The sequence below is a fragment of the Leptosomus discolor genome, chromosome 9 (genome assembly GCF_034619465.1).
Source record: "Leptosomus discolor isolate bLepDis1 chromosome 9, bLepDis1.hap2, whole genome shotgun sequence".
NCBI lineage: Eukaryota > Metazoa > Chordata > Aves > Leptosomiformes > Leptosomidae > Leptosomus > Leptosomus discolor.
In genome coordinates, this window is record NC_141399.1 from 28,975,231 (window position 1) to 29,114,552 (window position 139,322).

At 45.0% G+C, this 139,322-nt stretch overlaps 2 protein-coding genes across 3 annotated transcripts; both read left to right on the top strand.

Moving 5' to 3' along the window:
- Window positions 1-11,796: 11,796 nt before the first annotated feature.
- On the top strand, window positions 11,797-96,752 carry DOCK11 (dedicator of cytokinesis 11). 2 transcript variants are annotated; one of them, XM_086469687.1, is made up of 54 exons: window positions 11,797-11,898; window positions 31,308-31,424; window positions 31,651-31,740; window positions 32,454-32,536; window positions 33,677-33,746; window positions 35,962-36,057; window positions 39,137-39,271; window positions 40,502-40,679; window positions 41,129-41,208; window positions 41,776-41,859; window positions 43,923-44,063; window positions 45,751-45,960; window positions 46,322-46,444; window positions 47,456-47,538; window positions 49,067-49,189; window positions 49,371-49,447; window positions 50,623-50,807; window positions 50,912-50,977; window positions 51,148-51,240; window positions 51,640-51,763; window positions 52,436-52,557; window positions 53,011-53,097; window positions 54,261-54,350; window positions 55,834-55,952; window positions 58,210-58,279; window positions 58,359-58,484; window positions 59,057-59,128; window positions 60,656-60,802; window positions 61,311-61,394; window positions 61,813-61,924; window positions 65,585-65,763; window positions 67,724-67,840; window positions 68,556-68,631; window positions 68,940-69,043; window positions 71,087-71,198; window positions 71,320-71,386; window positions 71,899-71,946; window positions 72,147-72,224; window positions 72,465-72,607; window positions 73,255-73,370; window positions 75,197-75,334; window positions 80,371-80,553; window positions 81,225-81,338; window positions 83,734-83,949; window positions 84,031-84,088; window positions 85,542-85,648; window positions 86,662-86,784; window positions 87,696-87,809; window positions 89,603-89,749; window positions 90,782-90,992; window positions 91,317-91,507; window positions 92,166-92,266; window positions 93,752-93,890; window positions 96,406-96,752. In XM_086469687.1, exons 1-54 carry the CDS (start codon window positions 11,797-11,799, stop codon window positions 96,526-96,528), a joined length of 6,294 nt encoding a protein of 2,097 aa, XP_086325813.1. In that variant the 3' UTR covers window positions 96,529-96,752. The 2 variants fall into 2 exon arrangements, with proteins under 2 accessions (XP_086325813.1, XP_086325814.1); XM_086469688.1 differs by lacking the exon at window positions 72,147-72,224.
- Window positions 96,753-104,194: 7,442 nt separating this feature from the next.
- IL13RA1 (interleukin 13 receptor subunit alpha 1) lies at window positions 104,195-119,241 on the top strand. The gene is made up of 10 exons (XM_086470399.1): window positions 104,195-104,273; window positions 107,621-107,778; window positions 109,965-110,100; window positions 111,882-112,002; window positions 114,224-114,408; window positions 114,765-114,916; window positions 116,149-116,281; window positions 116,710-116,806; window positions 117,293-117,377; window positions 118,891-119,241. Exons 1-10 carry the CDS (start codon window positions 104,195-104,197, stop codon window positions 119,008-119,010), a joined length of 1,266 nt encoding a protein of 421 aa, XP_086326525.1. The 3' UTR covers window positions 119,011-119,241.
- Window positions 119,242-139,322: the final 20,081 nt, after the last annotated feature.

Genomic DNA, 139,322 nt, shown 5'->3' on the forward strand with positions numbered 1-139,322 from the left:
GTATCGTCAGACAAAAACAATACAAAAATGATACACGCTATATAAAATTATTTTCAGTTGACACATTTGGAGTAAGTTTGACTCTCAGATTTGAAAATACCTCTATAGATGAGACAAGCTAAACTCTCTCCAAGATTTTTTTTTTTGTTACTTTGAGCTCCACTGAATTGACCGAAGTGAGGAGATGGCACAAGAAGACATTTGGTTTCTGACTCCAAAAATGAGTTTCTCTAATAAGTTATATATATAGAAGACTGTAACTGGATGTGGTTCCTGTGAGCTGATCCCAGACACTTCCAGAGTTTGCTATAGATATTCTACGTATTTAGTGACAAATACAAGCTAAGAAGCTGCTTTGTGCAGTATGAACACCATCACTTTGCTTACAGGTACCTTCCTTCTAGTGTCTTGGCACATATGGCCTTCCTGTCTCTGAAACTAGAAGCCCAGACTGGAGGAAAAGGCTTATGGGCTTTGCACTGGTTTTTTGGGGGTATGCTTATTTTTTTAGGTGTGCTGCTGTCCCATTCCTGCTTTCCCCATATTATAGTTGAAATAGCAATTGCAAAAATTAGTAGTGAGTAACAGGAGGGAGCATGTGTTAGCTGGTGAGAAGTACAAAGCAGAGCATGTGTCCAAGCCCAGCTTTTCAGAGTGAGTGAAGACCTGGGTCCTGTCAACATGCAGTGTTTGATGTAGATTTGGGACTAAATGGGCTTCAGGAGGGATCCTGCAATGTTAATGGCATGCATCTTGGCAGGTTGCTTTAAATGTTCTGCACAGTCTCCTCTGTAACCTCTTAATGATCAGACTGTTTGGGGTTTCTTTTCAGATTTAAACATGACTGCTTTGCAGACCTAAATTGAACTGTAATTTTGCCTTGTAGCTGCCAGAAGCTCTATTAAGTTGTATTGGACCTGTTAAGTGCTCAGGTGATCATAGAAAAAGGTTGTCGTTGTTGTTCATTATCCTAGATCTTCTGCAGGCAGTAAACAAAGCTAATCTTGAGCAAGATGTTTGACTTCTATTCATCTTGATATTTAGCTTCTCTCACTCACAGTTCTGGTGATCTAGTATTCTTCATGCTTCTTCCCCAGCTGGACTGTGCTGCCCATTTTTAACAGTTTAGGAATCAATGCCTCTTTCCCTCTCCATCCAAAAGTTCCATCAGTTAAGTGGTATTCCAGTCTGAGTGGTGCTATGTCCTGTCTAATCTCATCCACTACTGGCTCTTCAGGCTTGTCTGGTACCTCACACAGCTGGGTTCTGCTTTTGTCTAGAGCCTCCAAGTTCTCCTTGCAGGTCAATGCTAAGTTGCAGGTAAATGTCAGTTACCCTGCTGAGCCTGGTTTGTTCAGTCAAGTGCCTTCACTGTGTGTACATCAGATAGTGCCCTTGCACTGGGAAGTGATGTTCCCTCAAGCACCAGCACAGCATGAGTGGAGGTCAGTTAAAATAAAATACTTCCCCTTGTTCTGGAGGGTTCCTCTCTGGACTGCTTCTTCCAAGGGCCTACTTAACCTTTTGTTCTTTAACAGAAATTGTTGACATCCATGTAATGAAAACTCTGCTTACAGAATATGATTGAGAATTTTCAGGAGGCAGAAGTGAAGAATTGCCATTGGACAGCACCTTGGTGCAGGAGGTAACATGAATTAAGTCAGTCACTTCACAAGAATCAATAAAATGAGCTGATTGGAGTATCATGGATCAACTGAACTCTTCCCTCCAACACCTAATTTCTGCTGTAACTGGCTCCTGTCAGCTAGCTCTGGCAGCAAGCAACTATGAATGGAAACAAAGCTGTTTCTCTACTACCTTTGTCTCTTTCAGTGCTGGGCACTGAGCCCAGTGCATGTGCAGAGGACAAAAACAACAATTCAAGTAGATGAATAATGCTAAAATTTCATCTTTAAATGCTGCACGTCATGTTTTCTCAAGTTAAAAAGGATGGGGATATTTGTTTCTCTTGATTGGTGAGATTTTTTTTTGTGTTTTAACTGAAAGCAATGCTGAATTTGGCATGAGTTCATGATGCTAGCACTAGTAAATATAAGAACATTAGCCATAGATATGGCAGAATCAATTTATCAGGCCAGGGAAAGCTGCTATATGGGGTTTTTTTTGCCTGCCATCAATTTGCTGCATCTGTGTTCAGGAAAATGTTGGAAACTGGTCACTCTTCAAAGGATTCAAAGTGAATTTAGGGTGTAAGTGAATGCTAAGCTTCTAACTTCTGAGGCAAACTTGCATGCTGCTTTTTACTGGAATATCAAGCAATGCAAATTTATTTGTATTTTGTCAATGTCTGTTTTCTATGTGTTTTCTCTCTCTAGTTATATGTATGATAGATACCTTGTTTGAGAACTGCATATAGGCACATTGCTTCCTTTTGTGACTATGGGAACAAACTGGAAGGCTGTAGGGAACTGTTGACTGTTCTGAGGATGCGGTATGTGAGTCATGCTTCCAGGTTCTTTATGCTAATGGCTATAGCTGCTACTTCTGCTTTCCTAGTATTTTGCTAGTGCCTTGGCCTGCTGCTGAGATGCTATGGAGGCTTTTTCAGTTCATGTGATTAGAAACCGGTAATTTTTTTCCTGTGTGCGCTTTAGTGACAGTGCTTCAGGCTTCTGTGTGGAAATCTGTTCAGACCATAATGCTAGGTAAATGGAGCACAAAAACTAGTGAAGCCAAGTCCTACATACAAAAGAACAGACAAAAGGCCATTCAGAAAAGGACCTGAGTACTTGTTTAAGCCTGTGGGTTGATTTTTCTTTAACTGCAGTAAGTGATGAGCATATGCTTAGAGCTGTACAAATAAGTTTGTGCTTCCAATAACTGTAACTCCTTGTGACTTTTGTAGGGTTTATGCATACATTTAAGCACATCCTTAAGTACCTTCCTGAATAAAGGCTGTCACTATATTGTGGTGATTATCAGAAGAGCTTGTTACAGAATGACACGATACTCAAGGTTCAGGGAGCTTTAGTCCAACGCCACTAGTCCTACTGGGCTTTGCGTAATAGTCTGACACAAAGCTGGAACCGGTGTTGATCAGTGTCTTTAACAGTCACTTCACTTTCATCTCTGGCTTTTCAGTGGTTTTAGTTTCAAAACTTAGATTCAGGGAAATCTCTGAAAGATCTTGTGCAATATTTTCTCAAACTTGGCACTGCTGGAGCTTCCTCTAAACTGTTGTCAGTTAAAGGGTTCAACAGTTGGAGGCCTCGTTAACTATTAGAGTATGTACTTGCTCAGGAGAAACTGAGTTCTTACTGATGTCACACTTCCTGCAAGGTGTTAACGACATTCTGAACTGCATTATCCGTAGTGCTACTCAGATTTGCTTGGGCAAAATTTGTGAAAGGTAGGTTTTGAGACTGCAGTGGAGTTGTTTTTCTGCAAATGAAATGGTGAGCTGGTAGGTTTTATGCTTGTACCCATGGTGATGATTTTTCTAGTACAGGAGGTGAACGCAGTGTCAAACGTGTTCTGTATTTCCCCAGTGTGTGTGCTATAGCTGCTAGTGTTGTTGGAGGAAGACATAGACTCCTTCAAAAATGCATAATATTTCTCTAGTTCTGTCATCTGTCACAGGTATAGGTAAGGTTGTTCTTACCACAAACCATGTCAGTATATTCCCAGTTAGTATTTGGCTCTCTACTTTTAATTTCTTCTGTAACAGAAACAAGTAATAATTGATGAGTGAATGTGTTCATTTACTTTAAGTTTAAATTTGTTTCTCTTTTTTTCTCATAGTAAACTACTGGGTATTTGTGTTTAAAGCAGTCAAGTTTGGAAAAAATGTGATTTCAAATGAGAAGCAGGCTAATTCAGAGCAGAAACAGACCTTAAAGACCTATTGTACTTTGAAGAAAGATAAACTTTAAGGAATACTTCCTATCAAATGTTTCTGGGCATTCTAAAAATCATTAAGATAGGTGAGTGTTTTTCGTAATTCCAAAGATATGGCAGCTGATAGGAATAGGATGTCTCTCACATCTTATTGTGATAGACAAAATTAATTGGGCACTGGACTGTAAGTTAGTGGTTGCCTGAGGAGCCATGATGATGGCCTGAATAGATTCGTTGTGGAACAGCCAGTGACGTTGGCAGCTGGTGTTTCAAAATGGGTACTTCACTTAAGCTGAGGAAAACTATAAAGAAAATTGATCATGGGGACGAAGTTGTTACCAAAATAGAATCTTCGCTCAGTTCTGTCCAGCCGTTGTTTCTGTCTGCTCATGTGGACTTTTCCTGATCATCAAATGCTACTCTTAAACCCGAAAAGCTTTTTTAAAAAAAAATATTTTTTGATGTACCTGGTTGTTGCCTGTAACCCTAAGTATATTTCTGTGGCATAGGATATAGTGTGAAGAGGGCAACCACACAGGATGCTGGGATAGTTCAAAGCACTGAACAAAACAGACCCAGACAACAGGCTGGCATTGTTCTATTCCATCATTCTGTTTTGAACCCAGATTTTTTTGACAAAAGACTACTAACTCTTGGCTCCAATGCCAACCTAGGAAATTCTTAGAAGACTTTCATAATCCAGGTAGCATTTGGCAAGCCCTCTGGAATTTGAATTTAATGTCAGGCAACAGCAGGCTCTCTCCTCTAAGCTAACCTTTCATTTCCTTGCTTAAGAATCTAATGCATGATTCTGTGTTTTCACAAGTGTGAAAATCCCATAGTTATATTATCCAATGCAGTGGAGCTTGTGCTCCTAGACACTTGGATGCCTTGAGAGTAGTTTCTGCCCACCAAATCCTGAAGAACTGAAGTAAGCATATTGTCACCTGTGAAGCATGAAAGATCATGGGCAAAAAAAAAGAAGAAAACAGCATCAGTGCTATCAACAGGTAGACTTAACCTTATCAGATCTCCTCGCATGAGAACAGCCATCTTGTGAGACATGAGGGGCAGCTGCTGTCATACCTGCAAAAGTGCCCTCCTTTGCTTTAGGACAGTGTCAGTTCTGCTGATGCCACTGAAGCTAGGGAAGTTTTCATCTCTGGAGGGAGAGATGGCTGCCTGCAAGGATTCACTGTACTGCCTTCTGTAGGAAAACCCCAAACAGTCATCACTGTTCTGCCTCTGAAGAAAGATGTGGAAAGCTTGGAAGGGTAGTGGGGGTGCTGGCCAAGATTTCATTCTTCCTTGTGAAAAAGTGGCTCAGGAGTGACATTGAGTTCCAGAATAAATATCAATTACAGCTTCTTTTAGACCAGACCACTCTGCAGCCTGTTCTCCCTACCATTCCCTTGTCTGTGATGAGCACACTTCTGAATACTGTGATAGAGCCAGGTCCCTACATTAACCAGTTCTTCATGCCTTCTTGACCTGTCTTGCTTCTGGGCTTGGTCAAACATTTGCCTATGGAAGCATCCCCTTCAGAACAGGACTGTAGCCCTGTTCCTGCCTCCTTGTCTTCAAGGTGAAGACAAAGCATTGTTCTGGCAGGGAAGAGCTCTGTAATGGATCTAGTGTCATACACACACCCTGGAGGGTCACATTTATACAAGGCATTCAGAAAACAGAATTGGAAAGGCCCAGACTGCTCCCCAGCCTGCCAGTCACAACCTCAGCTCCTGGTATATGTGTTCTTGCACAAGGAGCAGGAGACAGACAGCTGCCCTTGTAGCTCCTTGCTTTTGCTGCCTGAAAACGTAATTCAAGAGCTCTAACACAGTTCACAAATTTTGAAAAGGTAAGAGATCCTTATATTGGCCCGACTTAAGCACAGTACATCATGCTGTAGAGCATATTGCAAAATATTTATCTGAATGATAGTGACCCCTTCATACTGTTTTCCAGTTGGCCTAGCTTATCTGTACAAGGAAACAAATATAAGGAGACATTACCACTTTTTTTTTCTTCTGCTTTTTCACACAGACTTGTCCTGTAAAACACTGGGCTGAGACCAGGCAGCAATGGCATTTTGACCTCAAGTGGGATGTCCAACAGCTGTGTATATCCTCCTCTTAATTGCTGTCGTCTTTGTCTGAGCTAGAGGGATGCTCTTGGGAGTTGTGTGAGATCTTAATAATCCTCTTGTGTGGCACTTACTGTAAATGATCTTTAAAGAATTCAAGCAGAGGAAGACAAATAGGGAAGTACTTCTAAGCTGGATTCTGTTTCATTACCGTACAGTTCTACTTCTTAAACCAAACGCTGTACCATCATACCATCACTGTAATCCAGGATGCAGGAAAGAGGGCCAACACAAAGACGGTTGCCAGTGGTTCAAAGGAGGTGATCTTCCCCCTCTCCTCAGCACTAATGAGACCACAGCTCAGTGGCCTCATCAGTGTGCAGTGCTGGGTTCCCCAGTACAGGAGAGACATGGATATACTGGAGAGAGTTCAGCGAAGGGCTAATTGGAGCATCTGACACCTGGGGAGAGCCTGCAAGAGCTAGGGCTGCTCAGCCTGGAGAAGAGGTGGCTCAGGAGGAGTGTATAAATTCCTGATGGGGTAAAGACAACTGATGCAAACTCTTCCTGGTGGTATGCAGTGGAAGGACAAGAGGCAATGTGCACAAATGAAATATAGGAAATTCCATTTAAACAGAAGAAAAAGTGGGTTGTTCTTTCTTTCTGTCAGGGTGGTCAAATGCTAGAACAGACCCAAGTCTCTGCCCCTTTTTCTTAAGAAAAATTAAGGGGGTATTTAGAGCCATACTGGAGTAGCTGTCCATCTAATTTGTGGTTCTGTATCTGAACATAGTTAACACCAGATGTTTCAGAAGCCAGGTCTCTCAGTTTCATTTTCATGAATCAGTTTTTATGATAAAGTATCTTATTTTCCAGGAACCAAACCTTGGGAGAACTTTTATTTCTTGTACTTCAGCAAAAATCCGGTGGCCACTGGGCCAATATTGTCTCTTTAAAGCTTATGGCTATGCTAAGGACAGTGTGGTATGTCAAAGGGGTTCACCATTACTGGTGGTACCTCTTAGTGCTACTTCACTGACCCTTAGTGCAAGGAGGAGTTTACCCATGGTCACTACAGACCGTTGTTACGCCCTTCCATGAGGGCGGACAGGATGCACCAGCAGCCATGGACACGGTGTGGCTGCTGTGACTCCCACCCCCAGGAGCTGAGGCAGGTGAACTCAAGGAGCACAGCAGCCCTGGCATGAAGTGCAGCAGTGTTTGATCCTGCTGAGTTGAGTGCGCACCCAGATGGTGCCCTTCTGGGAAACGCAGCTCTTGGACTTGGCATTCCTCCCATCTTCAAGGAGCTGTGCCCATGCAACCCTGGGTAGGTCAGCAAGGGCAGCCCTTTAACGGCAAGGACTCTGTAGCCCTGAGTTAAGCATCAGTTTACTACTGCACAGCTGGAGCGGGCGCCCTTCCCGGCTGTAGAGAAGCCAACAGTAAGTAGCTACTTATTGACAGTCCCATTGACACCTCTAGTGGTAAGTGACACGAGGCAGTAGACAGGACAGATGGCATAGGGAGTAACAGCAGTAGCTGTGTCCAAACGGCTGCTCTTGCCTTATCCAGCCTTGCACAGTGTAGATAACTCTCCTGATGCCACAACTGGACACAACAGCACCAGAAGTGCTGGCTGTGTGTATAGCTAAGGAGCGACGTCTGATCAGATTACCCAAATATATGGTTTTTTCCTTGCTTTGACAGGAGGCATGAGCTACACCAAAAAGCATTGCTTAAGTTCTTCACTCGTGGACCTGCAGCAGTCTGTGTCTTGGCTTTGTTATCAAGAGAGATAAATGTGCAGATGTGATTATAAGGCTACATTTATTTATTTATTTTTAATCTTGAAGTATTTGAGATACCTGAAAACATCACAGCTGTATCTCACAGGAATTTTGAAGGTGGAAAACTGAAGATATAATGGCATTTTTAATCCTCTGCCTCCCCAGCAAAAAAGCATGTCTGAATCTGGGTTACTAAGTCCTACAGGTTCCTTGCAGGAATTGCAGGCCCCTGTCCAATGGAGTGAAGCACTGGGAATGATCACGTGCTTAAGGTTAACCACATAGTTAAGTGTTTTTCTGGGATAGGCCCATTTGCAGGTGATAAAAAGGCCCACAGATAACCAGTGAAGGCAGTGCAAAACAGGATTAACGTCTAATGATATTAAGTGCCTTTTATCTTGGATGTCTTGTGAGAAATGAAATCTTAAGCCTTCCACTAACCCTTCCACTTGTTTGGGAGGTTTTCCGAGCTGGTCCAGGAGTCCCCTATATATGGTTCTAGTCGTTGTATCAACGTCAGCTGCAGACTGATAGATGTTAGCCAAAAAAATAGATTCTTCCTTAATGCATCCTCAGTGCTACTGGTAAGTGGGAAGGATTCTACTATCAGTGTAATACTACGTCCTCTGCACATCTTGTTTTCTTGTAGTCTGTGCTCTTCACCAGATCTGGGGAGGAGGTGGCAGGAGAGCTGTTTCACCCACATTGGCTATACCTTCTAGCGTGTTTCCTCACTGGTCACTGCAAGCTGGTGCTGCTGCTCACTCTCTGATCAGCCAAGCAGGCATGGATGCCCTTGATGGCTTGGGAGGCAAACCCCAGATGGTGTGAAGGCTCGAATGGATGTGGTTAAGAATTTAACTTTCTAGAAACTTGTATAAAGATGCTTATGTCTCCTTTTGCAGTTATCTTGGGTTGCCTGACTATGCTGTTTTCTCTGGGAACTTTAAGATTTCCAGGGTGAAAAGATTGTCTGTAGTGTGGCAACATCCGTCCCTTTCAAATCTCCTTGGCTGCTGGCTGGAGTAACCTGGACAGCTCTTTGCCCACAGCCTGATGTCGTGGGGTTTCACCATTGTCACACATAATGCAAAACACTGAAATTTACACTGTTTTTCTAGTGTTACGTCATTAATTCTGTGCTTGCTGTAAGGGTGGTTCTGGTTTTTTAAAGTTGATAGTCAAAGTCAAAAGCTGCTACAGGCTGGGAGTTTTGGATTAGCCAAGAATTACCTTTTGCCTGTGAACTCCACGTTGTTTCAGCAGATCTTATTTTTATTTTTATTTGTTGCTATTTATGTTTTATTAAAGTTTCCTTCTGGGTTGAGTGGGTCATAAAGCCTGGCCAGTAGCAGAGCACATTTCTGTTGAACTTCTTCCTTTCCTTCAGGAGGAGGAATTCACTGTCTGAACTTGGCGAGTAGAGGGTGATAGACAAAGGAAGTGGGAAGAGCTGCCTGTCCTAAAGACAGTCTCAGCCTGCAGCAGAGACTGTTTCTTTCTTCAGAGAATCTGGTGTTCATTGCTGTTCCTGGGCTTCCAATAAATGCATGTGGCTGGGAAAAGGGCAGTCAATCCATCAGCTGTAGCTCATCAGCTCGAGAGCCTGGTGCTCAGGGCTCTTGATTGAATGTGCTAAAGGTGAAAGAAAAGCTGCAGCTGTGTACATGGGAAGAAAATGGAAGCAATTTGTGATGCTTATGTTCTGGAAAGGCCTGGGATCAAAATGACATTGGGGACCTCAAGGCTCTAGTCTCAACGAAGAAGTGGAAATGTTAGCACAGTTGAGTCTGTGAGTCTCCCATGGCAGGCTGAGCGCAAGAAAGTTTGGTTCTCTGAGGCAGTGCAATTCCTCAGCACCTCCAGAATGCCCCTGTGTGCTCTTGGATGCCTTTCTTATGCTAATAGACCATTAGTGGCCTTTCTTCCCCCTGAAAAAGGAGGTGAAAACCACAATCCTTGAAACCTTGGGCTTGGCTTGTCAGGGTGGTGCTGTGGCTGCTGTTGTCTTGCCTTAGTACTCCCTGTGCTTGAGACTCTTATTCTGATGTTTGGCCTTCCTGAAAGGGAGTCACAGTTTTCTGCATGTTGTTTTCATGTGATGTGTCCTTCCTATTGCTTCTGTTTTCATGCTTAGCTCTAAAAAACAGCCTCACTGTTCACTGGTCTTCCATGGCTGCTTAGCTCATTTGAGTGGGATGCTGATGGGCAGCTGATCGCATGCAGCCCCTTGCCGGCACCAAACCACACGCATAACCTTAGGAGGAACTTTTTGCTTCTGACTGTATAAACAAGGGGTGGGTGGTCTAGGGATGGTTTCATTTCTCATCAAGTGACCCACCACAGCGCTATTCTCAGCCCCTTGGCAAACATGCCGGTTCTTGGAGCTGTTCTTCATGTAGCAAGCCAAAGGCAGAAATGGCACTGCCATAAGTGCTGGCCTCTGCTCGTTGGTCTTGTGCTGGTTTGTGCTCTCCTGCTGTGCCCAGCCTGCTCTGAGGAACTGCAGGGGCCAGGGGCTCTCCCCAGCAGACAGGATGGACAGGGTCACCTCCATTCTGTGACGAGCATTGTTGTATTACCTGTCCTCTCGCGGCCAGTCAAATGAGACCTGACTATTTTACTCACCAGTGTAGCTATAGCCCAGTTCATTGCAGTGCAGTCGTTGTGACTGTATGGTGTGATGATCTGAAGTGGTTGGTAAAAGTCTCTGTAAGATGTGGGGATAAGGAAGTGAACCTCAGTGCGCTGCAGCTGGAATTGTGCATCACAATGGTTTTTTGCTTCTTAATTTAGTCAGATTCTGAAAAGGTTTGTGTTTGTGAAAATGCTAATTCTCCAGCTCATAAACTTTTTTTTTTCTGTCCCTCATCTAATAGATGTTGGATAATTAACAATAAACTTTTAGATTTGTTTTGCCTCCGGTGTAAAAAATCAGAGCAATGTTTAATATGAAATGGTGTCTCCTGCCCCTTCAGTGAACTGCTAAAAAGCAGAACAATAAGTGGCTTGCATGCTTTAGAAGTCACAAATAACATTTTCAATGGTTTGGATCATAATAGCTGTATTCATTACCCCCTACAGATTTGCTCTCGTAATTGAAACACTTTCTCTATATGTTGTGTGACTTACAGCATGCCTATAATTCCAATGAGGTCCTTGTAGATAGTATTTAATCAGCCATATGGCACAACATATGTAAATTCCTTTAAGAGTATGACTGCATGCCAACTCTATCCACTTCACTGTCTTGCTGTGAAGACACAGCACACAATAAAATAAGTAAAAAAGATTTTAAAGTAAGGCTTTAATATACAAAACATAAAGGATCAATGGCCCTCTCTACCTCTATTGTGATTTCAAAATCGCCGTCCTTGAAAACAGTGCACGATGACAAAGTAACAAAGACTAGGAATTAACTTCAGAACTCAGGAACCTTCCTTCCCTGTCTTTACTTCTTGCTTTTGCAGCCAGGTAGGCACATGGGATCATGGCCTCTCTAACCAAAGCAGTTTCCTATAGAAAACCCTGAACGTTGGAGATGCCTTACAGGAACGCACTAGAAGAGCAGGGACCCACCTTCGGCAGAGCTGCTTGGAGCCCACTAGTCCCAGCCGACAGGTGCCCCGTTAGGCACGGAGCCTCCTCGGGGTAGCGTTGTTATAAATGCCCGGTACCTTCGTCTAGAGGCTGGCTGCCTTGGGGTGAGCCCGAGCACCAGCGTGCCCTTGCTGGGCAAACTGCTGCTGCCTCCCGGGAGCTCCATAGAGGCAGCATCCCCCCGGCCCCAGCCCGGCCTTTGTGTGCGGCGCTCCATGGGCGTCCGGCGGCGGGAGGAGAGGGGGGCAGCGGGAGCGCGGCGCCGCGGGCAGCGGCCCGGGGGCGGCACCTGCTGCGGGGACAAAGCGGGGCCGGGGCGGGCCGAGCAGGGGCCCTCCCCGTGCCCGCCCAGCGGCGCCGCCCGCCCTCGGCCCGGCCGCGCCCGCCCGCCGCTGGGGAGGCAGCAGCCCGCGGATCGGCCCGGCTCGGCTCGGCCCCGCAGCGGTGGGCGCGGACCATGTCGCCATGTCGGAAGTGAGGAAGTTCACGAAGCGGCTCAGCAAGCCAGGCACGGCCGCCGAGCTGCGGCAGAGCGTCTCGGAGGCGGTGCGCAGCTCCTTCGTCCTGGTGAGCGCGGTGGGGCTCGGGGCGGCCGGGGGGCGCCGCTGCCGGGAGCCCCGCCTGCCCCGGGGGTGCCTTGGGCAGCTCCCGGCGGAGCCGCGGCGGCACGGCGCTGGGCGGGCAGCGGGGAGGCGCCCGGCAGCGGGCGCGGAGTTGGGCAGGGAGTGCACAGGGCAGGAGAAGAGAAAAAGGAAGGGGCTGGGCAGGGCGTGGAGAAGGGGCAGAGGTGGGTCGGGGCTGCGCAGAGCAGGGGATGCGCGGGGCACGGCTGGGCAGGGGATGGGGAGCGCTGGGTAAGGGATGGGCAGGGCGCGGCTGAGCGAGGCAGGGGCTGGGGAAGGGAAGGGCAGGGCAGGGGCAGAATTCCCTCTGGGTTCCGCCATCCCACCTTCCACCCCGCTTGCCACCTGCCGTCACCGTCCCCGTCCGGAGCGCGGTTCAGAGGTGTGAGGATCGCAGGGAACCGGCACTTTCAGCGCCTGGGGTTAGTCACTGCGTGCGTGGCGGGAGCAGGAATTAAGGAGAATCCGTCCGTGCAGGTCATGGAGCAAACAGGTAACAGAGCTCACCCTGCACAGGGTGGCAAATAAGTAGGGCGGGACCGAAGGGCACGGCCTGGCAAGGTGAGAGAGAGGCATGGGCATTGGAGTCAGCCGAGAGTCCGATGTATCCCGGGAATCACGCTCAAATGTCTGGGACGAAATGTCACGTGCTTTATCAGGTGCATTTCATCCCTGTGCGAGGGATGCTGCAGCAGGTTGGCTTTGTGGTGCTCACAGCTGTGCAAACCTTAGCTGCTGTACCCTGGGTGGATGCTGGGGTCAGTTCAAAGCTTCGCTGGGGTTTGTTGGATGTATTTCACTGTTGCTCATTGAATTACTCTAGCATGTAATCAACTTTGACCTTGACTTTGATGGAAGGTTAGTCAATGGGATATGCAGAAAGTGCAGTACAAGTTCAGCAAATAATTCATCTTAGTTCCCTACTGTCAGATTAAATGGTATGTGCTATTAAATAAATGGAGAGTTTTAAACAATTCTTTTAAAAACAATATTCTTGTAAATTTACCGATTTCTAAAACCGGAAAAAGCCATGGTGATAATCCAGTCTCATTTCCTAGTGTCATGGCTATTGCTTCCTATGTGCAATTGTTCAGGGATCCTTTCAGGCTCCCATGTGATTTGCTTTCTGTCTTTTATATACAATACATAGGGACAAATGCTTTCTACAAGCTGATGGAATCTGTCATTAAAAATGAAATTGTTTGTTTCGGACCTGAAGAGCTTTAGTATCCTACAGGCAAATGGTTATGCCTGTGCCAGGTGCCTTCTGTCAGAAAGGGAAGGGATGGGTGGGACTGCAGATGAAAATAAATAAAACCTTGACAGCAACCCAAAGGAGCCGGCAGAGTCCAGCATCCATCAGCAGCTGCTCTCTTTCTGATCCTTTCTAGGGTTTCATTACCCACACAGTCCCTGCCAACTTCTCTCTCTGTCTGACAGGCAAATCCCCCAGAGCTGCTGTATTTGCAGCCAAGCACTGGAGGAGGGTGAGGGCAGGTGTCTCTGATTCCTAGGACTTGGCAGAGTTTCCCACTTTCGACAGTTCAGCAGCAAAGGATAAATCCCAGCACTTCTGCATCACTAGGAAGAGCCATAAGACACTGCGGTGTTCAGGGAGCGGGGAAGGAGGTAGCATAAGCTTATAGGAGTCTCAGATGGCACTTTGGCTGCCCTCAGTGTTTAAGGATGACGTGCATGCTGCCTAGGTTGCTCCAAGAAAAAGGTGGTTCCTCTCTATCCGCCAGGACATTGTCCTTGCAAGGAAGGGATGTCCATGCTGTGGTGTGCTGACTGGCAGGAAGAGTATCCTGGGAAACAGTGGTGGGGAGGGGGAGACTGAAAAGCTATAGTTTCTTATCATGCTCCCAAGGGAAGGCTCAGCTGTGGTGCTGATGAGCTGGGCAGCTGCAGAGTGTGGCATGAGCACATCACCTACCTGTCTGCCCCCTCCTTGCCATGGGGCAGAGTCGGGGGAGACTGAAGGCTCCAGTGTAGGATGTGTGTCAGCAGGCTGCAGTCCCAGCTGTGCCTCACCCTGGGGCAGTGCCGAGCTCACTGGTGCCACTGGTGGACAGGAGGTGGTTGGTGGGTACATGGAGGGCAGGGGCTGGTGCTTGGTAAGTGGATAGAGCAGGCTGGCAGCATGTGGTGCGGTGTGTGCTGGAATGTCAGGAGCTGGGCTTTTCTGGCAGTTTGAAACAGGCCGGAGGCACACAAGGGACCTTGCTTGGCAGGTCCCAGCCCCTTCCTGCAGCATGGAAACAGCAAGCGATGTTAAGGCAATAAGAGCATATGAGTCGTGTAATACTCCCGGAGACCCTGGGGACACCCTACCTGTCTCTTGATGATCCTGTCAGGTACCTTGGCTGTCTGCTTGCCTTCAATTGTCACTGAAACCACGGGTTTCTGTGGTGGTGAGCATGGATGGTATGAAGGGGTGGGGAGCAAAGCTAATGCTGCTTGTGCCAGAGCACACAACTTTGCCTGCAGGAGGAATGGGCACCATAGGGCTCTTCCAAGGTGTAGACTGAGCTCGGCATTTTGGGCATTCAAGACACTCCTCTGAGGTGAGAATCTGCCTGGAGTAAGAAGCCACTTGTAGTCAGTGAATGAAAACATCTCAGTGTGGAAAGCGTTTAATGTCATGGAAGTGGTCAGCTTGTATGGAGCCATAATTTGTGCACCTCCATCCAGAAGTGCTGTGCTCCTGCAAGGCCAACCTGAGCAAGCATGGTGTCTGGTACGATGCAGCTCCAAAAGTGCTGTCCTACAGGTGCAGTGAAGCTTGTATCGTGTTATTTCTGTTCCTGGTTTTCCATTTATGCTTGTCTAGCACCAGGAGAATATTTACACTTCTCTTTGGTGCTCAAAGCTGGAGTGAAGTCAGTGGGAGTTTGGTCAGTGACTTCTGGCAGGGTTTTGTTCCTTTGTGCCTGTGAAAGGAGACTGTTGGATACAGTGGTGGTCAGACATCAGCAGCAAAGGGAGGTTGTCGCTTTTGAAGGTGTGCTGGCATACCTGTGTCCTTTGGACCAGCTGCTTGGATGCAGTTAGTGCTGTTCCTGTCATGGTGTAAGTGGAGCTGTAATCCAGAGCTGTAGCTGGCAAAAGTAGGCGTAGACTGTGGTGGGGAGCTTAGAGGCACTTAGGGCCCCATGGATGGGGAAGGATGAAGTGCAGCTTTCACTCGGGGCTCTTTTGTTTCCTCTTATTGCACTGGTGTTCCCAGCATCCTTGGGATGTCGTTTTGGCCTTGCATCATGTTCACAGACCGGCTGTGTAAGGGAGGTCTTGGCGAGGAAAAAGAGTTCAGCAGGAATCCCTTGAAAGCACGCACAGCCCTGCGGAGAGGAGTTGGGAGGGCTGGAGGCAGCCAGGATGTGCGAACCCTGGCGCTCTCTGTGCACTTTTCTTTGCAAAGCTGTAGGGCAGGCTGTATTCATTTCAGCTTTGAATGGTCCCTGATGTGTGCTACTGATTATAACTCACGGATGGAGTTTGGCAGAATAACTGACAAACAAGATCGCTGTTTAAATAAATAGACAAATTTAGCAAAAGCATTAAGTTAGCAGGTAGGATAAGTGTCACACTAAAAGATGAAGGAAGATTTTAAGATTAGGTTAAAGAGAGGAACTGTCAAAGCCTAGGTGTGGTAACTTAAACCATTCTTAACCAAGAGATTAACCTTAATTTAATCTTGGGGCACCAACAGTAAACTACTGTGTTAGAAGTGCAAGTTCAGAGCCAGAGTACGAAGTGTTAATGACACCTGGGAGACACATCTAGGCTAGACCTCAAGGAGAACAGCCAGGGACCTTTGGCAGTGGATAGACACGGGTGATTTTGGCTCAGACCTTCAGTACAATCTCCCTCCTCCCATCCTTTCCACACTGAGGATGTTGCTGATGGAAAAGTCGTGCAGCAAGGCAGGAGAAACCTGCACCGAGGCACTGGCTGACACGGGACCTGGGCAGCCACGAGAGCGTTACAAGATGGAGCTCAGGCCTTGTCAGCAGGATTCACACATGTGCTCTGGTGTGCGGTCCCTTGGTCTGATGGAGGTGCCTGTGCACCTCTCCTTCACCCTGTCTTTGCTTTCCTCTTGAAAGTGTTGTGGGGCATTGTAGAGTTGAGCAGTTTAAGAGCTCACATGCATGTGAAGGAGATCCGTAATCTTGTGGCACTGCCAGGAAATTAGCAAAGGTCTACCTTCTGCCTCAGGACCTGAATCAGCTGCAGACCAAGGCTGAGCCGGAGCCTCCCTACGTCTCCCCTCTGTCTTCGGGAGCAGTGTGCTCGGCAGAGGCTGGGCCCCTGCAAGGCGAGGGCTGTGTCTCAAGCCAGTTGCAAGTTTTCTGGAGGTGGTGTTCTCTGTGTCGTGACAGAGAAATAAAATTTGTGGGAGACATGACATCAGAGGACCAAGCACTTGACAAAACCCAGACAATCCATTTTCCCACAGTGCTGCCAAAGCTAGTCATCTGGTGGCAATTTTAAGTCTCCCACAATTACTTTGATTTTCTTTAGATCATTTCTATATAGATTATCTGAAGGTACATTTACTGCCTCGCCATAGAGGTTTACAAAGGATGCAGACCCAGAGCATGTTATCTGAGAAGGAGCAGCTGCAAAGGATTTGCCCACGTTAAGTGTCAGCCAGCCCAGTGGTGCATCCCCAGCACCCAGGCACACTTACAGCTCTCGGCCACGTGTCTGCCAGCACATGAACTCCCAGCAATTGCAGTGTGGGAGAACCTCTGCTTGCAAACAACTGCATCGATTCTTGCCATACAGAGGTATTCAAACCAAGCGTCTGCTCTCCTGTGTTACACGGTGCTGTGGGATGTGCTCCCTGAAGCCTCACCTTGAGACTGTGGGCAGGGTGCCAGGAAAAGATGGGTTTTGTTTGATCCTGGCTGGGCTGGGCTTGTATGGGTGGCTCAGTTTCAGGCAGACGCAAAAAGGAGATAAAAAGCTCCTTGTCGGTGATAGAAGAAGGTTTTGACTGGAGGCAAAAAGGCATTTTGTTCTTTCTGTGGATTTTTTTTCAGCTTAAATCATATTATTAGTGTCTGAATTTATACTCATACAGAGGAAATCAGCTTTCTGCATAGAATCCTCTTTTAATAAGCTGAATTCACTTTGATCAATGTGAAGACTACTTATATGAGCATTTGTAGTGATCTTGGTGCTCAAGAGAGACACAGAATATATGCATGTTCCCCCTTGGGTGTAGTCAATTTGCTGTGTTTGCGTAATTTACATAGAAAAAGGGACATATATGAGACATGGCAGGAAATTCTGCCCCTGCGTAAGTGGGTGTGAGTTTTGCTCAGTTCAGCCAGGGCAGGTTTTGCCTGCTGCGGTGGGGGGCCTCCACCACAGCTTGCTTGGGTGACTTCTGTGGAAGTGGCTTTGAGAGAGATTATTGCTCATAGGGGCTTATTCAAGAAAAGGTTTAAATGCATTCTTAAAATTAATCACATGCTTTCCTGAATTGGGGCTCGTGTACTGTAAGGGGCTGAATTTAGCTCAGTGCTGTCTGAATGCCGTGGCATGGCCCTGGGCAGCGCATGCCGTGGAAGTGGCCTGGTTTGCTCCTGCCTGAGCACGTGCCGGTTGTGCAGTGGATAGAGGGCACTGTTTTATGGAGAGGAGCAAGTCCCCAAGTACACTGTGCAGCTATTTGGGGTCACTTAGCAAATCTCTGGCATGTTTCCTATAAATACCCAGTCCAGAAGACATGGAGCAGTACCTTGCTCCCCCATGCACACCTGTGCACTGAAGGATGGGTACTGTAGGATGAGCTGTAGTCAATGTGTCCATTTCTTGAGGTTTTTGGAGGCTACAATAAGCTTTTGTTGGGCACTAAATCTTATCCTTCCCAAGGCATCATTTAAGTATATGTGTCCTCCTGCCCATTATAGGAAAGCTCTAGTAAGACAGCAAAGCATCCAGCCCTTACACTTGCTGGGCAAGGCTGAGAGTGGTTTGTTCTGTGCCGGGGACAGTGTCATGAAAATGCAGGTGTCCCTGCATTGACAGCGTCTGCCCCGACCTGCCACTGTCAATGCAGTGAAACGCCTGGAACAGATGGTTGCTGGTGGTGCCTGCAGCTAATGCCAGCAATGCGGCTGGGGATTTGGTGCATTCAAAATCTGATGTGGGGATGGCTCTTGGGCTTTGTTTCATCCTCTTCTGGTATCTGGAGATATTTGAAGAGATCCCCCCCAACCCCTGGACTGGGAGCATTTGAACCTGGACTACCTGCTGTAGTGCATATTGTAGCATCCTCTTATATATGCAGCTTGGTGGCTTTTACAGAATTTCACTTAGCCCTTGCCATGCTGATTTATTGTCTCTAATGATGCAAAATTACACAAAGCTTTTGACATTTCTGTGGCCTGAGAATGCAAGTCTCAGTCACACACAGCAGCTGAACAGCAGCCAGGCTCAGGGCACACGTGCTTTAGCTTCTGTGGTTAATTGGCCTCCTCGCTCCTGTTGTGTTCGAGGAAGGAAAGGGTAGTTTCATATGCCTTTGTGGGCATTGCTGTCATCTTGGAAATGCTGGAGCGTGTTTCCCTGCCACCAACTGCCTCCATCTCTTTCATTCCCTTAAAAAGTACAAATCAAAGCTCTCCCTTCCTGGCTTCTCTTTCCTTCGGCACAGCCCTGACTTATTTTCGCAGCTTTTCCCTGCCTCCCGCTGCTTCTCTAATGGGGTCAGGTCTGCTTGTTCCTGACCCCTTTCTCACCCCTCTCCTTTCTGGCTGAAATGCAATTTTGTCTCTCCCCTATTAATATCTCATGCCATGGGGCTATCCCTGGGGGGCAGCTGCAGCTGGAAGGAGACCCTGCCTGTTTCGGTCCAGAGCGCTCCCCACTCACTCATCCCATGCTGGGTGACATCCCCACTGCAGCCCGGCCCCTCTGTCCCCAGAGCGTGGACACTGCACGGGTGCAGCCAGAAAGACGCCATCTCCCCGGTGCACTGTAAGGACCTGGTCATGTCAAAGTGCTGTACGTTGCTCTCTGTAACAGCCATATATATAACTGTATTTTGGCATTGGTCACGTGCCTGGCATGTGGGTTGGAGCTGCACTGCAGTGTCTCTGTGGAGAGCAGAGCACATCTCCCAGCATGTCTGGAGGAAGCCATGGCGCAGGATGGCAGCTGGCCCCACGCCTGCCAGGGCTCTGCCAGCCTGCCGAACCTGTGGCTCTGTGGCTCGGCCCTCGAGGACACAGGGTTAGCTGGAGCGGGGACTCGAGGGAAGTGTTGTGCCAACTGGAAAGGGGTGGAGTGGCACAGGGAGATGAGAGGTCTGGGTTTATGATAGGTGTAGGTAAGAGAGGCAGTCAGGAGATGAGAAAGGAGCCTTCGTCTCTTGGAAGGGAGATGATGGTACTGGCTAGGGTGGGCTGAATGCCCACAAAGCTGGTTTTCAGGGAGGCAAACCCAGCTGCCAACAGAGAGCCACTTTCTGTGGCAGTTTGAGGGTCCAGGAAAATTGCATTCAATTCAGGCAGGTTTCCCTCACAGTTCTGCCTTTTCCTCTGTGCCTGGGGAGCCCCAAGTGCTCCCTTGTCCCTTTGTGTAATGCTGGAGCTTGTATGGATGCCTTCACCTGGGGGAAATTTGAGGTGCGTCTGTCAACAAGGGCATTTCACTGTGGGTGGATTGAAGCATTGCAGAGCCTGTCCATTGCAGAGCCTGTCCATTGCAGAGCCCATCCGTTGCAGAGCTCATCCACAGGCCTTTCTGCGTTTGCTGGGGAGAAAAGAGTTTAACTTTGCAGCTGCTGCAGGCGTCTGCACCCGCGTCCAATGCCTGCAGCAGGAAGATGGAGCAAAGATGGGGGCTGAGACAATCAACTTCCTGAGCTGGTTAAACCACTGCTGACATCTCTGGGTTTGACTTCATTGCTGGGGTTGTTTGCTGTATTGCTAAGGCAACCCCAAACCATCTTGTGACTTCCTGCTCCGGTTTTCCCCGGCATTGCTGTGTGGGCTTGGGCAAGTCGCTTCACCGCTGCCTGGCTCCGTTTGTGCCCCAGCGAAGCAGAGGAGTGTTTCGCCTGCTCGCCTTCAGGGAGTGGCTGCGCAGTTGGCTTGGCCTTGCGTGCTAGTGGTTTCTTGAGTGAAAAACAAGAGTTTTTAAGAGCAGGCAGGAAAGGGAGGGGTTCTGCTTATGTGCAATTAATTGCTTTAAGATGTTCTGAAGCTGGCTGTTCTGGAACTGGATGCTAAATATAAAACTGATACTACATAAATAAATGATGAAATACCAGTGACATCTGAAACGCACTTTGAGATGCTCCAGTTAAGAACTTATATAAATAACATGTATTATTGTCATTGTAATTACTATTTTCCTTTTTTAGCATGCCTGTGCTTACGGAATGTTTTGAGAAGTCATATCTGGCAGAAATTTGTCTGTTCCATAGAAAGCAGTGCTCTTTTGCCAATTTCTATTAACGCTATTATTTTCAGAGGAGAAAATCAAAGCTATGCCATGTTTTCATCTCTCTCATGCTCTGCGGCAGATGCCCAGCTAGGTGCAGGTGCAGCTCCACTGACGTAGAGCTGCGCTGATCCCTCCCTCTGCTCCTCATGCAGAAGGGCTGGATGTGAGCCAGGATGTACCTGTGCAGGCAGGGACACGTGGGACTGCAGGTGTTGTATCCGAGGACTGGAGTTGCAGTGACAGTCTGTACTGAGCTGTCACTGGTGTCTCTCGCACAGAAGCACTCTCTGATCCTGAGGAAGGTCAGGGAACAGGGGACAAGGGCACTGAAAGCAATCTCAGATGCTTGCCCTAATTCACTGCCCCATGCAGGAGTGGTGCTGGATCACCTCAAATGTGTGCTTTTTCCAGAGATGGGCCATGCTCCCAGGTACCACTCGCCTCCGACAGTGCTTTTCCTGTTGACTCTGCACTTGTTCAGGGCATCATTTTCAGAGGTGATGTGCTAAGGTGAAGAGTACATGGGCTGGAACAGCAGCACTACCTCGCAGCCTGGGCTGCTCACAGGTTGGCTGTTAACTCTCACTGCTTCATTGCAATGCAGCTCCTTTCTGACGGCTGTTTCCTTTGCTTAAGTGATTATGCAAGAATCAAAAGCTTTCAGGAAAAAACAGCGTTCCTGGCCCTCATGGAGAACTAAGTTTCAAAATGTGATCTGCTAAAGGCTGTGTAGTGTCAGTCTACTTCTGAGTAAGTGGAAGGGAAGTGAAGAGCCATACACTGGTTATCCTGACTTCCTGTAATGTCTAAGCCAATTTGAAGACATTTCAAAGCCTGAATTAGTTTTATTTGCCAGGCCTAATAATGACAGGTAAATGTTTGTATGTCTACATTGACATCAACTTTTTGACTGTTTCTTCAAGCCTTCTCCAAGCTGTTGTCTTGCACTGCTGCTATGCCACTCTCAGAGACAGTGCTGACAACTTCAAATACTTGCTTTGTCGCTAGAGAATTGGGCATTACATTGAAAAAGGAGACATCCAAAATACCCAGAAACCAGTGTGCCCTTTGTGGTGCTCAGATGAGGTTCTGCTGCCACCTGGGGTCATCGATGCAGGAGGAGGAAGGTGTGGGTTGGTGAGGTGCTTTTGCAGGGGACTTGAACAGAGTGGAGGGAAGCGCAGGAGAGGGGGCAGGCTCTTGCTCTGCGCTTTTGGATGGAAAGGGTGAGTCGTTTTCACTGCAAGTGTTTTCTTGCAGAGTGCCAGAACTATGCACCCATCCTCCCCTTCCCCTGCCACATGGCTTTCTGTTTCTATGAGAGCTCCTGTCAGTTGCAGCCATCTCCATTTAACGCAGAGCAGGGGGAGAGAGGGGTACAGCAGCCTTGTGCTGTCTGCACTGTATTTCAGAGCTGGAGCATGGTACAGACTGGCACATAACTCCTGTATGGAGATGGGAGTGTGGGGACTCTCACCCAGACTCCCCTCTGAGACCCCTGTAAATGATGTACTTGCAGCTATGTTTCCTGCTGTCCAGCCACTGGGCTCCCTTTGCCCTGTGTACCCACTTCTGGGTGTAAAAGAGACAAAGCGAGTCCTGCAGCTTGCTGTGGGAATGCTGAATGCAGAAGGGAGGGTCTGCTTGCCTGGACCGCAGCTGGGGAAGCATTTGTTTCCAGGGTATAGGATGAGTTCTGCAGGAGAAAAAGGTGCTGGGTGTCTTGGTTTGAAAGACAGGTGTCTGTGGAGGAAGGCAGGAGCCTCCCTTGAAATGGAAAGTGCAACCCCCTTCCCTCCAAATTATTATAATTTTGAAATTAACGGGCCTTCAGGCAAAGATATGGGGAATAGGAATAACAGTTCTTTACTAATATATATATATATAACACAAGGCAGGGAAAAACAAACAACCCACTGGTTTACACTGACAGAGTCAGAAATACAACCTGACACCCTGTTAGGGTGGCAGTAGCAGTCCGATAAGATGATGGCTACAGTCCTCCTGAAGCGATGGATGTAGTTCTGTGGAAGCAGCAATCAGGTAAAAGGGTCTGGTCTTCCTCCGAAGGTCCAGTGGTAGGTAGGTAGCTCTTGTCCTCTGGAACTCCAGTGGGGGGAAAAGCTCCTCTGGGAATCCAGTGGAAGAAGGCTGCTAGGGTGTTTGAGATCTCCGTTTTTATTCAGCATGGAATGCTTGGCTCCTTCCCCCCGGGCGGAGCATCTCACAATGGGATGGGGAGTCGTGAGACAGTTCCTTGATGGGCCATTAACAGGAGATAGCCCAGGAGCGAGTTATCGATGGGTCAGGCGATAAGGCGTTGTTGTGCCCAGTAACAGGAGATAGTCCAGAGGGGGGAGGCAGGGAGCACCACCCCACCTGGTCTCAACAGCTCCTGAAGATGGTAATAGAATATTTTTTTTTCTTTTGGCACATTTTACACTGTAACCTAGGACACTGGGGTACCCTGCTGAAGGCATCACCTAACAACTCCGTGGGGAGCCCACGCTGCACGAGGGAGGATCTCTTTGCTGCTGGGAGAGGAGAGCCCAGCCCTCAGAAGGCTGGCATGCCACAGGGCTGCTCCTGTGTGTTGGTCCGGCCTGTGCAAGCCTGTGTCCTGCTTTCCTCTTTCTGCTCTGAGCCACAGAGCATCCATGTGCATCCATGTGCAGTGAGCATCCGTGCAAGGTAGTGCTGCCAGCTTCCCTCTGGGATGCAGGATTTGGGTGAGCAGGGAGTGGAGTGCAGGATGGGCCACTCTGCAGCAGGCAGTGCCGACTGGGCAGGCTGGGGCCCTGGAATCCTCACGTTGGGAGTTGTCAGGAGTGGTGCTGTTTCAGAGGTTGCTTGCCCGCTGCCCACGGGAGGGCTGTGCAGAGCATTGCTCTGAGCTGTGTTGGCACCGGAATCTCTCCCTGTCAGGCCCCTTCTCCCCACCTCATCCTTCTTCCCTTCCTGGTTGTCCACGGGGCTTCTCTTTCCTGCAGCACACGCCTGCTCAGCCATCCCTTCTTGGCCTCCCTGTCCCCATCTCCTGCCTCTCACAGCTACACAGCCCCAGCCTTTGCACAAGCCGTGCTTCCCACGACATCACCTCTGCACTTACCTGCCTCCAGCATGGCCCCATCCCCAGGCGAGCAAAATCTACATCCCCCATCCCACCCACCCCCAGACCACCTACCAAGACCCTTCCCTCTCCCTGCTTCGCCTGCTCCTCGGGACATTTTCCTCCTCTGGCGTTTCACAAATGCTCGGTGTGTTTGTATGTCTGTCCTACAGCCTGACTCTCTCCCCTGTCCCAGGTGCAGATGTTTCCCCCGTGGTCTCAAGCTCAGTGTTTTTGTGCCTTCAGCACAGCCAGGATTCCTGTCTGGGCATTCCTCTTGTGTTTTTACACTTCATTCTCTCTGGACAGTATGAAAATAACGTTGGCCTGCTCATACCCAGCTTTATCTACTATTTTCCATCCCTGTGGTTTTACCATAGCCCATCTCCATGCATTTTGCCCTGGGCACTGCTTTTACATCCAGCTGTGTTGGGTTTGCAGCAAGCTCGTGGGCACAATCTCTCCATCACCTGGTGAGAGCTGCTTCATTGCTTACCTTCTGATTTCTTCTCAAAATTTGGCTTTGCTGACAAGCCCACAAGCCTCTTGGCAGCAGGAGGGCTGTGTGATGTGACTGTTGCCATGTGTGCTGACTCACACTGTCTCCCTGTATTCCCTTCCTCCCCTCTTTCTGTTCCCACCTCTTCCCTCTCTCCTGTGCTTTTGAGTGCAAAGTCTTTGGGGCGCAGACTTTATTCTGGCTTTGCACAGGGTTGTGGCAGTTCCAGGCACTGGATAGCCAAGCTCAGGGTTTCCCACTTTTCATTGCTGTTTCTTATGCCCAGGTTCCTGGAATGATGAATTCTGTGTGAATCTCAGCTTTTTAAAATGAAGCTCTGTGGCCTATCTGCAAGCTTGATTTAGAGCGTGTAAATGGGATCAGATGGCAGTGTAGGAACTGGGGGCAGAAAAAGTGAGGAGTCACAAATGTGCTATTAAAGCAAAAAAAAAAAAGCTCTTAAAGACTGCATGATTTGAAAGCCCTGACCTGAGATCTCTGAATCCCTGCCTTTGGAAAAGCTTTTCTGTAGACAGAAATTCCTCAGTTCCACATGCCTGTACAGGTTGCCAAGTTGATTTTCTCAGTTCCTATTTAAATTCTCCCATGGATTGTCAGGGTTCACGAGCAAAATAAAAAATGGGAAGTTCTCTTTGCTGTCTGTGACATATCCTCGCGTTTCCAGATTACGTATCCTTATGTTTCAAGGTAGCTCATCCTCGCATTTCCAGGTTGCGCATTGTGGTGGGAAGTGGTCCCTCTCTGCCCTGGGCTGTTGCCAGTCTTTGAGGTGATGTGACCGTGACTAGTATAACTGGAGGGTAGTTGTACGCTCTTGTTTCCCCTCACCTCGCTTTAGCTTTTAATCAATTCCCCAGATTGACTTTGCCTCCTATTTTCTGTGTATTTCACCTACTTAGCCCCTTGGGATTTGTTTTAAAATTTGGGCTTTGCTAGGCTTTCCATGTAAGTGCATTACAGGGTTGCAACACGTGAGGCGGTAAATAGATAGGCTGTAAAATAGTCACTAAATTTGGGGGAGCAGTTGTACAGTCTGAGACAAGACATTTATATCTACACATGGTCCGTGCTACTTCCTCTTCTCTCGTTAGCTACTCTAAAGAACCATCACTTTTAATATTCAGATCACTTGTGTATCGCTGGCTGCTTTGTGAGTGTGGGTGCATGCACTGGGTTGAGCTTCTCCTCTCAGGAAGTGAGAGGACACCATGTCCTAGGTTCTGCCGAACCCACAAGTTTTTCAGTGGAAGGCTCGGAGGAAGTGTTGCAGGGCTGGCTGTGCCGGGTGGAGATGGAGCAGTGTGTGTGTGTGCACGCTGGCCATTAGCGCCGTGAGAAGCCAAAGTCGAGCATGGTGCAGCTCTTGCGCTGGGCTGGGCTTATCTGGGCTTGGCTTCCGCCATGCAACGGGAAGTGCCATGGGGCTCATGTTAATGCAAAGGGCCAAGCAAATTGGTTAAAGTGGAGCCAAATCAGCCGGGTTTGCCCTCGAATTGTTTTCTTCTCTGGATATTGTTTGTTTTAAATGAGAGCCAGCCTGAAAGGACCAAAAATATAAAAGCTTTCTGATAGTTTTCCTTTGGCTGCTGTTTTAAAAAAAATCCTCAAATGAAGTGTTTTCCTTTCCCTTTCTGTACATTCACATCACTTGGATTATACCTGTTGTAATTCTGTGAGAAAAGAATCTCAGAAAAATATTAATCATATACTCATAATAAAAACATTGGCACATTTGTTGGTATATAAATGCAGGACACTAGAAGACAGGTGGCTACTGTTTTTCAGGCAATAAAAGTTTAAAATAGAAATGGCCTTTCCTGTACTTCCCCACATGAGTATCTCCAGCTGTCATTATGAACCTTTGTTTATAAAGCAAATATAAGGAATTTTTTAAGCTTTGCAAATGGGTACAGAAAGGAGACAATTCCTAAGATTCCTCCCTCTTGGTTAATGGGTAATTCCCTTGCTAAAACCTTTCCTTCAAACTCTCTCTGGTGGTTTCTGTCCAGTGGGGGTTTGTGCTTGCACTGGCAGAGGGCAGCAGATCAAGTAGGGCACTGAGGATGAGGACCTTTCCTTGGGGTTTTCCTCATGCCAGGCTCTTTGTGCTCGCACTTGGCCAAAGGCAGAGCCTTGCCTTGGTGCTTGTGGGCATGTTTCTGTTGAAGTATTTTCATTGAATTTCCTGTTAAAATGCCAGCCAACTTGCTTGCTGGTGGAGGGTCAATACTCCTATAGTTAGGCTGTTGTTTCTCCTGTGCTGTTGTCCAAGCAGAGCCTCGTGACCCAGCCTGGATGGGGGCTCAAGCATGGCAGACAACCCTCTTCCTTGTGCTCCTCATGGCCCAATGCTCAGGGGAGCAGCAGTCTCAGGGCAGAAGCAGAGGGACAGAGAGTGCAATGTGTGTTTTTGGGAACAGGCTGGTGTGCAGGGCTCGAACCAGTGGTTTTTTTTTTTTTTAAGAGAGGTAACTGGGCTTATTTGGGAGGGTACACTGCTTTCCTGTTATCTTCTGATTTAAATCATATTTATGTTTTTCCACTACAAGGTCTTTCCCACTGGTCTTGATTTCTATCCCAGTGCAGTGGACTGCAGTGTTTTGAGCTCAGAGCTGCTGCTGGGTGTGCTTGGGGTGCTGCAGCAGCAGGCCTGTGGGAGAAGGCAGCTCACCCCAACCTGCCTACACTGCTATTGTGCAAGAGGTTGGAGGAACCTGAGGAGCATCTGCCTGCCCTAGGCAAACAGCAGTTGCATGTGTGCCAGGGAATGGGATGGCTTTGGCAGCACTGCATGTTTTTTCCTGCAGAAATGGGTTGATTTTGTTGCTGTACTGGCAGCATTTCTTTGTACTTAGATATTGGCTTTCCCCGTGGAGGAACTTGTGGTTTCTAAGACTCTAATTACTTTAGTGTAATAGTTTTTCCTCTGCTTTCATAATGACTTTGGTGGGTGCCATCTGCTGTTGTGACAGCACTGGGCAGTGTGAGGCTGAGCCCTGGATGCTGGGAGGTGTGTGCTTTAACCAAGCTTGTCAGAAAAACTAAGACTTTGAAATCTGATTTTCAGGGCTTAACACTTTACCTCCAGCCCTGATGGGACACGGGGCACTAGGGTGGGCCAAAGGGTGAAAATTACTTGTGATGGTTCCCTCCTTATTCCCCAGTTCTGTTTGCAGGGGCATGGGCATGCCTGGCCCCACTGGGCAGCCAGCACGGATCGGGAGGGATGGAGGAGTCTGTTCCCTCAATGGCAGGCAGGGGACAGGTCACATCCTTTTGTGAGCAGCTGCTTTCCTTGCAAACAGCTTGACCTGCATCTTTTGGCCTTACTTTAGAGACATTGCTGTGGTTCCTGTCATGGCCTGTGACAGCCTGGCTGCATTGTGCTGGGTGCGAGCACAGCTAGCATAACCCATGCTGCAGGTGATGGAGGGCTGCTGTGTGATGGAACCGGGAAATCACGCAGCTTGGGTAAGGGGAGCTCTGGGGACTGCTTTTCTAACAGCTCTGAAGGAGAAATGCCTGTCTGTGGGTGCTGCAAAGCCCATCTGGGTGACAGCTCGCTGCAGCCCTGCAGGCACGCATCACTCGCCTCCTGGAGCTCCCTGGGTCATTGGCCACGTGTCCTGGGATTCAGCACGGCCTCACAAGACACAGATCACAGCGCCAGCCTGCACAACACATTTTGTCCAATATCACTAAATGCACAAGAGTGGAAGGGCTGTAGTGAGTTATTTTAAGGAGCTTTTTCATATTTGTGGTGGACAGTGCTGTATGGGTTTTGAAGCCTCTCATGTGAGGGTGTGGGATCCTTTTCAGTCCTTACCCTTTAATTGTCATTGAATCCCAGGGGGGTCACTGCCAGGACTTTGTCTTGCTGGTCATCAGAGATGTCAAAGCTAGAGAAGAAATATTATCAAAACCCCAACTTTTGAAAAGAGCAACTTTAGAAAGAGAGTCCCAGTTTTAGGACCATGTTGCAAAATAAAAAGAACTAAAAATGTTTTGTAATCGGAAGGCCTGAGTTCTGTGTACCCAAAGCCACTGTTTAATGCCATAGTGATGTGAAAGGCTTTTAAAAGGAATCTCATTTACTGTTACAGCTGCTGCCAGGACAAGGTGAGACAGGGAGTTGGTGTAAGCAGTGCTCAGGCTTGTGGCACTGCTTTAACCAGCTTATGCTGCTGAGTTTTGCTGCGATTGCTGCAGTGATTAGCAGCGAGAAAGGTAAATCGGACAGGTCGGCAGAGAGCCGGACAGGTCGGCAGAGAGCCGTACGCCTGGTCTGTAGGGTCCTGCCTGGTCTTGTGGGCGATTGAGCTTTGAGGATGCCTGGCCCCAGACCTGCAAATAGGAGAGCAACTCACGAATGTCCTGCTAATTCACATTAATTTGCAAAGCTCGGCAAATTTTCAGAAGCACATAGTGTTACCCTGAAATAAGACCAGTGTTTCAGATGATTAACCAAATTCAATTAAGCATTTAAAGAGCATGAGACTAATCAAGAGAAAATGGGTTCCTTTTTTCCGTCTACCTGTTGGGTTTTTGAGACTCCTATTTTTCAGATGTTCTCTTTCTTTTTTGTGAGATTCCAGTGCAGCTCAGGTCCTGGATACAGGAGCAAGAGGCGCTCCATGTGCAGTGGGGCTGGCAGCGCGCAGCACTGGGGCTGGCAGAATTCGCCACCCCATGCCCCAAATCCGCCATGACCAGAGGAGCAGGCAGCAGCCTCTGGATGCTCTGGCACCCAGTGTGGGCTCTCTGCCAAGTGACCTTTGTCTTTCCTGCCGGTAATTTGGTGGGCTTCTCCTGCAATAGCTGCAGTGCTTCTGCTGGTGCTAACACGTCATTGAGGCTTGTGAGGTTTCTTTCAGGACTGTACAAGCAGTGAAGCAAAGCTTCCAGAGAGCGATTAAGAGGGAACTGCTTCAGATATCTGAGCTAATCCATACTGGACTCCTGCAGCATGGAGAAGAGACATTTTGAATGCAAAACTGTCTGGGGCAGGAGGTATATTTTCCCCAGCCAAGAGTAAGAGCTTCATAGTGGACAGCCAGAAGCACAGCAGAGCAGGTGCTCGGCGGAAGGCTGTGCAGAAATCACTCTGCCCAGAGGTTTGCATGGGACCCAAGTGTTGCTTACATTAGTAAAATGGGCCTTAATTGCACATAGGCTCTGTGCATCTCCATCAGAGAGATGCTGGGATGTCATTCTGCTGCTGGGATGCAGTCCTGGGAAGTACGGCGTGAAAGGTACCTGCCTTGCATTTCTGAAGTGCTGTGGGGAAAAGCTTTCATCTCAGTTTTGCTTTCTGAATGTGTTAAAAGCTCACCAGTTGTGCACCTGCGACAGAGGAATGGCCTCTGCACAGTAGTGGGGCTGGTCCTTCGGTGAGAGAAGCCAGAGGCAGCCTAAGAGAGGTAACAACTTTTGCTGCTCCAGCCCGATGGAATATACAGACCCTGGATTTTTATTCTCTTTTTATCATGTACCAGAGTATGGCAAAAAAGGAAACATTTTTTTTCAATTATTTTTTTTTTAAAGGTGCTGGTGTGTGAGAAGATATCACCATACAAAGATTTTCTGCAACATTTCAGAAAAATAGTGAAACAAGATTAAAATACAACCTTTCCAAATAGCACTTGCCTGGAGTCGTTACCCCCTCACATGACAGCTGCCTCCCTGAGGTCCCAGCACCAACCCCACTTCAACACAGGGATGCTCAGTTGTCATTTAAGCAAAACCCTGGCTCAGGTTAGCTGTGAAGGGCTTGAAAACATTACTTAATGCATTCCAGAGACTCAGGAGCCAAAGGCACAGGGCAGAAACCCTTTGGCTATGATTGGTTTTGGAAGAGCAAGATTGATTTCTTGGCTTATCTCACACGTCATAGGCAGTATTGGGCTGTTTGGACACTTGGTGGTGCAGCAGTTTACCCGATGGTGTTATATGGTGCTGAGCTTTTGGTCCTCATTTTGGACTAATTTTCTCATACTGTCAGAGACCTTGTACTGGTCTCATTTTTAACTTTGGGAGCCTGCTATCTGAATAGTTCATCCTGGCAAAACCATTCAGCTGGGGGGTAAAGTTTGCTGCTGATGGGGAAGCATCCGACATTCCTCTTCTGAGGGTGGAGAGCCCAAACGCCATCCTGCAAGGGTGTTATTGCCAGAGGCACGTGCCATCCAGGCATCACAAGGCTGATGGAAGTGTTTTGTAAATGCTGTCTGTGGCATGGCCAGGCATCAACAGCCTTTTGGTCAAGAATCAAAACAAGGCAAAGTCGATATATCTGAATTTGCTTCCCCTTGTGTTATGACCGTTCATACACAGAGTCATGGGTTTGCTTTTGGTACAAAGTTTAATTTTCACAACTGCAGTGCTAAGTGCCTGACTCTGGCTCATGAAATCTGAAGTCTAAGACTGGGCAGCTGAGATGACAATTTCCTACTTCAGAAGTTTGTGTTTTTCTCACATAAAATTTTTTAAGTTCTGTTTTCTGGGCTTGTAACATGGACAAAGTGCTGCAATAGCCAACAAAATGGTGTCTCCTAATAGTTTTTACTCCTGACTTCAGGGATTTTGGAGAAGTTGATCTTGCTTCCCAGAAATGTAAGTCACAGCAAAACCAGGCCCCAGATTTTTCCAGCCTTTGGCTATGGCTGAGGTGTGATTTATGGAGAGGGCTTTCCTGCTTTTCCAGAGGGATGCCACTCTTCCTTCCACAGGGTGGGATTCCTGCTCTGGAGGCCATAGCAACTGGCTTGTTCTCATCTTGCCAGAGGCACATTTCCAGGTAGAGCACAACTCTCATCAGCTCCTCTAGCAAAACCAGCTCCGAGTTGAATGGAACTAGTGTGGGAGGCCGTATTTCTTCTGAGCTGTATGGATGAGCTGCTCATATGTGAAGATGCTGAAGCTTGCAGCTGTTAAAGCTGTGGCCTGTCCAGGAGGATTTCTTGCTCCATTAAGAAATGAGAGACTGTGCTTGGACCAGAGCAGCACAGTGCTTTGTTTCTTCCTGTAGCTTGTTACCAGGCACAAATAACTTAACCCCTCATTTCCCTCACTGCAAAACATGCACATCAATGGTTACCTGCATCACATGAGTATCAGATTGCTGAATTAACAAGCAGTCCATTGGGAACACAGTTTGAAATTGTCAGGCTAAATTAAGCACAAGATGTTAGTTACGGGTTATTTTATATTTTTTTATATATATGTAAATTTTTTTCATCTTCTGTTTTTCCTGCAGGAAAAAACCAAAGTGGTTGAACCCTTGGACTATGAGAACGTGATCCTTCAACGCAAAGTTCAGATCTACAGTGATCCCCTCCGGGACCTGCTGATATTTCCGATCGAAGATGTATCTGTGAGTTTGCACTGGCCGTTTTTCATGTTTTGAGGCTCACTCAACTCCAGTCCTGCTTACCTTGGAAAATTTCCACTGTTAACCACATGTTAATTTTGGCGGCATTACTGACACACAAAACCAAAATGATCCACTGGCGATTTGGGCCCACCACATTTATTTAAAGCAAGTATCAAGCCGTGAAGACCCAGTTTGCACTGAAAACATGTTCTCCTTTTTCTTGCAGATCTCAGTCATCGGTCGACAGAGGAGGACTGTCCAGTCAACTGTGCCAGAAGACGCTCTAAAGAAAGCTCATAGTCTCTTTGTCAAAGAGGTAGGGGGGGCAAAAGTCCACGCAACACCTGCCTTCAGCACTTTCTCCCTTAGGCAAGATGCTCTGCTGTAGCTCTGGTCTGAGAGATTGCAGATCACTTAGCTTTTCCTGTGTGGGAAGCACCAGTCACTGACAGGCTGGCCACACGAGATAGTTCTCGCACGTGCCTCTTGTGCAGTGTTTCTTTCCAGTAGGTTTTGTACGCAGACAAGGCGTGTGGCTTTGCATGTGCTGCAAGGTGTGGGCATGCAGCAGGGCAAGGGCTGGACTACACAGCCTCCCTGGAGCAACCTGAGTGCCACGAGTTTGTTCTGTAGCGTGCTGCTCTCTAGGACCGTTCCCTCCAAGTGCAGGGGAACTAAATCCCAGGCAATGGTCGATGTCAAGTTAGAAGCACTACATTTCTGAGGGCAGAAAATTGGTGCTTTCAGGAAAACAGTCCCCTCCCAAATCACTACTCCTTTTTTAAAGCCTTGGAGCAAAGTAAATACAAAATCAGTAGCTGTGTGGCAGGCCAGATGCTGTGGGATTTTGTCTCTGCTGAAAAGGTTCCTTATGAAATTCTCTGTTGCAACACAAAACAAGAGAAGCAGCTTGTTCAGACCCTTTCCACTTACACTTATCTCACCCAGCAGTCTGTAACCTTTCAGACTTGTGCATGGTTTTGTTTTGCTTCGTGTAGCTCTCAAAGAGCTGTATTGTTTTCCTTTCAGTGCATTAAAACCTACAGCTCAGACTGGCACATGGTAAACTACAAGTATGAGGAATACTCAGGAGACTTTCGGATGTTGCCATGGTAAGTGTCGCACTCCCTTGGAATACTAATGCATGGTCACAGGTTTGATCAGGCTTAGCAGAAACAGTCTGTCGTTTTTCCTGATGCCTGTCCCACAAGCAGCCTGTGCTCCAGAAGGATGTCACTGAAGGTTAGAGAGCCAGAGTGGTATCATGCCATTGTCACTCAGCTGTGTCAGTGAGATGCTGGCAATATTGCCAGCATGGGTTGTTACCTCACGTCCTATCCACCGGCGTGCAAACAGCCCCCTGCATCTAGGATGAGGATGGACTACAGTCTGGGCACGCAGCGGGATAAACAGCATTGGCAGTGTCTGCTTGTCCCGAATTGGGAGCCTTGTTGTCCCCCTTGGCTGATGTTCTCTTTGTGCTAGACACAGTGTTCCTATGCTGAGCAGATCCTCTTTGTGCCCCTTGTCACTGAGATGTTGTTTTACAGCTTCAATCCGGTCATGTAGTGTCGCTATTAATGCTGGCAGTGCTGGAGAGTTATGTGCTCTGAAATGCTGGGCTGTGCCAGTGATTCCAGCCCCAAAGCTAATCGGGTTTTTCAGACCAGTGTATACATCTTGGATTTCTGCTGGATTGTTATTTTCTCAGTGGTGACAACTGCTCTGCTCTCGCTCCCCGTGCTCTGTCCGTGTTCAGGCTGGTTGTGTGCTGGCAGCTTGTTAAATGGTTTTTCTTGTTAATTGGCTGAAGTGGGTCTGTTCTGAGGATCTCACAGGGATGTGAAGCAGCAGTGGGGCAACACTGTTGATCAAATTGTATTAAAATTTGTGAATAATCTTGCAGTCTGGTCTTGCTTCTTTTTTAGCAAGATGGAAGATAGACTGGCCTGCCGCATCTCTGTGTTGCATAAATGAAAGTCAGCAAAAGCACTGCAGAATCAGACAGCTAACAAAGAGAAAGCTAATTACATACTGCTTATGCTTAATTTCTGTGAAATGCACTCAGAAGTTAGCTTTCTCCAGGTGTAAGGGGCTGTAGGTCTCTTGAAATCTATCTTCTGCAGGAGGACAGTTCTGCTGTGCTCTGTAGTCTGCAGTTTGGCTATTGGTTCTGGATCCAGCATCTGCTTGCTGGCTTGGGGGACCCTCATTTCCCAGTCATTGAAAACGAAAATGTGTTGTGATTTCAGCAAATCCTTTAGGCCAGACAAGATTCCAAGCCATGTGTTTGAAATTGATGAAGACTTTGAAAAGGACGAGGTAAGGAGACAAGGTGTTTTTTTTATATATTCTGCTGAAAAGTCTGTTAAAAAGCAGATTTTGCAAGGCAAAGTCAGAATTCAGTTCCCAGCAATGGTATTCTGGTGAAATACTTCATACTGTAAAAATGGTACCCGAGACAGTGATTGAATTATTTCAAAGTATGACAAGATAATCTCTTGTAGCCAAGGGTCTCCTAAATTATCTGGAAGATTAACTGTGATATTTCTCATGGCTTTTTCACTTGAAATGTTGTAGCAGCAGAAGAGAAAAAAAAAAGGCAGCAAACAATTCCTAAGTAAAATTCTTCATGTCCAGAATTGAAAGTGGGCAATTTGGTTTTCAATTACACTGCAATATCAGGGTCTTCCTCTTAAAAAGTTTTGTGCTCTATCAGATAAACTGCAATTCTTAGTCAGTCATTTCTACCAACATATTCGCAGTGTGTCAGTCCCATTCCATATATGCTGTGCAAATGTTCAGAGGCGTTCACTTCCTCTGGATGTTGGGATGTTTGCTCTCACCTGGTTGCCGGGAAGATTTGCGATCCTGGAGCTCTTGTACAGGGATGAGCTGGGGGCTCTGACAATTGGGACATCTCAAACCTGGTGGTCATTTTGCACAATGCAGATGTCACGTTTCCCTGTGCATGTCGTGTTTGCTACGAAAGGGAGGGGTAGCATTTTTATGTCTCAAGTACCATGTGAAGCTTAATTCACGCACATGACATAAAGAAGTTTTAGTTTATGTTAGGAAGAGTTTAGCGCAGCTGTTCAAAATCCACATGGCACCAAGGTACTGCTGCTGAGGAAATTACAGAGGAAAAGGGAAGTTTCGTTCTTGCAGAGGTGAAGATTTGAAGGGGCTGTTTCTCCCAATTGCCGAGTATGTCCCAGCATGCCTCAGTCTGGACTGGGATGGCTTTTTCCTAAATGGAAACGTATTTTCAAGTCTGGCCTTAATTTTTTTTGGCTGTGTCATCAGTTTGCATTACATCATTAACTTGGGCTGTTACCTCTTGAATGGTACCTAATTTGGGCTGGAGACAGAGCTGTGCAGTATGTTATCAGCATGCCTCTGAAAAAAGTGGACAAAAATACGCTATCAAAATTTGATGGAGACCTTTTTTCTTCTGGTCATTATCCCACATACTCAAAAATGAAGTTACTGATGTTGGTTGTGGAAGAGTATTCCCAGTGCTTTGGCAGATATTTTGACATTTATCTCTTTTGGCATGGCCATATTGAAAAGGTTCTGTTACAGTTTCCTGATGGAGCATTTACATTGGAATTACGTAATGGAAATTCAAGTAAAAGAAGTCTCTTGATGAACCAACATCACCTTTACAAAGGTGAACCATTGTAAAGAAGAAATAATGCATTGTTTTACCCAAGGAAATAAAGCATTAGACAATTTACTTTGACATTGGAAGTTTGGCAAGAAAAGAGTGAAAACCTGCCATTTGGGATGCCAGAAATTATATAAACCAGTCCCTTCGTAGCTCATCGGCAGACAGTCCAGATACACCTCTGCTGCTGAGTCACTGGAAGTCCCAGGGCGAGTTTTTTTCACCAGTCTGGGATCTCATTTCCCTCCCTCTCCAGTGGAGGTCACAGTTAAGTATGGATGGAGGGCCATTCTCCCTTTCTGGGACTACGGGACAGGAGGAGAGATGGAAATCCTGGCTGGTTGGGTCACTTGAAACTGTTTTGATAAATGTGAAACCAGTCTGTTATATTTCAGCTGTTGGAGTTTGGTGGGTTTTGCCTAAATTTAAAATGGAGAGAGAGTTTATACGAAAGGAAATGACAAAACAAGTCTGGAGTTCTGCATTTTGCAGCTTTCTAAACAGACTGTTTTGAAAATTTCCTTCTTCCCTAGGTTTTTGAAATACTGCGTAAGAACCAACATACATTTGCTCATTGCAAAATGGTTGTCCAGCTCTATCAGCATAGATGTAATCTTTCTTGTTTAAACATGACCCAAGCCAGCCTATTTTGCCTTGTTCTTGGAAGAGATTTCCCTGAATTTTTTTGTGATCACACTGTAAGTGTAGCTGTACATGTAACACGTACATTTTACATGTTACTGTACTGCTGTAGTTAAAACTGTATTACTTTCCAGGGTGGACATAATCCCTTGTGTCCAAGGGGAATTTTGCATGGGAGGCAGTTCACCTGACCTCCTCTTTTTCTCATCTTTTGCTCTCTTTCAGGATTCCTCATCCCTGTGCTCCCAGAAGGGAGGTGTGATAAAGCAAGGCTGGCTGCACAAAGCAAACGTAAATAGCACAATCACTGTTACCATGAAGGTGAGTTTGATCCAGTGTTGTTAACCATGAACAAGGAACAAGGTTAAGATCAGACTGCATCTCTAAAGCTAGCAGGAATGCAACAGGTGGGTTTGGGTTTGGATGGGCATCCATCCAACTTGTAGACTATCTCAAGGTGAACTGGAAAACCCAGTCTGGTAACAGCTTTTGACCCTTCCATTCCCAGAATATAAGGCCAATGCACTTCAAATCATGACAGGCAAGCTGAACAAAAAGGCAAAGCATGTTCTAGTAAACCAAGATTGTTTTCTGAATGAGCAGCTGAGGACCAGAAGAGGAAGGCACTTTAAGTAGCTGAAACAGCTGCCCTGCAAAGAAGACTTTCTGAATTGATAATTTTCTTGCTGGTAGGAAATATGTATGGAAGTCAGCTTTAAATTGAAATTAGAAATCTTTCCTTTAAAAGCAGGGGTGATATCACTGAGGAGATGGAGCATTACTGACCTAGAAGCAACAGCTGCATTGTCTCCTGTTCTTCACCGTACATAATCCGGCATGACATTGCTTAGATTTTGCAATGGAGGTTTTTAATAGTTCCACTGCAGGTTTTTGCTGTGGCAATGAGCCCGTCTGTTGTTCCACCATGCAGCTGCCTTGTTAGAGCACAGAGAGCGTATTAGGGAGTTACACTCAACTGTGCAGCTGAAGGATGGCTGTAGTGAGGCTGCTTTGTAAGGATATTGGTAAATCTCAAAAAACTCGCATGTTCTCATTCTGTTAAATCTGTTAGATTCAATGATTTATGCTTTCGTGAGAAGTGGAACAGCCATTCATAGGGCTAATTTTAATTTGAGTTTTAAAATGACTACTCATGAGCTTGAAAGTGGTAGAGAGAACAGGATTTTCTGATCCTCTGCTTTTCTGAGCAGCAAGGTTGAAGCCATTTCTGCTCCTTCTGGAGAAGGTATCATCCATGCTCAAAGCGATCGGTTGGGTCCATTGTTGACTGACTGTCTTGTGGTATTGTTGGCCTCAGTGACCAGCACCTCAGCCCACCTTTCAGAGATATTGTCTGAATTACACTGGCTTCAGTTCAATTAATAAGATCCACGGAGTCTCTTGTGAAACTCAGATATGAAAGTACTGAGAATCAGTAGCCATTTTCTGAGCTGATCCTGGTCCCTTCTGTGTCTTACAAAACACCTCCTAAGGCACATGCAAGAAATCTGAGGACTTTGAAAGTCTTCAGCATTATCACCACTTTGAGAGGCTGCTGTGCTATCGCAGAAGCAGACACGTCCATCTTTTGAGTGCTGGTTCTTTCACTGCTGTGATGTGCTGAGCTGTTGGTACCTCACACTGTTGCTAAGCATGTGCAGAGTGTATTTTGTGGAGAGCCAGCCCATGAACAAACTGTAATTAAGCTACAGCTGCCAACCTTTATTTCAGAGTAACCTTTCCTTTTCAGAGGACTTCCCTGGTTTGGCCCAGCTCTCTTGCTCTCTGTTTTGCAGCATGTTGGCGTGCTGCATTACAACCATGGTGTCAGGATTTTCTCTTTCATTCTTTCATCTCTGCCCAAATGGACTTTTCCAGTTCTCTAGCCATCCCTCTGCAATTGCAATGCTCACCAACAGTGTCTGTAGCCTGATCAGAGGGGATGTTCCGTCTGCTTCTGGGTTTATAGTATTAATTTTAAATGGTCATAGTCTTCTGACAATTATTTCTGACAGCAGCGCTTACAAGGGGGGAAGATCGTAGGAATAGTGTTTGCTGCTTGCTTCTGCATTTCCTTCTGAACAGAATTCAGAAGATGCAAATGGTTTAGCATGAAACCCCATACCCATTATATCAACCCTGTAATAACTAGAGAGATCTATCATGGGTTTCTGTAGCATCCCATGCCAAAGCTTCTGTGATTCCTTCAGTGAAGTGCTAAATCAGTGTTTGAGCTTGCTTAATGCTTAATATGCTTAGCTTTCCATGTGTTTTTATGCTTTGTTGAACTAAAGATTTAGTTAAATCCTATAAAACTTAAAGCTCAACAACCGGTGGAGCATCTCTACAGCTAACTAGTCATCTAAATGATGCCAGAGGTTGCCTTGCAGAGGGTTTAGGTTACTGTTCAGAGTGCAGTGCTTCCCAGTTCTGTGCAAGCGCATGGTTTTATTGAACATGTGCTAGTGTCAGTAGTGGTGGGAGCAGGAAATGACTAGTAGTCTTCCATCTGGGATGAAAAATGCTGTGTTTATTCATAGATCTTCCATATATGCAGAATGGTGGAAATACTCACAGTGCTGCTTGCCCCAGTTCCTTCGTGATTCTCCTAACACAGATATCCAGCAACTGTGAAATGCACTCTGCTCCTTACAGACCGGATGGCATATGGTGCTACCATAACTGCTGACAAAATGGTCTCCTGACTTATAGTCCAGTGCCTTTTGGCTGACAAACGTGAAGGAAGATGTTCTGAGATACTGGAGAGCTTTTATTCATAAAAATCAGTAGCTTAAACATAGGAACACTTGTCCCAAACTTGCTGCTTTTTGAGGTGAGAATTGAACACTAAACCAAAGCCAGCTCATGGAAATAGGTTTGTATAAAAAAGACTCCAACAAACCCACAAAAAAAACAAGCAGTTGAGTGGAATACAGTGTCCCTTGGCTTGCATTTGAGGGCTAGGAATTTCCACATGTCTGCTCCAGTCTTCCAGAGAATTGTTTTGTAATTCTAACTGGGGTCTTTTTCAAAAAGGCTCTGGAAATACCTGCTCTAGGGTGGGGTGAATCTTCAAACAATGTGCTGATCTGAATTTACCGTGCAGCATTATTTTGTAAAGGTAGCCAGCCAGAGATGAGTGGGAAGCCCTCAGGCATTGCTTTAGATGGGCAAACTTAAAATAACAACAAGGACATTAAAATTAAAGAAGATGACAAAACCTCTTTTTATAAAAACAAGCCAGGCTCTAAGGGGTCAATCTGCAACTCTCTAGGGTCATCAGTGTTACTTGTTATGGTATTTTCTGAATAGCAGGAGGACAGATACTGAAACTGTGCCTCTGGTTTGTGATATACAACCAAGGGAATACTTGGATGAGCAAGACTTTGTACTTTTGCAGGTATTCAAGAGGAGGTATTTTTACTTGTCACAACTCACAGATGGCTCCTATATTCTTAATTCCTACAAAGACGAGAAAATTTCAAAAGAATCCAAAGGCTGTATTTTCTTGGATGCTTGCAATGACGTTGTTCAGGTAGGTGTGCTTTCTGCATGGCTGTACTTGAACTTATGCATTGCTAGCTCTGAGACAGACATGCTCTCGAGGTCTGTACCATGAAGGGGTGAAGGCATGGATTTAAAAACTAACCGAGAGCTGGTTTGTTCTTATAGCTAATCTGATTAGAAGGCATGCATGGTGTTTCATAAGGGTGCCATACTTTTGGCCAGGAAGACAGCACGTGAAAGAACTACTGTCAGAGTAAAATGGAATCATTTCATCGTTACCTCATCTGCTGCCTTCCTGCTCTGTCCGTCTTGTTTACCTGGTTATCGTAGGTCAGGTGCCTTCCAAGACACCCTGATGCTCAAAGCCAGTAATTGGTGTGACTTAGTCTTGGGCACCTTCCTTCTCTTGTTTGTTGCTCGCACCAGCTTCTTGTTTCTTAAGTTACATCCTAATAAGTCCATGCAAACATTCAGCCCTTTGGGACTTAAGACCTGAAAAGGGCTTGTAAGGTTTTAGGAGGTGTTTGCATAGGGCTTAAATCTGGGTTTGCTTTGTTATGCTGAGAGTGAAGTGCAGCAGTGGACTGCTGCTGTGCCTTGTGCCGTTGCTGTCTGTGCAGAAGCTTCAAGCACCAAGTGTGGTGTAGCTGGTACAGGGCAGCTTAAATTACCGTGGCAGTTTGCTTCAGCATGCATGAGTCAGAGCTGTGCATTTCCATTTATCTTTCCGAACACAGTAAAAGCAGTAGTGCGCACACCTCAGTAATGCGCAGGATGTACTTCCCAAGTTGCATCAGGATTGCCTTGGCTTCTGATTGGAAAATGCTGTTTAAAGGCCAGCAGAGCTCAGAAAAGTTGAATTGAACCACTTGCTCTTAAGATAGATGCCTCTAAGTGTCCTGGAGTGCAACATTACTCACTGTGTCAGACAAATGCAGTTCCTGGCTTCTTTGGGTAAATATTAAAGGTCTGATGACATAAGAAGGAGCTTGGTCCTCAGTGCAATGTCTGTGGTTCAGTCTGGCTTTCTTCCACTTTTAGAGCAGCTGGCAACCACGGAGCGTCATACTGCTTGATTGCAGCTGTGAAGCCCTTTGTGATCACTGTAGGAGAGGCACTGTGTCAACGAGGGTGCTTGCATTGTATTTCATGGTATTTCAGTTCAGGATGCTTTCACAGAGAGGAGCCTTATGGCTGGTACTGTGCTGAGTTGTTGAGGAAAATGTAATACAAATCTTTCTCTTTCTTATTTGTTTAGTGTCCTAAGATGCGCCGTTATGCATTTGAACTGAAGACGATAGACAAGTACAGCCACTACCTTGCAGCTGAAACAGAGCAGGAGATGGAAGAGTGGCTGGTAACTCTGAGAAAGATCATTCAGAGCAATACTGAGAGTTTGGTGCAAGAGAAGAAAGATACTGTGGAATCTGTGCAAGGTCAGTTTATAAATAAATACCTACCTTCACCTTTCTCCAGCAGGAAGCAAGTAGTCTGCCTGGAGAAGCATATACTTTTCTTTCTGGATTAATGGCAAGAATTGTGGCTGATATATGATATCATGCAAAAGGGCTTAGTATAATGTAGACAATAGGCTGAGCAGTAAAAGTGGAGGAAACACGACCCTTCGTCTAGATGGGAAATCCATGGCAAAATTGCAAGACTCCTGGAAGATTGGCTCTGTGCTGAAGTTCTGCTTTGGAAAGGCCTAGCAAGATGTAATAGTATACTCTGGTACTAGTAATGTATAGAAAAATCTTACTCCTGAGGAATGGAAAAGTCTCCATAAACTGTTTCTCTGCTATTGTATGAAAATATTGCAGGATGCTTTCTGGCAGAGCGGTGCTCCTGCAGTTCTTTTGAACATCTGGTTTCTGTGTCCTTGCAGATGATGAATCAAGCACGCAGGGAAAATCAGAGAATATCCTGGAGAGCCTGGAGAGAAGCATGCATCCGGAGCTGATGAAGGTATCATGTTTGCAGACATCACTCTCCCAGCCTGTAGCTAGTTCTCTCCACCATGTCTTTAAAAGGGGTTTTCCACATTTTGCATCTTCAGCTCTGGGGGAGCTGGGCAGGCACCAGGTGCTGCTGGGGTCTCTGTTACCTCGTCTGCCTGTCTCATGGATGGAGCTGCATGGTTTGAGGCTGCATGCTCCTCACTTCTAAGTGTGGGGCCCTTAAGGAAGAACCAGCGAACAAAGTTGTTATTGGTACTGCGTATTCCTGCTCAGCAGGGGTGACCATCCTGGCCATGAGAGCAGAGGGTCAGTTAGGTGGCAGCCACCTCCTGGTTATGATCCAGAGTGTGGTTGCCTACTTCTGTCTGCTTTCTTATTTGGCAGAACCACATTGCTTTACTGTCATTGCGCCGTCTTGGTAACTACAGCTGAGAAGCCTTGCATCGTCTCACATACCACAAAGGGAACCTGAAAAATATTTTATTTTATTTTGTTTCGCTTCCATTCTTTCCAAATAACAAATGTTTGCCTCTGTGTGGGTAGGCAGTAATATCAAAGCTTTCCTTTGTCCTAGTATGGAAGAGAAACAGATCAGCTGAACAAACTGAGCAGAAATGATGGAAGACAAAATCTCTTTTCTTTCGACCCAGAAGTCCAGGTAAACGTCCCCATGTTTGCAAATGCAAGGTTTTGCTCTCTGCAGGAGCTCCCTTGGTGTCGTGCCTCCCCTATTCCCTTGCCATGGCCACAGCATTCACCTCCAGAGGCAGTGTGTTCTTCCATGGATGGGAGAATAAAAGTGCAGCCCATGTACCTGTTAGTGAGAGCTGAACAAGTTGTCAATGCTCAGGTGATAAATAAAGGGAGGACTCGCAGGAGCCCCACACATGGCCTCCCTCCAGCTTTGCTGGCTTCTGTGTGATGCATCTTGATGTTGCTGGATTTCAAACCCATCATCTGGGCCTTTGGGAGGTTCTCACGGCTGCAGAAGCAGTGGAAGTGGTTATTGCAAGGGCACCTGCAACACTGCATGGGCTCAGCACATCTGGAATAGGGAGCAGTGATGTTACAGACCATGATAGGGGTTTACAGGGAAAGCCTCAGTCTTCAGGGAGTTTTCAAATGTAGGGGACATACAAAGAGAAAAAACACCCCATGCTGGTCTCATGCACTGGAGTAGAGCTTCATTGACTATTGGTTTGTTTTATTTTTGGCTTTGTCTTTGCTGAGCTGTCTGCCAAGGTCCAAGTGTGAGATTTCAGTGCAATGAGCTGCAATTGTTAACACAGTTTTAGAGAATTGTTCCAAGTTATTTCATAGTTCCTGTTTCTCCTTCTGGCATGCTTTGGCTTGTTCACGCCTGTGAAAAAGAACATTCTGGTTTAACAAGGGAATGTAATTAGCCTTTAAAAGCTTTACTTGTACAAAATGAGCTTTTCTCTTGTCAATTCTCTAGGGCCTTTAACAGGAACAAGATAAGCATCCAGGAGGCTTTGTTGTTTTGTTTGTTTTGGGTTTTTTTAAAAGAAACTTTGTGAGGTTTCCTGTATTCTACAGATAATAAAAATGGAAATATTATTCAGTGCAGAGCATCTAAGATTTTTTTTCTTTTTACCTAACCAAATGTTTAGGCTGAATTCACTGTCCTCCCTCTATATCCAGAGGCACTTTTCATTCTGGTGTGGGTCAGCCAGATCTGCTGTAACCCTGGTCATTCAAAATCACTGCCCCAGTCAATGCTGGTGGGTACGTGCACACTTGTATGCCTGGCGCTAAGGAAACTGAGAGCAGGAACATACACCTGCAATGTACTTTCCTCGTGGAAAGGGAATAGAGGAAACAATGGGAAGAGTTTCCCAGAACAGGATTAACAATTGCAGCCTATTTTGCTAAAGTTACTTGATTGTGAGATATAAGTGCCCGAAGTTTGGCATGCAGGTTTCTGCAGGATTTGAGGGGGAAAACCAAATAGGACTGTGCCAGGTTGTCACTGAGACACGTGCTGGCATTTAGGGGTGTTTGGTAGCTCTGTGTCCCCAGTGCCCAGTACAATGGGTATGGTGAAGGCTGAAGGTCTTTATCTGACTGATGATATTTTGGTCATGTATGTGTCTGCTCTCTGAGAAGGGCTGATGCCAAGGCACAGACCAGGCATGGGTGTTTTGGGTTAGGAAGGAGCTGATTATAATCAAGACTGTTTGGATTTCCCAGCCAGCTCTGCAGACAGTGTTTGTCGTTTCTAACCACACCAGTTATTGCTGTGCATCTAGAAATGCCTTCCACTTTGCGATGTTGTTCACAATCCCAACGGCATGTGCATTCTCTCTGTTTCAGACACAGGGACCATCTCTTAAACTAGTCAGATCTTCAAAGTGGAAGATACTTTTCTGAGTGTAACGACGACTTATGTTCCGCTTTCTTCCCCAAGCTCTAAATGGTGTTTGGGAAGATACCCAGGGTTACAGCAAAGCAGGAAGGAACTGATATCATACTGAGGTTTAGTTTTCTGTGCTCTACAAACCAGATTGCTAAAAATTGGTGCATCCCCATGAATTCATGTGTTGAATACATTTGTGTAACATCACCAAATGGCACTCATTTGTGAATGTCTTGTACCTTTTTACCACTTAGAAAAAAAAATAAGACAATATTGGCTATAATGTGATCCCTTAACATTATTCATTTTTTTAATGAGACCAAATTTGTTTGTTTGCTGTCTAGAGGCTGGATTTCTCAGGGATAGAGCCAGACGTGAAGCCATTTGAGGAAAAGTGCAGCAGACGCTTCATTGTGTGCTGCCAGGACTTCTCCCTCAACCTCCTCGCTCAGCTCAGCGACAGGTCGGAAGGAAGACCCACCAACGTAAGGGGAGCTCTGGCATGTCCTGCTTTGTCTTCTTTCTCCTCACTGGCAAGAAAAAACGTTAGCAGATTAATCTGGGTGGATGAAAACATCTCATTTTCCCATGAGCTCCAATGGGACCTGAGCAGGCAGTGGCTGCTGGCCCAGGATACATTGCAGTATTCATCTGCCTTGGTACTTCAGTGTTCCAAAACATGTGTTTGGGGACAGAGTCTGTCCTGACATGCCTCAGCCTGCCAGGAACTGGGACTTCTGGGAAACGAACGATTCAGAAGCATGGGGAGCATTTTGGGTCCCTGTGAAAGTCCTGTTGGTAAATGATTAAGCTCCATCTCCAGACCACTCACTGCTGTGTTTTATTTCGTTTCCGCTAATGGCAAGGGATTTCCCTGTTCTGAAACCTTCTTCTAACTCCCAGCCTAACTGTGCTCACAGCCACTTTATTACATGCATTTGTTATTGTGCCAAAGTTGTGCCTTAGCCTAAAAATCTCTTCCTTGTGTTTTCTGAGCCTCTGGTGCCTGTAGACAGCTATTACATCTCTCCTCAGCCTTTGTTCTGCCAGTCTGAACAGACTAGGCTCCTCCAGTCTTTCATCCCAAAATGTAATCCCTACTATCCTGTCCTGCATTTGCTCTGGCTGGAGTCAAGTCGCACTTATAAAGGTATGCAAGGGTACCAGTGCAGCAGATGGCATCGCAGGGGAGGCAATGGCACTGGCACTGTCCAGTCTCTGCTGATGGTCTAATGCCTGTTAGAATTGCAAAGGCTTTTTTGTGATGATTTTATTTTGGCAGCTCACAGCTAGTACACCAGGCTCGATCTCCCCGATAACTCCCAGTAGATGAATGTGTCACTGCTGGCAGAGATTCTTGTTATTCATCCTTAATCAGGCCCAGAGTAAGACCTAATCAGCACATTTTTAGTATTGATGTAATGCCTCCAAGTTATGCTGTAGTGTCTCAGACACACTACAATCTTATCTTTAGGCCTTCACTTTTATCTTTACATGGACACATGCCTGCTAGGATCTTTGAATTAAACATACATGGAATTGTTGCCCCTTGCCTTGTGCTATCAAGGTCAATAGCTACAAACGAGTTGGCAGATTTTGCACATGCAGTTCCTCAGCAGTGTTAGCCTTGTATTTGAGCTCTCCTGCCTGCGAGAGCGAACTATGCTCCTGTGCCACCAGCATATAGCAGCCAAAGAACATTTTGCATGTCTTGCAGTTGGGCCATTCAGAGCTGATTAACTTTGGACAATAAGTGAAGTGGTCTTTAGCATGTGAACATAAACACTCCAAAGTTGATTTCTTTCTCATTGCAAAGGATAAATAGCTCTGATGGATTTGGGTCATCTTTTCTTCCTAACTTTGTAGTTTATCACTTGTATAAAAAGCCTTGTGGATTTCATTCTTTATATTTCATTGATGGTTTTAGAGTAGCTTTGTTCAAATTGACTAGATCAAAGTGCAAGAAGATGCAGGAAAATAATGGGTTTATGTATCTATAAAGCAAATAAACATGGATTGTCTGTAAGGATTCTGTAAAACGCCGGTGTACAAAACTAAAGGAACAAACAGATGCAGAAGGCAGACCTAGCAGGGAAGGCAATGCACAGTGATACTCTTGAGCCTGTACCACGCTTTTTTTTTTTTTACACATATATTCAATCAAATTTTCAGGTTGAGCCCTTTTTCCTAAGCTTGGCATTATTTGACCTGAAGAATAATTGCAAGATTTCAGCTGACTTCCATGTGGACTTGAACCCTCCATCTGTCCGTGACATGCTGCTCGATAACTCTGCGTCTGGAGCGGAGGGCACCAAGGGACATTCCCCAGGCGAGAGCCTTGTGCATGGGGTCCCCGAGTCTTGCCTGCGCCACATAAAACAGGTGAAGAACTGACTTTGTCCTCGTTCTGTACCTCTTTTGAGGCTGTGGATGCTCAGTAGTGTTGGAGTGCGTTATCCACTGTGGGGAGAAACAGAAGCAGCTTTTCTCTTGAGCTGTGGGTCAAGTGTCTCAAGCCAATTGCCATTTTGGGCTCAGTGGCAGTGATAGGCAAAGCACCAGGTAGAGTTTTTCAAGACTGGACTGTGCTCAAGCCTTATTAGCCCCCATGGCCCATCCACAGCAGCAACCAGAACAGGGTCTGCGTGGGTTGTGGGAAGGAACAGTGAGATGACTGGGGCCAAACCCAGCGGTGCAGGTAGGGTGCCCTGCTCTCTGACAGCCTACTGTCTATCTATTGCAGGGAGTTTTCTCCGTGACTGACCCACATGCGGAGATCTTCCTGGTGGCCCGTGTGGAGAAGGTGCTGCAGGGCAGCATTACTCACTGTGCAGAGCCGTACATGAAAAACTCAGACCCGGGGAAGGTATTGCATGGGGCCATGAGAGTATCTGCTTAGTGATGCTGTTCGCTGCTGCAGGGAGTAGTGTGGACTGAAACATGGGTTGTTTCTGCTTCTCTTTAGCTTCTTTCTGGCAAATACCGGTCTTCATCCATTCTGCTATTTGTGCTGTTCACAGGCTGGCTTCAGCTGAGCTGTCCTGGGAGATTCGGTTCCTTCCCCCAGAAAGAGGAAGAGGATTTTTAGAAAGAGCCAAGCAGTTGGGGCAGAGGGACCATTTCCCATTACACTTCAACAAGGCAAAGCCTTGGCTGACAGCAAAAAATTAGGACGCTTCATCCCCAGAGAAATAGGCTGCACTGCTACATGATGCCACGCACAGTGTCTTGGACTGGCCCTGGCTCACTCCTGCTGGGAACAGTGATGTTTTAGTAACAGCAGAACATAGGCTTCACCCTTTATTCTGCTTACTTTTCCTCTATCTTGCTCCATACAGAGTGCCATGATCATATGGGGAAACTGATGCAAAGGGTGGTCAGGGACGGGCCTTGGTACTGCTGGCATCAGTTTCTGCATGCCAGGCAGAGCTGATGCTGTCTTGCTGCAGCCAATCCAAATTAATCCCTGGAAAATCAATGTATGGAACACGTAGTATGTGATGGCATTCCCTCAGCACACTTTGTAAGTCTGTATAGGATGAGGCAATTACAGTCAGTTTTGGAAAATAAACTAATAACCTTTGGAAAACAAAATACTAATATCCTGACAGTTTAATGCAGAATCAAGAGGAGCTTTGATACAGCTGTGCCGACAACATGTTTCCTATTGCTTTGCAAATGTAATAAATGTGGATGGTGTGAAGTGACAGACGGGGATGTCTATCAGCTGCTTCAACGACTGCTGCCTGTGTGCCTGGGGAGCTGTGCGTTGTGGAGTATGAGAGTTTCTTCTCCCTGGAGAATGCAGCGGTCTTTACTCCTTTTCCAGGACAGTGTGGAAGCTGTGGCACACACTGACCTCTCTTGTGTTTTGCAGACTGCCCAGAAGGTCCATAAGGTGGCCAAGCAGGTGTGCAGCCGTCTGGGGCAGTACAGGATGCCCTTTGGGTGGGCTGCCAGGTGAGTCACCTCGGACTGCGCTTTGGCTGTGGCAGGAGCTGCTGCTGCGAGTTATCCAGGACACGATCTGGCTGAGCGGGCGAAGGGCCAAGTGAAGTTGCAGCCGAGGGCAGGATCTGGCTCCAGTTCCCAAGCTGAATGGGGACTGGCCTGAAATGCTCTATCTAGAATTAGAAACAAAATACTGAAAAGTAAACAGTGCTGGGAAGACAGTAACCTTCCTGCTGACCTGTAGCTACTGCTATCAGGACAAAACATTCCTGGGGATGAATTACACCGTCCTGTGCTACCGCGGGAATTGGCGCAGAAATTCCCTCCTGTCACCAGCCATTGCCAGGGACAGGAATAGAGTGGAGGACCTCCTGGCTTGGTGGTGGCAATCAACTTGGGTTTGTCTCCCATCTTAGACTCTGCTTTAATTAATGTTCTTGGGAATGACTGGAGACAGTGATCCCATTCCCTCACTATTCTTTTACTGGGACCGATAAAGTACCTCAGCACTAGCTCGCTTAAATCTCACATCAGAAGACCTGAAGGTGAGTTCATCCCTCTGGCACTGCCTCCTGTTGCTAAATTGCTCTTTGGTGCTGACAAAAAGGATGGTAATGACATGGGAACACCAGATGACTGTCACAGGGGGCTGGCATTTGGTGGTATGTGGCTTGCAAATCCGTTGAGCTGTTTTTTTCTGTGACACTGGCTGCTCAGCTTCAAGATGGTGTTTCTGGAATGCGGCTTGCTCCTGGGAGCCAGCACACAGGCTGCGTAGTGCCTCAGCCCTCTTTCATGTGGTGCCTCAGCCTAACGGTAGGCTCTGTGTGGGCATTGACTTTGATGGGCTTCAGATTTGTTCCTGCTGGGTAAAGAGCTGCATTTAGAGAGGAAGGAGTTGAGTGGCCTGGTGTGGGAAGCTGAGTTGCTCTGCATCCCTGGAGTGGTTTCCATGTGGATTTCAGAGGAAGGTGTTTGGACAGAAAGGGAATACGGATGCTTTAATGTTCTTACTATACACACACAGCTCCCCACAGCCTTTATAGTAAAGGCAAGGATGCCGGTATTCCTCCAGGGCAGTCCAGTCTCCTGCTCTGGGTTCAGGAGGAAGCTGATATATGTCCTGAGACTGGTCGTCGTTACACACTCCTTTCCTAGGAGGATTTCAGTCCTCTGACCCCATGTGCAACTAGGAAGATACTTTATCACTTGGTGTAATTGGAATGGAACTGAAGGGGGTTCATAATTGTGGACCAGGCTTGGAACTGGGCTGGGTGTGTCCTTCTCACCTGGCTGGAGAGAAGGGAAATGGGTGATGTCGTGTGTAGTTTTATGTGACATGGTCGATTGCAGTCTGTGTAGTGTCTAAGCACCACGTGAGGATGGGAGAGTGATTAGATAAGTCTGGTGGTGTTCAGAGCAGTCACAGGCCAGTGAACCTCTCACCTGATAAACTGCCCTTCAGCCTGATGTGTCAAAAACCTCAACATCTGCATATTTACCAACATTTAAGAAATGTTTCTCTTCTTTTCTGCAGACCAGTTTTCAAAGACTCCCAGGGAACTCTCGATGCTGAAGGAAAATTCTCACCTCTGTACAAGCAAGACAGCAGCAAAATCTCAAATGAAGATATGCTGAAGCTTTTAGCAGAGTATAAGAAGTAAGTGTAAGAGACTGGTGCAGAGGTTGAGCAGGCATTTTAATACACATTTTTAAACAGTTAAGTGTAAGCATGAGATGACAATTTCTAAAATACTCAGAGGGTAACAAAAAGTGCTGCTGATGTGTTCAGCACCTGAGCTTTCAAGGTTCACACTCTTGTCCCTTTCTCCCTAATGCAGACCAGAGAAGACAAAACTGCAGGTCATTCCAGCCCAGTTAAATATCGTCATCAAAGACATCCCGCTAGACTTCACAAGTAAGGATCTTGGATCTTAAAAAAAAATGCTGATGGCTCTAGCCTCAGGAGTTCATGCTTTTATGGGGAGTTTTGCTGTTTCATTAACAAGAGTATGTCAGGGCTGCAATGAGAAATGAGTAATTCAGCACAACTGCTGACTTTTAAGTCTTTTTGATGGATTCTTGGAGGAATGTGGTCCAAGTGCAGAGACTTACCTGAGGGGTGCACCTGCTTTGCAGTTAGTCCATCACATACTAAATCTAAAGGAAGCCACCTGCCTGCTTTTGTTGTTATTATTACACCAATCTTGTATATTTTTAATCCATAACACCAGAGGGCTTAATAAACATGGTCAGTGTGAGTCTTTGCTTTGTATTAAAGAAACTGAGGCAAAGAGAGGACTTGTGATGTGTTCAGTGTCATTCCATGGGCCTTTGGCAGCTCCTGTCACAGATTCTGTAGTCTGGTCCCCCGTCCAAAAGGCTTTTGTAGTGGTCTTATTTTTTTTCTGTTCTTTGAGAGGCCATCATTTGAGATGAACACTCCCTCGTGGTAGATGTGAGTCTCAGTGAATTAGGCAGGGCTTGTGCACTGGTATTTGGAGGCAACATAATCGTCAAACATCTTTCTGAAACAGAGAGTGGAAAAGGACTGATGCAGTGGGGCTGACGCACTTTGAGACATCAGTCTCAAAGTTGTCTCAAAGACGTCATCTCGGTAGCCTGTCTGCTTCACTGGTGGTGTTTGCATGACTTATAAAACAGTAACTTAATGGGTCAAATTCCTGGAAGACTCAAGGTGCAGTTTCTGGGCAGAATGGCTGTCCCTAGCCAGACATGGGTCATTCACGAGACCCTTTGACTTTGCCCAGAGCTACAGGAAAGTGCCACTTCTGCAGTCCCCCCTGGCAAGGAGAGCAGAGCCTTGTGGTGCCTGTGCACCCATCTTTTCTCAGTATTGCTAGTGCAGTTGGGGACCACAGATGTTCATGATCAAGGAGAAAATTTTCCCTTAATTGTTTCAGGGGGCGTGGTCCAAGTCCTTCCGGTCAACACACAGAATCCTCTGATGTGAAGAAAATGGGATGCTTGAGAGCAATGGCAAAGTGTCAGACCCACAAATTCCCTTTCACGTGGGCTGTAATTCCCATGTTTGTGGGGCGTGCACTTATACAGGCTTTCCTTCTCTTCTAGATTGTGTGACGGCTTCTTATATTCCTATAAAGCCTTTTGAGAAGAGCTGTGAGGACATTGCAGTTGAAGTGGAGGAGCTTGTCCCAGAAGTTGCAAAATACTGTTATCCCTTCACTGTCTACAAAAACCACCTCTACGTCTACCCCTTGCATTTGAAGTATGAGAACCAGAAGGTGTTTGCAAAGGTGAGCAACTAGGAGAGAGCAGGCTGCAGCCAGACTCAGCGTGGTCTGTGGTGAGGCTGCTGACCTGTAGCAATGGGTCATCCTCCTGTTCTCCCCCATTTCAGGCAAGGAATATTGCTGTCTGTGTTGAGTTCAGGGATTCAGATGAAGCTGATGCCAGGCCGTTAAAGGTGGGTACCTGTTAATGGGGCTGCTATTTGCTCACTGCTGTGTACAGTTTGCCAGCCAGGCTGAGCAGGACAATGGGAAAGCACGGAGTTTGCACACTCTATGCTTTAATTTAGCTGGCTAATTTAGGGTGGCAGCAACCCTGAATTCAGCTCTTCATCTGTGTTTCCAGTGTATATATGGCAAACCCAGAGGCCATCTGCTGATCGCAAACGCATACGCTGCTGTGCTGCATCACAACCAGAGTCCAGAGTTCTACGACGAGGTAAAACCAAAATGGTGGAAAATAACAGATTTTCCTGGGTGCTACAAAACCAAGGGGCCTTTCAGGATATCTTTTTCCAGGGCTGGGTGAAATATGGGTAAAAATAATCACCAGCCCTTTGCCTCAGGAGAAACGCTCAGCAAAGCCAGAGACTTCGTCAATTTTTAATTCCAGTTTGTTTTCTGCTGTCTTTACTGTCACGCTTTGTGCACTCCAATCACACACCCCCATTAAGAAGTAATGCACAAATGTGATGAAAATGTTAGCCGGGAGTTATTTAAGATGGTTAGGGATGTGTCTTGTGTAACCGCATGCAACATAGCATTTGCGAAATAAAATAGAACTTAAAATATTACTCCACAACTAAAAATACAGTCTTATCTCATGATATCATTTTAGATTAAAATTGAGCTTCCAATTCACCTCCATCAAAAGCATCATTTGCTTTTCACCTTCTATCATGTCAGCTGTGAAATTAATACAAAGGCAACATCGAAAAAACAGGACACCGTTGAAACTCAAGGTATGTTCAGTGCTTAAATTACTTCTGTTGGAATGTTGGAATGGTCCAAGATAAAATGAATGTAGGGACATGAAAAACTGTTTGATTAAAGTACTAGCCTATCTGAATTTTCTTTTTTGAAAGCAGCCTAATACAACCTAGGTCTGAACTGGAAAAAAAAAATCATGTTTTTAGTGTATACTAAAGCTCAAATTTTTGCTGCAATCGGACAGCTGTTTCTACGTGTTCTTGACTTGGCTTGTGTGAATGGGCTGTTGTAGTCAAATCACCACAAAAACTTGATGCAAGATCAGGGCCTCGGGGGCCAATCCTGTCAACATCAGGTATGTGTAAGAGACTGAGCACACCCAGGTCCCAGTGGTTGGGATGCCTCTCTATTCAGTCAGTCCTCAGGCGACTGAAGGACCCTCATCATGATGCACAACCATGGCTGACACACTGTTTCTGCCCCTCAAACCCACTCCTGATCTTGGTTGTGCTGTGTCTGAATTTCATTCGCCAAGTCACCACATACTTTAACAGGGCTGATGTGGTCAGTCCCAGCCTTTTTGAAGCTGCTTGCACAACTGTGAGTTTCATCTTCTTAGGATGAGACACAGTTCTTTTGGGAGCTTGAGCTGAACGCATATCACTGTGTGTCTGTTAACTCTGGTCCACTGGTTGCCTCCACAGTGGGATACGCCTGGGTCCCATTGCTGAAGGATGGACGGATTGTCACCCTGGAGCGGCATTTGCCAGTTTCGTCCAACCTTCCACCTGGCTACCTGGGTCTTGGAGACACAGAGTCACGAAGGGTAGGAAGGCCATTTAAAATGGACTTAAAAAGGAAGACGAAAGCTGAGCATTTGTTACCACTGTAAATTCTGGGCTTCTGTTGGTGCTCTGCTCAGCTGGAAAGATCCTTACTGCAGGGCAGCCCCCAAAGCTTGAGGTTCTTAGAGGTGGGAGACAGGACACTTGTAATTCCACTTTCTGTGGTTATGTAGGTTGCAGAGAATATTTTTTGGCAGGCTGCGCTGGGCTGTTGCAGGTGGTGCAGAGCAGGGAAGTGGGCACATGCTCTGTGTGCGCATTCTCGCAGGGACCCCTCTGCCCTGCCGTGGCTGCAGTCAGGTCACTGCTGTTTGTGCTGGGGGGGAAACCGTTCTTCCACCCCAACCCATACCTTCTGACCATATGTCTGGCTGCACAGAGCCACCTTCTCACCACAGTCCAAAACCAAGTACTTGAATGTTGTCTGTTCACAGCAGCCCAGTGTGGATGCAAAGTGGGTGGATGGAGCAAAGCCGCTGTTTAAAATCAGAATCCATTTGGACTCAACCATTTACACCCAGGTAAGTTGAGCACCTCACCCTTAAAGACACAAATGTAGAGGAAGTGATTGCTGTATCTCTGCTACTGCTATGCTGTAGGTGCTGTGGGAAAGAGGTAGCTGTGTTTGCAGAGCAGCGCTGAGATACTTCTGTAGCAGCAGGTCTGGGATACTTGCAGGGATCTGCTCCTTTGTCTGGATGTGATGAGACGGTTGTGTGAGTGAGTGAGTATATGGAGAGGCTATGTTTTCTTGGGCAATTGCACTGTAACTGGAAATATTTAAGCAAAAGAGTTGCTTTGGTGATAGAAAGGAGAGGTGGAAATGAGAGATTTGCCCAAATATTAGACTGTTTATTAAGTTTTTATAAAAAAGCTTTCTGACAACAGCAGACACAAGAAAACAAGAGTGCTGATTTCCCTTTGAAACCAGTTCAGATTGTTTTACCAAGTCCTCATGTCTTCTGCGGTCTTATGGTGGTGATGGACTTCCCCAAGCTTCACATGATGTGCAGCAAAAATCCCCAGCACATGCTCTGGAGCACCTCCTGTCACTGCTGCTCATGGGGAAATGCTCTTGGCAGGACTTGTTGTCCTGTGCTGGATGTAATCACCTATATTTACATTCACAGCAACTCACTTTCAGCATCATCTAAATTTGTTTTAGGGTCTTACTGATTCTGTACAGCACAATAGTTCTACTCCTCACCAAATTACATTCCCAGATGCTTTTCAGGGTTAAATAACCCAGTAATTAAATTTAACTGAGGAGAAGGAGGGAGAGGAATGGGAAGGGAAGTGTGCCTCAGATGGACAGTAGGAGATTGGTGAGGCAGATGGTAAGGCAGTCTCGAAGGGTCGCAGCTGAGAGAGTCCCACTCCTCCAGGCCAGTGTTGGATGGGGATTAGGGCCCAGGGTAGTGCAGCCGTAGGAGAATTTTAACTGCGGCAGTTTTGTGCTTAATCTGGAGATTAGTTGGGAGCCAGGGAATAGGCAGTGGCTGAGTACTTTGGAAAAGGCAGGCAGCAGTGCTGTAGTCCTGGGAGATGGCAGCTGGGGACCAAGAGTGCCACTGGTAGTGACATGGAGCTTGCTAGGGACATGACCTACTGCCGCAGGTAAGTCAGCAGAGTAGGGGTTGATGAGTACTGAGGCTGCTGCACTGAACTTGTTTGTCTCTTCCAGGACATGCACTTGCACAAATTCTTCCAGTACTGCCAGCTGGTTCAGGCGGGAGCTAAGGAAGTCCCAGGAGAGCTTGTTAAATACCTAAAGGTGAACAGTGCCTGTCGGTGGGCTTCATTTGTGTTTTTACAGACCATGAGTAAATACCCAGACCCCTGCGCTGTCGAAGCACACGCTTACTGCAGTGCTGGGACTGGTGTATTTTGCAGTATTCTTACCTTTGCTTACTGACATGGCTGTCTTCTGTCTGTGTGCTTCTTCCCACTACCTTTCACAGCAGGAAAAACAAGTAGTCGGTATCGCTCTGCCGTGCTTATGGCAAACCCTCCTCCTGGTGGGCTCACACACTCCTCCCCTGCTGCCCTAGATCTGATTCAAACCTCTAAACTGTAGCACAATTCCTTGTTCTCAGGATTATCCATTCAAAACAGGATTTTTTTTCAGGCTGAAAGAGGTCTGTGAGATTATCAGTCAGTTAAATTTGACCACAGATGACCTATGACCCAGACCCAACTTTTTGGCAATCGCTGCAGCATGAGTAAGGGCCTCGGAGCAGGTCCAGCAAAGGCTTCTGTAGGGAATATGTTTCTTGGCTGTTTACTGTCGTTGTTTCCTTCCATAACTGCCTGTTTTTGAGAGTGCTGCCGTAGCAACAGCTCCGCTTCCAGTGGTGGGGATTTATCATCACACAGTTACTGGGTGTGTTTCAGATAAAGTATAAATATTTTAAGAAATAGAAACGATGGCAGATTTTGAAGCCAAGCACTAAAATTCATCAAGGGGCTGGGTAGGTCACAGCTCTGCCCAGCCAGAGAGACCTTGCTGCAGCCTGCAGACAGGGAGACGTTTACATGCTAACCACAAGTGAGGGCTTCTTAACCACCAATACCTCAATAACTTCAGTAATTTAAATAACTAGATACGGAATTAAGAGCCTTTCATTAGATTCGCAGGATTGGAAACTGAAAATGAAATGCACTGTCTGTTCTAGACTCGTATCGTGATATTCAGTCAAAAGAGGTCTATGAGATGGGTGGAGAGTGTATGCACCAGATGATCTCGACCTTCACCAAGTCACTTAAATCCCTTTTCTGACAGCAAGCTGCACTCTTTGAAGGAAGATCTCACTGCAAGTCATCAAGCGTCAGGTTTCCATGCTCCAAAGACATTTGTGAAAATGGGATGTAGTCGCTTCAAAAAACTGTCACAATTCATAAGAAGAATTGGGAGCGAAACTTCAGCCTTAAATTCTGGGTGATTGGGGTCAAATCATAGCATGTGACCTCACATTAAGTCATAGCTGCCTGGGCACATCTGAGAGGAGGATTAATACCTGTCATGAGTGATTCATGTTGCTCCCTGAAGGCATGCAGCTGGGATCTGTCAGCTGGAAGGCAGGCAGTGAGTGCTGCTGTGGGTCCAAGTTCTCCTGTCCTCTGGTGGGGTGAAGCCCACGCCCTGAAGCATTTGCTGATGCCTGTCCTGTTGCCACAGAAATGTCTGTGGGCTATAAATATTTAACATCTGCAAAATGTTGAACTAAAAGTGTCTGTGTTTTGAACATTTGTTTTAGTGTTTGCACGCCATGGAGATCCAAGTAATGATTCAGTTTCTACCTGTAATTCTTATGCAACTATTTAGAGTCCTTACAAATGTGACCCAGGAAGATGAAGTAGCTGTCAACTGCACCATGTGAGTGTCTGTTAAACCATCTGGTTTTCTTCAGTTACAAACACAAATCCACAAACTACAGTGCAAAGCAGGGTGTGGTTTCCCAGTACAAGGTGCTAAGTGACATCACTGGCTGCCCACTGCTGCTTGCCTGTGTGTTTGTGCTTGAAATACCAGCAGCGGTCTTGCCCTAGCATGGCTGGGTGGCATGGGGCATTGTGGAGCCCTTGTCCTGGGAGCTGCATGGGGAAAAATGTGGTACTTTAAAGTTACTCCTGGTTTGTTTTTCAAAAGAAAAAGAGTTAGCTGGTGGGGCTGGCTCTGAGAGCCAAGTTATTGGGGCATCAAAAGGCTCCAGAGCTGCCGGGCGCATCCCAGCTGCAGACAGCAGATGTGGTTTCCCCACGGGAGCAGTGCCCTGGTCTCACCCCTGCGCACCAGTGCCCTGTGCCAAACGTGTTGCTAAAAATCCCCCAGAGCTGGGTCCGTTAGGCTGCAGAAGTAGCCACTACATCCGTGTTGGCTTGGGATGAACGGCCCGAAGCAGGCGGTGGGTTGTTCAGCGATGCTCTGCCATGCCTGCAGCCCCAAGAGGGCAGCACCGGCCAGCGCCTGGTCCCCGCCGAGAGTTTCTGCTGTGTGCAGGCTTGTGCGCGGTCCAAAGAGAGAAAAAGGTGGTGAAAAGCACCTTCTCTGCCTAGCCCTGGCCATGGCACTCCTAAACTGATGGATGCATTAAACCATCCATCTTCCTCCCGTGGTTCTTCCTCTCTGAAGCACTGCAGTGCAAAGGGGGATGCTGGATGCCACTCCGTGGAGATCTTCCTCTGACTCCAGGAGGTACCATGCATTCATGTACCAAAAGCATCTCGCTCCCATGAAACCAGAGGTCAGAGGCTGAGCCCTGGTCCGTCAGAGGCTGAGCCCTGGTCCCCCAGGGCTGCGGGGCCCATTGCAGTCACGGTGCTGTGTCGTGTGGTGCAAGTTGTGGGGACTTCTGTGCGGAGCACTGTAGTCCCTTTCTGGTTGAATCACCAGGGGGCAAGGACAGGGGAATAAGTGACCGCAGCTACCTGCTGGGTGACCAGCTCCCACCTTCACTTTTCAAAGCTTGGCCTAATGCTTTTCAATTTGTCCATAACTTTCTGTGTAAAGACAACTGTTTTCTCATCCAGACTTTCAGAGTGAAATTTAAAACCCAGGTTATCTGATAAATGGCTTGTAAATTCCTCCCTGTGGTTTGGCCTGTGGGGTCTGTGACAAAGTGCAATAGTTTGTTGTTCCCTCTGGCTGGGACTGGAACGTAAATCCCTAATGTTGGCTGGGGAAACAAGGCGCTTGCTGCCTTCATCAGCCTCTTGGAATGCTTCCAGAGGGCTGGTATGTTCTCCAGGGTCTGCTGGTCCTTAGTGAAATGCAAGGCAACAGTCCAAAAATAATCCAATGCGTGTAACAAGGAGCATATAATGTAAATTCAGTAAAAAAAGACCCTTCCAGAATTAATAAATTGAGAGGGTGCAGGAAAGTATCAGTATTACAACGATGAAGAATTTTTTTCCCCACTTCCGCAGAGATTCTGTGGGGTTTTTGTGTTCATTTTGTAGACTTGATGTAATAGTTGTTCATTGTCGCTTGTATTCTCATTAGGAAAGGGCTCCCAGTGAGGACAGACTCAACACATGATAAGCTGTACAGTGTGGATGAACCTGTAGCGTGAATCTGTGCAGGTGGGGCAAGTGGGCTCCCTCTCCGTATAGCAGGACCATAGATAAAGCCAAGAAGAACGAGGTGCAGAGGAGATTAACTTAATATTTTTGTTTTCAACTTATCTAACACCTGAGCATTGCTCAGGTGCCTAATGCTCACCGCAGTGTGAATTTAAGTAGTGGAAGGCTTTAATCCTAGCATGCACAGAGACCAAAGAATAGGTTATGTCCCCCACAGAGAAATGCTCCACATCAGCTCCTCGTGCAGGGAGCCTTGAGAGTTAAAGGCAGCTCTCTGGGCAACACCAGGTCCAGCACCAAAGTGGAGAAGAGGCTTTGGCCACCTCAGCTCTGAGTACTCTGTCAAGGGGCTGTGCTGTAGCAAGGATGGTGCAGCCACAGGAGCTGCGAGGGGTGCTAGCCTGCAAGTACTGGCTCTCTGCAAATCAGGCCATGCCAGCAGTGAGGCTTTTGAGGTTGAACAGGATAGGATATAGGTGGTGTCTGTTTTCATGAGCTGGAGGAACTTGCCCTCGCATTGCATGCTGAACACAAACCACATTTCTCCCCAGGGTTCTTCTGCACATTGTGTCCAAGTGTCATGAAGAAGGTCTAGACCACTACTTGCGTTCCTTCATAAAGGTCAGTCATGACACACCACTCTGCAAAACTCCCTGCTGGGAGCAGGCACACTGCTAATGCTGTTCCTCTTGCTTCTCAGTATGTCTTTCGAGCTGAGAAACCCAGTGTCACACAGGCAAAGATGACCCATGAAATCCTGGTCCTTTCCATGGCCACGATCCTGAAGCAGTCGGCAGATTTTCTAGCCATCAATAAGCTGCTCAAGGTGAACTATTGTCGGCACTTGTCTTCCAAGGGTGGAGAGAAGGAAAAGGGGGTCTGGTATAAAGCCAAACACTTTCACCCATCCAAACCCACTGCAGGAGCAAAGCTACCAGGGTAGCAACTTGCATCCACAGCCTTGAGGTTCTCCCCTTACAACACAGATGAATTCTTGCAGGGAACCTGACTGTGTTAAGGCTTGTGGCAGAAGACAGCAAAAGGCTTTTAATTTCGCTAGTTTTGTCTATTTTCTTCAAGCCACATATGAGGGGTGACTCATGGGAGGCAGACTGAGTTTCTTCCTCTCTGGGCCTTTGCAGGGCTTGCACCCTAAACTCTGCTGGCTCCTTGCGGTATGCATTGGCATGCAGAGGGGATGGAGCTATTCCCACCCCAAGGCTGGCAGAACTCTGCCAGGTAGCAAAGGCGCCCGTGCCAAGGTAGCTGTGCGAGCACAGCTGTGCTCACAAAATGCCAGTTGAATGTGAGCTCACCCTCCCACACTAGTGCTTCGCCACATAGTCAAACATGTTCAATCCTGCTAAGAAAAATAATAGTATTGTTTGTTCATTCTAGTACTCGTGGTTTTTCTTTGAAGCACTGGCGAAGTCAATGGCAATGTACTTACTGGAAGAAAACAAAATCAAGGTAAAAATCAATTTTTTCAATGCTGCATTACAGAGCCATCAAAACAAAACGTTCTCCAAAAGTTTTTCTGAAAAATTATGTAACTCTTTATTTAAAAAAAACCCTGACAAACTGAACAGCTAGCCAGATCATTCCTTTTTTTGTACTTTACTTTTCCCTTCTTCCCCTTTTCACTCTGTGGTGAAAAAATGCCAGGTGCCCACCAAAGCCACTCTATCACTCCCCCTCCTTAACTGGACAGGAGAGAGGAGAGGAAAAAAAAATAACAACAGGCTTGTGGGGTTGAGATAAGGACAGGGAGATCACTCAGCATTTACTGTCATGGGCAAAACAGACTCAACTGAAGGGAAATGTAATTTATTACTAATTAACTCAGAGAGGAGTAATGAGAAATAAAACCAAATCTTAAAACACCTTCCCTCCACCCCTCCCTCCTTTCCTGGGCATAACTTTGATCCCGATTTTCCTCCCTCCTCCCCGCCTCAGCGGCACAGGGGGGAAAACGGGGAATGGGGGTTGGGGTCAGTTCATCACTCTTGTTTTCTGCCGCTCCTTCCTCCTCAGGGGGAGGACTCCTCACACATTTCCCCTGCTCCAATGTGGGGTCCCCCTCACGGGAGAAAGTCCTCCATGACTTCTCCAGCGTGAGCCTTCCCACGGGTTCAGTCCTTCATGAACTGCTCCAGCGTGGGTCTCCTCCATGGTGTGCAGTCCTTCAGGAACCGACTGCTCCAGCGTGAGCCCCCCTCACGGGGCCACCAGCAGCAAACCTGCTCCAGCGTGGGCTTCTCTCTCTCCACGGGCCACAGGTCCTGCCAGGAGCCTGCTCCGGTGCAGGCTTCCCACGGGGTCACAGCTTCCTTCAGGTATCCACCTACTCCGGCGTGGGGGCCCTCCACGGGGTGTAGGCAGTCATCTGCTCCACTGCCCATGGGCTGCAGGGGCACAGCCTGCCTCACCATGGTCTTCACCACAGGTTGCAGGGGAATCGCTGCTCCGGCGTCTGGAGCATCTCCTCCCCCTCCTTCTTCACTGACCTCGGTGTCTGCAGGATGTTTCTCTCACACATTCTCACCCCTCTCACTTGCTGCAATTACTGCTGCGCAACAACTTTTTCACTCTCTTAAATACGTTATCACAGAGGCGAAAAACGCTGTCGCTGCTTGGCTCGGCCTTGGCCAGCGGCGGGTCCATCTTAAAGCCGGCTGGCATTGGCTATATCTGACATAGGGGAAACTTCTAGCAGCTTCGTACAGAAGCCACCCCTGTAACCCCCCCCCCCGCTACCAAAACCTTGCCACGCAGACCCGTTACACACTCTCAATTGTAATTTAAAGTTTCCAAATCTCCTTATGGCTCATACAGCTGTCTTTTCTATTACTAGCTACTGCAGTTTCAGCCAGTGCTTTCTTTGTGCCAATGTTTTATTAGGAAACAACATAAACAAGTGCTGGAGGAAACTTGGGCCTGCGCTCAGTTCTCCCCAGCTGCTGGCTTGCAGCACTGAGGACATGCTTTTGGTTTTAGCTGCCCAGAGGCCAGCGGTTCCCCGACTCCTACCAGCACGCCCTGCATTCGTTGCTGCTCGCCATCATTCCTCACGTGACCATTCGCTATAATGAAATCCCTGAAGAGTCCAGGAATGTCAACTTTAGCTTGGCTAGCTTCCTGAAGGTCAGCAGTTTCTTTCTTTCTCTCAGGCTTTTATCAGAGAAAAAAAACCAAAAAAACAAAAAAACAAAAAACAATTAGAAATAAGCAGCAAGCAAACAAATGAGTTTGTACTTATCATCTTTGTGGTTTCTTCAGTGATGAAAACTCTGGAAGGGATAAGCTTTCCTAGGAAAGAAACTTTCTCTTTCCAAGAGAGATACTGTGATACTCCATATGTTATCAAAGGTTTTTAGTCATGCCTAGCAACTGTTCAAAACCTGAAAGGAAATACGTGTGCTCTCATTTTAAATATTTCTGTTGTCCACTGGAGACTTAAGTAAGGTCATCCAAATAGTTTCAGAGAAACAGGATCAAGTACATTTTGGAAAGTCAGCAGCATCCCAGAGGATCAAATCTGGCTACTGTCAGGACAGTAGTATGGAGATGATTTAGGATGATTGCTTTTATTTTTAATGATTGGTCACGTTATTTTTAATGATTGGTCACGTGTTGCTTTTTTTTTCTCCAGCGTTGTCTGACTTTTATGGACAGAGGATTTGTTTTTAACTTGATAAACGATTACATTTCTGGATTCAGCCCAAAAGACCCTAAGGTAAGAAGTATGTTTCTTGAAAGGTGGTTTGCAATTGTACATATCTACATCAGTCAAAGCTCTGTAGTGATTATTTTGTACGACTCTTGGAGGCCTTTTAGACACTTCCTGCAGAGTCTTCTGGAGGCAGAGACCTATTTGGGCCAAGAGCCTATATGCAGCTAAGCTTTAAAACAATGTAAACAGTCATAACTAAAGGAGGGATTGGTTAATACTCTGGATGAAAAACGTAAAGAAGTCCCAAGTGACAGCCGCATGTGCTGAGACTTAGGGGGAACAACACGAAAATTTGCCAATTATTACTGAGTTTCACCAAATGCTATTTAGATTCCCCAGTCCTTTGGCAACAAAGGTATTGAAATGGAAGCAAATGAGTCAAACTGAAAACGTAGTTTGTGTTTGTCTTTTTTTTCGTCAGCTGCTGGTTGAATACAAGTTTGAATTTCTTCAAACTATTTGCAATCATGAGCACTACATTCCTCTGAACTTACCAATGACCTTTTCCAAACCCAAGCTGCAAAGAGTTCAAGGTATGTCCTTTCTCAAGAGACTGGCTAGAAAACTTTATTGATCTTGATGGCTTCTGACCAGATAGAATTTGGTTTGGTGTCAAGGAAATTTGTGCCCTGGTTAGCCTGATTTACATTAACCTCAGGAAAAGATGCTGTTCTAGGTGCTTTACATAATTTTGCTCCAGAATGGTGTGAAACAGTCTTCTCAGTATTTCCTATATTTAAGTTTGCACGGGACTAACAATATTCAGAAGAAACTGCCCCTATTTCAGTACACACACAAATTGTGGAAGTGTAATCCTTTGTTCCCATGAGTGTCAGAATCCCCTGAGAAGTGGGGTGTCTCATTGATTGGTGCTGTAGAGAATGGAGATACAGGAGAACAGAGTGAATTCATTGCTCCACTGCCAGCTCCCTTTGTGGCCACAAGAACGTGATTTAGGTTACTTTCTGCTTTCATTTTGAGCAAGAGTATATCGGTGAACAGTGCATTCAAGCTTGTACTCAAACCTGGGCTGAAGGCAGCCGGCAGAGAACTTGAGCCCATGCAAATCCTTAGTGCGTATGTACTGTGGCACCACCATGTACCAAGCTGCTCTCACTGTCACACTGTGTCCCCTTTGGTCGTGATGCTGCTCACCACAGGGCAGGTGCGGTTTGCAAGGGGCTGAACTGAGGCACTGTGCAAGTGTGGATGGCTGCAGCTCTGCTGCCCATGACAATGCGGACCACAGTGCTGAGCCCAGCAGCATGCCTTGCTGGCTTTCTAGACTGCTATAGGCGTAGCCTCATTCTCTCTGGGTCCCAATTTCTCATCTGTGCTAGATAAATAAAGTAAAGATTGGCAGGTTTGGGTGCTAATAGCCTGGCCAAGACAAGTATCGGAGAGGAGAGTGAGGTTTGGGATTCCCCTATGTGAAAGCCCAGTGGATTTATGATTCTGTGGGTTTTTTTCTGAGGGAGGCAAGGGGATGTTTGGTTGTGCCTCAGGGTGCAAGCCATACAAGTCCCAAAGTGGTTCCACACACATCCAGATGGCAGAAGCAGCAGTAACAGTGAAGTTTCCCTTGTTTTGGTATGTTTCTGACCACTCAGAGCTTTCCGGAACAGCTGCTAATCTCTTACACTTACATTAGTTTGGCTGCTTCCCTGGCATAGTTTAACAAAGTGCACTGCTCGAAATGGCTGAGAAAGAGAAAAACACCACCACAGTGCCTCCCTGTTGCTTATTAGTGGCATGATAACATAAGGATGCTCTTTCTTGGTTAACAATCACCTTTGCATTTGCGATGGTTAAACTGAAAAGCTGTAAGAACAGCTCGTATTTCCTCCTCTGGTTTACTGTCACTAGGACCTACCAGCTGAGGTTTACACAAATCTCTTGACAATAGAGCAACTTATCCTCAGGTGGCAGAGGTGCCTTTGCAATGGTGCCTGTGCTTTGCCTGCCATGGTAGAGACATGTAGTGATGTACCTCCACTGCAAATTTGTCTGGTTTTATGGACAGACCTGTGATGACAGGGGACAGTTGTCTTAGAGTTTGGGAGGTATGATGTGCACCTCACTGAGGAGATATCCTGCTGGCATGCCTCACCTCTTTATCAGCTTATTTGGATGAAGAGAGGGGATGTGCCCAGCCCGCTAGTGCTCTGTTTCTGGGAGAAGAAGGAATAGCTCCCAGGAAGGTGGATAAAGAGGGCTTCTGCAGCAGAAGCTGATGCAGACAGGCCTGCAGGCAGAGCACATCCCTGTGACCACATACTGTTGGAGTGTTGCGTCTTGGAGCAGTTTCTCTGAAATATCTCAGCTAAGAAGGGGCTGGTTGCTGGTCTTTGTCCTTGCTGCCTCACCTGGGGGACGTGTGTTTCATCAGCCAGAGCAAACCGCTGAGCCTGTCCTCACAGCCAGCAGCACAGAATTGATTTTGCAATCTTGTGATAGCAAAGAAACCAAGAGACTGACAGAAGCTGGAAGTTAAGCAATAGCCTTACAGATAATGTTAAACCATGATGTACTGTCCTGTTTCTCCAAGATTTAGAGCGTTACTTATTCCTGTTTATTTTTACTGTCTTTTTATTTGTTCCTTTTCTTTTTACACATGAATTAGATTTTTTTTCATTTGCTGTGGAACGGTTCACTTCAGTAGGTAGGTCCAGCTGGGATCACTGAATCCACTACTGTCAAATTAAATACGCAACTTCCAATCACTTAGCTTGCATCCAGCTAATGAAATAACCATGAAGTGTGACACTTAGGCACTTGCTAACATGACTAACAAAAAAAATGAAAGCTAGATAATGCTTCAGATTACTTTCTCTTTCCTCTGAATCAGACTTTCACAAACCAGTAAATGCTACTTATGAATCAGTTGATTTAAAAATATCTTTTGCAGCCACAGAGCTGTTGGAAACCTTTGACTGGGATTTTCAATGCTGTGTGTATGCACCCTGCCTTACCACAGAAAAACTTTCACACCTGTGGGGTTTTCAAAAAGTCTGAGCTGAGCATGCAGCATTTGTACCCTTTGGGGGAAGAATGCACAGCTTTGGGGGAAGAATACACAGCTTTGGTGTTATCCCTCTGGGAGGCTTAAAGCAACAGTCAAATGGTGCCTGTCGTGGCTCTGATTAGTTATATGGGTTGCCTGACAGAGATAATGGTGTCAGGGCAAGGTCATTCATAGCAGCTCGAGTGCACACACACTCTGCACTGAAATCTGTGTCTGTCACTTCTCTGCTGCGTTGTCCAGGCATGTCAGTGGAAACGATGCCTTGCCCTTGTAGCAGCTGCTCCTTTGATCACAGTGTATAGCCAAGTCTATGTGAGATGCAGGGTACAAGTTAAGTTAACCAAGGTGATTAGGTACCGGGCTGCCTTTCTCCTGGCAATCAGTGCAGCTTTTAAGGAGCTGTGTTCAATATCTGCTGGTGGGAAGCTAAAGGAGTCTCGCAGTTTCTGGCAAGCAGCTGCCTGGAACCCTGCCCTGACTCCCCGGTCCTTGCAGCAGGGCTGGAAAGCCCAGCTGTGTAAACTGCTGGAGGATGCAGTAGCAGTCACTTGGCACCACGACCTTCTTTGCATCCCTCATCCCAGTGGGAGTATTTGCCTTTTCTCTGCTTTCTGATCTGGCGAGAAGGAATTCAGATTTCTCAGAGGAAGTGGAACAAGATGGCACTGCTGGGGCTGGGCAACTGCGATAAATGCACCATCTCCACTGCCTGTTACCACCCTCACAGCTGCTTCATGGAGGCTGGCACCTCTGCTTCCTGGATAGTTTGGGGATTTACAGGATAACCCCGAGTCAGATGCAAAGCAGCACCCAGGCGGTAGATCGTGCTGTCTTTCCCCATTTCATCTGTCTCTGACCTTACAGATTACTCTTGGGAGTGCTAAGCTTTGCAAAGCATCTCACTGCAGAAATCCTTTTAGCTGCTGCTGAAATGGGGAGAGCTGAAATTAATGATTAGCCTGAACTGGAAGATGCCAAGTTCTTTGATATGACTTAACTCAGTGGTGGAGAAAACTGTAGTCAGTTCACGCTTTATTGAAAGACCACTGTAGGAGAGAGACTGATGAACCGTACTTGCAGACTGTTGTGGCTTACATGACCATTATGCCTTGCTCTGAACAGATCTTCAGAACAGTTCCCTTAACCATTCTCTTGCTCTTTCTTTCAGATGTAACTCTTGAATACAGTTTAACTGATGAGTATTGCAGGCATCATTTCCTGGTGGGGATGCTTCTCCGAGAAGCCTCTGTGGCCTTGCAGGACAACTATGATATCAGATATACAGCCATCTCAGTCTTAAAAAATCTCTTAATAAAGCATGCCTTCGACAACAGATACCAGCACAAGGTCAGGCATATTTTGTTGGCTTTTAAATATAATGTTCTTGAATTTTATGAAAAAACAGATGTCAGAGTTTTAGATCTTACATGGTGCACCAAGGGTTTTCTCATTACGTTTTAGGGAACTGTTGTAAGTAACTGATAGTTATGGCATAACAGTAATAGCTCTGAGAAATTATCTAGGAGCATAAACAAAGCAGTCAGATAACTACAGTGCTCTTATTCAAGCTGAGTATTGAGATAATAAAGCCCTGAGCCATTAAGGAACTTCGAGTGTCATTAGCCAAGAGGCTGTTCACCAAGATTAAGCAATGTCAATGTTCTTCTGGTCTTGGGCTTTAATTAATGTCCTGCATTAATATACTATAATTAGGAAAAAGGACTGATGTCTGTTACGAGTCAGCTGAATGTTCTACTGATTAGTGAATCAGAGGAGAGGATCTGTGGATTCTCATGAGATGGTGGATTTCCACTGAGTAGCTTTCAGCTTTCTTTGGTCAGAGGCTCAGCGTGTGATATAGCTGAAAGAGCCTGGAGATGGGCTTATTTTCTTTCTTGATGCTGCTCCCTGCTGACCCATATGTGCCCAGCTACCTGTGCAGACACTACCTGTCCTTGCTCTGGGCTGAAAACATGCCTCTGTTTAGAGTTTAGCTCCTCAAATTGCTGCTAGCAATCTGGGAATGTGGTAGCCTCTGGGGCATGAAGGGTAGGAGAAGTGACCCAAATGTTCCTGGGGCTCCTGTGCTCTTCGTGGAGCCAGAACCTGCTCCTCTCCTCTCCTTTCTCTGCCTGTTTTGGAAGGGCTGAATGGGAGGTGGACTTGCTTTTCTCTTCAGTGAGGATCCGCGGTGACTTGCACAGCCTGGAAACAGAACTGCAGCCCACGGTAGTTGACAAGGCTTGATATTTCAGGAGAGATTCTCCAGCTCTCTGCCAAGACTGGGGCAGAGGCAGCCTGTTTCTGCTCTGCCTGAAAACTCTCACACTAGTTCAGGAGCTGTTTGCCCCCTCAACGTGCAGCACTCTCCCTGCCTCCTCAAAAACACCACATCCTAAAATTGTCCCACTGGGTCTTTGTATATGTGTTGGGCCCCAGGCTGCAGGACCAGGAAACTGCCTGGAGCCAGGGCAGGATGCTCAGCTGGTGTCAAAGACACCAAAGCAAAAAATCACATCAGGGACAGAACTGGCTGAGTGTGGCAGGGTGTGTTGCTGCAGTCTCACTCCAGCCAAGGAAACCCTGGCTCCATCAATGGCTGAGAGAGGGTTTTCTCAACCCATGGGCATTTTCAAGATTTCTTTTATCTTTTGTCACACTGAATCAGAAAAAAAAAATTGATTCTTGTATTGGTCAAAATGTGCCATTCAATTCACAAGCTTTAAATTTTATTTTTTTTTTAACCTTTCTGTCAAGTCCAGAATAATAAATTTTTAACAGAAAAGACTTGGATGTAAAAGAGCCCTGCATTTAGAAAACATCAACTAGACCATTTTTGATCTGTATCACTTAATCCAAATTAATCTGTTCCTACAAACTGTTTTAACTAGAAGCATTTGCTATGGAGAATTCCTGACTGGAAGCGACAGCCAGCACCAGGCAAAGGAGCAAATGTTTTTATTTCATTACTCCTGGATGTTGCACTTGAAAATAAAGCTATGTGAGTGAAGTGCCAGTTAGAGTTAGGAAATCCAGGATTTATCTTGTCACACATCCTGTGTGACTAGAAATGTTATTCAGCCCTCAAAATCCCTGAGTGCCCCAAGCTTGCTGCTAGAAGGGTGATACCTACCTGGCAGCTCTGGAAGTGGAGATGAGAAGCCAAACCAACCCACATCCTCAGACACCATATACAGTGTGTGTACATACATACACATGTGTACGTGTGTTTTGGCTCAAGAGTTTCCCTTTTTTGCTCCATTGAAAGCCTGGGCTCTTACCTACATCTTACCCTGTCTTTTTTCAGAACCAGCAGGCAAAAATAGCCCAGCTCTACCTGCCGCTGTTCGGGCTGCTACTGGAGAACCTCCAGCGAGTGGCCAGCCGCGAGGCCCTCTATTCCTGCGCGGCCGCCTCCAGCCCCGTGAGTAAAGCCCAGCGATCCCTCTTTGCCCTCCTCCTTGGTCCTCCTCTCCCTACACACACCCTGTGCGACTTCCAGGGCCTGCAGCCAGGCTCAGCTTTAGAAATAAGTGTGCTTTTCTTCTCCCTAGAGCCCCGTAATGTGCTCGTTTCTTTTTATTTGGCTTTCCCTGTGGCTTTGTTCTGTCTGTAGCACTGGGTACAATGTCTCTGCACTTTTGCTTGCTATTGTTTAACGTGTTTCTTTACAGTTTGTGTAGTGCCATGAGGTAAGTCCCTCCAAGTGCAATGAGTTGCAACAGGGTTCAACCTCAGACTCCAGCAGCTGTTCTGGGAAGTTGTCTGTCTGCCTGAGGGTTGTGTGTGGTTCCCAGGCAGGATTAGCCTTGCAGCTTAGACTTTCCTCCTTGTTCATGGCAAAACAACAACAACAAAAAAGACATTTGAGAAAAACAACTCAAAATTTCAACTCAAATGATGAAAAATGAAAGGGAAAAAGCTGCTAGGACTTACTTTAATATGTTCTGCTATTCTTTGTACTTCTCCCCAAATTGTTTGTCTCCTTGTTATGAAAGTAACAGTTTTGGGGATTTTTTGTTCAATCCGTGTTTTAAAAGCCGCTCTAATTTGCCTCTTTTTTTATTTCATTATTCTCTTCTATAAGAGAATAGATGTTATCTTCCATTGGTCACAAAAAAACTTACATTGCTTTACAGGCCTCCAGGGACGAATTCATGTGCAGTTTTGCATCGCCCTCAAATAGATCCAGCCTGATTGTGGACAAAGATCCAGGTAAATTAATTTTCCTAAACTTTAACTTTCCCGTTTATTTTGAATGTGACTATTACCAGCCCCAAAAACCCAAAACCCAATACTCAAAACCTGAAATAGTCATCTGCCAAAAGACCTCTCAGAGTCTGTATGCTTTTCCCTGGAGGTGGTGTCACCCCAACTGTCCTTTCCAGGTTAATCAGCTTTGGACACGGGGCTTTGACAAGCCCCGTCTGTGCTGTCCGAATCGCATCCTTCACTCACTGTCTGTGATGTGCTGAGGAGTGCTGGTGCAAAGGGGTTAATTGTGGGATTTGTTTTTTTCCCAGCCTGCGGAGCAGCACTTCCAAATGGTCATGCAATAAAGAGAGAGGACTCGAAAGGATCCCTGAACTCAGAAGGGACAACCAGTTCCCCAGACCAGAGTGAAAATGTAACGTACCTGGAGTTAGAAAGAACGGTGCTTACTGCACCAGTCTGTGGGCTATGTTAAATAAGTGGGAGGGAAAAGGAGTTGGCCGTGGTAATGCTCTCAAAAGCCAGCTTATAAGTGTCTCTTTCTGGAAACAGATTCATGTTTAACAGAGGAGGTCAGACTCATGGGTCTGGTATGCTTTCCCTCTTCAAACATCTCTGAGCTAAAAATATAACTGTTGACTAATTACTTATCAAAGATGAAAGGCAAAATCCGTGGGGAAAATCTCTGCTCCCATGGTGCATTTATCCATACTCAGACGTGCTCCCTGTGCATGGAAGGGTCTGAGCCTGACCAGTGCCCAGGGCACAGTTCTGGGAACTGGTTTCCACACTCAGCTGGAAGGCAAAGCACCATGAAGTGATTGCCAGTGTCTGCTGACTTAAGAGAAGATGAGGTATTTGTAGGAAAATCAGCACAGGCTAATAACCACAGCCCCAAACTTGCAGAAGGTGACTGCGGTCACACCACAGACAGCTCTGACCCCGCTATTCAGACAGGATGTACTCTCCTTATTGGCAGATTGCATGCATGGAAATGAGGTATTTGTGCAAACCAGCCACTGGTTTTCCTCAAGGCACTTTGCAGATGTCTTGGGTTGGCCTGAGTCATTGATGCATTTTTAAAAACTTTGGCCCTTAAAACAAGCAAGGCAAAGATTATCTGGGCTCCTGCTGGCTGTGTCCTGACATGCTTAGGAGAGGTGGGGCATTTCAAGCTCTCCCACACGAGTCACGAAGTTACAAGACCAAGTATAGCCAAACACTTGACTATCAAACTGTTCGTATTCAGCAAAGCTCTAAGCATATGCTTCAACCCTGCTGTCAGAGTTTGCAGAAAGCGTCACTGCTTGCAGCTCAACTCGTCCCCACAGCTAGACATCCTCTTCTGTGTCCTTGAAGGTACATTTTTCAGCATCGTTGAAAACAGCTTTTCTGTTACGGAATGCAATAGCCACAAAACTGTGTAAAAGTAATGCCACATGAAGGAGCATAGCTTTGACACTGCTCTACAGAGGTAGACACACTTATCACATGTTCCCCTGGAGTGAGTTGTGTGCTGACTTGATAGTTTGGCATGGTCAACAGCAACGTTCTGGCTATAGCACTGTATTGCCAACTCTAAACTGAATGTTTAATTCTGTTTTGTTATGACTCACATCTACAGCTTGTCCCAGAATAAACAACAAATAAGATATGTGGATTGCTTTCCAAACATGTGAGGCACAGCTTTAAAAGAAATGTCCTGCTTAGAGCTTAATCATATCCATTTGTCGGAGGATACAGCTAGGGCAAGCATAGAGAGTGCAAAAAAAATTGGTAAAGCTTTAGAAGTTGTGTTTCCTACCACACAATGTGCAAGCCTTTCCCACACAGATTGACTCACCAGCAGGATTTCACTTATCTTTGCCTAAATCACTAAATAGGAGGAAAACCAAGAGACAATTCCAGAAATCGGGGGGGGGGGGGGGGGGGGGGGCGGGGGGGGGCTGGCAAGTTCTTAAGCTGAAATTTCCTGGCTTTTTAATACCTGACATTTTGTTTTGAAGTGTACGTCTTTAACAGAAAGTTAGATTCTTGCTTTAAACTGTGACACCTAATGAGCTATTTTGTTTGACAAGAACTGACTTCAAAAATGTCTGGGAGCTTAGACACTGCAGAGAGCAGGGGAAGTGAAAGCAGGGCTGCCGTGTGTTTTGCTGGACAAGCCATCATTATCTGCCTAGATGTTTTTTCTTCTGGGCAGAGGAGTGTTCAGCCGTGTGTCCAGGATTTCCAGAGTGCTTATCACTGGATGGGCAGCAACCCCAAAGGATGAGATGTCTCCAAAGCATAGTGCTGTGGGGGTACACATGTAGGGCAACAGGAGGAATGCTGGCACATCTTGTATGTGCTGGGTTTGCTGTGCCTGCACTGCATGGCATCTGGCCTCACGCTCCACTCAGCCACAGCCCAGGTGCCCAGGGCCACTGGCTTCCACGTCACATCTGTGTCTCATTAGATCCGCAGAAGCTCTACGAGGAGCAGTGTGTCGCACTGCAGCCGGCTGGACCAGTTTGAGATCCGAACACTCCTGATGTGCTACCTCTACATTGTGAAGATGATCTCTGAAGGTTGGTGGCTCCTGATCACTGGAGGGCAGCCAGAAATACAAGAGACCATCACCAGCATTTTGGTCTATAACGTCCCCCTTTAATTTGTTTTTAAATCTGTGTGCCGTTTTTTTTCTTTCAGATACTCTTCTAGCTTACTGGAACAAGTTCTCCCCTCAAGAGCTGATCAATGTCCTTATGCTTCTGGAGTGAGTATCACGAAGCTCCAATTCGAACATGGGGCTTTTGTGTGGGCAGTATTGGCCAAGAAAACAACATGAATGTGGTGTGCCTTGCAGGGTGCACATGGTCTTGTGCAGCACTAGAGGTGTCCAGCCAGGTGTAATGAAATGCTTTTCGTTCCTCTGAGGAGAAACAGGTGTATATTGAGGGAGCACAGTGAAGTGGCAGTGCCCTGTGCTTGGTCTGGGCTGTGCAGAGGGTGTCCCACCACCCAGGGCTCACAGCATGGTGTCCTGCTGTAAGCAAAACAGCCTCCACTTTGCAGCAGGTTCGGTGGAACAGATGGGTGAGGAAACAGGCATGTGCCGTAGGGTTTGGAAACCGAGGGGTGTGAGGTCAAGTGATGTGTAAATACAGACCCAAACCCTCGTGCACAGTGGAGTGTGTCTGCAGATGAGGACAGGGTGGGTGTTAAATATTCTGGATTGTTCCTGATCTGCAGGATCTGTAATAGATACACATTTTGTTTTCTTTCTAGGGTGTGTTTATTTCACTTCAGATATGTGGGGAAGAGAAATATTGCCAGGTACTGTATTCTTCCATCCGGGGCTGGGGTGGGGGGGCAATCCCCGTGCTCCTTGCCACAGCCAAGGCAGGAAGGGAGCACGCACACCCATGCCAGGCAAACCCAAGCAGGCAGGAAGCCTGCAGGGCTGGGACTCTGCTCAGCACCCTGCTGCGAGCAGTCCCCTCTTCTTAGCACTCTGCCACTTCCCTTCCCTCCAGCTCCTGCATGAGAACCCCAGGCACAGGCGCTCCTGGCTGCCCGCGCAGTTTGGCAGCGTCCCCCGCAGTCAGCTGCAGGTGAGACACGAGTTGCATCCCTGCTCCCTGAGCAGCAGCACTGCTGTTTCATTAGCTGTAGGGCCATCTGGTGCAGGCAAGACCAGAGTGGCCTGATCAGTCCTGCTGGGATTGTCTGGGGTAAACCGGATTAGTGTGTTGGAGAGGGGCCAGGTCTCGGTCCTCCGGGCCTTCTGTAATCCTGTAGTGGTGTGGCTGCCACTGCTTGTCCAAACCTGCAGTCTTCACTTCCCCTTTCAGGGTGCAGGACGCCTGGTTATCCAAGCACACAGGAGCCGATAGGAAATCTCAAACGATGCCAGCACTCCGCAGCAGAGCTGGGGGGATGCAGGTGCGGCTCCAGCATCTGGGCAGTTTGGAGACCTCCTTCACGCTCAACCACAGTATGTACAGCACAGTGAGATGGGACCGTGGGGTATTAGCCTGCTTGAAAACTGCATGTAGCCATTTTCCACTTGCTGCTTGTTGCTTCAGGATATTCAAACTCTGCAGAATTACAGTGGTCACTGCTCCTCCCTGCAAAATTCCTAGGTTGGTGGGAGTGACATGTAAGGCAGCCCCTTAAAAATCAGCCTTAGGACTTAGGACTTGCATGGCTTTTTCATCTTGGCTGAGCTCCTTGGCTAAATGTGTGTGCAGGCAATGCCTTGGTTTGGGTAGTGAGCAGGCAGGCAGGAGAGCTGTCCTGCGCAGAAACCTAGGCCAGGATCTGCTCTGAGCCCCTCCACATGGGTGGGTTTTGCCTCATTGAAGCACCTTGCCATTTCCCCTCTGCGTATGCAGCCTGGACACCTCGTTCTCTGTCTGGCTTTAAAGACAGTGAGCTTAAGGGGAAATGCTGATACTCGTTTTCTTGGTTGGCATCAGGCTGGGGCAGCTTCGCTGAATGGAACTGGCAAATGCAGTATCTCACTATTCTTACCTTATGTCCCAAACCCAGTGAAATGCAACGGGAGAGCCTTATCTATATCAGCATTGAGATCTTGTAGCAGCTGGTGTTGTTTCCTTCTGTTTTGCTTTCCGTCCACAGATGCAGGCACCTCAGAAGCAGATATCATGCACCAGGCTTTACTGGAGGGCAATATTGCAACTGAAGTGTGCCTGACAGTCCTGGATACCATCTCTTTTTTCACTCAGAGTTTTAAGGTCAGGATTGAACTCAAAAGTATTGTAGAAAAGGATGCTGTATTTCTGTATGTGTGTTGATTTTCATGATCCGTTCTCCTACAGTGGCAGATTATGGAAGGCTTTACAAAAGCAAATCGTTTGCAGCTTGTTGGTTTTGCAAAATGCTGAGTGTTTCACAGGATCTTAGAGTATTTATGCACTTGTACAATCTTGCAATTTCTTCAAAACTACAAGACCAGAGAAAATTACATGGTTATTATAGCATGAGCGTAGCCATTACAAAAATAGAATAAGAGGAAACATACATCATATGGAAAGGAGGGACTAGAGGAAAGGGAAATGAAGGTCTAGCATTCTTAGAACAGTCACTGTTTTCTACCATAAATGGCCTAGAGGCGACGCCCAGATTTACTTGAATCACTGTACATTAATGTCTCTGGGGCTGAGGCGTTCCAGCTGCGGTTACCAGTTCAGCTAGGACCGTACCACTGGTAGAAGTCTCCTCCTCCACATAGTGATTCGCACTCAGAGCAATCACTGCCATCTACAAGAATCAAAGCCTCCATGGTGAGGAGAACCCCAGGCTGGCAGCAAAATACTGAAATACTTTTCCAGAAAAGCTCTTCCTTGAAGTGTGATTGGACAAATCCTGCTCATACCAATGTGTCTTGCATAATGTCACAAGAAAGCTCCGAATTTCAGAGTAAGCACAGTGAAGATTTCCTTTTTAGATGGATTGAAGAACATGAAGAGAAAGTTCATGTTATATCCTCTGCTTCTGTTACAGAGCGAGAAAGCCATCCTGGTGCATATGTTAAATTACTCCTTAGAAGTTTGGCAACAGTATAAGGATTTAGATGCAAGAGTTAAAACTGGCTTGACTTTCTCAGTTGCCTCTTTTTGAATATGGCTGAACCACAAAACAATGTGATTTTCAAACCACAGGATAGACTGGATTCCCTTCCGCTTTAATGGGCTTCTGCTTTGCTTTTATGGTCATGCAGTGTTACCGCACAAAAGTGTGCTCTGTACTGCAGTAAAAGTGCTGATGCTGTTCTTACTGCTAGTTCAGTTAAAAATTATGGATCCTGAACTTACTGTGCTACAAGATGTGTATAGGATGTCAGGAGACAAATCTGAGCCAGCCCAAGCAATCCTTGGGCTGGCAGTGAGACAGGGACTATTGATCTCCTGTCGATACAGGACATCCACATCCTTGCTGGGTGGCCAGGATGCACCAGGCTTCCTGCGCAGTGGCTGCAAGAATGGCAGCAGGCACAGGCAAGATAACTCTGATACCAAACTGTAATAATCCTCTCCAAGTAATTCCATTTTACCATATCTCCAGAAGGTGCAAATTATTAAAACTTTGCGGGAGACAAGGGGGAGTGTCCTGACTTAACACAGCTACGGATCTGTCCAGTGCAAAGATGGCATAGTCTTTTTTTTTCTCTCTCTCTCTTTTGTGCTGCAAATGAAACACTTCTTGAGACAAATGAAAAGAAATGGAAAAAACAGTGTGATGGTTCTGTTGGTAACAGCCTGTTTTATTTAAAATATCTTTAGACAACCGGTGAAAGTTGTACAGATTATTGAGTTAGGTATTGGAATTAGCAATGCAAAAGGGATAAAATATTTTTGTTTTATTCTCTGCTTTAAAATTAGCCTCTGTCCAACTAGTGTAGTTTGTACTGGTTGTCACATTTATTGGTTATATTTTTACTGAAGGCCCTGTTCCTTATCTGGCTTAAGAATTGATGTGATTAATTATGCAAAATTATCTCTGTCATTTCCAGCTTCAGGCACGATATCTTTGCAAAATAAATTCTCTCATTGCTTTCCAGACCCAGCTTTTGAGCAACGATGGCCACAATCCACTCATGAAGAAGGTTTTTGATATTCATCTAGCTTTTCTCAAAAATGGGCAGTCAGAAGCAGCTCTTAAGCACGTGTTCGCCTCTCTGAGAGCTTTCATTAGCAAGGTATGTAATACATAACTCCAAAGGCGCAGGACAGTTTATAGAAGTATGACAGAAGAGACCAGTATGCTTAAACTCCTGTTAAACTGATGTTTTGTGCTGTTTGGAGATGTGTTTTAGAAAACAATTTCTTCATTGATTTAAAAAACAGCCCAGGTTTAAGTTACCTATTTCAACAGGTATTTATTATTTGTTGGATATCAGGAAACAAAAGGAGAAATTGCGAGGAATTCCCTCGCTTGCCTTGGTCACAAAACTGCTGTTAAAATTAGTATCTGTTTGACCAAAAGCTGGTACTTCTTGACTCTTTGCCCCAAACTGTCAATGTTGCTGACAGTCTTATTGCTTGAATAATGCTGGTACTGACAAGCTGCTCCTCTCCCATTGCATTTGAAAGAGGGTAATACTTGCTGAACCTCATTCTACGCTTTTCTGAGACTTGGTATGCAGCGAGGCTGTTTAATCCCCTGCGGTCAAGCAGTATCAAAGCAGCAGCGAACCACATAAGAGCAGCGACTGATGCTATTGCTGACATTTCCCTTCATGCTCGTCAAAACCTGCCACTTCTCATAAGTACATTTTCAAGACCAGCTGTACAGACAAGCTCCATTTCTTCCAAGCTGCACGGTTATCATAAATTCAGAATTAATTAAAACTTCTCAAATCATTTGAATGCAAGACTTCATTGATGAGGTAAATCCATGTGGCATGAGACTGCAGCCAGGCAGAGCACAGCATGTGAATGATATGCAGCAAAGTGTTAGTTCCAAAGAAGGTCTTGCACTAGTTGCCAAGCAAAGTTTGATTTAAGAAAGAGACTGCTAAACTGTTTTTCAAAGGTGGAAAAGGTCTGTGCTATGTACATTTTACTATAACCCCACAGCAAAGCTAAGAACTAGCATGAGTATGTCTAGGGCTGAACTTTGATTCGTCCTAAGCAAACACATGAGAAGCAGCAAATTCAGAAGTCTTTCTAGCTACCTATCTGGCTCCAGACAGCGTGGTCTCCTATGGGATGTTTTGCCATGGGGCTTCTTAAAGCCTTCTGGATTGGCAGCTGGCACTGGCAAGAATCACTCACATTTTTCTAGTATCCCATATGTGTTTTTTGCTCTACCTTTCTTTTGAGTTTTCTGCTTGCCTGTGATCTGCTTAGCCTTGAGATCCATCCTGCTGCAGATCTGCACACCCCCCATTCAGACAGTCTCTCTGCACATCTCTTCCCCTTACCAGTCAAAAGTTTGTTTAGCAGAAATATTTGGTTTGTGCCTATAGCAATAAGAGACCTTCCTTGCCTCCCTGGCAAATTTTCAGCGTTGCTTAAATGCAAAGCCAAACCTGCACATCTGCTCAATATGATCTCACCATCAGCCTTCGAAACCTGGAGCCCTTCAGGGGTTCCACGCTCGCTTTCCAAAATGCCAATTACAGCAATGGAGGCTGTATTCTTGGCTGCTGCAGGGATGGGCAGTGGGGTCATTTTCTTGGATTTATGCCAGCCTGAAACCATGGTGAATTTGGCATCGTGGGTCTTCAAAGATATGGTTTCAGTTAATTTCTCACATTTCCTCTATGACAGGACACAGTGTTGCTTCTGTAAAAGCAAGATATGAGCCCAGCAGATGGTATCTATAAGGAAGTGTTTTCTTTGCCAACTCCATAACCACATGAGTTCCAAACTTCCTTTTAAGTCCTCTGAAGGGCTTTTCTGAGGCCCAGAGTGACAATAAAATAGCTAGAGAGGTCACTGTGTTTCATGACAAGTGCAGGGATGGCATGTTTTCCTGAAAGTTTCTTTTGAAATACAAGAGCTGCGCTGCTTTGTTTTGGGTTGCTTATCACTGTTAGCTGTAAGTTAGTGTTAACTTAAAGAAAACCAAAAGTGAGTTATACCTTTGATGCAGCTATAATGGACAATTGGTCATTTTTATGGCCTTCTGTAGCTAATAATTACAAGGAAAAGAATCCCGCTTTTATCTAGGGTCACAGCAAATGGTTGCTGGAGGGGGAAAAAAACCTCCTGAGATTTATTCTGCATCCCAAACTCTGTTAAAAATAGCTTGCTTTCTGCATTAAATCTGATTATTTGATAGACAAAAGACAAAATTAAAAAAAAAAATATGCAAGAAATCAAAAAACAAGCAAGTTCTATAATTGTTTGCATGTTTGGTTTTGGTTTTGGTTTTAGAATGAATCCCGCTTGCATGCATGTGTACTGGAAATTTGGGAAGAAAGTTCTCTGTTTTACCAGCTGGGAAGAAGCAACAAAAGCTAGATTGCTCTTGTTTTATGCTTTAGGTTTTCTTAACAACTAAATCCTTCTTTTCAGAGCATTGCTTACACATAAATATATACGTACATGCTTGCAATGGTCTTGAAATTAAAGGTTACGAAGGAAAACATGCCCAGAGGAGAGGGCTGAGACAATTTTCCCTGCATTAATGAGCAGCTCAGACACGTTGATGTGAGAGTGATGGAAACCCCATGTAGCTGCCCGCTTCGTGCCTGCCTGTCCCTCAGTGCGTTGACGCTAGCAGAGTTAGAGGCATCACAAATCCCAGCCCTGAAGGCTTGGGCAGCAGAGCCTTGCTCCTTTCTTGCAACAGCTGATTTGGGAAGCTTTCCCTGTCTGTTAGCAATTCCCCCTGACCATGTCAAGCTGTGCTTTCCCTCCCTGTTAGTGCTGTCAGGATGCAGCATTGTTACAGCCTTCCATGCACTTGTGAAGGGCACTTGGCATGTCCTGCCTGCCGCTGTGGCTGCCCTGCCCTCACGACACTTTCGTGCTGAAGCCTCACTGGGAGCTGCCTGCTGCATGGTTGGATCAGAAATGTGCTCCTCCAGCGCACACAGAGTCATCGCCACATGTGCTGGTTTTGCAGCTCTTCCCAGCTCTTGTTCTCCTGCCAGCCGGAGAGCTGCGGGCAGCACCTGGCCAGATCTCCAGCAGGCATACAGCCTCAGGCTTGCTGCCTCAAGCCTGGCACCAGGAGCAATTGCATCTGCTTCAGCTTCTTGAAGGAGCTGCGTGGGGACACAGGTTCCCTATGAACAGGGCACAGGTTTTCCTCTAGAGCTGGGGCAGTGAGGAGAGGAGTGCACAGGGGAGGGGTCTTGGGCTGCAGCAGATTCCCAGGCGAAGTTTTTCTCCCTAGCACTGGCTTGGAAATGTCTGAAAAGCCTCTGCAGAAAAGCAATGGTCCCTGCTGAGAGCAAGTGCCAGCCATATCATCTTGGGTGCCCATGTGCTGCCTATGCATGCCCAATCGCACTTCACTGTGGCCAGCTCTGGGCTAAACCCAGTTCTGAGCATGACCCCATCTCTCTATGGCAGAAGGATTGCATTACAACAGGCAGCAATTACTTAATAGCTCTTTTCCCGAGTGCACACATTGTTCTCTTGGCCCTGTGTTACTATGATGTTTGTTTGCTTCTTTTCTTTCTCCCATTTTTTTTCTGAAAATATTTTTGGCCAGAGGTGGTGAACACCAAGTATTTTTTGGTCAGTGTCTTCGTTCTGCCTTGTAACCCACGTGGCTCAGTGTACTCCCAACAGTGTAGTCTTGCTAGCCGCAGCTCCTAGATTCCTGTTTTAAGACCCTTTCACCAGCACACCATGGTGGTGGCCACAGCAGTACGTACAAGCTTTTCTGAATCATATATACTTAATGCAAGGAGTAGAGGGCCACGGTGAAGGCTCCAGACTCTGACTTGGAGAATGTGAGTGAATACTCTGACAGTATTTACCGTCATTTCCCATGGGGAAAAGGTAGTGGGGCAGATGGAAGTGGCTTATGGACTGTGCCCCATGAGGACCATTGGGTCTTGAATGAACTGAGTGTATCTTTCCTCTGAAGAGATTAAAAACATGGTTGTCTCTGTTGCCTCCCTGTGCCAGGAAATTCTCTGGGGCTGGTCCCCAGCTGCAGCAGAGGGAGCAGAGTGCCACTGTGCAGTGCTTGAACAGCCTCCGCTCCCTCTGGGAGGTGTTGGTGTCACCCCTCTCCAGCCAGGTCCCTGTGGTGGCTGCAGAGGCAGCTGCGTGCCAGCATGAAATGCTTCTTTGTTCTGCTTCCCTGTGCCCAGCCTGTGGTGGCCAGGGTAGAAGGAAGCTGAGTGGGGTGCCCGCTCCCCACCAGCCACCGCTCATGACCGCAGCCAGACAGACATGTGCTGGCCATCCCTGCTCCAGTGAGCCTTGCACGGAGGCTGCTGCCCACTGGGGCAAGGCACCGCTGTAGCCGTCTGCTTTTCAGGCATGGCTGAGCTTTGCCCCTGCAAACATGCTTGAAAGCAGGTGTTTCGTAAGGCCATAGACGTGCTATGGCAGTACGGAGTGCTGGTCTTCCCCTTCTGCTTTTCTTCAACCCGCGGAAATTCTCTGAGCCCTGTTGCTAACTGAGGTAGCTCACACTGCAGTTTGGCTTGATCCTGCTGCTCCCTGGAGCCAGCTCCATCTGGGGGGTCAGGGCTGGTCACTGTATATTTTACACTCCGTGGGACAAGCAAGTCTTTTGTTTGCATTCCTGAGGGCAAGCATGATTTTAGGCTTTTTTGGGGGATGTGTAGAAGTAGCATCACACGACATGTTTCCCAGCAAGATCAGACTTCTGGGTGGGTTCCAGCGGATTTTCTGATGTCCCAGATGGCAGCCTTTGGTGGGAATGTGCATAGGCCCTCTCCTCTCTGCCCTGGTGCTGCTGTTCATGGCTTTTGTAAGAACACAAAACTTCTGTCTGTCCAATTTGGTGAGAATTTGTTGATGAACCTAAAAGTTGTTTTGGGAGGGGATAGACAGACCTACACAAGCGCATCCCCAAAAAGTGCGACAGCAGAGTTCACATTGCTCTAGGAAACATGGTTAAAAATAGGTCCCAAATTAATTCCCACAAATACCTCCAGGCTCAGAACTCTGGTAGGAGTTTTATTTAGGCTGTCCAGGCTGGAGTCCAGTGTGTTGCCCCATACCCCTGCCCATCTGAGCCCTGTGAATGTAATTTGGTAGTGTATTTTCTAATATTTTCATGCCTCTTGTGAAGTTTCCCTCAGCATTTTTCAAGGGAAGGGTGAACATGTGTGCTGCCCTCTGCTATGAGATCCTGAAGTGTTGCACTTCCAAGGTGTCCTCCACAAGGAATGAAGCCTCAGCTCTTCTGTATCTCCTGATGAGAAATAACTTTGAGTTCACCAAAAGGAGAACGTTTCTGAGAACACATCTTCAGGTCAGTGGGGAAAAGCTAGAGAGCAGGATGCCTCAGGTTTGATGAACAGATATATCAATATAACTCCATCACCTCATATTTGCACAGGATCTTGCCGTTGTTACATGGACAAAAATCCTCTTGATTTCCAGGCTTTGCCTCATTCCTGTTTCCAGTGAGGGGCGTAGGGCCCTTTGAGTAGAATACACTGCCATCAAGTACTCCAAGCTGTTGCATTTTAGGAATCACAGACACAAGACACATCTCTGCCCCAGAGGCTGGCTGGGATGGGGTGGAAAAGACAGCAAGAGCAGCTGCCTTTGAGGCAATAGAAGGGATTTTCCTGGAGCTGCTTTTGCAGCATTGTTTGTTTGAAGCAAATTTAAATACCTAGTGAAGCAGATTAATACTGCCTGGGTTGTAATGAATCATGGAAGAAGGTAACTAATGTACAAACAGGGATTTGTATTACAACTGTTATATTGTTAATTCTGTGAACTCACTGTTCAGCAAAGCAGTTTGGTCCTCTGGGGAGTATTTGTCTTTGGCAGATGTGACAGCAAAGCCACAACAACCATTACTTACATTGTGGGAAAGATATGATGTTTTTGTTTGAGCATTTTACATAACTGTGACAATATACCTCCTCTATTAGGGCTTGATTATATAAAGCCCCTACCCTGTCCCAACAGATAATAATTGCAGTGAGCCAATTAATAGCAGATGTGGCACTTAGCGGTGGGACAAGATTTCAAGACTCCTTGCTCATCATTAACAACTTTGCAAACAGTGACAGGCCTATGAAGGTAAGTTGTAGACATTAGATCACATCGTGTGCTATCAGACGTTAATGCAAGACCGGGGAGGCACTCAAAATCATGTTTAAGGGTAAGACTAATGATGGGAACTATGATTTGTAAGCTCATAGTGGGCTGTATTTGCTCAGTAACAAGTATTATGCCAACAGCAATAGGGCCAGCTGCACAGGCATGTCATGCTCCATCCATGAGGCTTCACACCAAGAGGAGGGAGCTTTTCAATTCAGGTTATGCTTTGCAGCGTGTGCTGCTTGCAAGGGTGTCCAAAGAGGTTTCCAAGAACTTCCAGCTTTGAGAGGAATGACAAGGGAGGGTCTGGTACTTCTGTTGCCTGAAGGTAATAATTAGCAGGAATTAATTTTAATTAATTGAGTGTCAGCAATATTAAGAAAGCAGTCTTTCATGGAGATTAAGGGTTGTATTTCTTTGGAAAACGATTGTCTGTGTGCCAGAATTTAACAGCTTCTAGCCAACCCATTGGATAAAATATCATCACTGCACCTTGCTTCATTGCACACAGTGTAGCTGCCAAGGTAGGACAGAGGAAAATGGGAAGTGGTTTTGCAGTCCTGTGATTATCCTATGACCCAAAGGTGGAATGGGAACCTCCATTAGGTGTTGAATTGTGCTATAACAAAGTTACAGTTAGGATATTCCTGGCAAAAACCTCTGTTCTCTTCTGTATGCAGGTGTTTATAAGGATTTAAGAGAACAGCCATGCAGAAAAGGACTTGGGGGTGCTGGTGGATGAAAAACTGAATATGAGCCAGCAATGTGTGCTCGCAGCCCAGAAAGCTAACCGCATCCTGGGCTGCATCAAGAGAAGTGTGGCCAGCAGGTTGAGAGAGGTGGTTCTGCCCCTCTACTCTGCTCTGGTGAGACCCCACCTGCAGTGCTGCGTCCAGCTCTGGGGCCCTCAGCACAAGACAGACATGGACCTGCTTGAGCGGGTCCAGAGGAGGCCACGAAGGTGATCAGGAGTCTGGAGCACCTCCCCTGTGAGGACAGGCTAAGAGTGTTGGGGTTGTTCAGCCTGGGGAAGAGAAGGCTCTGGGGAGACCTTATAGCAGCCTGCCAGTGCTTAAAGGGGGTCGGCAGGAAAGGTGGGGAGGGACTCTTTATCAGGGAGGGTAGTGGTAGGACGAGGGGTAATAGTTTCAAACTGAAAGAGGGGAGATTTAGATGAGATGTGAGGAAGAAATTCTTTAGTGTGAGGGTGGTGAGGCACTGGAACAGGTTGCCCAGAGCAGCCGTGGCTGCCCCCTCCCTGGCAGTGTTCAAGGCCAGGTTGGATGGGGCTTGGAGCAACCTGGTCTAGTGGAAGGTGTCCCTGCCCATGGCAGGGGGGTTGGAACTGGATGGTCTTTAAGGTCCCTTCCAACCCAAACCGTTCTATGATTTCGCTGACCCATACCTTGCTGCTCATATTTTACATCACAAGATGATCCATATATCTGGTTTATATATCTATATAAGTGCAAGAGAGATTTCAGTATACTGGAGAGGATGCCATGCAGAGCCACAGGGATAGCTATGGAGCAGGAGCCCAAGGAGAGGGAACATGAGCCAGGCTCATCATGGAGGAGAGAAAGCTGAGGGGGGACCTAGCTGCTGATTTCAACTGCTGAAAGGGAGGTTATAGAGCTGAGGAGGTCAAGTTCTTCTAGGAGGTGTGGAGTGGCAGGACAAGAGGCAAATAGGCACAAGGTGCTGCAAGGGAAATTCCAACTTTACTTAAAGAAAAAATTATTTCCCAAGAACACAGTGCAGCCCTGGGGCAGGGCCCAGAAAGGACGTATAAAACTTGGCCAGACAAGCCTTGCTCTAGCTTGATGATGGCCCACTCTGAGCAGGGCATGAGACTGGAACCTATGTTTCTTTCACTATTCATTACGTTCCTGTGGTGGGAAGCTCTACAAATGCCTGTGGTCCTTTAGGAATTGAAGAGTGACCACATCAGAGACTAACAAGCCAGATGCTGAATGACATGAAAAATACTTCAGGCATGGTTTATGGTCTCGTCCCGGGGCATTCACATGCATGGAGCGCTTCTGTCTCGCTCTCATACCAGCTCCTCAGGGTGCCAAAGTACCTGCCTCACTGTAGCATGGGAACAGCCAACCTGGCATCTTGCGCGTGACCAGGAGAGAAAGGCCTTGTGCACACTTGGATTGAAATGCTCTAGTTGCGTATGAAATACTGTGCACTGTATGCAGTGTGAGTTCAGCAACTAAAGGCTAGTTAGTCTTATCTCCTGTGTTCTCGGCATTTTCAAATTGGCAGTAGGTGGAGTGTTAGCTGAAAGGGTAGCAATGGTCTTTGGCAAAGCCTGGAACGCCTTTTATTTCTGTATTTGCTTCTAATTAGATTTGTTTTGTGTCAGGCAACTGCTTTTCCTTCTGAAGTCAAAGATTTAACAAAGAGAATCCGTACAGTGCTTATGGCTACCGCTCAAATGAAAGAACATGAAAAGGATCCAGAAATGTTGATAGATCTACAGTACAGTTTAGCCAAATCTTATGCAAGTACTCCAGAGCTCCGGAAAACATGGCTGGACAGTATGGCAAAGATACATGTAAAAAACGGAGACTTTTCAGAGGTAATTCATGTAATTAAAAACATGGTACACAACAAGACAGATGTACAGATGACATTTTAATTTTCCATTTTTACTTTGCAGGCAGCCATGTGTTATGTTCATGTAGCAGCCCTTGTTGCAGAGTTTCTGCACAGGAAAAGTAAGTGTGTGCTGTTTGGGAGGCATAAGGAAGACAATGCAGTGATGGGTTTTGGAAGGATCAGAATCTTTTTAAAGACAAGTTTCTCTTGATTTGGTAAATGATTATTCTAGAACAAGCTGAAAAGGAAAACAAAAATTAATGCGGTGCATAAAGGTAGAAGATGATGAGTAATTTTTAAGAAAGGAATCTAGTTGTTCATACACAGGCATTTACTAGGCTGTCCAGATCTCCTTAGACAGACATGTTGGCACATTGCTGAGTGAAATAAGAACTGACACATCATGTCTCGGTTTAAATGTTCAGTTGCATTTTACATTAGGAAATGTGCTCACAGGGGAAGCCCGTGTTAAAAACTGGCTGTCAATATGTTCATTAGAAGTATCATTATAGGCAGTACAGAAAACCATAGAATAAAACAGTCAAAATTCAGTCAAAAAATGAGACTGCAGCCTAACTGTACTAATATGTAAAGAACAATCAGAAAAAAAGAGAGTGGTTTAATGCAAAACAGGAAGGAAGGACACGGACAGATGTTTGTTCTCAAGTAACACCACTTTGCAGGTTTTCTTTTAAATATCTGTTCCACGACTGATATATTGACCCCATTTTTCATTTCCATTTAAGGAAGTAATTGTTGAAATGGACACTTAACATTTCAGAAAGTTAAAGCTGCATAAAAGTTTGTTACATGCACTGCCCTGGCTGGAAAAATCTGAAGTGCCTTGTTCAGCAGACTTGGAGTCCCTCCAAAATCTGTACGTGGCTAAGTGGGAAAAATCAGGATTTGTTTTTCTGATACGTATACACATTTCACATGGCTGCAGGGAGGAGAGTATTGAAAGCTGGCAATTCTTTGTACCCTGGAGGCTGCTTACCACAACCGATGGTAAAGGAGAACTTCTAAAAAAAAAAAAAGAGGAACAAATCCAAAGGAATATCAAGTGAATACATTGAGTTATCTCTGTCACTGGCATTCTTTACATATACATAGGCTGGAAAGGTTCAGTAAAGGCTGAACTACTCGAAGTTTTTGGGTATATAACTGTGCTTTCTGCTAGGAGTGTACAATCCTGTTCACTTACCACCCAGCTCTCCAGCATCCAGCAATAGCTTACTTCTTGCATCTTCTGAGCAAAGATATACCCTTGTCTTTCTCTTCTGACTTTTAGTTGGTCACAGATGATTAGGTTGGTCAAAGATGACTTCCAGATAGCACACTGGGAAATCTGTTGTGCTCAGTGTTCGTTACGCCCTAGGAATGACTCCCGTGGCAAATGGCTGGGGAGGATCTGATGTGTTCAGTCTCAGAGTAAAACAGTAGCAAAAGTGGGAGTCAGGTCTCCTGCTACTTGTAGGACTCACTGTCAGCTAGACTGCTTCCCTGGCCGTTAAAGCATGATGCATTTGAGATATGTTATTCCACTAATCCATTTGCTTTTGTCTGCTACAGAACTCTTCCCCAGTGGATGCACTGCTTTCAGGAAAATCACTCCCAACATTGACGAAGAAGGTGCAATGAAAGAAGATGGTGGGATGATGGATGTACATTACAGTGAGGTGAGGTCCTGTAGTATAGACTACAGGATATTTGATAGCTGATTAGGATTTAGTTTTAGACTTTGTTCATATGAGCTCTAACAAATTATAGTTGTGCACTGGCATCTGTAAGGAACACTGTTCCACAGCAATTTCCCAAGAGAAATCTGCATTGAAAGGTTTTCTGTGTACAATTAAGATGGGTAAAACTGGTGTAAGTTCTTGGTTCCTTTGAAAGGCTTTTCTAGCACTGAGACTGAAAAAGCTACACCACAATCTTTGCCTGCCATGTTATGCAAATGCTAATTCTGCCAGCACAGGGCAGGGCAGTACAGTATTTCTAAGGAGGGATAGAATGCAAGTCAAGCTCTGTGGACTGAGAGGTCACCTTAGGTTCCCCTTCAGCTAGAGCTGTGCTGCAGGACACCATGTTAGCAGAACAATCCAGAAACCATAGCAGGGCACTAGGGAAGTGGATAGATCCTCCCATGAGTCATAGAGTCTCACAATTACTTCTGCTCCATGCCCATACAACTGCATTGCTTAGGCCGCATGGCTGAGCGAGGTGGCCCTGCAGCCCAGCTGCCCAATTGCCTGTTCATCAAGACTAGGCTTGAGGATCCTTAGCATCGCATCCTACTGCTATTGCACCCATGTTCCTTGGACAAGTTTCTTAGACATGTACCTCTGACTTCCAGTGCTGTCATCTCCATACCCTCCCAGAGTTTTGGCATTTTCCTGGGGAGAGAATGCCTAGCTAAATAATCAAGGCATACTTGCTGGATATTGCGCTAATGATTTATAAAGAATGAATGCATTTTTTAAAAAAACTTGTCCTGGTTTGGGGTTTTTTGTTTGTTTGGGTTTTTTCCACAAAATGTAGAATATCTTTGGAAAGGCCAGGAACACACAGGGTTTGAACTTGTGTGACTGTGACTACTCATACTGGGACCTGTTAAAGTATCTGAAGTTAAAATGGTTTTCTCTTGTAACTTCAACTGTTATTAACAACACCCATTTGGTTGCTCTCGTAGGAAGTCCTGGTGGAGCTGCTGGAGCAATGTGTAGATGGCCTGTGGAAAGCAGAGCGTTATGAAACAATTTCTGAAGTTTCCAAACTGATCATTCCTATTTATGAGAAGCGGCGTGAATTTGAGGTAGGTATTTTGAACTAATATGCATCTATCAGGTAATTTTCTACATTGCTAAGAAAAAAACAGGAGCCTTTTTTATTTTTGAAGTTATGAGTTAATGAATTGTTGTCAGTAAAGCACACACTGTGCTTCATTGCTGGTCAATAAAGAAATTAGTGAAAGCAATGGTCTGGAGGGTAATTATTAAAGCTAAAGACACAGAAGACTCATATTTAGTGAATAATTCCCCCCCTTTCGTTCCCTAAAATAAAGCTGTCATCATCCCATATGTTCATCAAAGCCAGATTCTTTTTGAGACTTCAGCATTTTAAGCGTTAAAAACAGAGTGAGAACTGTTCAAAGAAAGCTAGATCTGCAGGTAATGCAGTAGCAAGTGGGGAGGAAGGAAGGAAGCTGTTACCAGCCCTCCGTCTTGCTCCTTCCCAACACCTGCTGTAACCCTGCTTTGGTGAGGCTGTTGCTCAACTGCTGAATAGTGCTCCTCTTTCTCTTCCTCTCCCATGACCTCTTCCACATCAGGACAGCATCCAACTACATAATTGAAGCTAGGAGAAGCCTTGATATATTTTTCATCATAAAGCTGTTTTTAATCAAAAAATAATTTCTGGGTAAAATACTGCAGGCTGCTCTAGCCATAAAGACTCGGCCAGGGAACATGCTAGGACAGTAGGCTCAGCCTTCTCACTAAGGATAGTGACGTTATTGCAGTCTGCGGTACCTTTCAGACCTGAAGCTAAACATGTGCTTAAGACTGAGGTTTTTCAAAGAAAACTGCTTGAGTTTCAACCTCTTTAGAAATTCAAGTTTGAATTCTCCAAAGGATTGTGTTCAGGTATCTCAGTACCTTCCAAGTGTTAGCTAGAATTTCCTGCTTGCAAAAATCTGCTTTAGTGATGTCAAGATTTCATTTCCAGAAACTTACTCAGCTGTACAGAACACTTCATGGAGCGTATGCTAAGATATTGGAAGTAATGCACACAAGGAAGAGGCTTCTTGGAACCTTTTTCAGAGTGGCCTTTTATGGACAAGTAAGTATATACACCAGCTCACCAGATACCCCTCACCAGGCATCCTGGCCCCTAAAGCTGCTGGTTTCAGACTTGAAGCTGAAAAGCCTACTAGGTCCTCTGGTGCAGCCACTGGCACAACTACGGGAGCGTTTCAGTATTGCACCCTTGAGGTGACAGTTTGTGTCCCTCCCCGGGAGAACTTGATTTACTATAAAGTTTATGATTCTGCCAGTGGGCTCAGCAGTTAGGAAGTGGCTTAGTGAGTTCAGAAAACACTGGGGTTTTTTGCAATTATAGCTATTATAAGTTACACAAACACAATTTCGTGTGTATAATATATAACCAGTAACATTATATAACCATAGTATATGAACAGTAGCAGTAACAGACATTTTCTTTTACAGACAATTGGTGCTGCTTTCTAGATATTAGTAGAGTAAAAGGTTATGGGAGAGGCTGGAGGCAAAATATGTATCAGTGTTGGTTACATACTTGTAGAGATAGTATTTTTTTGTTAGCTGAGGTAGCTGGAAAAATTGACAAGATCTGGGGCTCAGAGTCCCAAGACGGCATGTGATCTGATCATATCTGATTAAGTCTTCTGAGCCTGAAAGCAGTTGTGTTTTTATGTCTTTTTTTCCAGCTATAGCAATTAATCTAATAAAGTGTGTTACCCCTCATCTCCCTTGTGTCTCTGAACTTTCTGGTTCTGCTTGTGGACCCATAACCATGGGGGAGATGCAGGACCCTTCTTTAGAAAATGCTATGTAAATCATCTTAGCCCTGCATTTCCATGTTCCTTCTTTTAGAGGAGATGATGAATACCCTTGAAACCATCTTGGGTTTGTACCTTTGAACACCACTGTCATTACACACACAACATATCAGAGCATTGACTTTTGCTCTGGCAAACATACATTTTATTTTTATCCTCATCTTAGATTTTGGATATGTAAAAAGAAAATAAGCTTAGCAATAGATAAAAGGAAACAACTGCTAACTTAGTTTTCTAGAAGCTGTAAAAGTAACTGGATCAGTCCCTAAAATTACGCTGTGTACCTGTTGTCCTGACAACCAATACTTGAGCCAGTTTTGCACTTTAAAGCTTTGCCAGGTTTATATGCCAGCTACACAGAGATAGTTTTAACACTCTGTCACAACTTCTGACTGGAACAGCTTGCCGAAGCATGAAGCTTTCATGCTGTTTCCGTTACAGGGAAGACTGGTGATGTGACACAGGCACAACCTTTAATGCAATTCTGTCTCTACTTAACAGCAAATACACCAAGTTCCACTTCCCTGAATACAAGAGGAATCAAAGCAGAGGAAACCCGTTTCTTTATTTGTCGCTTGAAGTCCCTTTCTGTCTACACAAAATCCTTGTCTTGGGACTCTTCATATGCCTCTGCTGTCAGGGCTTCCTCAATTTATGTGTCTTTCTGCTCCTGCTCTATGCCTAGTTTTTGTGGGTTTTCTCCTACTTGCCTTTTTCCAGCCTTGCAAAAAGTTGACTGCTGGCCAAACCCATCTTCCACATCGTTTAGATTTCTCACTGGTCATACTCAAGCCTTTGTGTTCAGCAATGACGTGTTTGTGTTGGTTGAGAAATTTTATTATTTTTTTACACAATTTTTGAACCTATTAAACAGGCCAAATTCAGTGAGACTTTATGCAACCCATAGCCTTCTAAACCTTCTTGACTTTCTGAAATGTTAGTAGAAACTTGCTTTCACAGTGGCAAATCTAAAATAAAGTTTTCCCGGTGAAGAAAACCCACCTATTCCTTACTACTTGTTTGTGATTAATGCTAGACATTCTTTGAAGAAGAAGATGGGAAGGAATACATCTATAAGGAACCCAAGCTGACGGGCCTCTCAGAGATCTCCTTCAGACTGCTTAAACTTTATGGAGAAAAATTTGGGTCAGATACTGTAAAGATTATCCAGGATTCTAACAAGGTAAAGTTAAACTGCATGAACAAGCTAACAAAATGCTATTAGCAGTGAACATCAGGGCCACATACTAGAGAGTGCACTGATGAGTGTGACAAAAATATCGATTGTATTCTAATACTGGTCAGGGCTTGGGACTGCACTGCTCTAAGCACTGTGCAAATGGACCACAAAAGGATGAGCTTTGCTCTGTGGAGCTGAAGATGGGAGATGACAGAGCCAGGAGGAAGGGAGGAGCGAGCCCTCTCTTTCGCCCTCTTAAAAGCACCTTGCTTCCAATTGTCCCTTGCATCCTCATGCCCCTGTGTGGACATATTGCACAGCTTGACAATTTTTGGTGCTGATCTGGCTTACAGGTGGAAATAAATGAATTGAGAATTATGAATGGGAAATTGCACATCTCACTGAGCCCTGTTGTTGGGAGGTGTTAGGAGCCAGCACAGAGGAGCAGATGACTGGAAGTGGAGTTACTTGTTGCTTTGACACTGCAAGTCTAAAAGAAAATCTTGAGTGTCCTTGCAGCCATATCTCCTTCCTTTTCCTATGGAATACCCCTGCAAGAGCTGCTCACACCCTTCATTTGCAACCACAGATATGTCTGAGTTACCCAAGACAATGCTGGTGATCCCAAAGCTTGTTTTGTGTGAGTCTGCAGCTTTGCACGCCACAGCAGAGCACTGTATGAGCGCTAGCTCGTGGCCTGGAAGCAATATGGTCATATTAGAAGGACTAAGTAGCTCAGGCATGTGCTGCATTGATGGATAAGGTGATATGGCTACCTGTTCCAGATGCAGCTTGTTTGACACCAGATGAGGTATTTCTTGTGCTACACCTCCTTGTCTTGTGTGTCTACTAGTGGATGGTCTTAGACATCACAGCTGAGGTCAAAGGGAGTGTTTGGAGTGTCATTCACCTGCATGCAGTGGGGCTGGGTCAGCAGGGAATCAGTTTAAATCATATCCCAGTAGATAAATTAAGAAATTATAAGTTAAGTTATTAACCTTTGTTCTTCTAGTGAATAACCCTCTTACTTTGTAGGTCAACATTAAAGACCTTGATCCTAAATATGCCCATATTCAAGTGACTTATGTGAAGCCGTATTTTGAAGACAAAGAAATCTCTGAAAGAAAGACTGAGTTTGAAAGAAATCATAACATCAATAGATTTGTATTTGAAACTCCTTACACTTTATCTGGAAAAAAGCATGGCAGTGTGGAAGAACAGTGTAAAAAAAGGACTATTGTAACTAGTAAGTACGAGCATCTGAATATGCAACAGTATGTATTGGCAACGATTTTTAGACTATTTTAGCTCATGCAAATATCCCAAAAGAGTCAGAAATTCTCTCTGCTACTTAATCAGAATTGTGATATCATATTTTGGGTGGGAGGGGGAATTTATATTTCTATGTTCAAATTAATAAATCGTGCTGATAAATTATAGCCTTGTTCGGGTTTTCACACGCACCAAGTAAAACCCTGAGGGCAAGAATCTGCTTGTATATGTTCTATGAAGAGTACTCCTATTTGCGACGTGACTTCAATCTATAAACTTCTTTTGCTGTTTCTGCTAGCTTTGAACTCCTTTCCATACGTAAAGAAGAGAATTCCAGTCAATTATGAACATCAGGTTAATTTAAAACCAATTGATGTCGCCACTGATGAAATAAAAGACAAGACAGCAGAGCTGCAGAAACTCTGCTCTGCTGGTGATGTTGACATGATCCAGCTGCAACTCAAATTGCAGGGCTGTGTTTCTGTGCAGGTAAGGCTTGATGTCTGTTCAAAGTTACATTTATATACACATCTCGGACTGTCATCTTTTCATGACGCAACGCATTTACTTTCTAGAAATCATTAACTACCACATTTGCAGCACTGCAGCCATTAGCCTGCCAGCACAGCTTGCCTTGCCACATACAGCGGTACATTAGCAGATGGCTCATGGTAATAAGCATTTTGTCCAGTGGTGTTTACAGCGTCAAGTCCAAGTGTAATTGTATTAATTGGCCATGGCTGAGTGCTTAAATATACTTAACTCTTGAAAATTGTACACTAGGTATCAGGCACAAATAGGCTTTTGTGAGCCTGACTTCTCAAGCTGGGTAAATGACCTTAAGACTCAGACCATACTGTGTTTCCAAATGGAAATAAGAGGAAAGTATAAGGGAATAGGTTGCATCCCTCTTTTTATCTCCAGTTTTCTTTTGGTCTTAAAATAGCTAGACAGAAAAACTAATACTCAACTTTTGAAACTTCAAGTGTCTCCAGTGACATTAGTAATGCAGAGTTGGTGGCATTCAAATAATATGCTAATGTTGGCTGGTTTGATTTTTTTAAAAAGTTGTTATTCCCTTCACAATTGCCTTTAGCAACTCAACAGAAGTTCTAGCATAAATGATTTCTTACTTCTTTGGTTCTAGGTTAATGCTGGTCCCTTGGCCTACGCTAGAGCTTTCCTAAGTGACTGCCAGTCCAGCAAATATCCTACTAAGAAGGTGAATGAGTTAAAAGAAATGTTCAGGTAGGATTCATAATGTAATAAAAACTAGCCAGCTGGCTGGAACGTGCTATCTGCTTTGCTTATGTTTCTGTCTGTCTCCAAAATCAGCAGATGCTGAATGCTTAGATGTGCCTTGTTAAGATCCAGGTCTCACAGGGTTGTGGGTGCTCAGACATGTGAAAAAAGTCAATGTAACTATATATGTCAAGAGTTCCCAAGCTCAGGGCTGTGATCTTCATAGGGAGATTTGCTTGAATGCCTGCTTCAATGATTTGTCTGGGTATTTGAGATTATCATGTGAGGAAAGTATGTTTGAAAACCAGAGGTCTGGCAGTCTTGTGTCAGGGATCTTTTATATTGTGCGTTGTTTCCCAGTCTTTCCAAAGGGGTTTTTTACTAGATAATGATGAACGTAAAACATTTTAAAGCAAATACCTTCCCAGTTTACAAAGGACCATCATTCTTGTTTCTCTTGCTAATTTTTGCAACTATATGTCTTGCTCAGGCATTTTTCTAATTCCTGTGCCTTAGGGTAGGTTTTACCTCCCACTTGAAAGTGTCCCCCAAGATACAATCGGGCAGCTCCTGCTTCACCTCAGGATGATGAGCTTTTGCCACACTATTTTCTGGACCTCCTGGGAACTCCATTTACCCACCAGCTCCTGCATTCATTACTGAGTGCTGGTGACTCCCATTTTGCCCATTGGCCACTGTATGGAGAAGGCAGCATTTGGGCCAATCCTGTTTTCCTTCAGTGTATTGAGTAACCCAGCAAACCATGGAACAAAAAAGGGAACAATCTCTGCAAACCTGCCACACATGGATGCAGAGCAGAGGGAAGGAGGTTTTACTTTCCAGCCTTGCAGTACAGCCAGAAGGACAAACACAATCTGTATTTCATGCAAAAAATCCTGGAAAATCCCAGTTGTATTTTCATTGTAGTCTATAAAAAAGAAATAAGCTTGTGAAATTAAGTGAAAAAAGTGAGTGTCACCAACAAAACACTATTACAGCTCCCATGGTCTAAATTTCTTTCTGGAGGGTGTGTCTGCTGTTAGCAACTTGACTTCTCAAGCACACATGTTACATCACATTCATCCAGATCTGTCAAGCCCTGTATGACTGATTTCCCCTCTCTGCCTGAGCATGGCCTCCCTCTGTTTTGTGACCTATGTGCAGCAAGTTGGGTTTATCTCTGATCTGCAAGCTGTGCGTGGTCCTACGAGTTGGCGTGAAGGTGTGAGACCACTGTGGTGCACTGCAGATGCACATGTCCTGTCTACTGAGGGTCCAGGCTTGAAGGAGCTCCGGCAGAAAGCCCAATGCCTATGTTGCAGTCCCTCCCCATTCCCTGATCCACTGTGCCAAGGATGCTCCTAGAATGTGACTAGTCCCAGATGTTGGAGAAAAGGGGGAAAAAATGAGATTTGCCTGTCTGTTTGGTTGTTTACAGTGGTAGAAGACTGGGCTATTGTAACGCCCAAAGTCCATTCCTTTTCTCCCCAGGAAGTTCATACAAGCCTGTGGAATTGCTCTGGAGCTCAACGAGCGACTCATTAAGGAGGATCAAGTGGAGTACCACGAGGGTCTAAAATCAAACTTTCGGGATATGGTGAAAGAGCTTTCTGACATCATCCACGAACAGGCACGTACTGCGTGTCATGAGCCCACAGAGGTGGTTCTCTTGCTTGAAAACTAGCTAATGCTGAAAACTAATTGAAAACTTTCATGTTATTTAGCTAAATATAAAAAGGCGAGTAACTGAATGTGAAAAGTAAACAATGCAATTGGTGGATTCCTAAAACCAGTTTCTGTTGATTGAAAGTCTCAGCCTGGTATTGGTATACAATGTGCTTCAGGGTGGAGTCTTCACTGACACATACCATTAGTTTCCTGGCTGCCGTGGTCATCAGAAATCATGTGCCATGTTTTGCCTTGTGTTTTCTACGTCTTAAGAATCCTGTGATAGTCATAGGTTGAAATTATCTGGCAAAATTTCTGTTTCCTCAGTTCTATCCACTTGAAGTTCCTTTTTTAAATTTTATTTTCATTAAAGGGCATTTTTGTTTCATTTTGGCCTAATGCCAACGTGCTATTTATATGCACTGTTAAAATATTTGTTCGAATTTATCTGACCTGTTTTTGTGTTTTCTTGGATCTTTCTAGGAAAATACATTTGAATAGTAGAGGTGAGAGATTCAAAGAACAGTTGCACTTTCTACCTAATATCATGCTGTGAAATTAGATGAAAACTTGCTTTCTGAAGTAATTTCTGTTCTTAAATTTTGCCTTCATTATGACAAAAGAAAGCTCATTGTAGATTTATAGTATCGAGCACATAAAATGACTGGTACAGACTGCATTGTGATTCACAGTACTTGAAATTTAGAAGAACGTTTTCAGAATCTCCCAGTTACTCAACATACTATTATGGCTATTAATTAAAAATGCAACATTTTAAGTCACTAAAAATATATAGGCAAATTCCACAGTTAGTTGAGCAGTTGCTCAAACTAATCCAAAAATGTGCAAGTGGCAGAATAATACAACTGCAACAGGCTGCTATTTGTAAGTTAGGTTTATTTACAGTAACAGAATGCTTATGGGAATCAAACAGAGTCTTGTTATGGAAGAGTACAGGATCATTCCAGGGAAACAGTCTCATGGTGGGGCTGAATTTTGTTGTAGGAGTATAAGGGGGGATTCATTTGAGAATAAGTGACTGCTGCATCCCCCTTGCTTTTGTTAGATTTCCCTGCTATTCTGCTCATGACCACCCTTTTCTTAGTATGCGAACTACTGATTTCACACATTCAGCACACAGGTTTTTTTCGTGTACATTACCTACCATGTATACTCCACTACTGAATTTTGTTCATTCATAGGAGTTGCCACCTGCTTACTCTAAACTGTTTGCAAGAAAACCTTTCCAAGACATTTAATTTGCATGCAGCTGCTGGAACTTTTTTGGTTTCTGAATTCTGCAATAGTCAAATAAAAAACAAATCACTCAGTTCTGCACCATCGCATTACAATAGTTAAGATTATCTTAGAACAAATAAGCATTGTTAAAACACACAGATCCACTGTCATGTTGTCTTTGGTTAATGGGCAAAATATTACAGCAACTGAAATGCCAAAATGAAGGGCTCACTGTGAAAGATATGCTTTTCACTGTCTTGTATTAAATGAAAAGATAACTTGAAAGGTCATGTTTATGAGCACTGTTCTTTATGGTTGTACAACATTCTGTGGATAACTACTGATTTGAACTTCATGTTGCCATCTAATGACCTAAGTATCTAACAGTTAAATGGAACATGTTTTCCTCTTCTGCAAAATTACTCAGTTAAACATAAAAAGTATATTTTTATTCATTTAGGGTTCTCACTGCAAATAATATATGCTTTTCTAAATATTGTCAGTGCCCTGAAACAACACACGCAGTGCGCTTAGTTTGAGATGGAAGGGCAGATGGGTAACTCACTGGGTCAGCCTGTGACCTATCTACAGATCTTTTAAGTTAGGGAAATGTGAACACAAAAAAATTATAAACTGCACCTGAGCCAGGTACAGGAAGCCTCAGAGAGTGGCAGAAAACCAGATGTCCAGAAACTGTTTATGGTGCCCAGTGATCTCAGCTCTACTAATGTAAATGCAGGCTAACTAATTCGTTGACTGGTGAACCACAGGGTGAAAAACAAGTGCACAGTCAGCTCTAGAGCAGCTCTACCAGTCCAGTTAGATCCTATGCTGTAAGACCATCCTTCAGGTTATAAAGTACAAAATCTTGCCACATGGCACGGACATAGGGTGTGTTTGCTGTATTTAGCTGCAGGTACTCCCTGTGCTTACCAGAAAACCTGTTAGAATTCTGTTACTGCTGAGATGTAATAAAAAATTGCTCTAGAGAGAATTGTTTCTTTCCTATGCTGGATAGTTGTAACTAAAACTGATCCAGTAATACACAGAACAGTGTGTATATGAATGCTACAGAAATTGCTAAATTACTCTTCTTTCTCATTTCTTTGTTATGCTGCCTTTGCGAAACAGCTTTGAAGACAAGGTTGGATATCTCTTTTGCATACCTTTTTAAACAGCTTGATTATAATAGTGAACTGAAATTTTTACTGAATTTGTGATTGTTTTGTTTTGTCTAGATCTACCATGAAGATACAATGCATTCGCCATGGATGCATGACTCCCTACATGTCTTCTGTGCGATCAGCGGAACATCTGGTGATGGAAGTTACTGTTCACTCAGACCCACTGCTGAAATATAAACATATCAGTCATGTTTTACAGAGCTTTCTCAGGAATACTTGGAACTGTACAAAGGATGTTTGAAAAAATCCATGATGAGCAAAGATTCAAATTTTTTTTTCCCCAGAAGTTACCATGCTTTCAAACAGGGTGCTTGCTTATTTTGCTGAGCAACATTGAAAGTGCCTGGACATTGCACCACTGTGCTTGTTTTCTACTTTTTTTTTTTTTTAAGCTAAATGTGTAACAGGACACGGAAAGGCAGTTATCTAATATGTATTGAATTGCTGAACTATGAATTGAACTTGTAATGGTACTATGTAAAGTTGTACAATGGAATATAATAAAATGGAAAACTACTTTGTAAATAGAAGGAGCATAGAGTATATAGAAATTAGCATTATGTCATATTTGCTGCTAAAAGCTTTGTTGGACAGGGAACATGAAGGAGAATTTGTAGTCACTAGTAAGAGACCTTCCTCTTTCTAAAAAGTCACTTGGGGTCCAGATGCCCCTGTTGCACTCGTACAATGAGAGTAAACTTGCCCTAGTCTGGAATAACTAAAATCTAAGGCAGAAATTATAATTTTCATACATCCTCTAGGCAGATAACTCTAAAGTAACCTCCATGAGAGCTGAGCTTACTATAGCTGATTTCAATTTTGGCTCACCTTTCACGGCTGCAGAGGGATGGATTGTACTCACCGAGAACAATCTAAGAGATCTGGCATTTGATATGAGTTTTTCTATTTACCACTTGTTATCTCACACAAATATAAACTCTGAGGACACCTTAATTTGAGTTGGGAATTATAAAGCGCTTTAACATCTCTCAGAAAAATTCTAATAATCTGCGAGATGTGCTTTAAAAAAGAAAAAACCCCACACATCAAAATAACTCACACAAAATTGAGGCGGGGGGTTAACATCATGTGACATGCATGTTCCCTTCCGTTAAACAGATCTGTCTTCTGAAAGCCCATTCTTTTTGTCTGATAGATGGTTGGAGAAAATGTATTCTCCAGAATTTCTTCTATTCCTTCCCTTCTCTGAAGCTTTAATACGTTTTCTCTTCCTACACTTTCAGATGCAGGAAGAAGAAAACAGATCAGTAATTCTTTTAGCCAGTGTTTTTTAAAATCCCATCAACTGTAAATATGGTTCCAGTAGTTCGTATGGGAAGGGTGGGGTTTTTTAAGCATATGTAACAAAAAGACATAATAAAAGGACACCAGCTGGGTATTTAGCTTGCTATAGTATCTATAAAATGTTATGCTTCTGATTTCTGTAACAAAAATTGTCTTCAAATAGTAACTGGACCGCATTTCAAAATGTTTGTTGTGCATGATTCTAAATACCTAAAATTAGTTGTCTTCTGAGAACATAATGTTGTGATCCGTAAATTCACCCATTAGCTGTTGCAAGCAAAATACAGTCTGCCTATGTAACAAACAGCTACATTTTTATGCCAGGCAGGCTCTAAATTTAGCTTCACAGAAAGAGGAAGAGACACTAGTATGTTTAAATATGGTTACTACCTTATTGGTTTTCATCTTTCAACAAATAATATTTAAAGGCAGATAGTGAGAGTTTTCCAAATTACTTTACTAAAAGATGATGAAGCTGTTTAATAGTGGATACATCACAAGATTTTTTGGAGCTAGTTAAGCCCCACATGTCAGTACTAAAGGCATATCTTGAATGCAGTCAGCAATGATGAGATGCGGACATCCAAAAGCTCTTGCTCTGTAGCTCTTTTAAATCCTACAGATAACCTAATAGTTTTCCTGGAATTGCAGTGTAATTCTTATTCATGTTTTTTGATGTCTTTAATGTTCTGAAATAATATTGTTGGCTGAATTTTCAATTGCTATTCCTTATTTTTACTGGAATTCCAGTGAAATTCTTACTGGTATCTTTGGATGTCTTTAATGGTCCAAGATGAATTTTTGTCTGATCTGCTCAATCTGTCATTTCAATTTAATGTCTTGAAATTAATATCTTTGGCTGTCTTGGTAATTCAGCCAAAAAAAAAAAAGTATTCTGTACCAGTCCAATTAGAATATATACAGTCAGGACAGTTCAGAATACACCCTGATATGCAGTTTTGATGAATGGCAGAAATTATCATGCCCTAAGGATTTGCCTTCTGTCCTGCAGGTAAATAATTTGACTGGATTTTTAACAGAAAAATCTTAGAGGGAAAATTGTCCTTTTTAGATGGGTTATAAAAAGACTAGTAACAAACCAGCTTGGTATTTCTTCACATTTTCACCAATCTAGAAATGATAGGGAGTGGTTATTAGATATTTTACAGCTGTATCTATACAATGGTGCCAAGATGTTCACATTTTTTCTTCCTATCCTTTTCCTACATAATTGTCCCAGTTTAGAGAAGTCCTCCAGGTTTTTTCTTATTTCTGGCTGAAATAGCTTGATTCACAGATATGTCTGGAGAGTGTACTATATATGTGCTTGTTTTATGTAGCTGGTACTCACATTGGGTACTTCCTATTTACTACCTTTTTTGGAAGAATATAAATGTTTATTTTTCATGAACATTTTTGTTTTTCTTGTACCCGCTTAAGGAATGGCAGGAGTTTTTTGGTGTGTAAAAATTAGCGGACATATTTCAAATTACAACCTGCCATGCATTCTTTCTACATATCAATATAGCTACGCATACGTATTTTGTATGTACACCTCTAATTACTTTTGCTGCAAAACTGCCATATAACACGTCAAGTCTTGAGAAGGGACACAAAGGTAATTTTGCATAAAAGGAGAAGAAATAGGATAAAGTATCTGTCCGTGAGGATTAAGAGCCCTTGGCTACTCTCAGTATCAGGACTGTTTCGGATAACGGTATGTGTCAGAGCCAGATTGTTTGCAAACAAGACATATAAAGCAACACAGGGTCTGCCAGCATGTTATGTACAGCAATATGCTTTTAGAGATTTATACACGTAGATAGAGTAAGCAAAGTGTAAACATTTACTCTCTTCTTTGACTTACTGCTTTTCTCTTTGCAGAGAGACTAGAAAGTACTATTTTAAGGCAACTTCAGAGCTACGTTTCTCTCCCCCAAAAAAATCTGACTGCAGCCAAGGGCATATTTCTACATACTACCTCGATGGTCTAAATTTCTTCTGGTAACAGATTTTCATGAGATAGGCCAACAAATGGAAAATCATGGATGTGAGAATACCTGTAATGTGTAACATGTTTTATTTTGTTCCAGAAGCCTTTTGAACATGTGCCACATGGTAATTTGGTATACAGTGAGTTTACATAAACATAACACCTTTTGTCTCCAAGTAGATCAAATATGTTTGTTTTCCCTTCCTGTAGAGACAGAGTCCCATGGACTTCACAGCCGCCTTCAGAATAACCCTACAATTTAACGTAACAGCCCAAAAGAACTGGAGGAAAAAGTAAGTGGAAGTCATGGGCTGAAAAATCTCATACAAATTAAACCACATCTTACTCAATTTACCCACTTGAGGAGAGTTGTATGTGTTCATCTGATGTTCACTGAGCCGAGTTCTTCTAACTAAACAAGGCATTCTTACTGGATTGATGAATGTTGTGTACAGCTAATTGTTATGCAACCACGGACTGTAGTACTTAACCTTTAAATAATATCTTTATGTCAAGCAATGGTGAACAAATTATGATATACATGTAATATTTCAGCTATTCTGGACGTAATTTCCTCTCTTTTCATGTAAATTTAACACCTGCTACTACGTATTCATAACAAATGCTTTTATCATGCATGTTGTATATACACTTGTTGTATAAGCCCTGTTTAACTTTCTGTATGTGACAACAGAGCGGTATATCCCGTTTGCCTCGGTTGTTAGCTGATATACCTGTGACAGCAAGTAACACTGCTCCAGAGCTTTCTGAGACCAGCGATCCTATATCGCTCTTTTTATTATGGTTTTCCTTTTGTTGAAGAATCAATAATTTTGATAAGAAGCCAGGGCAAAATCACATTTCAGTCGATTCAGATAAAAGAGTTTATTCCAGGTCAAAATAAAAGACTGCAAAACCAGGAAAAATAAGTGTTGCAATAAACATGTTTTGCTTAGGGGTTGGGGTTTTTCCGCCCTTCACAGAACAGTATGAGTGATCTGAAGCTAGTACCAGTGTACGATCCATGGGGACTAAAACCTAGCCAAATGAGCTATCGCTCATTACAGATTACTGTAAGATCTTCAAATACGTAAGTACACCAAATGAAATTGTTAACACTAAATTATTCAGCGGCCAATAGAAGATGCCGATTCAGAAATCCTGAAGGAGCACAAATGCCACACACCCAGCTCAGAGGATCCTGAAACCACAATTCATCAGGAAGCCTGAGACAGACATAGAAATGCCTACAGATTTATAAATAGAAATAAGGTGTGAATCGCTAGTAAGTAAATGTCCCAGCAAAGCACCTGCTTTCCTAAAGAATATTCAGTAAGTTTGGTTTTGCTCTGTTTTGTGGTTGCCATTTTCAAACCCAGACTTTTGCTCGCTGGGAATGTATTGTCGCTCTTCTCCAACAAACCCAACTTAAATAGCTAGTTACTAATATATATGCCAAGCTCAGGCAGTTGTACTGGCTATTACATGGTGTAATGGAAGTCAGGCATAACTGATGTTATTTACCTCAGAGCAGGTAAAGGACAAACTGCTTTTTCTACTGCTGTCGTCTATCACTAAGGCATCCTGTACAGGGCTCTTGCAAGCCTTGGCCAAAGAGCTGTAGAACAAGGTTTGTGCTCTGCCTCCCTTGATGGGTAAAGCAGCTACTTCCTTGACAAATAAATAAGTTAATTAAATAGACCTTGGTATTTAGGGAACTATGAGCAGAAATGTTGGTGCAGGGACTTACAATAGCAATTTATTGGAGAGGGACACAATTTTTGCACAAGCATGCTTGATTCCACATCTACCCAAAAGTGCTCTTCAAAGGAGGTAGTTTTTATTCCACGTCATTTCTGATTTCCGGTGATGCTTGAGCAGCAGCTCAGAAAGAACTTGCAGAGTTCATGGCTGTTTTGAACACACCTATCACAAAACTCTAGATGTCCCCCAAAGAACACTGAGGTCAAAAAGGGAGAGGCCCCGTGAGTCAGACTGGGTTTTTTCAGCTCACAATTTTGGGTTGTTGTGCCTCAGATCCAGCTGTATTCTAATTGAGCCCTGTTTCAAACTGGCCCCAGCCATCTTCTGAAGAGACTGTAATTATGCCAGTTGAGACCTAAAGTTTTGACAGAAGCTGCTGCAAAATGATAAATTAGAAAAGAGGAATCTCACCATTGGTGTGGGGCAACTGAGGACTCTTCTGCTCACAAAATGGACAATTCCCCACAGCCCCATGCTGCTAATTACCGCTGTCTCTTGTTCGACCTAGTAATCAGACAGCCACGCTGTGCGTCAGCATCAGTTGTTAATCTGAGTTAGGGAACATGTACAGAAAGAAAATGTTAGTTGTTCTTTTTAATGCATCAGCAAACTCGCTGCATGGCCCCATGATCACTAGCTTTGGTTGCATGGGTGGAAACGGCAGGAACACACAGCCAAGGGCAGATCACCAGCATGATCGTAAATCAGTTTACGCCACACATGAAGCCGTATCCCAAGTACTTATTTAACAGATCATTTTGAAGATACCTCAGGTGTGTCTGTGTGAGTTCCAGTCACTACAGCGCAGGCATATTGTCTAAGGAGAACATGAGCAAGCATGAGATTTGCAACAGAAAGATGCAGGACAGGACTCAATGAGATTGAGACACTGGGAAGTTTCGGGAAGGTGGCAGTGATCAAAGGCTTTGGCAGGAGTTCTGATTGCTGTGAGATGGGAATGTGATGATAAGCCGAGCACTCAGGGAGGGGGGAGAGAGCCAGGGAAAAACATTTCAGCTGCCGATGATGACAGGCAGGCTGCCAAAAGCACGCGAACCATTGCATGTGTGCTTGGCACTGGCTCTCCCAGGAGAGAGTGGACAAAACAGAAAGAAGGAAGGAAAGAAAACATTAGCAAGGAAACCAAAAGCAAGAGAGAGGTCGCTGTATCTCGGATCGGCTTTACTGTATGAAGGTCATGACTAGCATGCGTAGTCCGTGCTGGCTATAGGCAGTTGCACAGTACGATCAGTCACACAGCTTAAATGTTTCATATCCTGGAACTTTAAGCCACAATTTTAATTTTATTATAATTGCAGGCCCTTGGGCGCTTTCTAAGAGCAACTAGGAAATTTGCTAAATGCTCCTCTTTTTCCCAGGAGTATAAAAACAGGCAGAAAAGAAAACAAACAAACAAACAAACACCACCACAGGATATTCCCCACCCCATCATAAAAAGATCCGCTTCCCTTTTTCTAAAGCATCTAAAAAGCAGATTAGCTCTTGCAAAACTCTTTGAAGAGCCGAGTAAATACTGAAACGCTCTGTTGGCTTAGGAATAAGTAATTTTCACTAATGAATTTTAGTTTGCCTCAAAACTTGGCCGAAATCTCCTCTCTGCTGGATCTGTACAGTTTTTGTAAGACCTGTATTTGGGTAGCAACTAGGAGCAAGCTTGCTAGCTGCCACAAAAATCTAGTTCAGAAGAAAAAACCTTACCCTAAATGTTTTCTTATCCTGAAATGTACCAAAATATCACTTGCGTAATATTTCCACTTCTGTGAAAACTGGGAAAACTACTTGCCACATCACACCCGTAAAAGCAAGAGCAAAACTGCAAGTGACCCTGTCGGGTTTGGAAAGGTCGCAAGCAGAGGGTGTTTGGGGAAGTTTGTAGAAAGAAGAATCTGTAGTAGTGGATCAGAAAAAGAACGATATGTGTTTTTAGTACAGATGAGAACTATAGAAGCAACCTGAATTTGCAGGAGGAATTTTGAAAAGAGGAGTTCTGCCAGAGGGATTGAATAACTAAGTTTAACATCAAGAGAACTAGCCAGGGATGTGCTAACCTAGTTGCTCTCCTGGGGAGAGGATATGAATGTCTCGGGCACGTTTCAACAATAGCGGCAGGTGAGCGTAGATCGGGTTGTGAAAGGAAGATGACTTTGGCTCCCAAAGCAACACCTTGCAGAGTTTGTGGCCGCGATGTGTGGGGAGTCAGCGGGGTGCCGCGGGCGGGCGCGGTGGGGCTGGAGCCGGGGCAGCGGCGCGGGGCGCGGGCCCCTGCGGAGGGTGCGCGGGAAGCGCTCGGCGTCCTCGGGCGACGCCGAAGCTGGGGCTTTGCGGCGGGGCCGTGGCGGGGCTTGGGGAGGGCCCCCGGGAAGCACAGGCGGCTCCGGGGAGAAGAAGAGCATCCCTGCGGTGGGGGTGCGGGAGGCAGCGATGGCCAGCAGAGAGCGGAAGGCAGGCGGGGGGTGACACAGGGGGTGGCGGCGGCGCGGGGCCAGGAGACGTCGCGGGGAGCTCACCTCGCGGCAGGGCAGCCGCAGCCCAGCGCCATCGGGGCCGCGGTGTGTGGCGGCGGCGGGGGCCGGGAGCCCCATAGCCCAGCGCCGCGGCGGGGGTCAGCGCTGCCCAGGTAGCGGGGGCGGAGCGCGGCCGCCGCCCGCTGGGCTCGGGTTACCTGGGCGGGCCGCAGCGCGGCTCTTCCCGTCTGGCCCGGCCCCCGCGACGGGAAGTGGGAGCGCGGCGCCGCGCTCGGACGGCCGCGACGGCGGAGTCATGGATCTTCCCGGGGCCCCGCCGCGGCGCCGGCTTCTCCTCGCTGTCTGCTGGGTGGTCGCCGCGGGGACGGCGGCAGGTAGGAGCGGGAAGGGAAGGGGCGGCGAGGAGCGGGACCACCGGCCGGCTGCCGGCCCCGCGGCGGGCTCGCCCCACCCCGCTCCCGGGCGCCGGCCCCGCCGTGCCGCTGGCTGCCGGCCTGAGCCGCGGCCGGGACGCTCGCTGCGGGGACCTGCCGGGCGAGGGCCGGGCGGCCGCGGGAGGTCCTCTGCCCGCTTGGGCGTGGGCTCGGCCCCGGGCGCTGTCTGCGCCTGAAGAAGCGGAGCAGAAGCCCAGCGCCCTTCGCTCTGCGGGTGTCCTGGGGGGCGCGGGGCGCCGGCAGCGCCGCGGGGCGGGGCGGGGTGCCGGGCGGTGCGCTGCTTGCGGGAGCTCAGGACAGAAGCCGGTTCCCGCGCTGGGTGCGTTGGCCGGTGCGTTGCCCGTTACTCGTCGTTCCCCCGCGTTGGGAAGCACGAACGTTTAGTTGCGGGGAAGATATGTGCGTGTCTGTGGGGGTTTCGTAAGAGCCGGGGCGCGAAGCTTTATTAGTTCTGTCTTTGCTAATCTTGTGCAAAAATCCAGTTGCAAACATTAGAGAACTGTTATTTTTCAACTGGCCGCAGTTCGTTTTGTAACTATGAAATCAACCTTAAGAAAATACAGAAGGACAAAAAAAAAAACGAAGTCTACACCACTTTTACGATACTTGATGCAAAGCATTTGTTGATGTTTCCGCCTTACGACTGTGAGAAATAAAGGATTTTCTGTGCAGGACCACCTCGGCTGGTCCCCGCTAGTTACTGCTGCGTGGTGTTTTCTTAGAAGCGTCTTCGTGGTTTTGTTCTTTAAGAGTGAAATAATGTCTTGCCTATGTTTTGTAGTTGGTCTTTGAGTTGTTCTGGTGAATGGCTGTAGTGATGAGATTTTTAATAACAAAAATAGTAGACCGTATGTATTTTTTTACACAACAAAAAGTATGAGACTGGCTAAGCCTAAGAATAAAGGCAGTCTTCAGCTCAATGTAGCATTAAAGCATGAGCTCCAGAATTATATAGATTAATCTGAAACCTACTAGATTTAAACTTTTTGTGCTAATACATTTTATTGATTTATTTATAAACCTTGGATATTTCCACTTCTTACTTTGTGTGGGTAGAAACCTGCAAGCTTAAGCACAATTACTTCTAATCAAATCTATTAAAAGGAAATGTGTAGAACTTCAGAACAGCAATCGGGGATGACACTAAATTTTTTTAGGGGTTTATGGCTTTTGTAGGCAATAAAAAGTTTGATCGCTAAAAGACAGAATGCTTGGAGCTGTGGAGTCTTGTTGAATTTTTTTTTTTTTTTTTTATGGTCTAAAGGACTCTGTATTTGCAAACTTAAGGCCGCAATGCTGTACCTAAAACCCATCTTAAGTTTTTGTTAGTGGAACGGGTAATAGCCAAAGATGTTCTGGCTAGGTTCATTTTTTCTCAGAGCAAGCTGTGTTTTTGTAAAAACAAAAATTTCTTTTCTCTGCTCCTGAGGTCAGCTGCAAAACTGAGCAAACAAACAAAAAACAATCCCAAAAGTTTTAAGTATTCAAAAAAGCTAAGCATATTCAGACTAAACCAGTAAATCCTAGTAATTATTCTCATTTTCTGTCTGAGCGTACATACATGCGGACACGGAGATGGTAGTAATGTCTGATCTCTACCTTTGCCTGTCTTTTAACTATGCAAAGGTCTGAGAAAGCTCCAGGAGTTTGATGGATTCTCTTCAAGTTTTGGCAGCTCTGGCTCTTGGGAAATGTTAGGTAATGGTGTTATGGATGCTTTGGGCAGAATTCTTGTTGAAATAAGCTGTTTTGCCTTCTTCCTTGTGCTAGCAGAAGGAAACGGGGCTTCACCATGACCTGGATGGGAAAACTGATGTCAGTGGAATTATTCTGCCCTTTCCCTATGTCCTCCCCCAAATGTTGGGGCGGGTTGAGCTGGGTTTCCTGGGATGAGCAAGTTTCCTGGGATGAGGAAGACCAGCAGTGCTAGTTTGACATCAGTTTGAAGTGTTTGTGAAACTACTGCGTTACAAGGGTACTTTCTTTCCACAGACAGATAGGTGGTGGTGCCTCAGTGATGATAACCATAGATACCCTTGAGAAACAGTCTCATTTGGCCTCTTATTTAATACCTTCTAATAGTACATGTTGGAGTAGCCCTTTAAAAAAAACAAAATTCACTTTCATTTTCTTAGGGAATTACTGATTGGTAATTTTTTCTAGAATTGCAGTCTGAAACATACTTTAATTTTTCCTGGCAGTTTTCTATTTTCTGCCATATTTCCCTTCTTTGTGATCTTATACGGCCTTCAAGCTGTGTGACTAGGTATTGAGTAGGCTGTGACTCAGCGTACAAGAGTAAGGAAGGGTCAGTGCACAAATGGATTTGTCCCAGCAACTATCTCTGAGTCATGGCTCTTCCTCTGCCTCTATCTTGCTTTTTGGGAGGTGAAAAAATGTACCACTGAAGTGTGCCAGCAGTAAATTACTATTTGTCCCACACTGGTTTTGCTAACCGTGCCAGAGCATAGCATTAAAAGTTTAATAGGTGAGTAATTGAAAAAGCATTGTGGTTTCTTTAACGTTCTCGGTTTTGCTTGGATTGGGCTAAATTGTGGTTCTAACATACAGCTGTTGCTTGCAAGATGTCATCACTTGTCTTTTTAAGATTTTCTCTCTAAAACTGCATTGATGGATAGTTTTTTGGGTAGAATAAAGTATTAATTGCTCCACAAAATGTATATGCTATTTTTACTAAAGATTCAGGATGCACAATGCAAACTTGCAGCAGAAAAGACCTGAAAGATGAGACTCGACTTCTGTCCACGACCATAAATTTCATTACCACAGCTGCTACATTGTTCCATGCTGCTATTTCTTAAAAACTACTTTTCAGTGATCTTTTTTGCACGTGCATTTCTTACAGTTATTTAAATGATTGATGGACTGAGATAACAGGAATAATAGAAACAATTTAGTGGGCAGTAGCTTGTCTGACAGCCAATACAACTGATGAAGTTGAGAATTGTAGAATCATAGAATGGTTTGGGTTGGAAGGGACCTTAAAGATCATCCAGTTCCAACCCCCTGCCATAGGCAGTGACACCTTCCACTAGACCAGGTTGCTCCAAGACCCATCCAACCTGGCCTTGAACACTGCCAGGGAGGGGGCAACCACAGCTTCTCTGGGCAACCTGTTCCAGTGCCTCACCACCCTCACAGTGAAGATTTTCTTCCTAATGTCTCATCTAATTCATGTTCTTTTCTGTTGGAGAGTTAAAAATCTGTCACTGTTACTAATGGTAATATGTGGACCAACAGAATTGTTACACTGATAACTTCTTTAGCAGCAAAAGTTCTTCCACCTCCATCCAACCTGGACTACTCATTTATCCAAATCTGCACCCTGAACTGGACATGGACCCCCCCCGAGAATGTCAGCAGTAGCTGTGACCTGGAGTATTCCAGTGACATTGTGATAGATGAGGTCCCTCAGGATAAAAGAGTAAGTGCATCGCCTCTAAACTCTGCTATGCTCCTGTAAATGTCTTGCTGTGGTAAAACTCTGTGTGTGTAAGCATATATAGATATATATATATATAGATATATATAGATATATAAAAACATGTATAAATACAGTTTTAATATAGCCTTTAATTCTTGTCATGGGATCAAAACTTCAAAACTGAGTCATACCAGCATGTGGGATCTTCAGATCAGAAAAATCTGTTTGTTGTGCTCTGATAATTGAGCTGCTACTGATAACACAGAACTACCATAATAATAATGTGGAAAGACTTGTTTCAGTCTTTGCTTATGCAGCTTTCTAGAAAAATAAAATATGCACAGGGCAGCCTACATCCTTAAGGCTTAAATGGGAGTTTGCAACAGCTGATCTCCTTCACTTTGATTTCAATTTAAGAAAGAGGCCTGCACATTAACCTTGGTGCCGCTGTGGTTTTACAGCATAGCGTCTTTTGGAGGTAGTGCCAAGTATTAACATGTTCCCACATTTGCCCTGTCCCTGCTCTTACAGTTATTCATGGTGGGGGTTGTGTTATGAAGACAATGTGGAACACATTTGTCCCCTGGAACAGAAATTATAAACCATCTTTGCTTTAGGCTTTTGTTTTCGTGTCTGTGTTAGATGGTTTGCAGCTGAGATGTGATCTTTAGTGTTAGGACTGACTGGTGGTCAGGACTGAGAGCAGCATTGCCACGGTCCTGAAGGGGCTGTAGGACAAATATTTTTACGATTTATTGCCAGTAAGCTAATATGCTATCAGTCCATAATTCCAAACTGTGAGAATTTGAAGCCTTAAATATGCACCAACTGTGGGGTTGGCAGTGCTGCTATCTCGGATATGGTTAAAATCGATACAATGCCTCGTGAAGCAGTCTTTTGTTGTTGAGCCCTAGTACATTTTTGTGGCCTGATGTTTACAATGGCCTCTTCATGGTGACTGCTATATTCTTTCTGACAGCTCCAGGATATCCTGGACTTGAAGTGAGGCTGTGGTTTCACAACAGCTGAGCTGATTTAATGACTCAACACCGCTAAAAGGGTGGCGCTTCATTTTTGAGGCTCCCTTCTCTAGTGATCTTCATCGGACCTGTGGATGAGCCAGTTGAACTTCCTAACTCAGCAGAAACCTACTTGCCTCTTGTGATGGGTTCACTAACAAGTTGAACATCTACTTGGTTAATGGCCTGAATGAGTTTAAGGAAGGGTCTAACAGATGTTAACGTCAGCGGCAGTGAAAGAGCTGTGGGACAGAGGTTTCACATGACAGGACGAGCCAGACTGTGTATCATCTTGCTGCACCTTTTTGCATTACAGCTGGTGGAGCCTAGTCAGTTCATTGCTGTTTGATTTCCTTGCCCTCTCATTAGTGCCGGTAATTTTTTTTTTTTTTAATTTTTTTTTTTTTTTTTAAAATACCCAAGTGGTTACACCATTCTTTGGTCATAACAAAAATTTTTTTTTTTATATCCTGTTTCAAATTAACAGCATTAAGATGCTTTTTAGCATCTGCCTGGTCCAATAAAAGACGCTTAAGAAAGTGTGTGATAAAAGAGTAAGCCTTTTTCTCACAAAAGCACATACTCTTTTCTGAAAATGGAAGCTGATGGACTATGTGGGCCGATGTGGTGTCACTGTATTTAATAGCCATTTGTGGATTTGTTTTGATAACTTTTTTTCTTTTGCTCCTTCAATCCGTGCAAACTCTTCTCATTGCTTTTTGGTGATGTTTCCAAGTGTTCTTTTGTCTGTTCATCATGCACTTGTGTGCGCACACAGAGAAAAATGAAGGTTAGATCTGTAAGCTCCTGTTTATATAGTTGTAGTATAAACATGCTTATTTTGTATTATCCGTGAAGACTTACTCTAGGATCACTTTCCCCCACACTATGCTTGTTCCTTGATTTCTGTGTGGCCTTTGCTTGTGTCTATAGGTTACTGGAGTAGAAGTAGTTTTCCTTTTGGTGAGTTCTGAATGCACCTGATGAGGAAAAAGAAAAGCTAAGTGACGCTGAGGCGTTCCACGTTGTCAGACACTAATTTCGTTTGGCTTTGAGTTGCAGTCTTTCTGAGGGGCTGTAGTGTATTCTTACACTAATGGTAATTCCCATGTGTCTGATACGCTATGCCAAATGTTCAGGTTTTCTTTCCCTCTCGTCTAAACCCAGGAATGGAGTAAGAGTCGCTTCCGTGTGACAGATACGTTCTTGAATGAGGAAATGCGTTTCCAAGTGAGAAGTGAATGCAAGCACGATAACACCAGCGAGCCCAGCCAATGGGTGGAGACCTCACTTCTGCCAAAAGGTAACATGGGCAGTGGCCAGACCTGAGACAGACCTGCCTCTCTTGACCTGAGGAGACCCAGCCTTGTTTTCTTTGCTGTTTTAGCAAAATATCATACAGAAATAGGGAGATACCAGACACGAGGGCTAGTTCAATTGACAAAGCTTAAACAGAATGATTATACTACACTTAAATGCAACTGGAGTCTTCTGACCCTTAAAAACTTAGAGGCAAGCTCTTCCAAGACGACAGTGTGATTGCTGTCATTCCTCTTGTCCCTGCCACGCTGTGGTTGTTGGATAAAAATTTACTTAAGTTGTATGAAGCCTGCTGACTTCATGACTAATCTCTTAAGTCAGTTTATTTTGTATGATTTTTCTGTACAAGCAGAAGTCCCTAAAATAACCCTATATTTGTAACTGTTAGAGGGACGAATCTAGTGAATTTAACAACTTGTTCAATAAATGACTAAATTAGAGTAGTGTTCTCTTTTGAAAAAGAGATGATTGGGGACTACAAAGACTACAGAGAAAAAATGGTTTTTGTTTCTTGACATCCAGAAATAAGGAGTCTGTAGAAAAATTGTTAGGAAGCAGACTTTAAGGAATATAAATATTCTGCTGGATGTTGGAAGTCAGGAAGTACAGCACGGAAGTGGAGCCTCTTGCCTTGACTAGTAAAAGTCTCTCTAACCTGGGAGCATGACTTGATGTGGGTGAAAACCACATGTGGATGGGAGAACCTGAAACCTTATCAGGCTTGTATGCGTGTCTGTGAAGAGTATTCTGGAAAATCAGGGAAGCAAGTCACTAGGACAGCGTGTGCTAAACAGTTTGGGGCTCTTAAAAGTCTGCTTGCAGATAAAATTTTAAAATATTTCTTGGAATAGGAAAGCTAGTTTCATTTTCCTATACTCTTAGGCAGTTGCTACTTCAGGGAGAATGCAAGCTTGGCAGTAGAAGGTAATTTGGAGTTTTCTATAAGTAAGTCTGGACTGTTGATAAAATTAACATGCATTTTATTTTTATTTCATGGAGATGTTGCCACTTGTTACAAGGAGAAAATATCTGTTGTGCTGTAACATGATAATACAGTATAAAGAACTTGTATCATACAAAAATGCAAGATGAAGGACTTTATTCCATAATTGCTCTGGCTGGGAGATACATTGATGTCTCTATTCAGAATTGCTATGTACTCATTTGTATTTATGTTCTGTAATTTGGGTTTTCAAAATGTTGAAGTTGAATGTCTAGAGGTATATGGGTCTCAGTTAAAAATTCAACTTACCCAGTGTTGCTTTTCTCCATATTTAAGATCTACAGGTATTTCCATACTCAGAATACTGAGAAATTAATAGTGTATCTGGAGAAGATAACTATAATTAAATGCTGGCTAATTTTAGTGTGATGGCTGTAATAACTATAACAAAGCTAAGTGCTATCCTTAACTCCTTTGTAAAGTATCTGTAGTTTAATAGAACAAGATGTTTTCCTGACTCAACTCAACTTTGTCCTTAGCATCAGGTAACTCTAAGTAGTAATTCAGATGTGGTGGAAACTGAGATTCACTGTTATGATTAGCTTGCTGAGATTTCAGCTATTGCAAGCAATAAACTGGAATAAACAAGCAAATAACTGGAATTAATCACTTGCTGTGCTGATAGACAGTGCAGCCTGAGAGGTAACCTATCTTGGCCTTCCGGTTTCAGTTGTGTAAAAAGGGATGTTTTACTTCCGGAAACTGGTGAGAGACTTTTCTGGCAAAATAAATCTTAGAGACCTTTCCAACTTGCCTTGCAGGTATTCCAGGTACTGCTGCTGTTGACTTGAGCTGTGTTTGGCACAATTTGGAATACATGGTTTGTACGTGGCGTCCTGGGGAGAATGCAAGCAGTGATACCAATTACACGTTGTTCTACTGGTTTGTGTGAACTTTTTATTCCCAACGCTAAAGTGCTTTAGCACTAAACTTTAGTTTTACGTTACACATTTTACTTGTCTGCTTCCTATTGCTTTGAAAGGTCCCAGGGCACTGCATACAAGTTAGTGTTGGGTCCTGTCCAACAAAAAGCTTTTGCTGCTGAAGGGTCAAGAGGTTGCCGTTGCTTTTTGGGAAGTTGATTTAACTATTATGTGAAGCACTGGCTGCTTCTGTAGCCCATTTTAAAATAAGTGCTATTGCTTTCTTTTTTTCTAATTGTGGATTCAAAGAGGGAAGAATTAAGAACTGAGCTAGACCGATATATTAATTGCTTTCTTTGCAGCCCAACAACATGGGCCGTTTAAGGTAGAATCACTCACTAATGTGTGCGTCAGCTCTTAAATCATTAGAAAATTGTATGAAAGCATTAATAACACTTAGCAGCAGTTTTGTTTGTCTTCGATGTCATAAATAACGGATTCACCTTGAAAGTTATGGGGAACATCATTTTATTATCATCATCCCCCCTTGCCTGCTGACTGCCATAAATAGACTCTTGTTCCGAAGGAACGGAGTTGTGGTGTGAGCAAAAACTTGGCATTGAGATCTGTGCATGCTAATCTGTGCGCAATTCTGCATGTTGTTGGGGCTTGTGAAATGCCAGATTGCATTAACTTCTGTAGAAATACTGAAGTTTTCTTTCTGAAAGCCCCTTGTTGTAGTTTTATCATCTTTCTGTCGTATCTGAACTAACTAGATAAACTTTCCTCTTCCTCTCCAGTGGCAGTCTCGTAGGCTAGCTGTTCAATTTAAAGCATTTGGACAGCAAACAGCAGAAAACTTGCTGCTTTAGTTAAATGCAGGGAGGACTGTTCTTTCTCTAAACTGCTGCTGAAATAGATTTTTTTCTTTATCACAAGAACAGTACAAATGAGAAGTTGAAGATCTGGATTTCTGGGTATATGGATACTTACTGGACTAATGCTTTAGATTAGAGCTACATACTTTCAACTTACACCTTAATTTTCATGAAAGATGTAGCTGTAGCAGAAGCAAAGAGTTTTGATTTATGCTGCTTAGAAAGAAAAAGACTTCTTTTTATTTTAAAGCTGAAAACTAAGGAAATACTTGATTTTTGGACTGAAAGATACACTTTCCATAATGCAGGTGAGGTGTGTTTGGGGTTTTATTTGTTTGGTTTGGGGGGGGGGGGGATTAATGTGTTGGGATTTTTTCCAGAAATGACTGAACAATGATCTGAAAAATTACTGCTTAGTTCCATTTTATATTCTTCATTAATATTTTCCTCTGAAACCATATGTTTTTGTCCAAAGTGAACATGAATATCACACTAGCTTAGAACAAATGAATCCTATCAGTGCACAGTAGTACTTGTTGAAACGTAGGCTTACGAGAGCAGGTTGATGCATCGGCCGGGTACTGTCAGGTCTGAATGCCCCCCCGCCCCCGTGTTCGTCAGCCCCAGGGCTGGGAGGTGTGAAGGGTGGATAAAAAAGGGGTCTGAAAACAGGACAGTTTTGGCTTCCCCAGCCCCTGCATGTTGAGATGTGAAGTAGGGGAATGCTGCTCCTGAATGAAGCTCTCATTTACTCTATATCACTTTTAGATAAATAAATAAATAAACAAACCCCCAGTTTTCTTAGGAGGAAAAGCTACTGGCATATTTTCGTTGGGACTTGAGGAACAAAGAGAAGCTTCTCTGTTATTGGAAGTGAGTACTGACACTTTGAAAAGCAAATGCAGGCAATAGGTGAAACTTGACCATCTCAAGCGAGAGCTTCCATACCTGAGACATCACTAAAGGAGACTGATCAGCTCATTCTGTCACAGAAGTGAAATTCTGGTGATAGGAAGTGATCCAAATTAAGTTTGCTTTCTAATTTATTTTTTTTTTCTCTTGAAATTGTTTTCCCATATGGACTATGGGAAGCAAAGCTGAAAGCAGCTGTTATCTTTGATGCTTCAATATAAAGGAAACATGCCACTCTTTCTGCTACTTGACACTCTTTACAAAAATAACGTTCTTTCTAAATAGATAAGTTAGAAGCTTCTTACCTTGCTTAGCTTTATTTTCATATGTGCTCTAGCACAGCTTCAGTGCAAGATCGGTCTTTAGAATTTGTAACACAGGTTTAAAAACAAGCTTGCCCCTTGCTGTCCTGTTCTTTTGAAGTTTATAAAAATATTGTTATTCCTATAGGTTTGATGGTTTGGAAAACCATGAGAAGTGTAGCAACTATTCTATGCACCAAGGAATCTCTGGATGCATTTTCGATCTTAGTTTTCCAAAAGTCACCAGTACTTTCCCAGCTATAAGGATTTTGATTAAAGATGAATCTGAAGAAATTAGGCCTGTGTGTGCAAGTAAAAATCCTACCACCCTTGGTAAGTTTAACACCACATTATAAAAAATAATCTAAAGAAGTTTGCTAGCATATTGTGCTTGAGAAGCTTGCACCTCATAAGCTGTGGATGAGACAGTTTGATTAAATGCTCCCTTCTATTGATCTTTGATTTGGGAATTACATAGACAGGATTTGTTTTGGCGGGATAAGGGGTTCATTTTCCACTCATGTTTACTCTTATTCCTTACTTGTTTTTATTCTTTCTTGACCTTTTGGTGCTAGCTTTTGCTGTTCCTAAACTGGTGTAAGTGTAATATTATGCAACATGGGATTTTTGAACAATTTTTGTAAGCAGTCAAGTATTATTTTAACTAGTTCTTCTGTTTTGCATTTCAGTAAAACCTGCTACACCAAGACAAGTCGCACTGTCAAAGATTAATGATGAAATATATGTCAAATGGAACGAATCAGACACCTTTCCAGAAAACTGTTTAGTTTACGAAGTTGCATATCACAATGGTGATTTGGACACCACTCAGATAATTAAAGTAATTTTTTTATTACTTACGGTTAACTGATTTTTTTTTTTCCTGTGTATGCTTTATAACTTGTGTTGATATTAACAGTTACTCAAATATTTGCTATTTAACAATGAAAAATTGTGTGCTGCATGTAAATGGGTCTGGTGCACTAGCTGGAAGTGTTGTGTGGACATTTTCTCCCGTATGTTAGGCTTCTGGCAGTAATACTATACAATGTAATTCATGTGAGTCTTGAATCCTTGCCATCATTTGCTATGGCAAAGCAGTAATGTGTAAGAACAGTCTGATAAAGAAACATACACTAAACTAAACAATACTTACCAGGAAATACACTGCAGTGCATGTACCTGTTTGCTTCTCAAAGATAAGGGACTTTGATCTCTTGGTGTTGGGATTTCCTGTCATTGGTCTGCTCTTGGTCAGATGACTGCCTTGTTCTTGAAAGCAAAATTAATTACTGGTGCACACAAGAACACAGAATGTTATACAGAAAAGCAAGGGGTTAAAAAGACTGAGGATGGAGGGGAAGATAAAAGGTGTGCACTCTTGGATACACTGATTTTAATGTGTGTGTAAGAAGCACTGAGTTCAGTGTCTGGATATACTCATGGCTGTATCTCCATAGCCAAACAGAGCATACTGTTTGATCAGAATGCTAAACAACCTGACAAATTCAGAAGTAAGGTGACAGTCTTCTCCTGTAGAGCATATTTAGTTGTTTCTCCTATGCCAAACTTAGCCAACTCAAATGTTATCAACATTCTTCAGGAAGCTGGCATTTTGGATCAAAATTAAGTGAAGTTCCATCCCATCTAGTGTGTGTGTGTGTCTCTCTGTAGAAGCATCACAGAAGACTTTGCTATGGTCAAAGGTAGATCAGCATTGCTGCCCTGACAGAGAGGGGAAGGCAGCATAAATAATAGATGTTTCTTAAAAAAAAAAAAAAAAAAAAAAAAGCACTATACCAGACACTAAGTCCTAGTTTAATCATTGATGCCAAATGCTACATGTTAGGTATAGCAGTGAATAAGAATAAATCTTAGATTTGGAATCTTTGTTTAGGCAGTCTGTGCTGGTTAAATGCCGCTGTGTCTTTTTTTGTGAAGTTCAGTATTCACAAAAAGGTCTTCTATCAAAACATTCAGAATATGTTGACTGCACAGTGAAAATAGGCTCGTAAATGACTGAGAATACGTTGGTAATTGAACAAAGCAAATTACCTTTTCTTTTTACCTTAGGTTGAAAATACTTATACGTCAATTCCTAGTGTTGATCCTAATCGCAAGTACAGCTTCAAAGTGAGAGCAACACCAAAGCCCGAGTGTTATAGCAGCAAGCTCTATAGTGACTGGAGTGAAGAAAAGAGTATTGGTGAGAACAATTGTTCCTGCAATTTGTTGCACTTTATTCTTCATCTGTAAGGTGTCTACTGAGTCGAAGATGATCTTCCTGTGTATCTAGTTTTAGGTGAAGAGAGGGCAAGAGAATTCTAGTCCTTCAGTAGTGCCGTCAGTTGCTGCCTGTACTGCTGTGTATGTTGATGGAGTTGCCATCCATGTAGCTGGACAGTGTCCCCCTTCCAGTGCTGTCAGTTCTTCATCCCTGAGTCTTGCTGGCTTGCATTTTCTTGCCAAATGTATCTACATTACAATATTGTGCTTTGAACACTGAGTCCTTGCCTACAAAAGTGCTAGTGTATTTGAAAAATATTCAGTCTATGAACAAATTGGAGAATTAATTCATTTGTTGTCATTATTCCTAAAAAGCCTTTCAAAACATCCCTAATTTTTGTTTTCCAGGTGAGAAGACAGACTCTGCGTTCTATGTTGGTTTAATAATCACCATTCCATTAGTAGTAGCAGTATCTATGATAATTCTGCTAGTTTATCTAAAAAGGTAAATAACGATCTCCCTTTATTTACAATCCACTAATTCTGATTGGTCTTTGACTTGCATTACAGTTAATCTGCCTGATCTACCTAATCTACAGGTAACTGGCCATGATGTGGCATGTTTCAATAGCATATGTTTTATCCGTATTGCATAACAAAAGTGGCAGCACGATTGTGCCTCAGTTATTGGAATTAGGTTATAGACCATAAAGTATATTTTACCAGATTTTTTGAAAAAGCCGACATTTGCTGCTGTCTTTGTCAGCAGTGAAAGTTATTTAGAATCTGTCTGTGTGAATATTCCCATTTGATTTTAGTTTGGGGAGTAAAAATAAGAATTGGGCATGGTTACACAGAGACTGAAGGTTGGATAGTAATGCCAAAGCTGACTGCACAAATTTCCTTGACTGCACCCAAGTATGACTTTGAAATGGTGATTTTTAAGTTACTGTGTCTTTCATCTAAATATTTTCTTCTTAATTTTCTGAAGGCTGAAGATATTAATTCTTCCACCAATTCCAGACCCTAGAGAAATTCTTAAGCGCATGTTTGGAGAGCAGAATGAGGATTCCCAGGTTAGTAAGAAGCTGTTGGGCCAACTAATCTATTGAACCAGATCTGTAGGCTTCCAATTTTCGTTTTCCTATTACCTATGTCTATCTTAGAACCAACTGTATATAAGTAAGTATATGGTATGACGATTAAGTATTTACAGTAGTAAGAGTTGATTAGAAACAATTACCCAAAACTGAGGGATTTCATTTTTCCCCTCAAATTGCATATACTTTTCTAGATATGTTAGTGGTACATTATTCTGTTATTTCACAGACTGCTAGTCCCTTAAATGTGTTTTGGGTTGGGTTTTTTGGGTGTTGGGTTGTTGGGGGCTTTTTTTGGTGGTGTTCATTGTTTTGTTGTTTTTTTTTTTCCCCTGACTCCATTAAACTACTACTGAACATTCAGGTCTTTCTCTGCTACTTGCTCGTATTTATGATGCTGAATAAAACTATTCATATTTGACTTGCAGAAACTTACCTTTTTAGCACTTTCATGTTTATCAGTCAGTTAGCTATCGAGTAAATCAGGACATTTAGCTTCTCACTGGCAAAAGAGCAAAACTACCTAGAGCTGCTTCAAGCTTTAGTTGATGAAAGGCTTGATATGGGCCCTTATTTCAGGAAAAATAAACATAATGGCGATAATGAGAACTCCTATTTCTAAACAAATCTAACTCAGTAGCTCTTCCTAAAAATCGTAAGGGAAGTACACTGACAAGCCCTAATTCAAGCCTAGACATGAGGCAGTGTATGTTGTTCTCTGAGCACAGTCCTTTGTATGGAAGGGACCTTCTGACTCACTGTGACATCTCAAAATTTATGCCAGCTCTGGAATGTTTGTAGAGGATAATGACTATCTGTGTGTCTGTTGCTGCATGTACATTGGATGCTCTCAGTTGAACAGGAGTTCTGCAGGAATTGCTGACTTTTTGAAAATAAGTCTCTTTTTCTGGCCTCCCAATTGCAAATGGAATCAAGAGTCCAAAATCCACTACTCCCTTTTTCCATAGAAGTATTCTGAGTTCACCTAATAATAAACCAGAACTCTGTGGAAAGCAAAGCATGTATTGGTCATTATGGGACTAAGATGAGACTCTTGGCCATGAGGATCATAAGTATGGCAGCTGTTACACTTTGTTGTGCTTTGTTACTGCCCCAAGTAATACTACATTCTTGCCTCTGAGTATTATCTTGATCCTCTCTATGTGCTTAGGGTCTTGGTGAAAACTCTACTAAACGTGTACATCCTCACTTCTCCATTCTCCTGCTTGAGCTTCACCCATTAGCTGTAGTTGGAAGCACTCTTAAGATGGGGACCAACCTTCGGTTCTTCCTCATTTCCAGGGAGGATAACTCTTCTGTCAGCCAGGCCTAAGCCATGTCCCAAATAAGCACGATTTGTTGCCCAGCTGCCTTGGCTTTTTCACCGTAATAAAGGCTATATGTTGTGAAACAAGCCTGTCTTACTGGGCCGAAAAAACAATGCTTGCCATGAAGAAGTGCTGTTAAAAATGTTGTTGTTCTCTTTCAGAGCTGTGCGAAGGATGATTCTGTGAATGCTTATGACAGGTTAATTAAGGAAGAAGAAATTCATTCTTTAATTTTAACAGAAACTCCAGAGTGCGCTAATTCTGAACAAGAAAAACGATAAACTCTGCTTTACTGATGAAAGATGGTGAAACTTGCATTCATGCTCCTGTTCCTCGGGTGACAATGTAGATGTGAAGAGGCCTACAAGACATTCACCAACTTACACCTTACTGTGCCCTCTCTGAGCCTTACTTCTCTGATGCTCGGAAGATATATCACTAACAGTGGCCATTCCTCCATCTCTGCTAGAAATACTCATCTTGGATCATTCAGGATAAGCATGTACATAAATTTCACATGACTGCATTGCAGCATCTCTCATCCTGGCTCCAGCCAGCTCTGCCGTATTACTTGTCATTTGCACTTGTGTTTGTGCCCCAAGTTAGACTGCAAATGGGTTTTTTGGAGCAAGCACTGTGATGTCTCTGAAGTATTTGGCTCTATTTTGCAGCAGATGAGATGAGGCTATGGCTCAGTGCTACTATGTGGAACTGCTGCCAGGTGGGATGCCAGAGCATGGACCGTTTGTGGATGGCCTGTTTCATGTACTCTAGGGCAGGGTGCTTTCCAAAGGGCCTGACCTTCTTATGCTTCTGGCTGATGTGTGTCAGCTGTGGCTTGGTCAAACCCCATAAGAGGGTTGTTTTTTTCTTTAAAATGTGTATGAAAAGCCTCTCCACTTTCCAGGTGGTATTCAGACTATTCATAGAAAAGGCTAAGTTTTTTTTAATCCATTCAAGTGCCTGTCCTCAGATGCCTTGCCTTCATGGACTTCTTGGGTTCATTATACTTTGTTTAAATTGATAAATGGAATTTTTTACTTGCGTTGTGCAGTGGCAGGTAACTGTATTGAGTCTCACCAGACTGTGATTCCACTTTGGCCATATTGGCCTGAAAACACCTGATTTTTGGAAGCTAAGTCATCCTGAGTCTATCCAGCAAAACTGCCAGGATGGATGCATGAGTCTAAGGACCTGTGGTCCAATTGGTTAGCAAATGCAAAACCACTGAAACCGAATTAGTTCACAGACTTCAAGACTAATCCTTAACTGCTGAGCTGATGGATTTGCGAGGAGAGAGGATGACCACTTCGGCCTGCTTTCTAAGGGACAAGCTTTATTCTTTTCATAGTGATGAGGCTGTGATTTGAACTTCCCCTCTAGGAGCTTAGCAATTTAAAACAAGGTGCTGATTTGACTTTAAAAAAAAAAAAATTCTTCTATATTTTACTGCAGCAGCTTAATGACTTTTTTGGCTGTTTTGAGGTTTTTTTGGGGGGGGAGGTTGCTTGTTTGGTTTTTGTGGGGTTTTTTTGTTTAATCATGAGTTGATTTGTTCATTTTTTTATGTTTTTATTTTGAAGTTGCTTTACCCAGCATAAGCCCAACAGGTGTTTTTTGGCACAACTGTGATATTTCTCTGCTCTCAATTCTGAGCATTAGTTTCTACCCTGTGCTGCAAGGCTGTTAATAGCAGTACCGTGATTGTGCTGGAGGCAGAAAGTAATGTGATGGGGAGAAAGAGATCCATGCAAGATGTTTATGGTTAGTGTTCAGGAATTTCTTGCTCTTCCTAGCTAAGTGCAGACATGTTAGTCATTGATATAGTCAATCTTACCAGACTGGGAAGAGGTCTCCTCAGAAGCTTGCTAGGAACAAACTGTATAATGACTAACCTTTTAAGGTCCAGCCCTGTCCTCAAACTCCATTCAATCAAAAATCTGAAATGAAATGCTACCATTTTAGAACATACTGTTCTGTGAGAAGCAGAACTAATGGAGCTTGCTGTTTAGCTACAAATTTACATCCTTTACCTTCTTATGTATTCCTTCCCTCTCAATAAATCAAATTCTTTCCCCAGTTCCCACTGAACCTCTCAAGTATCTCTTATCTACCTCTTGATGCTGGTGGTAGAAAGGGGAGGAGAAACGTAGCAGAATAGCAGACCCCATATTAGCTTAAATCTTTTACTTATTATCAGGCTTAAAAAAAAAAAAAAAGACATTATCAAAATTGGTTAGTGAGACAAAATGAGAATAAAGCCTCAGGGATTTCAATGAGATAGAACAAAACTCAGGTTATACAAAGTCAGCTAGCAGCACTATCTGATATTCCAGAGGTAAAGGAATAGCATGGGGGAAAGGGTGATTAGATTCCTGTGCCAACTTTGTTCACTCACCCCATTTATATCATTATAGTGATAGAAATATTTCTCAAATCTACCTCATCTAAGAGTGTTGCTCATCATAGACCACTCGACAAACAGAATTGTATGATTTCAAGATAAGTAGGCATAAAGTGTAATATAAAGTTTTGTGGCTTTCAGTATAGCAATCTAGGAAGATGATCCATGGTACTTTACCCTAAATTCTTTTTACTTTTGGTGTTTATGGTAAAAACAAAGCTTATTTGTTTGAAAAACAGAAAACCCCATCAAATTCATAAAGCCAAAGGGGTGGAAAAAACCAGATGGAAGGTGCTAGGCCAAAAGGAAGTCTTAAATGTAGAGGATGGTTGAGATCGCTATATAGAAATGTTTTGGGTAATTATTTGTTTCCTGAGTAATAGTAATCGACACGCTTCCTAATGGATGGATTTCTTGAGCCTGTGTTTTATCATATAAAGTGTCTGAGTATATTTTCATCTTTAACATGTCTTGTTCATGGTTAAGGTTTTATTAGCTTGAAATTTCCAAGTTTTGCTATCATTTGTTTGTTCTTCCTTGCAGTTACTTGATCTGTAAGTTTGTTTAAAGAGTGAATAAATATGTTTGAATGTTTTTTTCAATATTATAACATGGCATTTCGTTCATGGGTTAAGATAAACTGAGCCAGAAGAGAGGGCAGTGGTTTAATGGGAAACCATGTTTGAGGCATGCAGAACCCAGAGAAGAAAAACTGAGTGTTGCTTTGCCGTCTTCCCTTTCAAACATGAACTCAGCCTGTGCAATCAGTGGGAAGTACTACAGCTGCTGTCCTTTTGGCTGGGGTAATGACACAGAAATGGAGCTGTGCACAAGAGTTGTGCTGGCACTGTCGGTGTGCTCAATGCCATGCTACTTTCTGACTTTGGTGTGTTTTTTCCCAATGCTGTAGAGAGTTAATAAATTCTCAAACTGGAATTTGACTGAGGTTGCTGCAGCCTTACCAAATGTAGCTCCAATATTTTATATCTTTGTTAGCTGCTGAAGTAATTGAAAATGCCAGGTTGCTAAACTGATGAAAGCCATTACCTAGTTGCTTAGACCCAAACGTGTTCAAGTGCCAAATAAACACATTAAGAATGGCTTCTTCAAAAGATTCAGAGAAAGCATACTTTGTTCCCTTCAGTTCAGTGAGCAGATAGTTCAAAATTAAGGCAGAAACTGTGATGTTAAAAAACAAGAGTCTTGAGATTTTTCTTTCCCAGTTCTATAGTTTTGGTGGCAATAATGACCAACGATGACTTTAATCACTCCCCATAAGTGACCTTTTCCTATTTTAATACATTATGTTAAATAATTTAAGTTTTCAGTGTTAAGCATCCTAGAAAAAATAAACACTTCTTTTTTTGTGTGAAATTTAACTTATTTCGCTTAAGGGGTGCCATGACATAGTTGGACAGCTTTAAAAGAGTCAATAAATGAACATGCCAGATTGTAAGCCATAGTGTGTCAACGCTTACTAGGTAGAACTACTCACAGATTGGATATTTCCATTCACTGGAAAGTATTGAATAAACTTAGTTCTGAGTTGGAACTTTGAATATTCATAATTTCCCCTGGAAGGGAAATGTTGGTTTATTTTTTCATTAAAAAAAAAAAAAAAAAAAAAAAAAGAAAGAAAAAAAAAGAAGAAACTTTCAGTTTTGGAGGGTTTTTACCTTATCCAACCATGAGCAGGAAGCAGGTGAGTGGAAGCCCAGGTATGGTCAGGGTGCTGCAGAAACCTCCCTCCCTTCTTTTCACCCCAGCACTGCCACTGGACAGCAGCTGAGATCTTCATGTCCAAAATGGGTATGGTGAGGCTGGGAGGAGCAGGTCTGGCAGGGTTGTTGAAGGTTCATCAAGATGTTTCTCAAATACTTCAGTTTTACTCGATATTTGCGAAAAAATGTTTCTTGGGAGCAAGCCCCATGGGTTGCATTGCCAGCTGTAGAAATGTGGCTTCTAGATAATACTTAAAATCCAAATGCAAAACCAGATTAAAATCTCTAAAATTGGATGAGCTTCCTGCTAGCTATGTTGAACCATGGTGGAAGTAGGAGACTTGAGATCACTTTGATGTAACTAAATCCACGCTATCACCACAGCAAAGCAATATGGGTTTGGGTGGGAGGCACAAGCACAAGAGAGAGACAAACTTTCTTTCAGGTCCGGAAACTCTGCCTCAGGCTTATAGCACATGAGAGCCTGAAAGCTTGAGGATTTTTAGGGTGTTTCCCCCCCCCCCGTTTAGATTAATTAAATAATTTGGTTTTGCTTGTAAACCTCCTTGTGGTATTTATCTCTAAAGTATCCCTTCTACAGCTCTTCCCTGATTGTTGCCAAATAGTCTTCTGAATGTAGTGGGGAAAGATGATCGCTGCTGTCACTGCAGAGCTGTAAAACAGCCAGTATATTCTAGTAGTATGCTCTGCTCCTTGTTTTGCAAAAGTACTGCAATTATTTTGATGACTCTTGCACAAAGCATGTACAAAGAGATGCTTTCCAGTTAACCAGTACTTCCACTAATCTTACTTTTAACTTATTTCATTGAAGTTTTCCTGTATTTATTTTGGCTCAAACCTTAAAATGGACATGGCTAAGAGCATGATGAGATTGAAAGCTTAATGAGAAAAAGGTTATGTTAAGCTCAGGCACTGTCACTTTTTGGAACCTGGACGAAATTTACTAAGCTAGATCAAAAGTTAGGAGCAGCTTGAACCAGGAGTTAAACTAATGTCTTGCTTTAAAGGTAGAAGTGGCCCTACATCTTCTGTATAAAAAAAAATGCAAACAAACAAACAACTTGGAAAAACCTCAACTGAATATGTGCCTCCTGCTAGGAACAAATTGGTGTGTGCAATGGGCATCCTTTCCTATTGATCTACTGAAAGATCACTTAGATCCCATGCTACCAGCAGTTCCTGTCTGAGAGCTCTCTGCACACGTACAGTGTTAATTCTGTAAAGTCTGCAATACCAGACTGGGGCGGTTTTAAGACACTTAGCTATGTTGTTGCCACTTCTTAACCTGTTTTAATGTAGCAAGTTGAAACAAAATCCACGGGTTTTTTTGTTGGGTTTTTTTTGGCAATAGCGGTGAGAGCATCAAAATTAGCTTGTGTCTGTTTTGTCTGTTGGACCTTTTATCCCTCTTGCACTTCAAAGCCTTTTTAGCCTCCCTAGTTTCCTTCCTTTACACAAAATGTCAGTGTAGAAGCTTCAGAAATGCCAGCTAAGTACTCTTGAAAGGTGTGAAACTGCTCAGTCCTTCAAATGTCAAAGTTGGCTACAGGGAAGGTTACTCAGGGTATGGCTATTCATTTTTAACTTCACATCCTACCATGTTCAAGGGGAATATTCAACTGTAGATAACACTGACTAGATTGGTAGGTACTGAGGCAGAGCCATGAGCTGACATTTTTCCACAGCTGATTTTCATAGAGATTTTATTGCCTGCAAGACTTTGTCTCTTGTTTTCCTAGGAGGAATAAAAGACAGAAAAGCTGGTAACATACCAGTCAGAGAGAAGGGCATCTGCTTTTCTATTTACAGGACTTCAAGGGCTGTGTTTGAGCTTGGCTTGGAGCAAAAGTCCTGCAGCCTTGGCAAGACTGGGCCATTTTTGTCAGGTGTGTAAAATCAATTTTGTTTGTTTCTGGTATGTGTTAAATGGTATTGATCACCCTTTTATAAAAGCTTAGGTAGGGCTGGAAGAGTTGTCAAAACATCACCTGCCCCATGCTCTTCTGCTGAGCAGTGCCAGGTCAGTGTTCTTCATGGAGGTTTGTCCAACTTGTAAAAAAATCTCTGGTGAAAGTGTCTCTCAAATGTTCTGTCTCACTGCTGTATTCTCCCCAATTAGAAAACTCCCCCAGCAACTGACCTAAATTGATTTTGCTGCAAATTAAGTTGCCTTCTCCTCCTTCTTCCCCTTGCCAGGGACCATGCTTGTTTAGCATCTGGTTTGCACTCTGGTCACACTGCCTTGAGTCTTGTCTCTGCTCTTTTCTGCTTCAGAAAAAAAGCCTGAATCTTTCAACCTCATCTCCTAAGTTATATTTTCCAAATCATTCAGCGTTCCTGTTGGTCTTCTCTAGAGCTGAGTGTATTGTGTTCTAACCCAGGCTGCATCATCTCTAGAACAGCAGAACAACTACCTTATTTGCCTCTCAGTCTTCTTTCTGCAAGTTCATCCAGAACTAGTAGCTTCTCCTTCTTTCTGTGCCAACAGATTGTTGTATAGCTGCTCCTCAGTTTGTGGCTTTCTGTGATTTCTGAGCTTTTAAGTAATGCTGCTGCCCTGTCAGTCACTCCTTACTGCGACACTGATTTTTTCCTGCCTAAGAGGAATTCTTTCAACAATTTTATTGAATTGCATTTTTGTCGCTTGTGTTCTGTGCTGTTTGGAAAATGGCTTGATTTTTTTTTTATATTCTAATTGTGTCCCTGTACATCTTCCTAACCATTCCTCCTTTGATATAATCCATGGAGTGCCTTCTCTCACATGTTTAAAACACTGAAGCTGCTAACCTGACAGATTCCTGCAAAATAGCAGCATTTGCTGTCCTACTGGGCAGTCAACTGCCCTTTCAGAGGGTTTTTTTTTCAGCCAGCTGCATATCAGTCTCAGGGATTAACTGTTGTGTTTCTTCAAGCTGATTAGAAGGATGTTGCCTCATACGTTAGGTCTATCAAAAAGGGAAACTGGATTGGTTTGGCACAAACTCTTCTTGATGGCTGGTTAACAATGCGAAGAAGAAACTAAAAAAAAATTGTTTACTTTGTTCCAGAATTACTCTAGGGATAAAAATTGGACAAATGAACCAATAATTTCTTGGATGCTTCCTTTCTGAAGGCAAACGTGATGTTTGTCCTTCAGTTTTTAAAGACTTCTGGTTTTTACAGGCCTTAAAGAAAACCGCCCATGTTTCAGGTTGCATCAGTGTTCAGATCATTATGTGCCATGGGATTAATAAAGCCCTGCCCACCTGAAGACATCCACTTTACCTGAATGTTCTCCAGCATGTTCGTGTGGATGTATGTTTATTTGCTTGTTAAAGTTAATTTGCTCTGGTTATAGATAATCCTTTTTGTAAAGACTAAAATAAAAGAAAAATTGACTGCACCAAGCTTCACTGCAGCAGGCTTATGCTGATCTCTCCCATCAGGTCATGAGGCTGCACTTCATCTTCCTTTAGCTTGTAGTGTATCCAAAGGCTCTTTTCTTATCTGTTTTGCCCCTGTTAATCAGGACTCGTTTTCGCCTGTTGCTTCTATGCCCTCAGTTGTGCAGGAAGCTGTGGTTCAGAGCCCCATCCCCAGTGGGGTGAGGGCTGGAGAGCAGAGGAAGGGTACGCTCGGAGCAAATGAAAGGCGTCAACACTCACCAAGATAGTGACCACAAATAACAGCATATACGAAACAGGCTTTATTGTCAACTGCCTGCCAAGTCAGGCTTTTCCTTCTGGTCTTCCATCCTCATTACTATACCAAATATGGTACAAGTGCCTGGTGGGAATGTGGGGAGGCATAGCCCTGCCAGCATGCACATCAACCCTTTCTGACATGCAGCTTTCACCAGCTCAGAGTGCTCTCGAAGGTGGTTCGATGTTGCTCCGATATAGTTCACTGGCTTTTGTTTTTTTACACGCCATGTATTTTTGCACACTCATCAATGGTTATTTTAAAAATGTTTAAAAAATATATTTGAAATTTCATGTAATGCATTTCATGTTTTTTTTGCTCCGTTGCTGTGCTTTTGAAGTAGAACAAAAACGGGAAGTGTACTCTAAAACAGCTGCCAAAGGGTTCAGGGCTCTCTTGTGCTTATATAAGATGCACTGTAAGTGCTAAGAGTTTTTCAACTTGCTAGGACCCAAATTTATTATATTGGTCTTTAAATGGTCTTATTTACACCTGCAACCTTTTATTTTATCTGTAAGCAGAGAAGCTATGTAGCAACTTCTTCTTAATACACATGGATTTTGTAGCATTCATTTTATTTACATGGAGACTTCCAGAGCTGCAAATTCACCATAACAATGGGGTGGTCCATGAGGATTTGTGGATGTTAGTAACACTGGGATTCGAGTGGATGTCTCCGCCTGGGTGACAGAGGTGTAGTTTACACAACCCAGAGCTGATTCAGCTGTTGCACAGCGTTGCTTCCCCTTGAGGAAATATAACACTCTGCCTGGGATTGGGAAATGTAATTTTAAAAGTATTTTATTTAAGCAACTAGGAAGAGGATACAGCCGAGAGCTTTTGTCTCTAGTGCAAAGCAGACTTTTACCAAGGTATTTTCCCTCCTGCAGGTACAGGCAAGCAGCCCAGGAAGGGGTGTGACACTGGCTGATTCTGAGCAGAATCAGCTGTAGCTGAGGAGCAGCGGAGGAGCCAGCATGCATCCTGCTCCACTCAGCCTGTGGTGTAGGCAGGGAGCTGGAGGCAGCTGGTTTCTGCTTGCTGCAGCCCTGTGATTCCTCTCAAGTATCTCTTGCCAGGGCACAGCTCCTCTCAGCCTTTCAGCTTTTCCTCCGATGTGTACTGACCCAGTTCTTCAACACCCATGTGCAAGGGAGAAATTTTCCTCCTGTAATGGGCATGAAGTGTCTTTCTGCATGATCTGCAATATGAGCATGATTCTTCACATTTAAATTACAGACATGACAAAGCAAAGGCACTTTCTGAATGGTTCTATAGATGTTTTCTGCTTATATTGTCCTTCTGTTACATTTATCTCCTGACTTCTCAGTTGTTTCCACTTTTATTCCTTGCTAGGTCAGATAAGTGAAATGATACAAGGACAGACTTGTTCGCAGATTCTCCTACCAAGGCCCCTGCTGCTATTATAAATGAGTTGTGTGCGGCCTCTACAGGAATTGGTACACAATTAATGCTTTTATTATACTACTTAACTGTTACAAGATGCCTCTGAATGAGTGAGAGAGAAACAATTAAGGAAACTCACTGTTGTGTATAAGCTAAAACAATACATTATATTTTGTAGTCCTATTTTGAATCCTCAGTACCAGGAGTAAAACCTTCCACTTTGCCATGAAACAAAAAAAAACCTAAGAAACCAAACCAAACAAAAAAAACCCAACAAAAAAAGCGCCTCTATTTTTAAAGCTATAGCTGGATAAAATCAAAAGCTTTAGCATGTCATATCTCCAGAAGCACAGACTCCAAACTGACTGATGAGGATTGGTGCAATACAGATACAGATGGGACACATTATACTGATTTTTTTTTTTTTTTTTTTTTTTTTTAAACACTCACACACGCACACACACACACACACACACCCCCCCGGGCTTTCTGGTGCAACCAGGTCAGTTCCTGGCTCTCCTTTAATACCAAGGAAAGCAAAAGTTTTGCTTTCCAGGGGAAGCTGTAGTCATTTGTTTGCAGGGCATGGAGCTCTGGGAAAATGTCAAACACTGCGAGATTTGTGGCAGGCTTGCACCTTGCTCACAGATACTCTGAGGCAATGCTAGTGCTAGCTGCAACTTCGACATGTCCACCTGCCATTATCAACACTGAAGGATAACTAGCTCCTCAGGAGAGCTTGGGTTCCTGTTACGTTTTATTTTCATAGCTCGAAGGGTGGACAGGCAGAAAGGTGTCGTACTTTCCATGCCAAAGTAAAAGGCTGTGAGCACTGAAACGAATGAAGCCTTGATTCCTGCTCCCTGCCATGTGTACTCATCGCTTGCCTGGGATGCATTCACGGGGCTCATCCCTCTCCTGTCTTCACAGGCTAGTGTGAGCAGATCCGTGGAGAAGCCCTTTAACAAGGTCAGCAAGAAGGTCCAAAAGTAACTCCGGAGCGGCAGGGAAGCAGCCCCTGCCCTGCACCTCCGAAAAGTCCGGTTTACACAAGAACTGGATATGTGAAATTTGAATGCAAGGGTGACTAATGACCGGAGAGTGCAGGACAGGCCTGGGGGGTGCCACTGTCACCAGCCGTGAGACAGGAAGGCACGGCCAGCATGGGGGGCACAGGGCTAGGGTCAGCCACGGGGAGTTTGCCACTTTCATGCAAAAGTATGGAATGCTGCTAGGGCTGTGGGTTTGGTTCGGGTTTGGTTTATATATCAGGGCTGGGGTGGTTCTGGGGGGGGTTGTTGGGGTTTTGGGGGATGGGAGGGATGTGTGGTTTTATTTTGTTAGACAAAATGATGTTTGGCCGCAAGGCCCAGCCCAGCCGGCGCGGGCAGGGCCGGCCCGGGGAGCACGGCACTTCCTGGAGCCGACACTGGGGGGCAGGAGTCTCCCGCCAACGGGTCCTCCCTGGGAGCCCTGTCCCCTCCCCGACTGTCACCTCCGGCCCAGGCTGCACTGGGCACCTCCAGGCATGCCTGGTCACCCTTGTGTATGCCCAGGGTGTCCGTCCGTCCCCGTCCCCCCGCCCCGTGTGCCTGGCCACCCCAGCATGTGCCCTGGCAACCCCTGTGCCCACCTAGCCCCCCACCCTATGCATGCCCAGGCACCCAGCAGCCTCGTGGCCGGTCGCACCCCCAGGGCTGGGTATGTGGGTGTGCTCATGGGTGTGCAAGAGTGCTCGGGGCGTGGGGGTGGGGGTGTGTGTGCAGGTGTGCTCCAAGGCGTACATGCATATTCCAGGGCACGGCCAGCACTGGGGCCAAAGCTGGGAGCCTGGCTTGGTGGGTGAGCTGAGGGAGCGCATCCCTCCAGTTGTTTGAACAAACTGGGAGATCATAGAATCATTTTGGTTGGAAAAGACCTTTAAGATTATCAAGTCCAACCGTTATCCTAACACTACCAAACCCACCACTAAACCACGTCCCTAAGCACCACACCTATAAGTCTTTTGAACACGTCCAGGGATGGTGACTCCACCACCTCCCTGGGCAGCCTGTTCCAAAGCCTAACCACTCTTTCAGTAAAGACATTTTTCCTAATATCCAATGTAAATCTCCCCTGGCACAGCTTGAGGCTATTGCCTCTTGTCTTGTCATTAGTTACTTGGGAGAAGAGACCAACACTGGCCTCACTACAACTGCCTTTTAAGTAGTTGTAGAGAGCAGTAGGGTCTCCTCTCAGCCTCCACTTCACTAGGCTAAACAACTCCAGTTCCCTCAGACGCTCCTCATAAGACCTGTTCTCCAGACCCTTCACCATCTTCGTTGCCCTTCTCTGGACACACTCCAGGACCTCAACATCTTTCCTATACTGTGGCGCCCAAAACTGGACACAGTACTCAAGGTGTGGCCTCACCAGCGCTGAGTACAGGGGCACGATCACCTCCCTACTCCTGCTGGCCACACTGATACAGGCCAGGATGCTGTTGGCCTTCTTGGCCACCTGGGCACACTGCTGGCTTATGTTCAGCCGGCTGTCAACCAGCACCCCCAGGTCCTTTTCCTACAGGCAGCCTTCCAGCCACTCATCCCCAAGCCTGTAGCACTGCATGGGGTTGTTGTGACCCAAGTTGCAGGACCCAGCGCTTGGCCTTGTTAAACCTCCTACAACTGGCCTTGGCCTATCAATCCAGCCTGTCCAGAGTCCTCCCAAGATGAACCACTCCATAATCTTCCCCGGTACCAAGGCCAGGCTGACAGGCCTGTAGTTCTCCCGATCATCCTTCCGGCCTTTTTTGTAGATGGGCATTACATTGGCAAGCCTCCAGTCTTCTGGGACCTCTCCCGTTAACCAGGATTGCTGATAAATGATGGAGAGTGGTTTGGCAAGTTCCTCTGCCAGTTCCCTCAGTATTCTCGAGTGGATCTCACCTGGCCCCATAGATGTCTTGTCATGAGGGATTAACAGCTCCAAGAACATCTCAGAGCACCTTCCATCTGGGAATGTCCCTCGTCTACAGCATCCTGCCAACCTCCTGCTCTTGTGTGGGTCCTCCTTCTCTTCCTGCTTCCCCACACACCCACAGGCCTTGCCCCAGGCACTGAGCAGCACCTGTAGAGACAAGAAGGGGCCTTGGTTGAGGTGCAAAATGCAGCCCAAGGGTGAGAGCAGATGGATGGATGGGGCCCTCATGGTGTGCACCTGCCAGGAGCTACTACAGATCCATCTCTTGAATTTTAATTTTGTTTTAAGAGAGTGCAGTGGGTGAGAGCTGCCCATGGCTGCATTACCCAAGAGTTACCCAGTGTCAGCAGCAGGTCCCACGCTCCCTTTTGCAGAGAGGGCTCTTGCAGCCACCTTCAACCCCTACTCCTTAGCAACAGCCAGTCTCTTTATACTTCAACAAAATCTGGGTTTTTTTGCTTTAACTGAACCTGCGTTTTCTAACAAACAGGACTGAGCAGGCTGTGACCTGTGACCAGCTGCTCTTGGATGTTTGACAATGTGCTACACAGTGCTTTAGGGCTCCCTGTAGCAGATGGGTGCTGTGGTCATGCAGCATGTGACACTGATGAAGCCACCTCTGCCGCTACACATCTCTGCAGTTGGCAGGTTACATCTGCACCACAGGCTTCCCATGGGCTTGTAGAAGTCCAGCGCTGGCACCTGGAGGAACATCTGTCAACATGATACAAACATGATTTCTGCTCCTGACAGATCAAGAAAAATTGGTGCAATGGGACAAATAAATAGGAAAGGACAGGGGCTGATTCACCACGACAGCCTGAAGTAGTAAAGTGCAGCTGGGAAGCCCCTCAGGGGCAGAGGGCAGTGTGGCCAGGCCCTATTTGAAAGCCTGAGATGCCAGGGAAGGGTGACATTTTATTAATAAGCCACTAATGACCATCTGTTTGGCATTTCCCGAAAATTTCATATATTGGCTTTGCCTTGCCTTGTTGGCTTGTCTGTTAAGGAGTGCTCTGATGTCAGCAGCCAGAAATCCTGCTGAACCTGCCCGACTTGTAAATGAATGAAAGTCAGATAATCTGCTGTCTTATCTCTCCTCCACCCCCAAATCACCATCCACTTCAGGCATCAGAGGGAAGCTAATTGACTATCTATCGAGCTTCCTTTTTGTGCTCAGACACCTCGGGTGACTTGGGTTATTTTCTCTCACTTTTGTTTCCTAAACAGATTGGCTTCAAAGGCAGTGCTGGTGCAGGTGTCAGGTGTTATGTGATAAATATCTACCAAATAACTGGGGCAGAGGCCTTGCTTCACCAGGTGCTCTCTGCCTCTTTGAGAGGTCTGGTTGTAGTTTTGCTGCCTCTCCCAGCTCACCATGGCGAGAGTTAATGCTGGGGAAGGACATCGATTGCTGCTCAAAGTCCCTTATCCCCCAAAGCAGAGGAATGTGGGACTTTTGGGTGGACAGGGCTGGCGTGGAGTGGCTTTCAGGGGAATGGGACCTTTGCAGGGACACGGCACTGTTCCTCAGAGTAGGTTTGCTAACGAGGACAGATGTCTGTAGGAAAAATCTGCTTGGGGGCTGGCCTGCATGGGGAGGATCCTATCTTCACTTTACCTGCCTCAGAATAAGGTCTGAGTCTGACCCTTGTTCTCCTCCACCCTGCAGAGTGCTGAACCAAGCATGCTGCCAGGCTGTTTTCCTTTCCCAGATTGGAGATGCAGCAGAAATTTGGAGAGAGGCAGGAGATGCTGAGCTCTTGCCCTAGCATCAGCTGGGGCAAAATACTCCCCTATCCCTGCCATCTTGCCAGAGTGAGAAAATAGGAGCAGGTTGAAAAGAGCTTCTTGCAAGGGCTTCCCTCTCCTTAGTGCCTGGGGCGTTGCAGGGAGCCCTGGTGGGAAGGAAGCTGTGGCCCTACCCATCAGCATGGACCAGGGCCTTGCACAAGCCAAGGGCTGGCTGAGCAGCACCGCTGTCCCTGGCAGGGAGACATGCACTCAGGTCTGCACCAGGGACCCATGGAGGCAGGTCTCAAAAGTGCTGGGGCAAAGGGTCAGCTACGTTGGACTCTGAGGAACTACATGGGGTCTTTCTGTGCCATGGCCAGCTCTTCGGGTCCCTCCCCAGGAAAAAAGCCTGGCCTGGGGGAATAACTGGGAGAAAACGGAAAGGCTGAGGAACCTGTGCTCTAGGATGTGGTGGGGTGTTTATTGAGGGGATGGGACGCAGGGGCTGCAGGCCGTGCATACAAATATTTGCATACATGTGTGTGAGCTTTGTTGTTTTGTTTTGATAGAGTACCAGTAGCAATAGCCAGTGGGCACAAATTGCTCCAGAATTCAGGCACTTGCATGCTACAGGAGTACCAGCATGGGCACATCTCAGACAGATGGAGGCAAGATGCTAGAGCTGATAGCAGAAGCATGTTAATCAAAGTGAGTTAAACAGGATCCATCTATACAGGCACCTCTGGAGCACAGCAAAGCACCTACAGAAACCACCGTGCAGAGAAATCCAGGGGAAACGCTGCTGCCACAGGTGAGGTTTAGCACGGTCCCTGCTGCAGCATGGCAGCACTGGATGGTCAGGGCTATGCAGAGCTGTAGTGGGGACAGGGAGGTGGGTGAGGAGCAGGATACACTGCCAGGCCCTTACCCGCCCACCAAAATGTGCTGCGCTGGATGAGGAAGCACTGGGAGAGGCTTCAATCTACCCCAGCTATAAGTTAGCTGGGAGGTGAATGCAACCATGCAGGCAAGGCTACAGGAGCGCCATGCCCATCTAGTCTGGATGTGAGGAGTTCCTGGAGACACTGCCTGTGCTGGGAGCAGCAGGGGCAGGAGGGATATGGGGAGGGGGCATTGGGACTGAGCACAAGGAATGCCAGCATCCTAGCGAGTGCAAACCCACAGCTGCTGCAGGACCGTGTGCATCTCTGCCAGGGGTAATCCACTGCTGCTGGCCGTGTCACAGCTCCCTCTACACCCCTCCACTAGAGAAAAGGAGGTTTCCACCCTCTTTGCCCACCACAGCAGGGAGAAGTGAAAGAACAGCACTGCAGATTAAAATGTAGCCGCAGAGGTCTTCTCTCCCTGCGGTAGTGTGACCTTGCCAACAGCAGGCAGTTCAAAATCTGTTCATTAGGTTGGCATTTTCAGAGCGACAAGCCATCAATGCATCCATCAGAGCAGCCATAAACCACCAAACTGCAGCATGGGAAGATGTGCCGGAGAAGACATCTAGAACAATAAACTGGACAGGTGGGACCTATCTAATCCACGGGGGCATCAGACCAACTATCTTGTGGCTGGGCCTGTTTCTCAGGGCTTGGTACTGCCCCAAGCAGCTCACAGGCTGAGGAAAGACTGTGGGAAGCAGCTGAAGCATAAACCTCTGTGGACAGGCACCATGTTGGGCCAGTCTGGGTACATTATTTGTCCTTTCTGACCTTATATTTGCAGACTGGTGATCCATCTTACCCCAGGAACTGGCAGGGGAGGGAGAGTACTTTGGGTTTCTCCTCCTTGGCAGTGGGATGTGGGGCACGGAGGAGGTTCAGGGGCGTCTGCTTGACCTGCCCAGCAACACCCGCACCAGTCCCTTGTCTCCATGTCAGTGGCACAGGTGCAGGCAGCATGAGTGGACAGTGGTGACAGAACTGAGGTGCCACGTGCGCCCTCTTCTACTCACTGGGCCCCACCGCCCAAGCTAGTACCTCCTGCCACCATAACATTTTTCCTGTTATTTAACCTGCTTCTGAAAAATCGTTTGCTTGTTTGTTCATTTGTTTTTGTTACACATGCCTATAGGGCCTAGGCCAAATAGTTCATCCTCTTGGCTTGTGCAAACCCTTTCAGGACGCTGGCTTGTTCCTCTTACCTGTGAGCTGATGTTTAACCAAGTCAAGCATTATTTTGTTATAATCTTTCTGCATTGGCATTGTTGCCCTTGAGCCTTCCCTCTTCTCCTCCCCTGATTTTTTCAGTCTGTCAGCATCTTCCTTGACTTGCTCTGCCATGAGCACAGGCTTTTCAAGGTGACTCTGTGCTTCATGTCCATCCTGTTCAGCTTGTACAAACTCCCAGATCATCTCTGGTCTTCTGTCCACATTGTGGTACCGGCAGAAAGTGGAAAGTTCTCCTAGAGAAGGCTCCTGTGCAATCCCATACATTTCCCATGTGATCCATAAGTTGCCATTGAAACTATGGAATGGTATAGTCTTGCTTTCCTTGGACTGCAAAGAGGAGAGGACAGGTGCAGGAAAGGGTGAATGGAAAGAGGTGCGATGCCCTGTTGTGCTGCACAGGAGCAATCAGACGGGCATAGTGCAAAACTACAGCATGTCAAATTTTCTTTCTTTAGATTGCAAAAAGAACAGTTCTTTTTGCAAGAATGCACAGCTCTGCTGTGTTGGTTTCCTCCCTGGGGTTACAAAATCTGCTTCCAGGCCCCGATGCGACAGTCTTGGCTGCAAAGGCAAAGCCTCGCTCGAGTGGGATGCTCTCATGCCAGGAGAGCTTTCAGGGAGTTCGCTATAAGGTTACAAAGGAAGGGCAGGCCCAGCTTTTCACAGCTTCGTTGTGCATTTTGTCCTGCATGCCATAAATACAATTCTGGTCCATAAAATTGGTGTGTGAAATAAGGTTAGTCACAGGACTTCCTGGCAAAGCGGTTCATAAACAAGCTTTCCTCACTTCCCTCTTATGAAAGTTCAGCTCTCTGCTGTGCTGACTTCTTTGTTTCCCTCTTCTCCCACTTATCCCCTGACTCCCATTAGTATCTGAGTCAGTCTAGTAAACATTTCGCCCCGTGGCAGTCTCTCCAAACATAGCAGGAAGATCAGGCTCTGGAGTGCACTCTTGACACATCTCCCGGGGATCCTTTTGCACTCGCTGGTAGGTTATTTTGCTGTGTTCCTCATTCACACGTTGAGAAAGGGGGAACCAATGGCCCGTGCATTCAGCAGTCGTTAGCAGTGAATGGTAATAGGGTCTGAGATGCTTCCTCTTCCCTTCTTCCCTTTCTCACTCGTATCCTCCTGTACTTCAGCCTTTGTAGTGGCAGTTTCCTGGACTGTGTGCCGTTCAACATCTGCTGGTAGAATGTGGTGCTTAACTAGGTCTCACCATTACTTGTGTTTTACTGAACAATACACCCACTTTCCTGGATGCAAAGGTGGTCAAGCACTAGCACACACGAAGGACGCACAAACCGTTGTGCGTTTTGTAGATGCAGCCTTCTATCACACAGGTCACACTGTCACCATCATGGCATTTATAGTCTCACCAGTAGCCTTGCTGGCCTTGATCCACATACTTACGTCTGACTTTCTCGTCAGCACAAGGAGCAAGTGTACGTAGCAGCTGGACCAGATAGAGGAGAGCTCCCCAAGCAGCCAGGAGAGATGTGTACTTATGAGTCATCTGCTCTCTGATTGTTCCTAGTTGGCAGAAAAATGACTCCATATACACAGAGTTGTAATGGAAATTTCCCATCCTAGCTGCAGCCTCTGTCATTGAATCCACTTAGATCCATGCAGCTCACCACACTGGTGCCTTGGCCTCACCCATTCACTCAGAGGGACCCTGGGCCTTGGATGAAGTTGCATTTTACCTACCAGGCTCTGCCTGTACGGGTCTGATTGCGGAACTGGGACTGAGAATTGTCAACGCTGTCATCACCCCGTTTGCCCTCCAGCTAGTTGCAGCAGTGCTGGCAGCTGGGTTGGTTTGCAGCATTGCTTGAGGGTTCATTTCCTGGAAACAAGAATCGTGAAGGCAGGAAATTTTCCAGATCATCCTACTTACATATTCAAATGGAGATGAAAACCTAGCAGGATTTTCTGGTAGCCCTGTGTTGCCTTCTCATTTCTGTTATCCTTTCACCGTGCCTTGCTGTAAACCTAGCAAAACTCTGTACCTTCCTCACCTCAGCTTCTAGTTGCCCTCCCTTTCCCTCTTACTGTCTTTGCTGAAGTCTTGAGGATCTCCTGATTTTCTCTATGCAGGAGCCACCATCTGTGATGTCTAGCAGCACACTCAAAGCTGGGTGCTTGCTGTTCTTGTCAACTGACAGCCCAACTGGGACACAGATGTTGAGCCTCATTTCCCACAATCCAGTGGCTTTTGGGTGTTTTTCCAAGAGATTTGTTCCATTCTCTCCTCTTGCTCAAGTTCCCTTTTAGCAACCAACTCAACTTAGTGTGTCTTTTATTCGAACAGCAATTTCATTTTGAAGCTCTCAGTGAAGGCCTGTTTGTCACTTAGTGCTCTGGGAGGAATTTGGGTAAATTGGACTGGAGACAAAAATCTCTCTGTTCCCTCTCCCAGGAAGGTATCGGATTCCTGCATTTCATATGCATTTCTGCTCGGAGGAGGAGCTCAGTAACAGTGGTATTATCAGGCTGTCCCTTCACATTGACTCCTGGCTCAACCACATCCAATTCACTCATTAAAAAATACTCATTGCCATCATTACTAAGTTCCAACTGGAGGCTCGGGTGTGTTTCCATGAGCCAAGCTGTGGTCTTTCCCCTGCTAAGGCATTATCATTAGTAGCAAAGGGTATTCACAACACAGCACTTGGGTCCACTGGCTGTGACACAAATACTACCTCAAAGGTTAGATCTCACTTCCCCGTTCAGATCCCGCTCGACTTTGTGTCACAGTGCTGCCTCTGCAGGGATACAGGAACGCAAAGCTGGATACAGGGAGTGGAAAGGTTTGCATTTAATGTCCCAGTTTAGTCTTGCAGAAGCTGTAGGCAGAGGCAAAGGCAACAGGTCTCTACCTACCATGACCACTCCTCAGGGAATTGCATGTTAACTGAGAGCCACCAAACACACGTCTCTCCTTGCATGGGTTCCAGGGACAAGTGCTTTTCCACAGCTGCATCCCACTGCTTTCTTCCTCTGCCTGCATTGGGGCAAATGGGAAGAAACTGTCCGTGGACTGGGGTGATGAGCACGTGCCCCAGCCACATGGAAGGAACCGCAGTGCTGCCATCTCTTCCTATCTGCCAGCGTCGCTGCAGGGGTGGTGGATTTCTAAGCCGTATTACTCCAAGGGAACTGTTGAGTTATTTCTAGCTTTGACCAAAGTTTTCTCTTCTGAGCGTCCCTGTCTATGCTCCCCACTGTGCCCTGACTGCTCCGCCAGCCTGTTTTCAGCAGGTACTGATAGCTGTGATGTGCCAGGAGCCCTTGGAGGCCTGCCCGTGCATTTTGTGAGCCCTGTTGCCACGATACTGAATGCAGAGCAGATGTTTATTTCAACAGAGATGGCTTTGATTCCTTTTCAACTTTTCTCTCGAGCTGCCATCGTGTGTGAACACTGCTTCCCCAGAGCCAAGGGCTGTTGGGGCCCAACAGGCAGGCGCTGTCGCTGCAGCCAGTGCGGAGGGCAATGGGGCTGAGAGGCATGTGGTAGAGCGGCACAAAGCAAGCGGATGGCCTTGGCCTTTCAGAAGGGATGGTTGAGGCTCTGGGGAGACTGGCTGAAAATGGGTGTGCATGTGTGTCTGTGTGTCTATGTACAGGCATGTGCGTGTGTGCACATACATGTGTTTGCGTGGCTCTGTTTTGGTGCTGAAAGCCTGGTAAGGCTGGGGAAGAGCAGTCTCCTGCTCACAACTAGTGTTCCCAGCTCTTCATTTTTCTCTTTTTTTTCTTCCCAGTTGCCTTCATCAGGATCATTGCGGCCTTGCTGCAGACCTGGACCATCGTGGCTGGGGGCTGAGCTGATGAGACCATCCTCTTCTTGAGAGCAAGAGAAGCCAGGCACCAAAAAATATGAAGATGTTGTAGAAAAGGTAAGGAGATCCCTTTCTTTAGGACAGCAATTCCAGGTGAGAGCTATTGAGAAGAGTTACCACTTCCTGAATTTACTTTTTCCTTTTTCCTTTCCCCTTTCCTTTCCTTTCCTTCCTAGTTTTCCTCTTGTAATCTTTTAAAAATTACCTCTTTCTTTTATCTTTTCTCTCTCTCTCCTTTAACCCATCTTGTCTCTCTTTCTCTCCACCCTTTTCTTGGTCCTGAGAGAAACAAGTGCTAGGAGCAACCTGCCCCGACAAGTACCCTGCCCAGGGCTATCAGCCTGTGCCCCTTTGGAGCGGGTGCTTTTTTAATATAGGAATTCCACCAGAACCAGCTTCTTGTTGCTGTTCCCTTATATAGAAATGTTTTTAATTCTATAAATACTGTATGCATTTTACTAAAAAAAAAAAAAAAAAGAAAGAAAAAAGAAAAAAATGGTTGGACAGGCTATGCAAAGACACTGTGCTGATGGGGCTGGCGTTTCGTTTGCCCAATAGCAGGGCCTCTTACTCACTTCCTTCACCCCTTCCACTGTTGTGGCCAAGCTATTTTTTGTATTCCAAGAGCGTAAGCATTGC

Excerpts from the sequence above, each read along its gene's own strand:
- IL13RA1 (XM_086470399.1), top strand. The coding sequence starts at position 104,195 with ATGGATCTTCCCGGGGCCCCGCCGCGGCGCCGGCTTCTCCTCGCTGTC. Across the intron at positions 116,282-116,709 it reads GAGTGAAGAAAAGAGTATTG|GTGAGAAGACAGACTCTGCG; the intron begins GTGAGAACAATT and ends TTTGTTTTCCAG. Across the intron at positions 116,807-117,292 it reads CTGCTAGTTTATCTAAAAAG|GCTGAAGATATTAATTCTTC; the intron begins GTAAATAACGAT and ends AATTTTCTGAAG.
- DOCK11 (XM_086469687.1), top strand. The coding sequence starts at position 11,797 with ATGTCGGAAGTGAGGAAGTTCACGAAGCGGCTCAGCAAGCCAGGCACG. Across the intron at positions 41,860-43,922 it reads CTTTCGACCCAGAAGTCCAG|AGGCTGGATTTCTCAGGGAT; the intron begins GTAAACGTCCCC and ends TTTGCTGTCTAG. Across the intron at positions 46,445-47,455 it reads AAAACTCAGACCCGGGGAAG|ACTGCCCAGAAGGTCCATAA; the intron begins GTATTGCATGGG and ends TGTGTTTTGCAG.